At 44.5% G+C, this 106807-nt stretch overlaps 1 protein-coding gene across 1 annotated transcript; it reads left to right on the top strand.

The window, feature by feature from the left end:
- The first annotated feature begins 5633 nt into the window (after nucleotides 1-5633).
- SFXN5 (sideroflexin 5) lies at nucleotides 5634-106597 on the top strand. The gene is made up of 14 exons (XM_074147397.1): nucleotides 5634-5690; nucleotides 17288-17356; nucleotides 28496-28573; nucleotides 44196-44222; nucleotides 45350-45404; nucleotides 48670-48695; nucleotides 52943-52996; nucleotides 55682-55738; nucleotides 56594-56659; nucleotides 69334-69424; nucleotides 74124-74239; nucleotides 76320-76405; nucleotides 85259-85376; nucleotides 106452-106597. Exons 1-14 carry the CDS (start codon nucleotides 5634-5636, stop codon nucleotides 106527-106529), a joined length of 978 nt encoding a protein of 325 aa, XP_074003498.1. The 3' UTR covers nucleotides 106530-106597.
- Nucleotides 106598-106807: the final 210 nt, after the last annotated feature.

Here is a 106807-nt window from a genome sequence, read left to right as displayed (position 1 = left end):
ACACACGACACGGGAACTACGGCAGAAAACAAGCGGTGATGACAGCCAAGGCTGCCCTGATGTTTCGTGTCTGTTCTCGAGCGTTTAGAAGTCCTGAGGTATCTACAAATGACGACTTGTGCTTAAGAAAAGGCATCTTAAAGATGCTTCTGTCTTCATTCTCTGTTTCTCCACCCCACTGTCCTGCAAATGTGGGGTGTTTTTGACCCCACTGCCATTTTTATTCTCTGCATAAGAGCAAGCAAACTTTGGCACACCGCACAACAGCACTAAAGCTGGAGTCTGTATAATTTTTTTTTGTTAAAACCTGAAAGAAATGGTTTTGAGGACCTAGATACTTTCTCTTAGATGGGGGGAGGGATGAGAAAAAGAAGGGGGGAGGAAATGTTCTCAAGTTGCTCATGTCTCAAATGTCCATATTTAGTAATTTAGCAAAAACAGGGAGGTGAGCAGCACTTCTGGTCAGCGTGCAGGGTAACGCCCTGAGATCTGTTGTTCTTTGCTGAACTGAGCGGGCAAAAGGGTTTTAATGGGCCAGCGGCAGCTTTTCACTGGTTCTGTTCTAAACACGGCCATAACAATTACTCTGTATTTTTGCCTCCTGGCCCGTCTTTCTCTTTTCGTGCTCAAGCTGTTTCACAAGGTCTTCCGCGGGGTCTTTTCTGCTCTGCTTTTGTTGTCGGCTCACAACTGGGCTTCTTGCTTTTAAAGAACTCTGGCCAAGTGATTTATTTTCGCCTTGGCTGGCCCTTCTGTCCCAGAGTCACGGGCCAGAGGAACTGCCAAGGTATATCCTTAAACTGGAACAAACCTGAAGGGATGTGGATACTGAAGTGTCACGTAGACTCAGCCTTACGACTCGTCTGTGAAGAAACCGCTGTGTGTTTTGTGTTAAACGTGGGGTGGAAAAACATCCCGAAATGGGAGAGGTAAGCGTTGGGGTTTTTGGAGTTGTTGATTTCCCTGTACTTCATGTACGCAGGAAAGTGGGTTCTGTGTGTTTCATGTTTTAATAGTTGCAACTAATGTTTATAAAGAGCTTGTTATTTACGTTTTAAGCACTTTAAAAAAAAATAAAAGTTGTTCAAGCTGTTCCTAGATACCTCTGATTTATTGACAACAGCGTCTGTGCTGATAGCACTTGGACAGTGAGTGACATTTATCTGTTTATTTTCTGAAGTAGGATGACGGTGTCCAACTTCTCCGGCAGCTTTTCCAGCATCGTTAGTGGTCCCCAAGCACCCGCTGCCACGTGGTGGCTGCGGGGGAGATGGTGGTGGTGGTGCTGCAGGGTTACCTTGAGTTCTCCTCCGAATATTGCCCGTCTCAGTTGATTGGGGCAGCCAGGGGGTGTGTAAGCTCCTCTGAGTTTCCTTGTGTGTCCCTTGAGCTGAGGGACTGCAGGAGCTTGGGTGGCTTGGGTGGCCACGCTGCCCGGGGGGTTTGGATCTGCCTGCAGCTCCCTTACTGCTCACCGTTGACTTTGCCCCTGCGTAGTGTGGGGCTAAAGGTTATGATTGCGTTCCTGAGGATTTGTGGAAAATCAGCAGCTGAGTAGAGGAGAGGGACCCCATTGCAGCGTGCTGGAGGAAGGGGAAAGGAGACCTCGCATTGTGTCACATGCTGGAGAGCCTGAGGAAGCCCAGCTCCATCAGCACTGCTGCTCATGGGATCAGGCAGCGTCTACCCCACTCTTCATGGGCATAAACCACTTAAACTCTCCCTCTCCGTGCAGCAGACCTTGCTTGGCACAGCACTGATCCCCAGCCGAGACCTTCGCCTCCAGCTCCTCTACCCTAATCCCACCCACCTGTCCCACTGCTCAGCTGTTCTCCTTCTCAAGGCCCGCTTCTTTCTTTATTTATGCCTTCTCCTTCAAAAAAATTAACTTCCCTTAAGCTTTGGTAAATGACTTTGCTGCTCCAACAGAAGAGTTTCGTTAGCTCTAATCCCCAGTTTATTTTTCATTCAGCTGGATGGCAGGCCGTTACCGAGCTCAGCACCTGTCTGGGGGGATCACGTTAACCCTGAGAGCCTGGATGGGCCAAGGCAGGGGAAATGTTCGGCACGCTGCTTCGCAGGATCAGGGCGCTGAACTGTGACCCTCTGAAAGACTATCTGAAGAAAAGACAGCCCGAAATGACTGGGCTAGTGTGGGGGTCCCCTGGCTGCAGGGGCGCAGGGGGCAGAGCAGAGCAGCAGTCACTGGGGGAACTGGAATCCATCAAGTCAGAAAAAAAAGAAAAAAAGGATTTTAAGACCTTAGTCCTGCTAAATCTCCATTTGTGATTATACCGGGTGTCTCTGCCGGCTTGAAAGCTTAAGCACAGGCAAGTAATTCCTGTCCCTGCAGGAAGAGCTGCCTGGGTTTGTTGTTTGAAGCCTGAGTTTTTGCTGCCCGCCACAAGTTTTCTTAAAATCTGGCTTTACAGATGGAAGCCGACAAGAAAAATGTTCCTGTGACTTTCTCCCCGAGCCAGCAGGCAGCCCAGCCCGCACCCAGCTGTCACCTGCGGGGTGGCCGTCTGAGACCCCCCAAATCTCCCTCGGTTTCTAGATGAGCTGGCTCGATGTCGGGGGAGGGGGGCGGGAGGGAGGCTTGTACTTCCCTCCACCAAGATGGAAAGAAACGTCAGTGCTGACTTAACAGTCGTGGATGTGGGGAAGCACCCCCCACATCCCCCCCTCCTCCTTCTTCCCCAAACCCAGGGAAATGCGAGTTGTCAGTCTAAATGGATCTGGTTAGATTGATATCAGCCAAAGAATTGATATTCTTTCTGGTATTTAACCAAAAAAGTGATAGTCTTATGTCACTCCAAATGTGGTTTTAGATAAACAGATTCTCTCCCCTCTGTTGTTACAAAACATTTAGTGTGTCAACATTAGGGATTGTATCAATTATCTGGCTCTGGCTGCAAAGGAGGGGGGGGATTTCCCATGCGGAGAAACGGAGGGATTTGGGTTATCATCCATATTCATCGGAGACATTTTGCTGCCTTGTGGAGTGCAGGATGCAACCTTTAGAAAAATAAAAAGAGCTGCCTTGTAAAGCATTAGTCACATCAAAAATGATTTTATTTTTCCTTTTAAGACAGTGTTAGGGCTCCAAGCGGTGTTAGAACCCGCCTCGAAGAAAGCGAACCCGAGTGACACGCTGTTCTTCAGGATAAAGATGGACGTTGTACCACAGGCAGAGGGACAAGAGGGGCAGCTGTGAAATGTAGCTGCAAGAGCCGTGGTGGTGCTGTGGGGTCAAAAGGAGGTTTAAGCCACGTGAAACCCTGCCCTGGCCGCACAGCTGGGGCAGCGGGCAGCAAGTGCTCCCCAGCCAGCACTGCGGCCACATTTAATTAAAGTGAGCAAACCATTAACTCCAAGGACAGGATACAAGGACAGTGGGTACACGCCAGTAAGCAGGATTTGTTGTTGGACCCGACCTTTGCTCATCAGCTATCTGTTCCTGGGGAGAGCAGCCTATTCACGCTTGCACACAACCAGGCAGGGAGAGGGCAAAAGGAGGGGCGATGCCGGCTGCCAGCTGCCTGCAACCCCAAGGGAGCAGGTCGGCGCAGGAACAACTTGATTTTAACAGTATCTCTAAGGGAAAAGGAACCAGAAATGAAAGAAATTGTCACTTTTCTGTTCTGGTAGAAGCTCCATCCTCGTGCCAGTGCCAGGGGTAGGAAGGCTCGTGCGCTTCGGCGCGCTGTCTCGGGGTGTGTGTTACAGCCTCCGCTCCCACAACAGGTTAAAGCCCCAGCGAAGCCCAGTTCACCTCTTCCTGCATAACCCGAGTGACACCGCGGGACTCCTCGGCAAGAAAACGCGTCCAAGGGGCTGAGACCAGGCAGCAGAGGCAGCACGAGGCTCGGGGAACGGCACGAGCCCCCTGCCCGGCCGGCAGCTCACCGAGCCTCTCACCCACCGAATGCCGTGAGCGCTTCGGACACGACCAGAGGTACCGCACTTGCGGCAGGCTCTGCACCAGGCCCCTTTTCTGTCCCCTTTGTCTACCCCAAGCTGCAGGAGATTTGAGGTTCGGTGAAGGGGATCGGCAGTGAATGAGCCTAAAACCAGAACGTGGCCTTGCAGATGGAAAGAGAGCGAGGAAAAAAAATAAATCGGCACCACATCCGTGAAGCAGAGCAGGAGCAAAACATTGTGATGTTCGTGTTTTTCTCTGCATAGCGAAAAAGAAGGGATTTTTTTTTTTTTTTTCCCCCAGGTGTATTGTTTAATTCTTCCTTAGCTGGAAAATCTGTTTCTGACCTGCTCTGTAATCTGTTGCCTTTACTTCTGCTGTGCCAAGCCTTCCTCTCATACCCTGGCTGCGTTCCCCGCTTCATCTTCATCTCCAGTCTATTTGCTGGCCCTTTGCTCTTCCTAGGAGAATTGATCCTAATCCTCCAAACAATTTCACCGGCATTTGAAGGGCCAGACACTTCTTATTCCACTAATCTAGGGAGGAGGATTCTGGAGATCGCTTGGCACACACCCCTTCTGCCCCCAGCCCCGCATGACCTTGCCTTTATCTCCACAAATCGTAACACGGAGGGAGAGAACAAATAAGTCTGCATCAAAGTAAACTTATTATTTCCAGGTTTCCTATTCTTTATTTTTAATCATGTATTTTAAAGGTCAGCAGCAATTCTTAGGCTCCCATCAAGTAAAAATATGTATTTCCACAAGGAAATGATGAAATGTGAGGTTTGTTTTTTTTTCAGAAGCTTTTGGGCTTTCACCTTTCTATGTGTTATTATTTGCTCAAACAATTTCAGAATTAAGGCAAACGCCTGCTGTCCAGGTCATGTTGCCGTGCATCCTCCTATCACCACCCATATCCCGACTGCTGTGTCGGTGTCACTGAGAAAATGGTGTTTTGTGTTCAAAAACAGAAGACCATTTTGGAGTGAGTCCCTTGTGCAGTGATTGGAAACGTGCGCCATGAGGTGTACGTGCACTTAGGGTGGGAAGAACAGAGCTCTGTCACCCAGGCGTGGCTGGTTACCTCAGACAACCTCCGCTGAGTTGCTAAATTAAACCCTCATTTCACAAAAAGGGGAACAGGCGAGGAGAAGTGGCAACAGAGGCAGGGGGAGGCTCCCAGGAGCCGTGCACAGCCCTCACAGAGCCCTGACCCCACGCAGGACTTACGCCCTGTGGGGGCAGTAGGGTGGCCCTGCGCTCCACAAATCCTTTGGCTGCTCCCTTGAGGCCTCGCACTCCCCCCAAGGCATAGCCATGGCGGCAGCCCGGGCAGGGAGAGCCACCTCGGGGCCCAGCCCGGGCGGGGGCACCTCGCAGAAGCCCCCCCCAAGCCCAAGGGGAGCCGCCTCTCCCCCCTGACCCTAGCTCCCTCACGCGGCTCCCCCTCAACTTTCCCGCCAAACCACATTTCCCGTCGTGCCCCCCGCGGACTCTATTTCCCATCCTGCCCCACGCCGCCGCACCCGTCTCCCCATTGGCTGTCAGGGATGGGGGGCCGCCCGGCGGCAGACTACATCTCCCGGCGTGCCGCGCGGGAGAGCTGCGGTGGGCCGCGGCCAATCAAGGGGGGGCTGTGGCGCCGGGGGCGGGGCCCGGCGGCGGGGGGGAGGCTGTTTAAAGTGGCGCTTTTGCGGCGCGCGAAGGGGATGGCGGCGCCGGCGGACTATCCCCCGTTCCAGCTGGGGAAGCCCCGCTTCCAGCAGGTACCGCCGCTGCCGGCGGGCGGGGGGACGGCGGCGGGAGGGGGGGAGGCAGGGACCAGGACCGGCAGCGGGAGCTGCGCCCCCCCCCCCCCCTCGGCGCAGCGCCGAACCCCCACCTTCGTGAGGAGAGACCCCCCGCTCCGCTCCTCTCCTCTCCTTTTTCCCCGCCCTCCCCCAGGGCGGTGCGCTGATTGGTGCGCAGCCCCCCTGCCGTTGGGCCGCCGGGCCGTCACTCAGAGCCGCCGCCCCCCCACCCCGCGGCGGCGCCCGCGGCGGGCGGTGATTGGCGCGTCCCGCCGTGCCCCCGTGCCTCGGGGCGGGAGCGGGGAGCCCTGGGGTCGCTGGTTCGAGCCCCGCGGCCGCCGCCGAGGGCAGCGGGGTTGGGTGGGGGTCCCGGGTGTCAGCGCACGGCGCGGCCTGTCCTTTCCCTTTCCCCCCCGTAGGTACGAAGTCTGGGCCCTGCCCCAGCGCGGGTGGCGGCCAGCCCAAGGTTGCAGGGAGGTGAGGAGCTGCTCCAGGAGGGTGCGGGGCCTGCAGGGCTGGGCCCAGGGTGGGAGCTGTGCCTGAGGGGATCCGGGTGGCTGTGGGAGCCAGGGCCGCTCCCGAGTGGGCACTTCAGCTGCCTCACAACAGGCTGTCTGTGCTGTGGGCTCACGTCGCCACTCGGCTGCCTCTGTGGTGTTGGGGTTGTGGCTGGGCAGGGGCTGACGCCCCCACCAAAGGGTGTCATGTGGGGTGTCAGAGGTGGCTGCCAAGGAAGTGTGGTTTGGGACGATGCGTGAGGTGAGGGAGTGGAGTGTGTGGCAGAGCCGCCCTGTCCTTGGTACCTGATGACTGGAGCATGGCGAGGAAGGCCTGCGGCCCACGGCAGCTGTCCCTGGGTGGGGAGAGCTGGTCAGAGCAGCTCACCCCTGCTGCTGCCTTCCTTGGCCTCCATTCACAAGGTGTCTGCAGGGTCACCACTATGGTGTAGCTGACAAAGACCACTCTTCCTTCTTGTAGAGCCACATCAGGCTTCCAATACAGCTGACAAAGTTCATAAAACCTACTTCAGTCTCTCTTGAGCTGGGTAAGACCCCCCTGGAATGAGCCATTGCAATTAACAAATCAAGAATGAGTATCAGGAATCTGCTGGTTAATAGGTGTCCCCCCCTCCCACTACTGGGGCAATCTCCAAGGAGACTCTCTTCCCACCATCCGCACAAAATCTGTATGGGACTGTTGGTTGCCAGCCATCTGACTTGCTAATTGCAGCTCACAGAGCTTGGCTTGACCAAAGCCGCCTGTTTGGGTTGCTGAGAAGTCCAGTTGCCAATTTCCCATGGAGGGGGCAGTTCTTGGGTGGTGGATCTATGTGCCTCTTCCCCCACTGTGTTATCCCTGTTCAGGAGATCATGTTCGGGAGGGAGACCTCTTCCTTGGAGCGACACATCCATCGCAACAAGGAAGGGGTGACTTTGCCGCGCAGGGATCCTGCTCGGCTGTGTGATCTGAGGGATGCTCAGGCTGAGGAGACGGAGCTTGTTAATAAAGAGAGGAGGAGGAGGAGACGCTACTCCCTTCTAGACACCACAGATGATTCGAGGCACACTTGGCAGCGAGTCAGGCACAGAATCGGTGCGTTCTGTTCATTAAGGAGCGACTGTCACTTGTAGCAACATTTAGAAAATGTTTCGAGGGGTATGGCAGGATGTTAATGATTGCGTGCGTCTTTGAGCGGAGATGTCCTGTCTCCTCACTGCCACTCCTGGGAGATGAGCCGAGTGCGTTTCTGCTGTGGCCCAGATCCGGGGTGAGGGTTGCCTGTCAGCAAAAGCACCCTTGGGACTGGATGCTTCAGGCGCTCTTTGCCAGAGGGCTACACCGAGCATTGGTAATCATTCCCCTTCTCTTCTATAGTGGTTTTATTCCTTTCCTGTAAAATTTTCTACAAAGCAGTGTGGAGGTCCAGTGGGAGCCATAGGATGGGTCATGGTTCCAGTGTCCCGCCAGATCTCGCCCTGCACTCCCCTCTTTTTCTCCTGCTCCCTCTGCCTATGTATGAAACACAGATGCAGCCCAGTCTGGAATCTGGCAGTGATGTGGGGTGGCAGAGCAAGAGAGGCTCAAGTATTGCTAGGGTGTAGGGCACTTGGTCAGATTGTGTGGTCAGCTCTGTTGGGGTTGGGACGTGGCACTTGCCCCATTGGCGCTGCAGCCATGTGCCTGCTTCCATCAAACAACCTGGCAAAGCTGAGACCCTTTATCTCTGGGTCAGATTTCCCCCATTTTGACCTTGGTGCTTGCTACCAAACTTCAGTCTCCAGCGCCGGGGAGGAACACCTACGTGAGCCTGAGGGATTGACAGACTGTAAACACCACAATCCTTTTCTATCAGCTGTTCAGTGCATTTCCCTGCAGCTCTCTGCCTTTCCAGTTCTTTTGGTGGCCTGTTGCAGGGTTTTATCTGTTTATAAGATCTTGGCCTTAGTGGTCCAGCTGACAAAGGATGCTTTACTTGTTTGGGAAGGATTAGTGATGCTTGGGATGGTTGTTTAAATTCTAGACATAGCCCCGTGTGATGACAGTATTTACTTTTCCTCTGAAATGCTGGCTGGGAGCAGGTCTGGAGCTATTTAAGAGGGGATTTGACTAAAACTGGGGCTGGGAGAGATGCAGGGAGCTGTGCTAAGCATCTTTGTCCCTGTAGGGGAAAACAAGGAAAAGTTGTGTGTTGGGAACAAAAAACCTTGGAGAGCAAACTCGGCTGCCTGGGGATTTGGTTCAGAGGAGACAAGGGAGCTTCCTTCCCCTGCTGTGGCCCAGAGTCCCCAGAAAGTGGCTGAGCAGAATTTAGGACAGCAGGCAGGAGACATCCATCCCCAGCACTACCTCTGGAGATTATTCAATTCCCCTTTTACCTCTCCCTTGTTTTGCAGTTCACTTGTTTTTCTTGATCTTCGGACAAGTGGTGTTCTGTCAAGTCACCTTTTTTTTTTTTTTTTTTTGTTGCTGTTGTGTCTTTGCTGGAAAGAGCCTCTGCCTCCCAAAGGAAGCAGGCTATTTTTAGGTAAAAGAAGAAACGAGGACATTAAGCTTGAGAATGTGTGATAAGAACTTAATTTTCTGACGAGCTGTTCTAATTTGTTAAGCATACTCCTGTTTTGTGTTGTGTTTTTTTTTTTTGTTTTGTTATTTTAAAAGGATTTTCTAAGTGCGACCTCTTTTAAAGCCAAAGCACTAAATACGTGTTGTCTGTGCTCTGGAGTCTCTGCCTGTAGCCCAGGCATTTACCCTGAGCAAAATATTTTTTTGTATCAGAACAGCTGAGGAAACATTTCCAGCAAGGGTCTGAAGATGTGTGTGCATTTGATTGCTAACTAGGGGTGTTAACTGCTGGAGGAGATAGTGCCAGTTAAACTCTAGTGTTTTTATTGGGGTCTTTGCTCTCTAAAAAGTAACATGAGGTTGTCTTGGGTAGTGCGAGCACAGGGGAAACTGAATAAGTGAGCTGACTTCCTTCCCAGCTTAAGTCGAGGGTGGTCATCTCAACAAGCAGAACTCATGATCATGCCTTGTCCCCTTTGCTAAAAAGGAAATAATGAAGGGGGGGGTGGAGAGAGGGGGAGAAACAAGTCCCAGATCTTAAATCCCTCAGGGGAAGGGGTGGAAAATAAAAGGGAATAAAGCCAAACCAGAACTGTAAACACCTTTTGTCCCTTGAACAGCTCAGTATGTACGTACCCTCATGGAGTACATGATGTGCTTAGGATGTTTTATTCTGTTGGCCAAACGTGCCATTTCTATGGCTGCAATATTAACAGCATCACTAGAGATGCTCTGTTGTCAGAGCTTGACCTTGCAGATATTTTAAATGTTAGAACTCAATGCATGATAATCTCGGAAATGTTTTATAAGGACATTAGTGCTAAAAATCATCATTTCCTGCTCTTCATATACTTTAATATGGTAAGTTTAAAGCACAACCAAGGTTTATTACCCTCCTTAGCAAAACCACGTGCCTCCTATGTCCAGGATAACCCTTGCAATAACACACAGATAAAGACGCTGTTGATTAGATATGCCTCTCAGGAGCTTAATGGCTTGCTGCTTGCATGCTGTGATTGCTGAAAGCCCTGGTCCAGGCAACAGGAGAAATCAGAGCTGTATTGTAATGTTAACACAGAGGTTTCCCCTCATGCTGTTCAGTGTAATGTTATTTTCCACTTTTTTGAAGTGAATGAAATTAATTTCTCCTAAAAGGCCATCATTATGGAGGAGAGATTTTCTTAAAAGGCTGCAGAAGGATGTTTAAGGTTGGTTCATAACTGCTTTAACTTTTGTGTATGTGTAGGTCCAGCCCAGCGTGTACAAGCTGCTTGGGATGAGGTTGGCATATGCTAAATGGTGTTTGCTGTCGCCAAACGTGGCTTTCTCAGCACTGAAGATGGGCTGACCCTGTTTATCCTATGCAATCTATTGGGTCCTGCAAACACATGCTTAAAGATGAATTGCAGAGGAGAAGAGGAAATACAGACACCTTTGGGTTTGATGTTTATCTGTTAACTTTGCAGAACCTGCCAAAAAAGCCATCCGTTGGCTTTTTTACATCTCTATCAGCCAGAATTGGATTCTAAACAGGGAGTTTATTTGTTTGTGTCTTGTGCTACAAGATGTAAACCCATAGCATTCCACGTGATGCCCATGAAAGGTTTCCATGTTGTATCCCATCTGTGTTCATGAGCAGACCTGTCAATTCAGGTAACCAAAGTTACTGAGGTGGAGGAGCTAGTCCTTACACGTTCTTGGCTGTTTAATATTGTAAAGTCAAATTGAAAATATCGAAGGGCTGAGAATCTGTAGCTTTAGCCTCAACTTGTAATGAGCTGGACCGCAACTGTGCGTGCAATTACACAGCTCTAGTGTCAGGCTGTACCTTGCCAGAGTCCCACTGCTCAATGGCTTGAATTTTCTTAATTTTCTTTGGTTTAGCTTAAATCTCTTCCTAATTAATTTAAAGCTGATGTAAGCCTGATTTTTTTTATTTTTTTTTTACAAAAAAAAAACCCTACCCAAGTCTGCATGTCTTTTGCTCTGGCTTAATTAAAATCTTTTTTAAATCACACTATAATTAAATTGGGAAAGTTGTGCGTATCTCCTGTTCTTCCCAGGACTGCCCAGGATACAATTCTGAGGAATGCTCACCCTCTTTAAGGTGATAAACAAGTGCTTGCTAGTGGTCACTTTCCCGTCTCTTGCTGCCCTTCTTCAAATTTCTTGAGCCTGCGAGGAGTAGTTTCCTTCTAGTTCTTGTCTCGGAGTCAGCTGGATCTTGCACGGCCCGCAGCACAGCCACTTAAATGAGCTGGATCTGTAATGTTCTCCTGTGGTCCCTATGAACTGCTGTGCCATGTAAGGGAATTAATATTCCCAGCCGCTTTGCAGAATTTCATTTTGCTTGCAGGCTGGTGAGAACTGGTCCCAAAATAGCCACGATTAATCACAGGAAATTTGTGTTATTCAGATTTTTTTTCCAGATAACTGTTTACTACAACAGATGTTGCAGGAATAAAATGGCAAAAAAGACCATGGATGGATATTTGGGAGCTGAAGGTCAAACTTATGGGTGTCTTGCAAGCTCCATCCCTTGTATGAGTATGACAGCCAGAGCTGGAAACTATCCTGTTAAAAAGGAAGCATCCTGAATTGTCACTTGGTTGGCTTGGTTGGCTTTGCAGGATGCCGTAGGGCTGCTGCTGTGCTGGTGCACTGAACTGTTCTTGGCTGTTCCTGTGCCTAGGGGCTTGATCGTCTCATCCCGTTTGCTTGTCCTAACAACTCTTGGCTTGCTGGGTGGATGCAGAGTTGATGTGTCTAGTTGAAACCTTGGAGGGAGGTGGAAATACCTTGCTTTCCCCTTTCTAGATGATAATGGGCTTGGAATGGTGGAGATAGGGTCAGAAGGAGGTATGGGAAAAGAACGCAGTTCATGTATGATGTACAGCAAAAGAAGACATGCAGGAAAAGAGAACGGCACTGTTTTATCACTGAAATGGCATTTAAAAGGCAAATAAAATCTCCCTCTTTTTAGAATTTGTAGTAATGAATGAGCATGTGTTTGTCAGAGCCAGGGACAAGGCAGTAGCTGGTGGGAGAAGGGCTGAGCAGTGCCTTGACCATCTGAACTGCAGGAAAAACGATGCTCCATTGCAACGACATCTATGTAATGTCTCTATAACATGTTTCTGAATCTGTTTCTTCCAGTGGTTTTAAGTCAGCTTCTTCGTAGGGGCTACTCCATTTGTCTTAGCAGAGCCAAAATGTCTTGTAAGAAAACAGAGAAGGTCAAGTCGCTGCCTGCTCAATCATTTGGATTTCTTTACCTGATGCTTTGGAGCACAACAAAGACAACCAGTAACATGCAATGGGTTCATTTGGTGTTGGAAAATAATTTAGGAGTTGAATGTATTTTAAGCTGCAATAATTTTCTTGTGTTTTTATTTATTTATCATAACTTTTATTCACAGTTAAACACAACGCTCCCATCACACAAAATGCTGCGGTGTTCAGTGAAGCCCGAGCATGAGTGAGGAGTGTAAAACATCAGTAGGTAAATGAAAGCAAAGGTGTTCATGGGGTCTCTGGGTTGAGAGAACTCTGTGGGAACCAATATTTTAGTTTGTTAGAGCCAAAGAAGCCCTTTTTGAAGTTGTCTTGTTGGTGGTCAGCCTGCAAAACAGTTTGTTGCATTTTGGCTATTGATTTCCTACTTATCCTGTAGAAACTTGGTATTTGCAGGAAAGTATTTGAATTGGGATTGGAGGGGAAAATCCTGATCTGTTCTGTGAGTTCAGTTTTGTGGTTATATTCAGGAAGGGTATTGAGTTGCAGCTGAGGTGCAACAGTTGGATCTGATTTAATTTCCCACTAAATTTCTGAATTATTAGGATTTGGGGGGTTTTTTTGCCTTTTGTTTTGCATGCAGCCCTGTGAAAACAAATACCAATCTTTAATTAAAAAAATTCTGATGGCTTCTAGTCAGAAGACTCAACGCGGGAAGCAGGAACTGACCTGGATGATGGAAAGGCAACCGGCAAGGAGTGGCAATGAAGCAGTTTTCCATACTTATCTGAAAAAGAGAACCATAAAGTCCTATGGCTGGACAGCAGTAAAAACAATGGATATTTTGTGCTTAGGGTCTGTACTGTCATGGTAAACACACTGCTGCTTCGGAGGGCTGAGCAGTGAAATTGGCAGTGACGACATTTGGATGCACCCTCAAGAAGACAACTTTGCTCTTGGTTTGAATTTGGTTCCATTTTATGTGGTTCTCAGAGAGACCACAGAAACAGTGCTTTTATTGTGGAAAAATTAGGTTCTCATTCATCAGAGTTTAAAAAAAAAACAAACAACGAAACAAACAAACAAACAAACAAAAAAAAAACAAAACAAAAAAACCAAACCCAAAACAAAAAAAACCCCAAAACTTGTTTCAACTCGTACTCCTCCGCATTTTGGGGCTGTTTTTTTCTTGAATCAAGGAATGGCACTGTGAATTGACGTTGAGATGTTTTAGATGTGGAACTGGGGACTTCCACCCATCCCACTCCCTTTAATGTTGCTCTCCCCTGTCCGAGGCTGAGCTTTATTTGCTGCTTTTTCCCTGGGTTTGTTGAGTGCAAGCGAGCCCCGCTTGTGTGCTCATGAGGGGGACAAGCGGGTTGGGGAAAGTGCTTCTTTAATTAGGGGCTTTTTTTTTTTTTTCCAGTTGCTTGATTAACAAAGCTGCTCTTTTTAAAATCTTGGCCTGGATGTGGGAGTGAATGAGGTTTAATGCAGTTGCCTCATTTGAAGAAACTTGGACTAGAGGCAGCAGAGCGAGAAGTTTGTTAATGGCTTGTCTTCTGCTGTGCTCTCTCGTGGTGGTGATGAGGGGATGTTGAGCTGACCTGATCAGGATGCATTAAAGGATAACTCACTGTCATGGGACTGAAGCTTATCCTGTTTCTTGGAATCTGGGAAAGAAAGCAGGCAGGCTGTGACAGAGGTTGAGCCTCACGGTGATGGTAGCCCTTCTGCTGGAAAGATTAGTTGATGGTTGAGCACCAGAATCCTCTTTGTGGGAGAGTTTTAAGAGGGGTTTTTCACTTCCAGGTGATTCATAAAAGCAACAAGAAAAAGCATGTTGATGTAATTGCATTTTAGAGAGCTCATAGTAATGCAAAAAGAAAGTGGAAACCACAGCCAATGAGTTGGGTCTTGCTGCCTGCCTTAGGGGAAGGAGGATGGACTCGAGCTTGAGTCTCCCTGCCTGGTCTCTTTGTGCATCCTTGATGGTCAGAGATGTTCTTGAGAACTGGCTTCTGCCTTGTGTTTCAGCCAACGGAAGAAGTACATGTGTGTTCCTGTTTTCCTTTCTTTGACGTAGCAGTGGCAAGAGGGTAACTTATTTATTTTTCTTAAAGTGGGGATGAATGAAGCAAGCACTGAAGTAGTCTTGTCTGCTGGCAGACAAGCAGTTAGCCCTGGGTGACCTTGCACCAATGAAGTGCCTTATAGTATCTGAGAAACGGATGCTTTGGCCATCATCTCCTAGCAAGCCCATAGCACAGTGCCTGCTGCTTGTCTCCATGTTTGGTTCCTAGCCTAGCCTGTATATTCAGAATTATTTTTTTTCCAGGAAGAAGTCCAGGAAGATAAAGCAATTTTGTTTCTTGGAGAAAGCCTTCAGAAAGCCCCAAGACTTTTTCATACAAATCTTTTAAGTTTGATGAGCTGAAAAAGCACTTCTTCCCTTACTAGGTTGCAGCATTTCTGGTTGGTTTTGTGTGTATGTTTACCTAAAGTTATGAATGTTGGCCATAAGCATTTGAAGGAACGGTCAGCAGCTCTGCATGGCAGAATTGGCTTTTTTTTTTTTTTCCTCTGGACCTTACTGTGCATTTCCATGGGAACCTGAGTCAGAGCTGTTGTCCTGACCCTGTTCGAATGGTCTGGCCCTTGCCCTGGGGCTTGTCTGACCACAGAAGGAATGGGTTCAGGCAACACCACCACCTGAGAACGAATCCCTCGTTTAAGGATGAGACTTTTGGTGCTTTTAGCTCCCCGATCAGATGGTTGCAGCATTGGGTGAGTGTCAGTGCTGGCACAGGGCAGGAGACGAGGAGGGGGTGTGGGAACGGGATTGTGGCAGGATGGGTTTGAGCGCTGCTGAAACATGTCCTTAGCTGGGTGTCACTGAGGCTGGGCCAGGCAAGGATCAGAGCAGGAGACCAGTGCTGTACCTGAGCCAAACAAACAACGACCCTGGGCTATGGGACTGGCTTCCTGAGAGCCTCTGCAGCTTTGCAAATTTAAATCTGTACTTCTAAAATAACATTTACATCATGCACATTTGAACTTACGGTTTCATTCCCCTTTCCTTGTGCTTTGTACTGTCATTTATACCTTTGTAAAGTGGGTGTAAAATACTGGTGTTCTATTTAATATTGTTTTTCTCACTGCGAAATGCATATCACAATGATAAAGGCAGTGGAGAAGTCGAGGCCACTTAAATTTAAAAATCCTCCCCTTCTGTTCTTGTTTAAACCATGTACTTACAACTGCTCTGAATTCTCTTCTCGCTGTTCGGCGTTGAGCAAGTGCAGAAGGATGGGCAGTGGGAGAGGGATGGTGGTACGTGGGAGCGCTCAGGATAACGTGACGAGGGACCAAGTGAGTCATGTGTTAGTCATGTCACTCCCTGCACCACTGGCAAGCATTGGGCAGTAGTGATGTGGAGGACAGTGGCGTCTGCAGAGATCTTTATGTTGAAAATAAAAGTAAGGCAGCAAAATGTCAAGCTCGCAAAAGCTAGAAAGTACCAGAATTAGTGTTAATTAAATCAATGCTAATTAAAAACCACTGGGCTTTTTTCTGAAGTTATGTGCAGCTATTTTGTTTAGTTGTGGGTTTTTCTTTTTTTAGTGCAGAACATGGAAAAATAACAGCAGAGAGTCTTGTAAGCAGCTGAGAACGGGGTGTTGCAATGTGAGGTGGTGGATAGCAGTGTTGCTGGAAACTGCCATTAGAGAGGGATTTCTGCCTGAATAAGTAGGCAGTATTATTGGTATTTCTCTCTGCTCGATGGATTCAGCAGAGAAGAACCAGCATGTTTCATAAAATTATGCCAGGCTGTGATTAAATGCCATTCTCGCTGCTTTATCCATATTCCAGTCCTTTATTTATAGCACTTTTCCGCATTAAAGCGCAAAAAGAGACTTGCCTGCATGTGGCTGCAGAGCAGCCAGGGCAAAGGGGTCCCAATATTCAAAAGCACCTGGAAGTCTGTGACCTGTGTCCTTTCTGCATCCACAATGGGCTGCAAATTCCTGGTACAAATTCTGCTGGGGAGAAGCCACGGGAGAAAGAGCAGCCGCTGGACCGGGCTGTCCCATGTCCATTTGGCCTGGCCAATGTCCACATGAGAGTATAGGCTGCACTTGAGGCAGTTCTGGCACTTGGCCTACATCTGCATCCTGATAAAAGAATGCAGACTGATGATTGAGTGATGATGTACATGTATCCTGAGTGCTCTTAATATATCAGTGTTTCATGGTCTGATGCTTTGGGCTTGTCTGAATTCTCCCCCCGCCCCCAAATACTGAGTCAAAACTGCTCTCGTTTCCTTTGGAGCTGCTTATGATCTTTCCAGGCGATTTCACAGACACCTTCCCCTTTCTTTCAGACTCTGTTCCTAGTACACTGGATCCCTTTCTGGTCCTTCAGATACTTTTGCTGCTCCCAACAAAGGCATCTTCACCAGCTTTTGCACATTATGCCTATGAGCGTTATGCAGAACATTATGCCTAGATTGGATTTTTCCAAATATGGAACTAAAACCAAGCCCAAATCATAAAGTTATGGTTTCTTTTACTTATGTAAAGGTTCACAGTCCATCTTCTCCTCTGTGTTTGTTTAGGGACTGGCACAATGAAACCCAGCCTTGGTTTAGTGTCTGGATAATTCTGCAGTAAATGTGAGACATAAAACTGGTCTCATCTTTCACCTTTCTCATTCTTCCCATCAAGAAGAAAACTACTTGGTCCCTTGTTGAGACTTTAAATTCTTGCAGGAGTTTCTTCACACTAGTCTCTTCCCCAAATCGGGGACCCTGTGGTGCTGCTGGTCCTGTGAGATGGGCACTAGCGGGAATGGGGACAGGCAACATAGGGACACTGTTAAAGACATTGCAGGGTAGGAATTCCTTTTACAGCATCACTCAGTGTGGGAGGTCTGAAGCAGCACTGTTGGGTTTTTGTGGCCTGAAACATCTCCCAGGAGTCCCACAGGGAGGGTTAAGCAAGCAATATGTCTTTTTTGGGGGGAAAAAGCAAAGGGTATTTTAGCAGCTTCATAGTATCCCTTTATTAAAGCATCTGTATTGGTATCCTGTTAATAGCAATGCTGCTATTAGCAGGATCTTTTCAGACTTTCTATCACAAATTACCAGTGAAAAGCTTCTGTATTTTTAATTTTTAGTTGATACTTAGTTTTGCAGAGGAAGTAAAACCTTTCTGTGCAGCAGATGAAAGGCAATTTCTAACTGAACACATTTTTATTTTTTTTCTGTCTTCCAGACTTCATTTTATGGCAGATTCAGGCACTTCTTGGACATCATTGATCCGCGCACTCTCTTTGTTACTGAGGTAATGTATATGCGCTTTATTTTCTGAAGGTACTGTTTATTAGACAGGTTTGGATTAAAACCAATTTCTTCTGTGAACAGCAGAAGTAATGAAGCCAGGTTTCCAGTGGATTTGTGTCTCACAGTTGATTGATTGCCCAACTGAGCTTTGTTAAATCCCTAGCAGAAACTTGTTCTTTATTAGACATCAGTGAATCCACACCTGTCAGTCTTGCATCTCCCTCTAGTAACTGGTGAGACCCTGAACTGGTTTCAGTCAAACTTGCCAGCGGTGCCTTCTACTCAGAAGAAAAATTCCTGCAAGAAAAAAATCCAGATGAGTAGATGAGAGAGCAAATATTAATTCTTTGTGGAGGCAATGAGCTGCTGTATGAGTTGGTTGGGCTCGCACTGCAGTTTTTCAGTGGCTGCACTCAAGAAGACCTTTTCTGAGCAAAGCATTGTAGTTTTTCCTTAGTTATTACCTCGTTTGTAATAGGCTTTTGGGTTTCTGGCCCATTTTATGTTTCATTTCATGTTGCCCAGCATCACTGCATTTCCCTGTGTCATACAGTATTGATCTAACAGTTGAGGGGAATCCTTTAGAAGAAATATTTGTACTGGTGATCTTAAATTCTGCCTATTGGCCGGAAAACTTAGGATTTTGCTTTCAGTGAAGGGCAGCTACCTTTGCCTTTTTCTTTTTTTTCTTGGCTCTTTTTAATTTTTGTTTTTTTGAGGTGGTGTAGTGTAAGATGACTATAGATGTGCAGACACAGGGAGCTCAACTGCTCCCTGTAGCTAGGGGTGAACTGGATCCAGTTCCTTACAAACTGTGGTGGCAGGGGAGAAAAAGGGCCCAATGTAACTTTAAATAATCTTTTCCTTCTAAATCAACTCTTTTTTCAAAAACATAGGCTGTGTTGTGTCATTCATTTTGAGTACCTTTTTTTGTGCCCAAGAGAACCACAGAAAATAAAGCAGCTGTTCTTACACCATCACATTGAAGATTATACTTTCCCTTGTAAAAGCACAGGTTCAGATCAAGTTTGAGATAATTTTCAAAAGCCTCCAACCTTGATACTGAGCTCGTATAGCTAGATACCTAACCTGCTAGCAAAAGAACATTGCAATTCCAAAGAGGCTGTTAGCCATCATTATGTCATGATAAAAGGGAATGAAAATCACAATATTGCCTGAGGATGCAGTGCACTTTGTGGATGCTAAAGCTGCTATTTAAAGAGGATGTAAGCACGTATTCCAGAATAAAAACAATACTACCCATTAAAGGCTTGGTGCTGCTTTTACCTTAGCAGAGATTTAGTGTTAAGTGCAACACAATTGGGAGTGTGTTTGACAGTGTGGGGAATCCTCTGGTGTGCAGTTGTGGTGATGCAGAGGCTGTGATATGTAGTTTGTGAGCTTTCTTTATATATTTTCATAATTTTGATTCTGAAATTCATAAATGGACGCAAAGGGTCTTTTACTACCTAATGATAATTTTTGGAGGGAAGGAGAGGATACTTCACATGCAAAAGGGAATGGGAAGTTGGAGAAGGGAGACTCTATTTGACCATTTTTGTCATGCACTGAGAATGCTAGTTAACCACCTTAAGATGGTGAGGAAACTGAGGCTCAGAAGTATATGGATCCAGACAAGCATTGAAACACCCCTCTCTCATCAGGCTACTTTGCACTAGGAAGTTTTGCAGAATTGCTATTTGGTAGATTTTCATAAGTGTGAGCTTTCCAGTCTACTGCTCTGGGGCATGATGCGCTTGGGATATATGAAGATGAGCACAGGTCCTGGGATCCAGGCAGCTGGACCAGGAGGTTCTGAGTTGAAGTCACTTGAAAGAGAACTACTTCTGATAGGACAAAAGAAACAGGAGATTCTGCTCATCTTTTTGATGGATTTTGTTATGCCTCAGCTTGTTTTTTTTCCTTCTTTTTAGAGGAAAATTTTGTTGCATGGAGATCATCCATCCAGTTCTGTTTAGTTAAAATTTCTCTTCCTTTGGGAATGGTTCCATGTTATAATAATAATCCTCACCTTTCTCAAATCTCCATTTAAGACTATAGCGTGAGTATATATGTAGCTTATTTTTTTTAAGTTGGGTAAGCCACTGTGCACAATGCAAGATCAAACTGTTGGGTTTTATAATGGCATTAGTACAGAAAATAGAGATCTCAAACCTACTTCTTGTGTATCTCCAAAGGCGGGGGAATAAGAGTGAATTTGATTGAGTTAGTGATTCTACTCTTTGCAGTTACAAAATGGGTTTAAGGAGAATGCACTGTGTTCACATTTGGAATGGGGCAAGCACGTTCACACCATGGTTATGGTAGTATAAAGTAACTCAGTCTGGTTTCACTGTGTACCCAAAACCTGTAATTCTGTCTGCCCATTTTGTTACCTCCAGCAATAAGCAGTTCTGGTTCCAGAACAGGTGAGCCTGAAAGGCTCACTTTTTCCCTCGTTTGTGAATTCCTTACTTTTTAAAGAGCTGGATCTCTTCTGCCCTTGAGGGCAACTATCTTGTTTGTCATGCTCCATTGAATATAGATGGTGTCTAGACTCTTGGGTAAGCTATCTGTGAATTGGGTACCTGCTCTGAACTTTGAGATGATCCCTCCCATGGCTCAGCCACATGCTTTTCTACCTTCCCGTGGTCCCCTTTTCAAATTGTTAGAAGTTTTTTGAAGAGGTTGGTAAGGTTGGGAGTACAGAGTAGTCAGCTGGTGTAACTTAGTTTTTCCAGACACCTTTGACGAAGTTCTTCTAAGAAGGTGAGACCTAGGAGAAAAAGACAAAATCAGTGGTCCATTTTTATCCTGGAGACAGCTCTTAAGATTTGAGTGCCTCAAGCAATTCTGGACCCCAGACTGAACCTCAACACAAAAAGGAGAGTTGGTGTCTTTCTATGGGGTCTAATAAGCGTAGGTCTGAACTTCATGGTCTTCGGGAATGGCTTGGTGGCTGTCCAAGGAAGGAGATGCCCTCTGTCCATTTTCTTTGGGACTTTGAATTATGTGATAGTGATTCTTCAGTAAACCTTCTGCCATGCATTTCATGAAGCCTACATGAGCTCTTTCCCTCGAAGTCTCTTGGCAAAACAGATACGAGCACCTGGGGTCACAGGAGTCACTTCATGGAGCACAAAAGCTGCTTTGTTGATTGACCCACTTGCTGCGCTCTGTGTATCTGAGCTTGTGCTTTAAAATACTTTGTGTATACATGTAACTAAAGGTTGTTTAGTTTCATTTGATAACTTAGGTGGCAAATTAAGAACTAGAAAGGGTTTGATGATAAAGCAGCCGTTTACAGAGAGCTCCTTCCCGCTGACAGATGGCTGCATCTTTCAGGCCCGGGGTTCTCAGGGAACAAATAAATTGCTGTTTGTCTTGGAGGAGCTCTCTAGCAAATTAAAAAAAAAAAGTAGATAAATGAGTCTTTAATGAGAATGGAGGTTAATCCCACGGAAAATGTAATAATATTTTTTTTTCTACATCCATTTTTTAAATTCCTGATGTTTTCCATCATTGCATCCTACTGATGGCTGTGTTTTGAGGAAGGATGAAGTGATCCCTCTGAGTGGAGGAAACCAAGCACAGTGATATCTGGTGTAATTAGTCTCAGTGACAGTCCTCTCTTATTTATTTTTTTCAATAAAGCAAATTCTTAACACAATTAAAAACTTCCTTGTCTTTTAGAAGTTCTGAAGCATTAATCCTCAAGGGATGTGTACTGAGTACTGGATTATGTTGTAGCCATACTTTGCAGTCTGTGATCTTTCAATAAGAAAGCGTGTGCTTGTGTGAGGCACGTGGCAGGGGTAGTTGGAAGCCGCTTGTTCCAGTTTTATCTTTAGTGGGTTCTGGTAGAAGAATTACCTGTATCAAGCTTACCTACAAATTTTACTTGTTTTCTGCGTGCATAAGGTATTCAAACAAGGCACTGACCTTGTGTCAATATTGCATGTAACCTCTAAAGAGCAGGTTTTCTTCTGTGCTAATTCATATAATTACTGACTTCCTAATGAAATAAATTTTTTGGCAGGTGAAAATTTGCAAACTTTTCCAATAAGCAGGAAATGTGTCATTTCAGAGGTCAAGCCAAATAAGTCCTGTCGCTCAGACCATGAGAAACCCCTTAGTGAGTGTAATGCTTATTTTCAAAATGTGTGAGGTTAAAATGATTGGAATAGTACTTTTAATTGCTCTGTAATTAAGGTCCATTGGGAGAAGCAGTAGGGACCAGCAGATATTTTTATAAGGCTAGCTTATCCCATCTGACATTAGCCTGGACAGACTGTTAACGCTCTGTGGGAAGCTCTTCGTGGAGAAAGTGGTGGATGTGAAAATAATTCAAAGCAAAAGTTAAATAAGACTTGAACTGAGCTCAGAGAGGCTGTGTGTTATCTGCTTTTGCTTTATCTCATTGTTCAAAGCATAAATCTACAGAGCGCTGAGCATCTTGCATTCCCATATTTGGGTTTAAAATGGAAGCAGGATTAGATGTATGTTATTTATATGAACGATACCTTCTTACTCAGCAGATTGACTGTCTGTGTTTATTCAGTGTCACATCTGCTGGCTCTACTTGAACAAAAAGTTTCTGGCTCCTGTTGTCTGTCACTGTAGATCCAATACAATAGGGCCAGCTGGAGTCAAGTCTGCCGTATGTATCATCCGTAGAGTAGCGAGACAAAATCGGAAACTGTTGAGTTGCTGATGGCAGAGCACAGCTGGATTTCCGTATCCCACATCAAATTTGTGGTGCCGGTGGCCAGAAGACTCTTGCTTTGGATCGTGTGCCAATAAGTCATCATTGGTCTGAACCTGAAACCAGTGAAACTCATAGGCACACAGTGGATCATCACAGGGCTAATGCAGCCTTGAAACCCCAATACAAGCCCTGTACAAGCAGAGTGAGGTGCAAACTGTTCCAGCGTGTCCTGTCCTATCAGTGGATTTTTTTCTCTTAAAAGCCTTGAATGCAAAACTTGACTCTTTTTCTGTTGATTCTCTAACAGTATTGTAGTGCTACTGGCATAATGACTGTTATTACGGTCTGTATGTGCGCATATGGGTTTCTGGAGGCAGCTCTAAGCCATGTGTAGGCATCGGTTGAGATCCAACAGAAGACAAGGCACAGATCTTTGAGGCAGAAACAGTGTGCCCTCGAGCAAGGAGGATAAGGTGGAAAAATCAGTACAAGATCTCACGTGCTCCAAGAAGATGTCTGATGCATGTACATGTGTGCAGTCATCTATGGGACCCAATGCAGTTGTCCTCTATCCTGCCCAGGTGCTGGAGTGATGGCCATGAGGGACTCAGGTACCAACGAAGGTTTCCTGGAGGTGGCCATCAGCTCAGTGTTGATGTTCTGCTGGCATCTCTGGTTTTGTTATTTCTCCTCCCCTCCTTGGCATGCCAAACTAAGCCCCTAATAATGGGATCCTTCAGCAGCTCTGTCTACAAAGACTGAAACATTCTGCTGATGTAGTCCTTCAAGCGTACTCCAGGGAATGACCTTCTGAGTCAAGAAGGAACGACCTGCTGGCCTGAGTCAGGGCAGAACAGGTTACATTAGCTCTTTGCACTAAAACCTATGGGTTAAATCTAAGCCAGTTTAACCAGACTCAGTCAGGTACTGGTTTTTGTTGATGCAGCCAGCTGATGTGGCTTGTGCCATGCAGCTAAGCAGTCCTACTCTCCAAAAGGTGCCTGCTGGCAGCTGTCCTGGCCCATGGTAACTCCCAAGCTATTACCGGGAATCACTTGGCAGAGGGCTGGATGGTCTGAATCAAAGCTATGCCAGAGATCACACTGATGCAGGCTTGTGCCTAGGCTTCAACTTGTTTAATAGCACAGCCGTAACCATAAAACCCAGGCTCATGGATCAGTGGTAGCCCATTGCGTACCTCTCATGGGCTTACTGAGCTGAGCTGTAGTTCAAAAACTGGGTGTTTTCCAGCTGTGTTCAGCACCAGGCAATGATTAAGCCTTTTTCCAAAGATTTGTTCTTGTCCACCTGGGAAACACTACCCAACGTGGCATAGGCCACTGTGGTGGAGCACCAAGCGTGGAGTTTGTGCTTCTGAATCACTGAGCATGGTAGATCCCTGGCACTACTTCTGGGCTTAGGTTTATAAGAACTTCCTCCGGGTGCAGATGGTCTGTCTGGCACCCTATTGTCAGAGCTGAGACCCCATCATCCACCACTAGAAGTGCTCTAGTTTTTTATGAGAAAAGGGGTATGAAAGAAATGATACATACTAGTAAAAGCTGTGGTTGCATTTTTTTAAGTGATGCTGTAGAAACTCAAGTGATGCTTCTTCCTACAGATAGCAGTAGAGAAATGAAGCAATAATAAATATTGAATCAGTAGCACAACCTTGTAGACAGACCTCTTTTTTCCCTGTTAAAATGGAAATGAAGTGTAATCTTAGACACTATCAACTATCATAATAATGCTGTATTGTACTAAAATCCAGGGAGGGGAGCTGGTTGGCATTTGGAGTTGTTGCACGCTGTAAAGTTATTTCCTATTTTTTGCATGCTCTGGTTAAAAGAGTGTGCTTGACTTTTCCAGAAGGGATAAAAAGCAACCATGTACTTTCACTACTGAAATTTTGAGGCTGTGGGTCGTTCACTAGCCAAAAATCTCCAAGCCATGTGAAAGGTATCTTCTTAATGTGGTCCTTAAGTTTACTGGTTTTGTTCACTTTCTGTATCGCTCTTTTGTCAACCTCGGGAGCCATCAGCAGTCTTGGTCTAGGACTCTTTTCTTTGAGAAAGTTCCCCTCTCTCCCCATGGAGCTGAAAGAGGAAATTCATGAAGACTGCAATTTTAAAAGCGAAATCGGGCTTTTTTGTTTTCTGTTTGTTACCATACTAAACAAGATGGGATCTGGCCAGGGTTGTTATAGTAACTACTAAGATTTCCTCAAGAGAAGGAGGAAAAAAAATAGAACACAGACCCATTCATCTATTACTTCCAGTTTTTCATTCAGAGTTACATGCTGTTCTGTGGAGATAATTTGCAAGACACACAGTGTAGGTAATTTCAGTGACAAAACCACATACCAATAATGAGCACAAATGGCTCTCCAGAATGTTGTGCTGGCACTCCTGGGTTATTTTCTAGCTTTGGAGACAGGATGGGTTGTCTTCCCTGGATATGCAGTCATTAGTTGTTCAGCAGTCTGGCTTTTCACCTCTGGATTATCGGGCTGTCTACAGTATTATACAATTCTATTTTATTGATGCTCATGCTAGGTAATAGCATTTTCCTAATATGATATTTTTAAACAACCACACGGCCAACAGGGCAAGGAGCTATCAAGAACAACTTCAAGAGGCTCAAGTCCTGTTGTGATCGTGTATGGTTACTTTTCTTCACAGGTTGGAAATGCCTGAAAGAGCCTAAAAATCCTATTTGTGTCTCATGCCTGCAGTGCTTCATAATTTTCCAGACATCAATCAACACTCTTAACTGATCTTTCTTGTAGTTGGTCTGCAGAGGTCTTCTTGTAGTTGTAGCTACAGAGCCCTGAGAGTCTTGCAGAAATCTGAGCCCAGAAGAGCATGGCCATGTGTCTGTGCTGTTGGATTTCATCCCATGTGCCTGTTTCTCAAGGTCAGCTTTTCTTCTGTCCGAGATCCTCAGCCCTTCTGGAGGTGCATCACCCAGTGCTACATCACCAGAAAACATCCCGATTCATAACACTTCCTTTTTGTCCAATATCAAGAGGACTTGGCTTAAATAATAATGGCTCATTTCTCTGTCTAGGATATTGGATTGATGTGGAAAAGTATGACCAGTCATTGGTCATATCCACCGAGGTATTCCGTTATGCTGCTAAAGAATGCAAGCTCATTTCAGGAAAGGACTCATGTATTCCCTCGATCACTTGTATATTATTTTTATTAAGATGGGTTTAAATTTTAAGACAGATTTAGTTTATGTATGCATAAGGGAAGGGTGCTAAGAGTTAAGATACAAATTTTTGTTGCTATATACAGCTTGTCTTTGTGTCTACCTGGATGATGGCAGTTTGGCTCAAGAGGATACCCTTGAGCAAGCAGCTAGAGGAGGAATCCACTGAAGATCGCTAAATCCTCAGAAACCTCATCAGCCTTGGCTAAAAGCAGCGGGAGGCTGGGAAGGTGCTTAGGGGAGCCATTATTTCTGCTTGCCACCTTCTCACTTTTCCCTGTGCACCTGCTTGTGGCCTGCTTTGTTGGAGAAAGTTTGAGTTGGGTAGATGTTTTTTCTGAACCAGTAACAGAAGCTTTTATGTACTGAGTCATTTTCTGATTTTTGGAGGAAGGCACAGTTTTTCCACGCCAGCTTTTTAGGTCAAATGGGTGATTGCCTAACCTTTAAAGAAGGAGGGGAGATTCTTGAACACAATCATCCGTCATCTTTGATACCCTATAAAATCTGTAAAAACCGATGAATATAGTTTTCTGGATTTCACAATGTGCCAATAAAATGGAAATAGAAGAACAAAAGAAACTGCTCACACCTAGCACTAAAATGTAGTCTAGTATTGGCCTTAACCATCTTTCTTTGAGATCCTTCATGCTCTCAATATAGCCTAGTCCCCTTCGAGGTGAGGAATGAACGTGCCAGCAGTTGAGGGTGATGGTGGAATCTGCAAGCAGACCTGAGCCCCATCTAGTAGGAGAAATCCATAGCAGCTCTGGGAGGTCACAAGCAAGCCGCTTAGCAAAGCGCGAGAGGGACAATCAGCAGCTCTTTCCGCAGGGATATGTCAGGCATGGAGCATGGGACAAGCTGAGTCAGAGGGAGCCAATTTCAGGACAACACACTCAGAAATAGGGCAGAAACCAGAAAATTTATCACTTGTTACATGTGTGTAGTGACACAGGGCCATGAGCTTTGTCTGGTAGCACTGACTTTGGCATTAGCACCCAGCATGAACAAGTCCCATCTCTGACCCCACATTTTGCGAAGAATATGTATTTTTTTGCAGAGTTTGTTCCTATCTGATGCTAAACCTCATTTGGCATCTTTGTACAGATTCTCTACTTCTGCTGAGTAGCTGCTAATCTTGCAAGAATATATAAAATATATGAAATACCAGGGCTGGAAATAATGTGGTGCTGCTGATGTGAGCTCAGCCAGTGTAACAAGCGGTTGTGGATCCAATCCCAACCCTCTTTCTCTGCAAAGTGAAGGAATTGCCACTATTCCATATGTCCTGTGTGTTGAATGTTTTAAGGACAATAGTCATTCATCCATTGCTGCTTTCAGGTTGGCGTAACTGCTGGCGCTTCCAAGGAAACAACAAAGTACTCTTTGATGTTTGCATGAAAGGGAGAAAAGTAATTTCCCTGCAACCGATCCCATGGACGGGAGTTCATAATGAGCTCAGGGACTCTCGCCTTATTTACAGGAGGGTTGTGAGAGCGGAGCTTGCAGTGACGACGAAGAGCCTTGACACCATTACACTGAAACCACAGGGCTTTAGATGAACCACCATCACACTGCATGTTATTTGAGACAAAATATTCTGTATTTATGAAATGTCCTCCGGCACTAATATTAGAACAGCTGCCAAAACAACAGAGCTAGTGCAGAAATGTCAAACCCAAGTCAGTGTTACTCATCTGGATGGCAGATAACCTGCAGGAGGCTTTTGAAAATGTTTAGCTGAGTGATTTGTTTGGCTTCAAATATTTGGGAACCATTACTTGGTGATCTGGTGCTTTCTGCAGGCTTGGATAAGCAGATTTAATCACACCAAAGCTGCTCTTTATATCCTGACTTGTTCCTCTTTAGCTTGGACTGATAAAAAAATATCTCTCTACTTCTGCCCTGTGGATTTTTTTATTTTTTTATTTCAAAAAATATGTATATATATTATAATGATTATGTATATATACACACTAAATAATAAACTACATATGTATACATATATATTAGTCTTGAAATTTTTATATATATAGTTCTTGAAAATATTATACGTATATATAAACTTTCACTGCTTCAACTGCAGAACACTTTTTTTAAATATGTCTGTATATATGAATAACTTCTGGGAGTAAATGGATGATTCTGACAGGTTGGTAGCATGGCTTAATGCTCTTGTGATCTCTTGAACACATGAAATGTATTTATTCTTCTATTTTATCACAATGTGAGGAAGGTCTTTATTTACACATGCATGCATTTGAATCACTAGTGATAGTCGGATTCTAACTTTAACTGCTCTGATGACTGACTTTGGTATTTTTAGAGAGAACAGAACCGGTTGCGAAAACCCTGTCTGAATGAGTGTGTAACAGGCGCCGTAGAAAAGCAGCACAGGTCAGGGGTTCAGCATAGTGGCACTCTGAGATCTGTCTGAAGCGTATGAAAACGTCAGGGTATTTCAAATAAATTAACTCAACTTGAACTTCACTGCGCAATTACAAAGTGGTGCGGTTACATTGCCTTGGGTGCTGTTAAATGCTAGGTCCAGTAGAGCTGCTCTTCTTTATATGGCTGTGCTGAGATCTGGCTAAAACTTGTTCTGTTGTGAGTTCTTAGCGGGCACTGAGTTCTTGGTGATGATGCTTAATATATGCAGGCTTCTGCCTTGCTCTTCCCTCAGCTATGCCTGCCCAGTACCTGTACTGGGAGAGGGTGTGGGAGCAAAGTTGCGTTTCCCTGTAGACATCAATGGGAGATATTAATCTGAGAGTTGGCATGGGGTGATACCAATATCTTCGATGGATATTCCACATTGCATCTGAATGTATCCATTTTGTCTTAAGCTATTTTCTACCTTTAAGCAAGAACTCATTCATCTTCAAGATCTGTCAGATCTCTGGTACCACACTCAAAACTCTCAGGTTTTTATGATGTCTTCTATAGATGCCTTGTGAGGAGGAGCATTTTTTGCATTTTCTCTTTTGTTTTTTCCTCTATACCACTGTAGTTAGGTATAAAACAACAGGGCTATGCCAACCAGCAAAACAAGTGTCCATGCGTCCTTTTACCTTTTATATCATATGGGTAAAAGCATCTATCATAAAGTTTGCATGAAAGAAGATATAATTCTATAACCTAAATTCATTGCCTTCAATAAAACGATTCAGTGCAGGACAAGCATTGCAGACCATGCTGCTGTTTTATTTGCAGAGTCGTTTGAAGGAAGCTGTACAGTTGTTGGAGGATTACAAGCATGGGACTTTGCCCCCGGGAGTCACCAACAAGGAGGTAAGAGGAAAAAGCCTTTGTTAAATTTCTACAGTCTAAGGTGAGAAGGATGAGGTGGCATTTTAGGCTGTGCCTACAGTCAAACGTGCTACTGCAGGACTTTTTTTAGTATTTCTACTGATAACATGTTGTACCAGCACTTTTCAGTTGATTGCTGACTTCTGCAATGTTGCTTCTGGTTCCTTGTAGCTCAACTGCTGAATTGAGTTGTGAATTTGAGTTGTTCCAAAGTTACCACATTATAAATGTTGTTGAGCAGAAGTGATAGCAAGGGGCTTGCAATATAAACATACATGCTTTTTATTTAGAATAAGTAGGAAGTTTGTGGTTTTTGACTTGCAGAGTTATCAATTATCTTTGGCCAACACTATTGCTTCCCTTTCCATTACAAAGTGTGCTTGTACAATTAAAATAGAAGTAATTTTCTTTTTTTAGCTGAAGGAGACCTTGTTGTCAAGGTAGGTTCTTGTACCAGCAGCTGTGATGCATCGGCTCCCTCTCCTACTGTGTTCTTGTTGCTTATAATAATTGTTATTTCTTCACTGAAATAAATGTTGTTTGGGCTACATATAATGCCCTGGATGTCCTCAGGTTGTAGATGATACCATCAGTAGTGGTACTTTTTGTTGGGTGATGTTTCTGCTGTTGGGATGGAAGCTGAAGGAGGTTGTGGAAACTCCACTGATGTGAAGGCCTTGGCAGGATTTAGGCAGTTGCTGAGAAAAGGATCATTTTTGGTAGAACTTGGTTCTGCTTTGGGATGGGCTGGGTGATCTCTCCAAGGCCCTGTCAGTCCTGTTTTCTGGAATTTGGTCTGATAAATATTTATATGAACACATAAAACTTGTGAAAGCAGAGATGAGTATTGCAGAGGGGCTAGAGTGCTTTTTGAGCCTTTTACCTCCAAATCAGTGGCATGAAACAAAAATTACAGATTTTTTTTCCCTGTGGGTATTATCTCAAACTCTTTTCCTTGTCTGTCCATGTGCAGACACTTGACCATAACACCGACACAGGGGCTTTTTTGCAGTGCATGTTTGTGCATCTAGCACAAAAGACTTCAGTTCTATGTAATTTAATGTAACACAAAGAACAGCATGAATTGATTGGCAGACCTGCTTCAGGAGCTATAAGAAGCGGCCGTGCCAAAGGACCAGTGCACCTCCCAAGTAAACAGTGATGGAAGTGATAGTGTGCTCTTCTCCCACGCCCTGTAGGTCAAATAACCTCTTCTATTTTTTTTCCTGTTCACGTGTGCTAATTTCTTCACATGAAAGACAAGTATAGCAGGTAAATGAAGAAAATAAAAATTTGCATTCACTTTAGAAAGTGGCCACTTGTGTGGTAGATGCTGTGTTGGGAAAGAGGCATGGCTTCAACAAAAAATAAATGGGAAATATCCCCTCCCTGCACGATGTGCAGTACAAGGCATTGATCTCCTCGTCTTTTGATGTCACTGCATTCTGTCAACCACAATCTGATGGTAAGAAAAAAAAAATCAGGATTGAGGAAAGGAGAAAAGCAGAAAATGATGCAGCAGCAGATGACTCAGTTCCCATCTGGCTTCAGGCAGATGAACTACAAGTCATTTGCTGTGGCAAGCCACACAGACTTTTGACCTACATTTTGGGTTTGCGTAGTAACAAACTCAGGATATACCCAGAGTTCATTCGGAGCTGCATTGAGAGAGAGGAAACAAAAGTATCGCGTTTCTTGTTTCCCTCAGTCATGACAACGTATGCAGGAGATGAACCTTGTTGTGCAAGTTGGAGGGGTTTAGGTGTAAAATAAAGGTATGGGGTGGAGGAGGAGAGAGAAAATGATGCCAAAAATGCCTTTCATAGAGAAATGTTAGCATGCTGGTGGAAAAAAAAATATTCCTTATAGTAAAATCTTGACACAGTTCACTTTGATCACAGTGTCAATTATGTTAGAGGGGCTTATGTACTTTTGCTGACTGTAGGATAAAACAGCTCTCCCAGGAGGAGCCTGGGGTGGAATTGCAGCATGTGCTTGTTATTGTATTTAACTCTGCTTTGCTGCATTAATTAAACCAAACCACAGGGAGAGGTGAGCAAGCTGTAGGTAGGTCCCAGCAAGGCTGTGAGACTTGAATGTTCACCCAGGATACCACAACAGCTCTAAAAATGGTAAAGATGGAAGGGACCTGAAAACAGATGACAATCAGTGTGCCCAGGCTGCAGTGGGACAGGAGCAACAACAATTGTGAAGAAGCCAAAGCTGCCTTGTTAACCTGGAGAAAGGATCCATGAAGCCAGCAGGTATCAGTCCTTCTTTACTCCTGGAGCTGGCTGGTTGTAATGAAACAGGAAGTAAATTGGGCAATAAAAGCATCAAATGCTGTTTGGCACTCTTGTGATCCATCTGGGTGAAGGTGAATGGGAAGTTTTGGAACATCATCTTCTCATGCAACTCACATGGTACCATTCTGCCATTGTGTTTACTGCTGAGCTGCAGTCACAAAATAATGCTGAACTTTCAGTTTTGCCAATGGTGACCATTTCTACCAAAGAACTGAAAAGCTCAGATGACCTGTATGAAAGTGGGGTTTCATTGAAAGCTAAGGTTGTTGTGACATCAGACGTTGGTTACTTCTCATGTTGATTAGCTAAATACTCTCCTTCTCTAACACCAAGAGGAAGATCTGACAGTAAACCTGATGGAAACAGGGTTGTGGTTGCTGTCTCTGCCTGGAGGATGTAGGGCTGGATGCAGCTCTCAGTGTATTCCACTTGCACTCTGAGCATCAGTTGTTTTCTAACCCCGAGGGCAAAAAGGTGGAGGGGGGCGTGCAGAGAGATCTGGGTAGCTGGCAAGCTTGCCAGGGCTGAATTAAATACAAGTGTGCCAGATATATACAGCTGTAAGTGTCTCATTAATTACTGGTGCATTTGCAGAACATACGATGTGCTGGCTGATTGCTTTGGGGGAGGGGAAGCATCTCACTTGCATAGATATCACCCCAAATTTTCTACCGGTGAACCAAAGATGTCTGGAGAATACATCTTCGCTTTCCTCAAGCTAAGTTTTATCATTTTCATGGCTTTTCTGTGTGCTATCTGCAAGATGGACTCTCACTCCAAGGCATTAACAATTTGCAGTTGTTCTAGTGCTAATTCAGGAAGGGGATTCAGTGCAGCTCTGGAGAGGTGCCCACTTTGTGGCTTGTCTGCATGGGTTGATGTTGGAATAAAAGACTGAGCTGTCTGATGTTTTACGTAGCTGATAACTGAGTGTCACACACACCTCTGATGCACTGATGAAGTTGCCACATGCTGGCAGAAGACCAGCAGATGAGAGGTAATTTGATTTTTTGGCTGATTCTTTTTTTTTTTTTTTTTTTACCACTCTGACTGTGAATAGAGCTAATCACCTCGTGTTCACTGTGGGCAAGAGGCGTATACTGGAGTAGTGACTTGGCCTCATCTGGCTCTCAGTTGTATCTGAGAGAGGCTGATTCGCTATTATTACTCTTCAAAAAGGCTGGGTAGATCTTCAAGTGATGCTCAAAAGAGAAGGACACGACTTTGTCTTCTTTGTTTAAGAGTTGATTCAGGTTTGGTTTCTAGAGCTGCTTAGAGATGCAGTTGCTACAGTTGTAACTGGCTCTCAGGCGTGTATCAGGTATGGCACATGTGTAGAAGAGATGCCTGAATGGTCTTCTAGGCCTCATAATCAGAATTAAAATCATGATCACCTTAGAAGCATTTAAAAATAACAGTTTGGGCAGAGTTTTAATGCATTAGCTTTCGAAGAACCCAACACCTTCCCTTCTCCCTCCCCCCCCCAAATATCAGCTTCGAAATCAGGAAGACAAGTTGTTTTGACAGAGCTGTTTCACTAATCTCCTGACTGATCCACTTTTGTGGTATGGCGCATTTGACAGTGTTCAAATTCCTTTTTTTTTTTTTTTTCCCTCATTCAGAAATTCGTGGTTCTCATGAAAGATGGCAGGCAGTAGCTGAAAGCATAACAACAGCTCAGCACAATCTATATCGCTTGCTGAAATGGTTTCACCACATGAAAAATGGAAAATATGAAAGCCTAAAGCTATGTAATGTCAAGTATCTCCTCCACACTTAGCTTCTTGACAGGGTTCTTGTAGAGCGAGTCTTTCTCTTCTGCATTTTCAGAGCAGATTTTTCAAAATGAGCTGAAATGGAACAATTATGGACTATCTAAAGAAAAAAAACCTCTGAAGTGCCATAATCATCTAAAGGGAAAAAAACTCTGAAGAGCTGTAATCGTACTTTGCTCCAGTTCCCCATGACCAGCTCTAAATCAGTTTCCAGAATAAATGCTGCTTCGCTCTGGTTAATCTCTTTTAAGATGATTCATGGACAGCAACACTGCCAACACCTACATCTCTTCCACTTTCGGGTTTCTCACACTCATCCAGTTGCTCTTGTACTTGCCCTTGAACTGCAATAGTTTCACCACTTGGGAAAATGACCATTAACTCAAGGTGGTAAAAACCTATTTCTTAGGCATAATTAGCAAAAATGAAGAATTGATCTCTTAACTATCAGTAGCTACTAGACTACTGATAGCTTTTTATTGAGGGAAGCTATAGGATTTTTTCCTACATTAGAAAAATGTTTTAAAAACATAATTGTTATCATAGGTGTATCAATTGTGTACTCAGCAAAACAGGATGAGTAGCTGCTCAGTAAGTATTCAGTGGTACATACTGGAGCAAGAGAATATGCTCTGATCTCCACTTGTGAGCTTACATTATTTACCCAACTGTTTCTTCGAATATTTAAGAGCCAGACTTTTTTTGTTAGATATGAAGTTGTGTTTCACATTCCACTTATTAAAATCCCACCAACCAAAAACATTCTGTGTAGTGGAAATGTCTCACACTGTAATTAAGCCTCCTCTCTGACAGGCTCTTATGATTTCATAATTTTTCTCTAAATAAAATGATTTTATTACTAATGCAACCATTTGGGGTGTATTTCTGTTCTCTAAGTACTTTGGATTAGATATTTTAAGAGGATTGGAGAACGTGCTTGGATAACAAACTCCCTGAAGGCTTTGGGGAGGTTTGGTCTCCTGGTGGGGGATTTTGGGTGGTTGCATGTCTCTGCATTGGGTGATTGAACTCCATGGATCCAGAAGTGTTTGATGGAAGAAACAGCTGTTTCTTCCAGTGGTTTAGAAGTACAAATTTTTGCTGTGAAAACTTGAATTCAAGAGAACTGGTGAGTTTAGTAAACTTTGTATTGCTTGGTTCTGTTTGGTGACTGTATCCGTCCGTGTCCTTCATTTGGCTCCATCTGCAGAAAGTAAGTGCGTTTGAAGTGCTGGCATGTCATCTGATGGCATGTATCCCCTTTCATCGCCTGGTCCTGGAGGAAGCTTAAAAAGTAGTAGGATTCTTAGAAGGAAGAGGGGGTAAGGAAATGTGTAGGATTCATGTTGATGGGAGAAACTGGTTCAGTTGTCATTTATGTCTGTCTTTTCCAACTCCATAGGTTCTGTTGTATTACTGTCCTTCTATGAGGCTTTCTTCATCTTGTATGTTCTTTGTGCTTTGTGCTCCTCATTTAAGTGATCTTTCATTACATTTGAGCAACCTTTTTAGCTTGCATTCCTTACAGACCACTCCATGGCAAGAGAGAAATGTGTTAAAAGGCCCACTGCTACAAGCCGTTTTTAATGACGGTTTCCGCCGGCAGCTCCCGGGGTTGGCAGAATCCGGCCCTTCGCACGAAGCTCCGGTGGCTGGTGCGATCTGCGAGTGGGTAGGTGAAAATGACACACACAAGTGCACTGGGAGCCAATTTGCAGCAGAAGGTATAGACTGTAACATATCCAATTCTAAACAGGGCAGGCAATTCCTCAAACTGCCTCCTGGAGGGAATCTCCGCTGGAGTAAAAAGGTTTCATTTGAGGGAATACTTTCTCCTATAAAAACAAGGGCTGTAAAATATCAGCCTGATAAACAAGGATGGAGAGCCAGCTTGCTTAAAAGCGGACGTTTTCTCTAGCTCGGGAGCGTCGGTGCTGAGGTTTAGCCTCAAATCAAAAGGCTGTACCAACTGCAGGGCATAATGATGTGGCTTTTGTCCTTTATCCTCGGGCTTCTTTCACTAATTTGTAGGATTGCATCTGTGTCCTCTGTGTGTGAGTCCCTTTCCCAACCTGTCCAACAGACCAGCACAGATTGGAGGAACAGATTGATGCTGGCATGTCAGCAGCGGTAAAAGTTAAGAGAAGCAGCACTCGGCGGCTATCAGATACGGAGAGATTTAAATCACTCCCGTTTTAAGACACAGCTGCTTTTTACTGCGTGATTTTTGTGCTCAGTGCTGCAGAAACGTGCATGGCAGAAAAGCCCCCTTTTAAAGGCTGATGAACATTGGAGGTGGACAACGGTGATCAGGCACCGAAGACCTGCCTTGGAAGAACTGCAGTAAGGTATCAGTGCTGGGGAGATTTCACTATGAACTTCAGGCTGCCCTTGTCTTTCAGCTCTTCCCCCCCAAATGCGTTATACTTTTATTTTCTTTGATAGAATTCCCTGCAGTAATTCCATGCTTGAAGTACACTGCTGGCATGCCCAGCAAAATGTGCCCTTTCTGTCGTGTGCTGAATCATTTTTGCCTTTTGAAATTGGGGTAGAAATAACTTCTAAGCTATCAGCCTAATATCACTTGCTCATCAGCCTAATATCACTCCAAATATTGAACAGCAGCAGCCTAGGCTGTATTTGGAGCGATATTAGGCCGATGAGCAAGTAGGGATCAGAGCCCTGATATGCCCCGTTTGTAGATTCATACCGCTAAAAACTTCATATCTAAACAAGAAGTAGCATACAGTCTAAGAAATACAGCGATGAAGGTTCATTGTCCTCTTCTACCTCCCCTCTGTCCCTTCGGTCCTCATCTCAGGCTGGCACCCCAGCTTCTCCGTATGGTCCTGCCAGCAGAGAGAGGTAAAGAGCCACAGAATAGAAGCATCTGAGGGCGCTTCGTGTGCATTGAACAAGGACTCTTAAGAGTGAGTGATGCTTTTCCTGTGCAAGGTTTTTATTTTTTAATGCCAGCACGGGGCCAATAAGGGATTTAACAACTTATATAGTTAACTAAATGCAACCCTTTTACCTATGCAGCCATTAGTCTTATGGAGATGACTCTGCCCTTAAATGTGCACGCACAATAAAGATGGTACCTATTAAATTTATCATTCCCTGAACTTTATATGTGAACTGGTGCAAATTTGTTCTGTGCCCAGAATATTGCAAGGGAAAGTGTGATGCCATGGCAGCGTGAGCTGATCTAAGTCAGCACTGCCATGTCTCTGCCTCCTCTCCTCCGGGCCATGTGTTCCCACCTTCTTGCTCGCTTGCACTGGCACAGCTGGTTCAGAGAGCTGATCTTAATAAAAACTAAAGCTCCCTTCCTCCACTCCCCAAATGCTTCATTTTTTGACTTGAGCAGTTCCCAATATTTTGTCTGCTCCATGTTGCCTGTACAGTGGGAAGTGCACACCTAAGATGTGGAGGGATGTTGGGGCTGTGGTACCATAAACATATACCAGTTTGAGCTGGTGAAGATGAGATAAGTCTGTGATGGAGGTAGGAAATTAATCCAGGTTTTATAAGACCAAAACTAAACATTTTGAGCCGTAGATCATTTGCTGACTAAAATCCTTGTAGCTCTGAGACATCAGGTGTTTAGATTTTTATTCCATCAGGATCTTCCTCTTTGTCTGCCACAGGATTGTAGGCTAATTCAGGTTGGAGAGGACCTCGGGAGGTTTTGTAGTCCAGCATAGGTCCCTAGGTTTACTGCTGGAAATCTGTCTGTTCATTTGACTCTGTTTACTTATACATGCACGTTAAGATGCGTGAATATTTGTTACAAATCAAGATAGCAGCGAGACATCTCTGTTACCCAGTTTTGTACCCTTAGAAACTCCACCCTGAAAGCTTCATCCCTTCAGCATAAGGGGGTGGTTGGAGAAAAAAAATAAATAAAATTAAACCCAAACTGAATGATCTGTAGTGAGAGGAAAAATGTAGCTTTTTGAAATTGTCCCTTGGAGACAGACACTTGCTATTCTCCAGCCAGCCCCTTCCTGCGAGCGTTGGCGGAGCATGAACTGTGGTGTGTCAGTTGTGACTTCTCACTCTTCAGCCTTTCCAAATGCAGTTTTGGCAACTTGCTGTTTTGAAACTGTTTCATTTCTTCCCCATTAGTATCAGTGAAGTGAAAAGAGGCTCACCGGCTTAATGGGCATATATTTATTACTGTGTTCTTCCTTCAATCATGTTAGCAGCGGGAAGAGCCACTCATGCTGTCCCAGACACAGCAGAGAACAATGAATCTATCAGAGTCTAAACAGCATCCCTTTTGGACAATAATAGCTTTTCTTAACAGTGTTGATGAAGAGCGAAGAGGTCCATTTGCAGTAAACTGTACTTTTTTTTACTCTCTGGTTTCTGGCAGGATACGATAAAACGTAGATATATCGGGTTGTCCTGCTGTTTCCTTTTCTTTGCGAGAAAGTAGCCTGTTTGCAGGTCCAAGGGCTGAACTTGGACCTTCTCTTTTCTGCAATCTCAATATTCTTTGTGACACTAAGATGGTCTAAGATGGGTCTTTTAGGCATCATTTCCAGGCTGTCAGAGGACAAAAGGCACCTAGGGAGCTTGGGCAGAAGTGTTGTAGGTTAAGGCACCTTAAAGAAACCATGCTAAATGGTACTATTGATGCTCTTGCTCAGTTACAAACAAGCTTTGCCTCAATCTCAATCTGAGGATTAAGACAGTCTAAATTCACATCTGGATTACAAATCGAATTAGATTAGTAAACTCTGTATGGCTAAAATAAACTGAAATAAATCTGATCTTGAGCAACCTAGTTGGATTATCAAGCCCTGATTTCCAAAGCTATACTTTAAACCATGTAATGCATCTAAGTCCTTCTGCAACCCTGGTGCAAGTAGTAGTTTTCTCTGAGTGCTTCTTACTTTGCTTGTCTTTTCAGTAGAATGCTGTGAGGATTAATTAGTTAATGTTTATTGAGTGCTGCGAAGCTGCAATTTGTTATTTAAGTGCTATCTTTTTTTATCAGTCGGGACTTGTTTCTGTTTCCACCTACACTTGGTTTTATATCTGTGTAAATCTGTGTATTGCACTGGAATTGCTTGTGGTTTCCAATCCTGTTCCCAACATTGAGGCACTTCCCTTGTGGTGGAGGCAGGTATCTCAGCCGATGCTCTTCAACATGTGGATCTGTTTGAAGGCTTTATGGTCCTTCAGATGGGCAGCAGCTCATGGTGCTGTGACTCAACGATGCTCAGGATGGGGAAGGAGTTTTCCACTGGCATCCAAGAAGAGCAGTGGCTTCTGGTGCCTCTTCTACTGACTTATTTCAGTGCCAGGTGCAGGGCAGAAAATGTATAGATACCCTTTGTGATTTATAGCACACTTTGGGTCATTTGAGCTTTATCTTCTTAGAGCTAAAATCTTTTTAATGTAAAGATTATTAGGACCAGGGTTGTAAAAGGTCCATTGGTGAGACTTCCTACTGAGGAGCAAGTGTAGACAGTGGTTTATGCTACCTTGTCTGGCTTTACTAATAAACATGGAAAACATCAGATTCCAAATATACATATATTAGCAGGTAGAGTTAGGCATATCAGCCAGGTTTGCAGACATTCAGGTGACATTAAATGTGGAACCAAAAGGTCTGGGATTCCACTATTATAAATCTATTAATCTTTCTAAAAGCATTCAGCTCTTACTGAGTGCTTTGACTGGAGCTTGTGTTGTGCATTTGTCTCTGTTAAATATAGCTTTTCAAAAAGTGGGATTTGGGGACTGAAGCTGAAGAGAAGTGGGAGAAAGTCACACAAAGTATGAGTGATCACACTCCTGGGGGCGAAAGTACGGGTGGAGAGTGAAGCAGAACGTGTTGTAGTTCTGTTGGGCTGCACCAAACTGCCTTGAGTTTGGCATGGGTGTTTAGTTTTAGTGAAATACTAAAAGCAGATAGATACTTATTTGTTTTCATGTTACCTGCTGAGAGGTTCTGGGGATGCTGCCTGGAGTGAACTGACCACCATAAATGCCTTTAATAATTAGGAAGGCAGTAGGGAAAAATGTGGTGCTGTAAGAGAGGTTGATGAGTTGGAGAGTGCAGTGCAGTGAGCGCTTGGGAGATCTTCATCCATAACTGTGTAACTTAAAAGAATAAAAAAGTCTCAGAAGTATAGTGAAATAAAAGTGAAATAATATTAATAAGCAGCACCTGTTGTCTGCTCCTAGTTCGGCAAGTGGGGCTTCAGTGGTGAGGCTGTGGATGGATGTTCTTCTCTAGCTGCGGACTATCTTCTTGCCCAAAGGGCTATGAGGAGCAGTTTTAAATAGAAATGTCCCATGGTACTGCTGGCAAAAGGGATCATATGAGTTTTCCAGTATGTTTAAGCTTATAATGAAGATCAATATGAGCTAACCCTGCTGATGGAGTGTGGTGGAGCTGCTGATGGGTGCTTCTGGTTCAAGCTGGTGGCCCCAAGGAAGGACCAGATCTGCTCAGCTAGATTTGTGGGATATCCGTTTGGAAAAGGTGTAGTGCCTAAGTCTGGGATTTCTATATTCAAAATTCTAAAATCTTCAACTTTCATCAAATTCCCACTGGAATCCCAAGAAACTATCTTTGCAAGCCATGCTGAAGATGGTATGAGCTGCGGGTGCTTGATACTTTGGGACGTTTTTACATCTTGAACCAAACCAAATTTGAACCAGAACTAATCACGTAGGTCCCATCTTAAATTCAACAGAGAGGCACAAGCAATGCTGGAGTGTGAGTTGTCTAGCCTGTACTGGTCACCTAGTCATGATGACTCAAGTTGCTTGTTTTCTGCCCGCTGATGTAAAGGAAATCAAGAATGTGCTGCAGTAAGTATTTATTATGTTGTAGGCGTCTGTTAGAGGGGATGAATCCCACCTCTGATGTCTTACTCTGGCCATTTGACAGCCAGTTAAGGGATCTAGAATGAAGTTAAAACTTGTTCAGTCATCTTTATCACTTGACAGTAACGCAATGCCAGATCCCATTGCTTGTCTGAAGCTTTCCTCAGTGAATTTTCCAAACACAGTAAGTTATGCCTTTTGAGCAAGGTTTCTTTTTTTCTTTTTTTTTCTTTTTTTTTTTTCTTTCCTCTGGTTTCATATAATTTTAACAGTTGAGATTGTTGGAACACGCATCTGGTTTTGGAGGCTCTCCCTCTGAATGGCCACACACATGAAAGCAGCTTGCTTTTCTTTAGAATGAGCTTTGCTGCATCACACATTCACTCCTGACACCCAATATTTGGAATTCAGTGTGGGATAAATAATCTGAGCTTTGCTTTAATCAACCTTGCAACTCCTGGAGTGTGAAACTACAGGCAATTTCTGATGGGGTGCAAACTCCAGGCTGTTACCTTATTAAAATCAAGATTTTAATAAGGGTGCAGGCAGGATTGCATGAAAGGGTGAGAACCTCCCTGATGGAGCAGGAAGAGGATGAGCAGATTTTGAGATGGAACTCTGTCTCCATTTGACTGGACCAATGAAATAAATCAACTAAAAATACTCATTTTTCTGAGGATTTCCTCTTCGACCTTGTCTTTACTAGGGAAATTTTGCAAACTGTTGTGATGATGGTGCAAAGTCTAACAGACGCAGACCACTTGGTCTCTGCAGAACTTGAACTGCTGTGTTTTCCCTTACATGTAGGGCTCATCTACCATGTGACTCCTCATTAGCTCTTTGAAAATAACTGTGCCTTGTCATTATGCATGTTTAAAGCGTGGTTAATCAGTAAAGGCTTTTCTCTGTAGAGTTATTCCTGGTGAGGCATATCCAGAGCACACACACATCATTTTAATGTCTATTACTGCGTTGTGCAAAGGACTCTGATCTTTATGGCATGTATAGTCAAGGGAGGGAAGCGTTAGAGCATCTACTACAGATTCCTGACATCAAATCTGCCTCTATGTCTCCATTGACTGTAGGGAGGTGGTTGCTGGCAACACAAGGAAGTAGGTGGTGTGAATCTGTCGGAGCTCTCCTGACCTTAGACACCCGAGACCAGCTTCAGTGATGTAGTAGGTGGCCTGGACACAGCAAACTCACTCACATAGGGTGGAGCTGGCTACATCTTTTAGCAGTGTTGGAGCTGGGTGTAGAGAAGGATGAACAATTTGTAGACATAGTTTTCTAATCTAGGTGAAACTTTGTGTAGAGGGGGGAAAAAAAAATGCCCATCTTTGAGTCTAGGACCATGAGATATTACTGTATTAGTAGGAGGGAAGTTAATCTCAAGAATAACTGGTACCCTTTGTACGGTTTTTCTAGTGGCAGGTGTTAACTAATAGATTTGGGCTGGGTGTATTCCTTAAATAAATACTTTTTTTGAAAGCTATCTCTAAGCTGCAATTCTGCTGCTAAATAAGGAATGCTAATGAATGTCCTGTCAACCAAAGATCATATCTATTCCCCAAGAATTATTCCAGTCTCTAGCTTCTTACCGCAACTTTGGTTCTCTTTAGGTCATGGCAGTCTTTGATACCCTTCCTTAAATATGATAAGCGTATGATGTTTCTGTATAACTGAGTTCAGGGTTTTAAACCTATCTGCTGTAGGTGGTGAGGAAAGTAGTGAGTATCTCTTCATAGAAAAATTGTGGGGAAAAAACAGAATCCTGGGAAGGATGGATGGAAATCTCATCCATGAGTCCGTTGTCCTGAACTTCTGGTGCTGGGAGTCCTGGAGCCAATTCCTCCATGACCATGAAGGACATCTCCATTAAGCAAATCCTGATCTGTCCTGGTGGAAGGTTGCAGTGTCCACACACTAGAGAAGTGTTGACCCCTTAGGTTGCTGGGGAGATAGTGGAATATCTTAACAGTGCTCCAACACTCTTGCCCCCTTGCCCTTTGGGCCTCTTTCATGTAAATCCATGTATGAGCAGATTTAGTTCTTGCACCCAAATTTGAATGGTGGCAAAACCCCTATGTAGCTTTGAGTCAGTAATACACAGCAAAGCTGATGTAAAGGAAGATCATTTATTACAGGAGAGCCACCCAGTATAGGCTGACTATATTTAGAGATCATGGACCTAAATCTAACGTAAATTGAGCACGAATCTGGAGTCGTTCCACATGCTCCAGTGAAGATGCTTTGGATTCACGCTAGTGTAAATGAGATCAAAATCTGGCTGCTTCTCGAAGGTGGCCGGAGAGGGCGTGAATGAAATCCCCAGAAAAAATAGAGACTTGCTCTCAGAAACCAGCCCCCCAGCTGGCAAGACTTGTCAGAGTGCTGGAGCTATTGAAAAATGCTGCAGACAGAAAATGAATTAGAGGATAAAAAAGTGAAAATGAGCTGGCAGAATCTTTAGGTGACTCATCAGGTGCATCTTGTAAAGTCTCTTTCTGAGAAGTAATGAAATCGCATGTTCTAACAATATTTGCACTGCAGCAGGAAAATGCATAAATATTGGGATCAATTAATGAAATTAGATGATTTGACCAAAAAAGCCATAGCGCTGGCTCAGAAACCATCCCTTTTCCATTTTGCTTGTCTTGGTGCTTGCAGTTAGACAGGAAAATCATGTGGTTTCATTTCACTTCTAAGATACACAAGACCTGCGTAGCCATGGGGTTACTGGGACACTTTGTGTGGTCGCCTGCAACTCGAGGACTTCCACTTTCACCCCATGGAAGTCCTTGAGCTGGTGAGTAGGCAGGTCCAGAAAAGCCCCGGCGGCTGTCTGTGCATGCAGCCTCCCACCCTTTGTATTTTAGCTTTACTGAGGGCAGACACATCTTGTCTCTGCCAACCACAAAGATAGTCTCTTCATGTCCCTCAACCTCTGTTTTTCACCTGTAAAATGGGGAATAATGATTTTCCTTAAAAAGGGATGTTTTCCTTGGGAAAGAGCCCTGTCGATATGTATATCAGCCTATGACATTTAGATATTCCAGTAACTCATTGCAGGCGGTGGAGTTCATCATGGAGCTTCAGTTCTGGAGAGGGCTGAATTTGGAATGAAATACTGGGATTGCTGGTATCAGTGGGTCAATTTATGCTATTTATAATAGAGCAATTACCTTATTCCAACAATATTTTCATGGATCTATATTTGGGGAAGGCACTAAACCTCATGTGAAGAAGAATGGCAGAAAGGGGCTTCGTTTATACTGTAATAACGCTAAAAATCTTAAGCACAAATGCCTGTATTGCAGAATATGGGCACGGCACTTGAGGAGGTATTCTGTTGGGTAACTGTGAGCTCTCCAAGCAAAAAGAGCTATTGCCATCTTCAGATTTATCAACAGCAAGAGCAGAACTCATCAGGTTAGCCTACCCTTGGTTTGGCACTGGTACAACTGTTGGAATAATTTGTCTAGTTTCTGGCATCCTTGATTCAAGAGGATGTTGACAAATTGGAAAGATGTAAAAGAGCCACGAGGGTGGTTAAAAGATTGGCAAACGCGCCTTGCCAACGAAACAGCCAGTCTCCTGGCTCGGATGGATTTTTATTTTTTTTTTCTTTAAGCAAAGGCTAAAGGGTGGCTTTAGCAGCTCCAGGTACCTGTGTGAAGAACAAAAATAGACAGTGCTGGAGGCTGTCAGACAGAGGTGTAACACAAGCTGGTGCCTGAAAGTTGAAACCAGACTTGTGCTGAACAGAACAGTTTTTAATAGTAAAAACGATGATCGGTTGCGATATTTTACAAGAGTCCTGGTTTATAATTCTAGAAAAGGATGAAATATATCAAAATTGGGATTATTTTTTTTTTTAGATTATCATTTGCATTTAGGCATAATTCATGGAGGAAAGCCCTCTGGCTTTATTAAGCAGGGGGCAAACTATGGGTTTATGTATATGCCAGAGCATTTCTTGATGTTGTGCACCTACTCATTAGCTTTACCTGCACCTCATGTAGGATGTTTCTTCTCAGTGCTTGTATATCTCTGCTGGCTGAGCCTGATTTGAAGTGTTTTGATGCTGCTGAATTACAGTAAGTAAATAACAGTAGGCACTCATGAGAGTTTTTTTTTTTCCTCTTCACAAACATTTTTTGGTGCAAGTGTTTCCCTTCTTTGAAAAATGAAAACCAGTGGCTGGCTTATTCTGAATACAGGTTTTATTTGAATAGATACTACTTATGTTTCCCTGCAGCGCTTGCTCCACCTTTGTTCCCCAGCAAGCCTCAATTTCCGCAGGAACCTCGTCCAAGGAGAGTCTGTGCTAAATTTACCTTGAGATCTACGTACAGCAGAGTTACCGAGATAATTCTCGATTTGTAAATTGGAGCGTGAAGTCTGGCTGTTGTTATTCTTTCTTACGATTCAGTATAAGAAAGAATATTTTCTCTGCCTTACTGGTCTTACTGGCCACACAGATTTAAAGGAGCATGGTGTGTGTAATGGATCTTTAAATACATCCGGGAAAGATGCAGAAAATGAGTCTGCTTTAAAGCAGTCGCTCATGTTCGTTTACTACAGCAGCTAAAAGATGAATATTTGGGGTTTGGCATAAAACTACATTGGTCGTTTTTTTAAATGCAGTGTTCTCTCTTATTTTTCTAGCTGTGGGAAGCTCAAAAAATAAAGCAGGTAATATGCTTTTTTATATTTCATTATTGTTTTCAACCGTTGCTGCTTCTTTTCCTTTCTGCTAAGAAATGCTGTCCTCTTCTCCATTATTGACTTTGCCAGTTGCTGTTTTGTCTTACCACAGAAATGTAAATGCAGAGAACACTGTTGCCACCAAAAAGTCTGATTTTTTTTTTTTGTGTGTATTTATATATTTTGATGTCTTCATTTTCTCCTTCCTGTCTAGTCAAGAGATTTCTTGTCTCCAGCCTTTTGAAAATAGTTTGACAGTTCTTTGGTAAGGCTTGTAACTGTGTCGTACCTTCCTCCTCTGCAATCCCAGATCACTTGGGAATTGACTTTTCATCCCCAGCCGGTTAATGCCAGTGCAGCCTCCTGGGCTCAATGTAAAACTTGGTAAAAATGGGCCAAGTGAGCTTCGTTGTCTGTTTATTGGTAAAACAGATTTAGCATTTCTGTGGAGGTTGAGCTATCCACAGCTGCCAGCATTGGCTGAGAAGCTGCAGATACACATAAAGGTTGAATTATCTGGCAAATCCAAATTCCATGGCACTCAATGAGATTTTATTTGAGTCACCCTTATGGTGACAGCTGGAGCAGATCATACCTGCACGTTTTTATCCCAAGTCACCCAGATCCTGAGGTTTCCTACGATGTGCCGTGCACGCTGATGTGGGCATACCTGCAGACGAGGAAGATGTTCCTTGGTCTGAATCTGTCTGCTGTGGCTGAGCCACACAAGTCCTTACAGGGGTCTCCTGTGACCCATTTGCTTCAAGAGCACCATAAAGTGATTTACACCCTTGGTGTGTGGCCTTTGGGGACACTATAGTACCCAGAAAGAGCCGCTTTTTAAGTTTCAGGTTAAATTATTTACTTCTAAATTATTAACTTATGCTAAATTGTTTAAGAAGAGGGGAAAGCAGTAGGAGGGGATTTTGTGGAGGCTGCCAAACAGTAACTGCCTTTGGTCAGTGCTGCAAGCGCAAGGAGGGTGCCAAGATGCATGAAGTCCCCATGTACTTTCTGGTTGAAGGTGCTGTTTGTAGAGGCTGACTGGTGGCTTTTCTGTGCCTTGTCAACTGTTGCTGTGCCTTCACTGTGTCTGTTTGCTGGTTGTTTTATAGGCCATCATCCATCCCGATACAAATGAGACCATCTTCATGCCTTTCCGAATGTCAGGTATAGTATGTCCCAGTTGGGCAATCATTAATTTTACTGAGAATTTGTACAAAATGTTTTTGTTTTGTTTTTTTTTCCCCCTGTTTTTGAATTGCACCATGTAAACATTAGGACCAAGATCAGAAAATAATCCAAATGCCTAAATCCCTTTGCAGTCAAGGAAAATTAGGTTCCTAAATGCCTATGCAAGATCAAGTGCTTAATATTTTCCCTTCCTTTAGATATTTTAACATGGACTCAAGCTAATATCCTTTCTGGGAGTTTTGAGGTATCCATCACTATAATAGGCACTTTAACTTCGTAGTAAACAACAAAGCTTGATGCCCAAGGAACAGCTTAGAGTTTGTCTCCATGAGAGAATGGGATGAGCCCTATTTTTCCATGTGCGGTGGCACCTAATAGCCATGGCATTGGGAGCCCAGGAAGGATCATGTTGTTAAGCCCAGCTTAATGATTAAATTGTTGCTGCCTCCTTCCCGCTTTGGGGTGTCCCTTTGCCATGCACAGGCCCACAGCTGCCTCTGCTGTGGGTTGAATAGCAGCTCTCTTGAGGATGCAAGTGCAGACTTTTTCCTTTCCCAAAGGACCTATTTGAATAAATAGGACATTTTCCATATTTTAGGGGGTAACGTCTTCACCAGAATATTGGGCACAGGGGAAAAATAACACAGTTGGTGGGTTTTGTTCTCCAGTTCATTGAAGAAAGGTGATTTTGAGGGTGAAGTGGGAGAAAAGCCAGTACCTACTCCTTTGCTGCCTTGTTCTGTATTTTTTATTTTTCATTTTTTACATTTCTCTTCCTCTCAGGTCTTTGCCCTTTCAAACTGTAATTGGATCCATGAGGCTTAATTCAGTAATGTTGGTAAAATGCTCTGAGACCTTCTAGTGGAAGTCATAGAGATGAATTATAATTAGCACAAAAATTGGCAGACTTAGCAAGGGAAAAATGTGAAGCATTTGATTTTTGTGGCGCTCAATAAGATTTGGGGGTAACGGCTTATCTCTAATATAGAGAGCTTTAACTTACACCTATGATTAAAATAGTTTCTCTCTCCTCCACGATGCAAATACACTTTCTTCAGGATACTTATACCCTGTTCCTTTTTCTAATGACCTAGAAATAAATGAGCTGTCCCGGTATAAAATAGCTAGCGGAGAGGTTGATAAAACAGATGGAGAAAGGAGGAGGTCCCTCTCATGGTGGCATGGTCCTGCTCCTTAACTGGCATGGGCTCTGCAGCTTGTTAGATGGCTTCATGAGCACCTTCATCCAGCTATCCTGGTGGGACCAGGCTCAACAAGAGGGGAAGGGGCACAGAAAGCTGAGGAGTTTTCTCCTGGGTTAGCGAGGGTGGGTTGTGGGAGGGTCTGATGAGCAACAGAGCTGGCACAAGGAAGGGAACAGATTGCATGACTGAGCCTGGGAAGGGGGGCAGGATCTCCCCCTTTCCGTGGCAGCAAGCCACTAGGTCAGCTCAGCTAACACCACTGCTGCAGCATCCAGCTCCTCCTGGTTCGGACCAAGCAGCTCCTGGTCTGGGCTGTCAACCCTTCGCTTCTGCTGATTTGAGTTTTTGCTGACTGCCTAGCCCAGCTTAACAACATTGATGCCCTCTGAAGTGCTAATATCATGTAGTGGCCTGGACAGGGTTTACTGGAGTAAGCTTTAGGGTGTAGACATCATAAGTTTCAGGGAAACTCTTAGACCACAACCCAAGAAAAGCAAAAAGAGGATGAAAGGGAGGTCCTGCTTAACCAACTTGATCTCTTTCTATGACTATGTGACCCGCCTTCTCGATGTGGGGAAGGCTGTGGACGTTGTCTGCCTGGACTTTGGTAAGGCCTTTGACACCGTCCTCCACAGCGTTCTCCTGGAGTAGCTGGTGAATCATGGCATAGACAAGTGTACTCTTCACTGGGTAAAAAACTGGCTGGATGGCCATGCCCAGAGAGTTGTAATTAATGGGGTGAAATCCAGTTGGCGGCCGGTCACCAGTGGTGTCCCTCAGGGCTCAGTTTTGGGGCCAGTCTTGTTTAATATCTTTATTGATGATCTAGATAAGGGGATTGAGTACACCCTCAGTAAGTTTGCAGATGACACCAAGCTAGGTGGGAGTGTTGATCTGCTTGACGGTTGGAAGGCTTTACAGAGGGACCTGGACAGGTTGGATCAATGGGCCAAGGCCAATGGGATGAGGTTTAATAAGGCCAAGTGCCGGGTCCTGCATTTCAGTCACAACAACCCCAGGCAACGCTACAGGCTTGGGGAAGAGTGGCTGGAAAGCTGCCCAGCAGAAAAGGACCTGGGGATGTTGGTGGACAGCCGGTTTAACATGAGCTAGCAGTGTGCCCAGGTGGCCAAGAAGGCCAACGGCATCCTGGCCTGTATCAGGAATAGTGTGGCCAGCAGGAGTAGGGAAGTCATCGTGCCTCTGTACTCGGCACTGGTGAGGCCTCACCTTGAATACTGTGTTCAGTTCCGGGCCCCTCACTACAGGAAGGACATGGAGCTGCTGGAGCGTGTCCAGAGGAGAGCCACCAAGCTGGTGAGGGGTCTGGAGAACAAGTCATATGAGGAGAGGCTGAGGGAACTGGGCATGTTTAGTTTGGAGAAGAGGAGGCTGAGGGGAGACCTCGTTGCCCTCTACAACTACCTGAAAGGAGGTTGTAGAGAGGTGGGTGTTGGCCTCTTCTCCCAAGCGAATAATGACAGGACCAGAGAAAATGGTGTAAAGTTGTGGCAGGGGAGGATTAGATTAGGTATTAGGAAGAATTACTTTACTGAGAGAGTGGTCAGGCACTGGAACAGCCTGCCCGGGGAGGTGGTGGAGTCGCCATCCCTGGAGGTATTTAAAAAACGTGTAGACATGGCACTTCAGGGCATGCTCCAGTGCCCGAGATTGTTGGTTTGTGCCTGTTTGTGGGTGGGTGTGGTGGGTTTTTTTGTTTTCTGTGTCTTTTTTTTTTTTTTTTTTTGTGATTGGACTCGATGATCTCAAAGGTCCCTTCCAACCATGAAGATTCTGTGATTCTGTGAATTGCGGAAAAATCAGGAAGCTGCTGTAGTTGATGCTTAGTGCATCAGGTGTAGGTCCACAGATGTCCCCGTGGTGGTATGGAGCTGGTGGAATTGAGTGCAGCCTGTCCTGCCAGTTGTGGCTTCTACCCTAAACTGGTAGATGTCTTAGATGTGATTTTTTTTTTTTTTTTTTTTATCTCGAAACCTGCATATTAAAATGCATGCTCTTTTTTTTTTTTTTAATAGGTTACATTCCCTTTGGAACACCCATCGTGAGTATTTTAACATCTCTCCCCACTTTGTTTGTGAGTACCAAGAAATGCATGTTTTAGCACTCGCAGATAGTTCTCCAGATTACACCTTACCTCCTCGCGACACGTTCACACGGGGTTCCCACCTTTCCCACCACGTGTTAGCAAGGGCTTCGTTGTGTAAAGCCTGCCCTATGGACGTTGTGCTCAAGGCTATTTATCTATTTAGTATCATTCACCCAGCTCCCTGCAACATCTTAAGCTTTTTTTTTTCCCTTCTGGAAAGGGAAGACCAAGATGAGCTCATTGCCTGCAAAATGCAACTTCTGCAACTCTCGGATTTTGTCTTTGGACACTTTTTTTTTTTTTTCCATTTGCATGTTTTAAAAGTCGCTTCCTGAATGTGACGAGCTACAGCACGGCGAGGCTGGTGTCGTGTGCTCTCATCTTGATTAATTAAAACGGCGATTGCTTTCCGTGGGGTTATTGCTAAGGGTGTTTTTAGTTTGTACTTGTTATTGTGAAATTTCTAAGCATTTGGGTGCTCTTGATAGTGAAAGCCAGAAGGGAGGTAATTCTGCCTGTCTTCCTAACGCTGAAACCTCAGCTTGTCTTCAGGAGCAGGAACAAATAATTAACGCCATTTTATGAAAGGGGAAACTGAGGCATACAGTTTGCCCAAAGTTTGTGCCAGAAGGTCCTCCTGTCCACCAGCTCTTGGCTCAGCTTAGTAGACCATGTGTGTTAAAGTGGTTGAAGGAGCAAAATCTGCTAAATTTAGTCTTCCTAAACCCGGTGGACTGTGGCATAGTAACTTGCTTAAAGGTAGCGATCCTTTCCCAAATGGCAATAGCGGGGTTGCTAGCACCTCAAAGCAGAAATCATCACGGCTGCTACTATTTGTTGTCGTGCGTAAGGGTTTGGTGGTAACTTTGTATGGGGCATTTTGAAAGAAAAGGTTAAACAAAAATGAGTTAACGATCAAATTGACAATGAAATCGGCCCAAATCCAGAGCTGTCAGAGGAGCCGAGAGCTGTCAGATGAGCCCAATTTCACTAGCTGTAAAGGATAAACTGGAACCTCTTGTCATTTAAAAAAAAAAAAAAAACCCAAACGTTTCAAATGTTAAAATTAAAATGTAACATTTATGCCAATCGATCTGTGAAATTTAGTGACAAAATTGGCAGCCTGCTCTAGCATAAAAACAGTTTGAGTCTTGCATTTCACATAGGGGGATGGGATTTCCTCAAGAGAGACTTAATGTGCCTGTGGTGGGCTCTGGCTGAGCGAGCGTGGCTGTCCTCGCCCGTAAAGCCGTGCCGGCGTGCCGTTGCACCCGCGCTAATCGTCCCAGTGTTTGGGGGTCAATTAAACACCCTGCATAAAATCCGGCAGAGACGTGATCAGATTATGTACCAACAGGTTTACTGCCTATCAGTCAATACACAATGCTGCCTATATACATGATTTTTTTTGTTGTTTTTAAAACTCCTATAGCTAATGCAAAATAATTCAGTATGGTTTAGCAAATTGTGAAAGAATTTAAGGTCTTGCTGAAAATAATAATTTCTTTTCTGGCCGAAGCAGCTACTCCCCTGACACAACCAAATCTTGTGTCTGTTTATTTTTTCCCCAGGTTGCAATCGTTTGCTTTTCTTTTTAGCCTCTGTCCTTTCCGCGCTCAGGTTTATGGTTCGACCCCAGGATCGGTTGCAGTGGCAGAGTGGGAACAAGATGGAGTATGTTTAAGTGTAGGGAGAATTTGTCTTTGCCCTCCTACATATCAGCCCAGGACAGAGCAAACCCAGCCACTTGCATTATCTCCCTTTGCTGTAGGGGTGAGATGTGCAGGGCAGCTGCTGGGCTGTAGCGTTTTAACCTCATTTTGTGTTTCATACCAGGGAAGAAGGGCTCCAAGGAGGAAGATTTATCTGCATTTAGGAAATTCAGCCCAAGACATGGGCAGTTAGGGTGGAGCAGAAGCCATGCTGCTGTTCCCACCTGCCACCCACAGCTTTAAGCACCTTATTTTCTCCAGCCACTTAAAAATATGTGTGTGTGTGTGTCTTATTGTGTTTTTGAAGCACATAGAGAAGGCCCAGGTGTTAATATGTGATTGCAGATGACTTTTGCTGACACACGAGGCAAGACTTGGGGCTTGCAAGAGGAGAGCTTGTAATGCAAACGCTCTGTGAGGCTGCTCAGAGCCGACTGATGTCCAAGCGGTGGATTTCGCCCTGGCTTTGGGGCCACAAAGGGCCGGTTCACACCTGATAGGCAATTAAATTTTGTAGCTGATACTTTTCTAGTGTTTAGAAGCCTTTTTTATTTTGTTTTCCTTCTTAGTTATTTTTTTCCCCTGACAGTAATTAAAAGTGAAACTGTACATTTCTTGACAGACTCTTGCACATATGGAGAGTTTGCATTTAAACGTGCCTCTTTCAGTCATACAGATTTTGGGTGCTCTTTTTTATTTATTTATTTTCCTCTTTTATTTTTCTCGGCGCTCAGCTTCAGCTGACAATGTGAGTAGCTGCCTGCAGCCTTTCCTCTCCTCTGGAGCCTCATTAGCCCGCTGGGTTCAGGAGCGTAAGTCATTCCTGGGGTGAGGAGGTTCATCGCCTGTTGAATTCGTTTGGCTAAGGCCCGCAACGGAGTAATTAATGACAAGATCCGCATATTGAATGGAAGCGGTAAATTAGTGTAACTTGCACAGATTGGCGCTCAGCCAGCGTACAAAGTAGCTGCAACTTCACGAAAGGCTGTAGGAGGAAAAGCTGGAGGAGGAGGAGGAGAAAGGAAAAGATGTAAATGCAATCAGGCCTCCCAACCCTATTACCCTTTTGTTTGTTGTTATTTCTCTCTTATGTCCTTAAGCATAGAAGTTGCCTCCTCTTCAACTGATGCTGCTGCAGATGTGCAGAGATGACTTTAGCTTATCCCTCCTGATGGCAGGCTCTCCATGCTCTAACAGGGAAGTTATCTTTATTCTCAGCTTCTGTAGGAATAAACTTAAAGAAAATGGTGCAGAAGATGGTCTGAGTGCGGGAATGAACTCACAGCCTTCTTGCCCAAATGCTTTGGAGACATTTCAGTTTACACGAGTGTCCTGAAAATAAATGTATTTGGAATTAAACGGAGTTGTTCAGTCTTTATGCTCTTAAAAAAGATTCGAGTGTGATTTTACCAGATGAAGACAATCTTCTTCAGAAACTATCAGACATTTGAGGCGCAGGAGGGGAAAAAATGACAGCGATCTTAGGAAGTGTCTCACCTTACCTGTTTCTTACCCAAGAACTCATCTTCCTGTCCGTATTTGTTTGGTTTATCATTGGGAATCCCTTGCTTTGCATCCCTTTCCTCTTCTTCAGCTTCTTATACTTTGAGAAGACAGCTTGCTATAAAACAAGGTAGGAAGGAGTCTGGTAGTGCTGTGTTGAATTGCAGAGAGTGTGCCTGTGTGCTATATTGAGACATGTCCAAAGGATGCTCTCAGGACTGTATAGGCAACATGCATGTGTGGCCTCGGGTGCTGCAGTAGGTGACCTTGCAAAGTCTGTGGCATCTCACATGCATGCAGAAGCGGGCACGAATGCGAGATGCCACAGCAGCAGGCATGTCTGTCCTGTATGTGCTGGGACAGGCAGCCGTAAGCCTCTGGGAGACAGCGATCGTCGGCCTGAGCTCATAACCCAAGCAAGATTTTTCGCAGCTCGGAATATGACACATCAACAATTCTTTTCTCTTAAAACAAAATTCAGGCTCCCAAACAGGAGCACATGTGCTTCCAGGTGGCACTCCTGTCTTCAGATGTTCAAATGGAATTTCTTTCTTGTGCTTGAAACAGCGAATGTGCCAAAGGAAAATAAGAAAACCCCCCTTCACTGCCAATAGCAACAACTTTGAACTCTTGCATTCATGCAGTGTTTGTATTACCCTCCAGAAACACCTGGATTAAAGAATTGATTATATTTTAATGAACTAATCTTTGGACAGTATCTGCTGCCAGACTTTTTTCAAGGTGTGTTGCAAGCAATCATTAAAGATGCAAGTTTTTCACGGGCAGCTATGTTACTCGGTTTCATCACTGGAAAATGAAGAGACAATAGGCTGAAAGGAAGTTCAATAACTATAATGAAATAAAGCTGTAAATGAAGATAATTTATTCAAGTCAACTTAATTCTAAGTTTGCTGTTTGTATGCCTAGAAGAGCACCAAGAGCAAACCACCAATGCACTTACTAATGAGAAAATCTCTTCTCTTGCAGGTTGTTGGTCTTCTCTTGCCCAACCAGACGCTGGCATCCACTGTGTTTTGGCAGGTAACACTTGTCTGAATGGGTGGAGAATGTGATGGAAAGGAAAGCAGCAGCTGACTTGTGTCTAGAGGAAAAACTGATGCACGTGGCCTTTCTGCAGTGGCAGAGCTTTAGTTAATGGGGAGATGATGTGGCTGGATATAATTAGGGAAAGGGTTGGTAGGTCTGGAAGGGGCTATAAGCAAACTATTAGATCCGCTTTCCAGTGCCTGGCTATTTATGCCATCTCAGTGGAGATGCAAAATTGCTCGGGATCTCAAAAATCAACCTTTCAGACCCATTTAGTAAAGGTGTAAATGATTGCACAGTGTGTACTTCCATGAAAATGTAGGCCCTTAAGCTCACACATCTGCTGTTTTGAAGACACCTGTCAAGTAGTTCGGATCTTCCTTGGTGAGTTCCCATTGAAGTGCCATGTGTGCGCAGGGCTGAGGCAGAGGGAGGCCCCATGCCCAGGAGTTTCGGGAGTAGCTGTCCATTGCAAAGGCAAGGACCTCTGCGTTCAATGTGCTACAGGAGCTTTGGGGTGAAAAAAGTGTGTGTATAAGGAGGTATTGGTGTTACTACCCATTAAAATTCTGGGAATTAAGAGTTACGAGAGGAAGCGTGCACGTGAATGAGTTTTATCCATAGTAAACACGCCCCTTAAGTACTAAATGCAAAACCAAGTTACTTTCAGACTTATTTTTAGTTGTGAATGTCTTTTTATTGTCTATAGTGTAAGTGATGATAATTATGCGGTTAAGAAATATCAAAGCAGAATGGGATCTGTCTAGGATGTTAGAAAGACTGCAGAACTGAGAATATATTGGTATGTGCCAGTAACTTGTAGTTTGGTGCATTTAGCTTTAAACTGTGCCTTGTGGCTTTACCTGCTGGGAGTTGGGTAGTGGCTGGAGACATCTAGACTCATTCATCTTTTTGAAAGCAACTTGTCTCACCTGTTTTTAGACATCTAAGATGGAAAGAGTTGGCTTTTGGAGAAGTTACTCTTGCACGAGTGAGGAGTGAGCCAGCCTGGATAGCTGGCTTGGGCTGTGTGCCTTGTAAATGGCTTTCCTGAGGAGCTCCTATTCACACCATCACAGTGTAGCTGGGAGAAACTTTTGGCTTTGAAAGGATGGAATAATCCTTTTAAAACTAGAAAGAACATTTCAAACACAGAACTGGAATGAGCCCACTTGAGAGGGAGGCTGTAATAGGCCGGCAACCGAAGCCCCCCTGGGCCACCACTGCTTGACAAGTTTCTCAAACTCTTCCCTCCATCATTCCTGCTGATGGGCACACATGGGTCACCCCTTTCTGAAAAATACAAGTAGGAGGAGTAGCAACCTAAAGAGGCATCATCCAAAAAACTTTGGAGGGTGTCAGGTGGCCACCTGGGAAGACAATGGATTAAAGAAATGGGTAGTGGCCATGTCTTCAACTTAGAGACAGCTTAAACTCCAGATTTAGGACAATATCTGAGCAGTATGTCTACACCTCTCTGATAAGGAGATTTATCTGGGTAAATAGCATAGGATTTAGGGATGATGTGTATTACTGCATTAACAAACATTGGGTCCTATAGAAGCAGGCTTGTACAGTGAAGCAGTTGCTGCTGATGCCCAAAGTGTGCATGTCTCATGTTGGCTGTAGCCTGGTCCTGGGACCTGCTGCTGTAGATGAGAGCTGTATGGGAGTTAAAAAAAAAAAACAAAAAAAACAAAAAACAACAAAAAACCAAAAAACAACAACCCACATCTGGAAAATTGAGGTGGATTTCCAGCGTATATTGGCAAGTGGACATTGTAAATTTTTTTTAAAAATTGCTATTTAAAGAAAACAAAAAAGCAAGGTTTGCTAGATCCAAAGTTCCAGGCTAGAGAGCTGGTCAGCAGGAAAAACGTGCTCTTGGACCCTGAACTTGGCAATGACTGGGCTGATCCCTGTGTTTCAATGCCTCATTTCCCTCTGTCTCTTTACCCTCACTTCATTCCTCCTCCTCCGTGTTAATTCTGGCCGCAGCTGGAGAGGAGTTCAGTTCTGACATGCTCTGATTTGGGAACACAGTGTTTCGGGAATGAAAACTATTTTCTTTATACTGCCAGCAGTTGCTGTGGGTAAAACCCCTTCAGGAGTGTGGTGCTACTCATCCTCAGCTGCTGCCATGCTGTTTGGTGGCAAATTCTGCTCCAAAAAGTTGTGGACAGAAATGCTAGTTTAGTGACAACCATATGCGTAAGATGGTACATTTGTTCATCTCCTGTTCCTCAGCTGAAGCCTCCTATGACCCTCTGTTTGAGAACCATGGAGCTTAATAAGTGACTGGCAAAATGACTGCTGGGCTTACTGCTACGACTTAACAGCAGTATGGATTTGGTGCTGATGAAAATAAAGACCAATAGGACTGAGGTGTTGTGTAGAGGTGAATTGGTCCAGGAGAAGAGTTGCACGTCAAGCATACAAGGAAGCAGAGCTGCCCTTTAGGCACTGGGTGCCTTGGGATTTCTGTCCCTCACTTTGAAGGGCAGTAAATCAGATGTAAGGCCTGCATGAGCCTTTGAAAAGAGGTGGAAAGTTGTGAGCAGGTCTAAAGGGAGATGTGTTTTCCTGTGCCATAGCACTCCCGCGTTTATAGATTTTAATTTTTTTTTTTTATTTTCTTGAAGTTATGCTTATGCCTGTCTCTTCTTGTTTCCTCTTTAGTGGTTGAATCAGAGCCACAATGCCTGCGTCAACTATGCAAACCGCAATGCGACAAAGGTGAGGAGACCCAACATATGCAGTGTATACAGCGCGTTAGGTCTGTTTTGACATGAAAACATAAGTCTTGTCTCTTCGCTGTTAATAGAAACTCTGTGATGAATTTATAGATTGGCCATTCTCCTGTGTAGACTTCCATTTTAAACCTCAGCTGTGAATGGCATGAGGATCTTGAAATCACTTGAAGCACATGAGTAATACTCAATGCCTTTGATCTGAACCAGTATATAGTTCTAACTGGTACGAAATGGTTGAATTTGATATGTAAATGAGCACAAAGCAAAACGGTATCTGGGGTTTTGGATAGCAGAAGGTGGCTCCGTGATGACGCTGCCATCTCCCAAAGACTTTATATGAGCTACCAGCAATGGTGCTGGGAAATGGTGAGGCTGTTCCCGCTCCCCCCCATTGCTTTAGCCTTCATTCATCCCATGTTGGGATGTGGGAAGCTCAAGACGGGAAACTGAGTTGGAAACCATCCAGCTCATTGAGATAACCTTTCAAAGACAAATATTTAATGTGGAGAGTTTGGGGTTCATCACCAGTGTATAAGAATGCTAATTTTGTACCATTTGCTGAATTTCATTCACATACTTCCTTTAAGCTGCTATTATTATAATTTTCTGATGCCAATTAATTTTCCATTCCCTTTAACCTTGCTCATGAGGCTACAATTTTCCTTGCTTTTGCCGCTGCTAGATGACAGACCATGTGTCACAGAACAATATGACAAAATTAAACCTGTCTCGGGTTTAAAACAAATAAAACAAAAAGAAAACAAACAAAAAAGCTTGGTTGCATTTTAATAACCACAAATTTGTTTATTGAAAATATGTTTTGTTTTTCTTTCCAAAGCCTTCTCCGACATCCAAGTTCATCCAGGGCTACTTGGGAGCTGTCATAAGTGCTGTCTCAATAGCAGTGGGTAACGCTTTATATCTATATATTTCACTACTAAGTAACTGCTCCCTTACAGTAGTACTGCAGTGCTTTTGAGATGTTTGTTTGAATTGCCAAGCATGTTTATCTTTTAATTGACAGAATTCAGTCTATGTAACCAGAAAATATTTTAACCATGAGGTGTCTCTGTCCATGCATGCCCAAACTTTTCAAAAGAAGGAGACTTCTACTGCTGGTGGCTTCCAGCATGTCCTGCACCATTCACTGCCTGCATCTCTGCAGTGTGGCTTTGCTGCTGGGTGAACTCAGTTTATCCACATGTGCATTAACTCATGGTGAATTAGGCTAGTCCAAGTTAAAAGAGCAACTTTGGGGCTGCGGAGTGATAGTGTGACAGCTGACATGCTGAACGGAGTGAGGCTTTTGGAGATACTGCCTTGGTGGGTCAACTCCTGGAACTGAAAGAACCACAGCATTCAGAATGGCATCTTTGACCTGTGGACAGCGTTCAAGCTGGAAATGGTGTTACAGTCATATCTGAAGTAATAAGAGAGGAGCTTGTAATGTTGCTAAAGTTGTGGTCTTGTGGTGCAGCCCTCAGGCTTTTAATACTCAGATTCCCCAGAAGCACAAGTTGACATCTTTAGCAGGGTCAGCTAATTCCCAAGAAGGCAGGTACATTTTTCAGAAGCAACTCATGGAAGTTATTTCTTATGTTGGATTTTCAAATAAGCCTCTAAAACATATGGTTGTACCTTTTCTACTGGAACATTAAAGATTCCATGGCAGTTTGTATTTTTTTTTCCTCTGGCCAAGATTTTTTTTCCTTTTTCTCAAGCCACAGACATCCTTTTCCAGGCAATTTTTCTGCAAACAGATTGTGCTATGGGGAGAGGTCAGCACTTAGCCTGCTCATGAGACCAGGTTCCTCAATTCACCTTGGGGGAAGAGGCTGCATGGGCTTGTTTACATTTGTTTGAAAGGTAAAATGTTTGTCTAGAGCAGGCTGGAGGTCGTTAGGAGAACTGAGATGGGAACTGACAGTGAGTGGTTTGGCACATTGTGTCCACAGTGGACAGCAGAAATTTTGCAGAAGGTATATCTCTGTGTTCTGCAGCTGCTAGACAGCTTTGCACCAGCACTAGCAAAGGGCATAGAGCTGATGAAGTGCCTTGCAGTTTTGAGTGGTAACTCTCTGTTTTATTGGATATGGTTCTGTTTGATAGTTTTCCATAGTGCTGCCTCGGCTTGCTCACTGGTTGCCACACTGCTCCTCTGTGTTATCCCCTCGCTGCAGAATTAACCCAGACTGTGCACAACCAGCCTTGTGTTGGTGTGACTTTCTATGCTTCATAACCCCATGAAGATGTGTCCACACCAGCTCCACGCTTATGCAGCTGAAGTACAATCTGAGACCCTATCCCACCAACCTCAACGCTTCGGTTAGCAGCCGTTCTCTGTCCACTGTTTTCCAGAGTAGCATGGGAGAGCTTGACTGTCTTCCTTAGGTGAGAATTTTTTCCACCTTGTGAATTAATAAAGCAAAGCTCTCCAGCTTGATGTGCTGCTGCCACTCACAACCTGCCTTCCAACCCCCAGTGCGCTGCAGCAGAGGGATGATGACTGGTTCCACATTGTTGGCATTAATGCTCCTCTCCATTTTGGCAACAGGGGCAGATAGAGGGCAGGAGACACGGAGAAGTGATGCTGGCAGAGTTTTGTCACCCTGAGAAGCTGACAGGCTTTGGTAAGGAAACCAGTTGGGTAGTGAGCGGAGATGTCCATGTTGGGACAGCTAATGTAGGGCATTAAAATCTCTGATTCCTCCTAGGCTGACTGCAAAGGAGATGAAGCAGAGAGATAGGTTCAGAGTGCAGAAGTGACCATCAGTGGTGTTGAGAGAAACACTTGCTCTCTGAAGCAGTGTGAAAAACTACACCAAGACTTGTAGGTAAAAGAAATTGCAGCAAACCAGCAGTGGCCTTCTGTTACTGCAGGGTGGCTGTCACTGCTGGTGACATGTGGGCAGCTCATCAGTCTGCTGACGGTAGATCAGCTCTTTGTCCTGTGGTGGTTTGTACCTCCATTAGTTGTATCATTTACTCCCTGGTGGTGAAGGAGCTGATGGTCTGTACAGAGCAACAGGTTCTGAATAAATGCAGAAACTGAAATGATGCCTGGATTTATCTGTCCCAATAATTTGCAGGTGCACTTCCAGCAGGAGCCCCCGTACCTGGTTATCTTGCACACCTCGGCTGCCCATCACGGGAACAGTTTTAAAAGCACCATGAGGAAAGATGATGCTGTGGTATTCTGTACTTACAGCATTTCAAGCTTGTGCAGGAGGAAGTCTTCCTTCAGTGGTAGGGATGCTGAGAGGGTGTTGCTGTCTTCTTGTGCGAGTCCCACCATGATCCCACCAGACAGGGCTTCCACGGGGATGCCCTTAGCGTGTGTGAAGAGTACCATGAGCTCTGTAATAGCAGTGGTTTTGTGGCTCTGGTGCTGAGGGTCAGAATGTTGCTATGGGGAGGCAGGAACTTTCCTCAGATCCATCGCTGTAGTTGGGGAAGCAGGGAAGGTCAGCAGCCTTCATGGATACTCTCTCCTTCCCAATGTTGGAAGGAGGTCTGCTTCCAAAGTGGAGTATCCTATGGCACATAGGGTGTGCAAAAATGAGATAAAGTCACTGTGCACCGGTGTTCCCGTATAGATGAGCCACTGGGGACACTATCAATGTATGTGTTAACACAGAATAGCTTGTGTCCTGATAATCCATAGCACCGCTTATTGCGTGCTCAGTTCCTGATGCAGAGCAGCCTAGAGAAAAGCCTGCAGAGCAGGAAGTGATTTTCATGGTGTAAATATCTGGATTCATAACCAGCATCTCCTCGAGCAGTTTCGGTTTTCTTGTTTTGTGTTTTTTTTTTTTCTTTTAAATGATTATGACAAATAATATAGAAATAGCCCTGAGGTTCATTACACTTGATTGTAAGGCCTCAGCCCTCATTAACTGATTTTTGCTGTCAGTTAGCAACAAATCACCTCCCAGTGTGAGCCTATTAGGACCAGATGACCTGAAAACAAGTGCCACTGCCTCCAGTGGTCTGCTGAGACCCGGTATTAATTAAAGCAAGTCCCTTCCATGTTTGCAGTTGGCAAGCGACGCAGGGAGAAGGCTCATGAAATGACAGATCAGTTGACTTGTGATTGTGCTTCCCGTCGTCTTCACCCTCCGTGTCTTTATTTAACAAGAGGGACAAACAAATTGCTTTCTCACGCATACAGAAGAGCAGATTTTGGCTTTATGCTTCTTGCAATTAAACTAAAACTCTTAGCAAATCTTTGCAAATAATCTGATTCTTCTCTCATTTTAGAGAGAGAGGAATTGCTGTCACAGAGAGGCGATGCTTCTCTTTTAGATCCACTGCTACATCTGAGTGCCTGCCTTTTGGCAGCCTTTTGGGATGAATTTTTTGAGGAATCAATATTCTTTTTTTCAACATTTTTCGGTATTTTTTTCTCCCAATAGACTTTTTTCCACTTACTCCTAGCTCAACACAATTGACAGCATAGCTTCAGGCAAGGAAAGCTATCCCAGGTCGCAAATTTTATCTCTTCTGCCATGCAGTACTCAAGTGAAGCAATCACTTGAAGTTAAGGCTACCAAAGGCATCAGAAGGGATACTTTTAAGGCTGAGTGTGAGAAAAGAGGTGAAAAGGCTGAGGTAACAGATTTCTTCCATCTCTAATTTCTTATGTGACACTTCGGAACCATCTCTGCCACTGGGCACATGCCGAGACCTGGGCTACCCGCTCCACACGAGCGCGCGACATCTCCCAGCTTCGCTTGTGGCAGACAATATGTTTAGAGGAGTCTGATTACCGTTAAGTAACCTAGATTTCTGTTTCTCCTTCTGTGATTGTAGTTTATTTTTATCACATTCTCCATGCACCAGCCTCCTTCCTGCCTTTTCTTTTGATTGCTCTCATTTTACTGCTTTTTCCGAACACTGAGCAGTAATTGGTTTTGTGGTGTTTTTTTTTTTTTTTTTTTTTTAACAATTGAGTGGATTCCTATGATTAGGCCTTATTTTCTGATATCTGGCTGCTGTTCATGATGGTGGTATACGAAGTGCAATTAAAACCAGCTGGTTTTCCTAAGCAAGACAAACAAAGGCAGAGACTAGTAAAAAAATTTGAGAAAGACCAAGCATATTTTAAATGTGGGGTTTTTTCCCCAAATATTCTAGTGCCAGGAGCTATACTGATCACAGGGCTTGTAATTATACAGAAACCCTTTCCAACAGACACACACACACACACACACTCTTTTGCTCTCTGCTAATTTTGTCATGCTTTTCAAAGGTTAAAAAAAGCTATGTAATCAAAACCAATTTTGTTGTTAATAACTGTTTTATAGATATTTTATAAGTAGGTTTCTTAGTTTCAGATCCAAACTTGATTTGCTATTGCTGTTCCCCTCTGCATCTGATTCGGCTCTTCAGTACTATGGCCTTAGACTGTAATTTCAGTTTGAGGTCAGAAGTGATTCTTGCGGCTGCGATTAAATGCCTGCAAATTAAACCAGATCCAGACAAGGGCTGTGAGCGGACACTCTGATTTCCGGGCTGTCACTGGTGCTGAGACCAGCAGACTGGAGTTCCGTAGTGTTAGCCCAGGGGTTGCCTCACCTGGTGTCTGTGGTGGTGAGTTGTTTGGTTTCTCCATACATCCTCCTTGAAGCATCTCACAGCAGTGGTGTTACTGCCATTTGTGTCTGTAGTCTTTGGATCAGAGCTTTATGCATCAGATTTTTAATTTCCACGGTCACAGCTTCAGGTTCTGCCAAGACTGGCTCCAAATCTTGCTCCTTGTGATACGGAAGACCCTGTGCAGACTCTCCAAGGGGTTTCCCTCTTCTGCCAGTATCATTTGGCCACGTATCTGACATCTCCCAGTAAGCAGTGTATTGCCGCTCAGCTTGGTGGCAGGTCATTAGCTTGTTGTCCATCTGTTGTCCACTCCATGTACCCTGGAGGTGCTACGTACATCGGTACTGCTGCCATTGTCCTCCCCCATTGACAGGATGGGCTCTAATTATTACACCGCAGCAAGCCTGGCAGGCATATACAGAGTGTGTTTTACATATATAGGTGTGTGTAAGTTAATCAGGGAATGTCTGATGTGACTGCCCAGACTCGATGGCACTGAGATTCCCCCTTGTAATAGGGGTTCGATTCTCCCTTAATGCAAAAACACATGTGAGATCAGGCACCTCTTGAAGCGGAGGGACGGTGGGGTTTTCCCCAATGAATAAAGTAGCCAGGCTCCCTCCTTCCCCTTTCAAATACACCTGGGTATGTAACTTCTCAGAACACTTTTATTAAGGGCAAGTTTGAGATTTATGGTCTTGTCAGTACAGAGGCAAATAAATACATTGTTCTCACTTGACAGCCTGAGTTAAACTCTGACAAAAGTAGGTGTTTTGGCTTCTTTTGTATAGGAGAGAGAGGTGCAATGTCGTAACCGTGACTGCCAGCCAGGCTGTATGTTTTGTAGTGATCTATGTACTTAAAATGTACCTGGTCAGGACTTGAATTTTTCCTTTTGCCTTACCTTACCAGGTAACCTTGGGTTAAAAAAACCCAGGCAATTAATGCTATTAATAACTTCGGTGCTGTCAGCTTCTAATGACTCACCTTAGAGTCACTGCCCGTTGCAGCATACGGGAAGGTGTTTAAAGCATCTCTTCACAGGCAGACCCAGGTCTTCTCATTTTAAAAGTGCCTCCTTGCTTCCTGACCCTAAATCCTGACTCCAGACAAGCCAGTGAAGGTAGGGAACTGATGCCAGTATGGTTCACTGATGCTCTGGCTTACTGTATGGTGTGCACCTAGTGCTTTCACAAACTCTGAAAGTATATGGAGTTAAACTTGAATATGTATAAACACAAACTAGGTTAAAACTGGAGAGAAGCAGGACAGTTTTAATGGCCTAATCTGTTTTGCCGAGTTATCCCATGATACATTTTTCTCTTGGAAAAGTACAAGGAAAAAAAATATTCCTGCTAGTCTAGAGTTTTGTACAGATCAGTGTCAGGATCCCTGGCATTCTTGATCTAGGTTTGTGGGTTTGGATACATTTTCACCCAGGGAACTGCTGCAGCAGTTGAAGATGTTACCTCCCTTCAGCTGCTTGTCACCTCTCTTGTATTACAGTGGCTGTGCAGAAATGGAGTGTGCGAGTGCCTCGTGTCTTTGGGCAAATAAAAAGATGGCTTAGGCAAGTCTGTGGGTGCAGCCAGCTGAGCCAAGATGGAGTTTAGTCCCTCCAGCCACTTCTGCCCACTGAAACCTGGTGCCACCATAAGCGCACACCAGGAGTTCAAAGAAGAAACCAGCAACAATCTGCTGAAGTTAAACGCAACTAAATCACTTGGACAGGAGCAAAGGGCAGAGCTTTCACTATGGGGTAGTGCATGTGCAGCAGTAACCTTCAGCACGCTGTATGGAAGCCTCTGTATGTCTTTAGGGTGCCCCTGGAAGGTTGGCAAATGGAGACAGAAGCTATGTGACTTGGTGTCAGGACCAATGTAGGAAGCTCTTCAGAGCAGAAACTCAAACCTAGCTGGTCTGGGACTCAAATTCTTACTCTTGCAGTGGGAAATCACTCCTCTCTGATCCAGGTGTCATCCTGCAGCAAGTTTCTTCTGTACAGAAGCCTTGGTGATGTTATTTCCAAGAAAATGCACCTTCTTGGGACTCCTGTAGTTACTGTATGGTTTCTGCAGAGCTTCTGAATTATTGCAAACTGCAAAATCTGAATGTACTTTGTCTTGAAAACATCCCTTACAACTCAAGACATTCTTACGACCACATAGGATGTCAACAGAAAGATCTTATTTTTCTTCTCCTAAGGAAGCTGAGAGGTGAAGACTGTTCAAGCCTAAGATTATCACTGTAAAATAGTATTAAGACTGTAATGGTTGTGTCACAGCCAGCTTTGGCAATACCTGCCCTTGCAGCCCTGACTCTCACAGCTCAGCGAACTGGATCACTGATACCATTTACAAGCGATATGTTTTGCTCTGATATGCAGGTTTAAAAATCTGATGCTGGAGAGTGAGAATAATGAAAAGTTACATTTACAGCTCTGCCTTTTAAAATAAAGCCTGGCAATGCTTCAGGGTGTCTAACCAAAGCTAGAAGGAGAATCTAAGAACTTTAATTAGATGAATTAGAGTTGGGCTGGCTCATTACACTTACAAAATTCATGAGCAATAAAAAAATATGGTCTTGATTCCCCATCCCTATGTTCAGGAAAGACAGGAGCTTTTTGGACCACGTTTTCACTCTTGACTGCATGCAGTTCGGGGCAGGGAGAGCATCTTTGCACGCAGCGCTCCAGGGCAGCAACTCTGCACCTTCCCATGTTGTTGGTGCCACTGGCTGTGGGTTGTTCCTCCTTTCCTGCTCCCATCACACACTTAACTCACACACACACGGACGCAATTTTTCACTCTCCTCTCTAGGTGGAGGCGCCCCTGTGGATTTTTCTAATCCCAGCTCCTTCTTCTTGATAATTGTTTGTGAGCCATGTGGAGTGGCTGCATTGACAGCCTGCAAATTTGGTGTGATGCCCGTAATCATCTTGTGAGACGGCGCGGGAGGCCACCCACTGCCCTCAGGACTATCTGCCATTTAGGGTGGTAAAGAAACACTTAGAAGCCAGAGGAAGTCAGTGCAAAGTACGGTGAGGGATGGGAGGGGATGGAGCATGGCTGGATACCTCCTCAGAGGTGAACAGCTGTGGGGACCCAGGAGCAACAGGAAGATCACAATAGATTGGAGGAGCTGGTGATAAACTTCTATTTGATGCTTAAAGTTTTTAAATTAAGTGGCGCCTATCTCTAAAATCTGGATACCTGTGCTCAAAAGCTCCCATTCCTGCACTTCCTCTTTTCTAATGATTCACAGATAACAAGTTCAGATATAAGAAGACACCAGGAGCGTGGTATGATCACTCAGACTGGAAAACCAGCACAGCAATTGCTCCATTGAGCCCATAAATTGTTGGAGCTGTAGCAGCTGTTTCCCAAAGGCACGGCTTCGAGCCTTTGGCGTAGTGGAGGCCAAGACATTGTGTGCTCTGGGGAGGCACCCAGTGCCTGTCACCGAGCCTTTGGGCTCAGGAGTACATGGCAACCATTGGGTCCTTGCTGACTGCAACCTTCCAAGCGCCTTGTTCTTCTCTGCAGCATTTTCTGTCGTTTCACTTTCATGTGTCTGTTTCCAGCAAATTTGTTTTCATCCATGCCCTTTCTTTCTGTCTGCTTTCCTTTCCCAGCTCCACAGCACCCAGGTGTGGTGTTGCCTCTGTACAGGATCTAAATGTGTGGTGAACTCAATGTTGAAACAACAACCTCTTGTCCTGGGCGTGGGACTCGACAGTCCTCCTTTGTCCATCATCTGCCAAATAAAGTTTGTTTAGTTAGCAGTGTTAGTTCCCTCTTTTCCTACTCATACTTCTCCCGCAATCTTGCTTCTTTCTCTAGACTGTGCCATTTTCTTCCATTGAAGCATCCAACTGTGGAGCTACTGTGGTCATCAACCCTTCCGTGATCATCTTGGGTATGACTCAAGTTACCTCCTTTCCTTACTCTTGCAACTCTCTAACTTCCTTCTCCACTCAGATTGTTATTACTTTCCCTTCCCTTATACTCCTCCATTCTGTTCTCCTTGACTTGGTAAAGCTCCAGTTGGTAAACAGCCCAGTTTTCCATCTCTCTGCCTCCATCCTCACCCCTTAGCCCTAATAAATGATTTTTTTCCTTCCTTCTCCTAATGCTCTTTTCTTCAGTTTGGCTATATGGGACTCATCAGATCCAATTAGTGTTCTAATTCAGCAACCTGGTGATTTGAGGGGTGAAGGATAAGCTTCTTTGGAGCCAGTCCCTCTTTCCAAGTTCTAGGTCGCTTGGAGCAGCCAGCTTCAACTGCAGTGGCCAGGGTTGCCCCAGTGCTACTGGAAAGCTGGGAAAGCTGAATCCCTTAAATTGGTGGAGATCTCACCAACACAGTTAATGAAGTCTAGAGAGCTGCTCAGTGATGTTCAGGTGGCATCATCTACCAACCAATGTCCACCTTGCTCACTGGACTCCTAATATTCCTATATATTTTATAAAAAATCCCTGTCAAAATTAAGTGAAATAACTTCTTGAACTGCTGATTTGTTTACTGCTCTAGAACTGGTTTAAGAGGTGTAGGGTTGGGCCTTTATCAAATGGCTCGGTCGTTGCCAACTTCAGGCATTCAGAGGGCATCTTCAAAAATCTAAAATAGTCATAAAGGAAAAAAAAGAGCAGGGATTTTTTTCAAAAATTCCTGTGCTTTTAAAATTCATGTCTTGGTGGACTTTTTGAGACAAGAAGGAAAAGAAAAGGAAACAGAAATCTTGGTGTATTATTACATCGTTACTCTGTGACAGTGTCTGATGGTATGACTTCAAGTACAGCAACACTGCAAACTCTGTCCTTCTGCTGAGATAATGTTGTTGATGCTGAAAACAAAACTGGAAGCAAAACAAATAGCAGGAATTCTTGGCATTTGAAGAAGAGGAAGGGAGGGAGGAAGGGCAGGATATTGCTGGAGGCATAACAGAACCCTGAGTAAGGTTGCTCTCCTGTTGACAGTGTTCGGCCCTGGTTTCCTGTTGTGGGATGTTAGCAGCAGTCATGGTGTAAGGTATCCCTTGGCTTCTCAGGACGCTCTGTCAGCCAGATCGAGGAAGTGCTCTGGAGAAAGAAGCCTCAAAAAAAAATAGGCAACCTGGAAAAGCTGGATTTCTTCCCTAGTCTGACTCACAGTGCAGGAATATCCCAAGCCAGTACTGCACTGAAACCAGTACGGCAAATCCATGCCCAGAGCTCCGAGCTGCAAGGAGGAGCACTGGTCTTGTTGGACTTGAGACATCACCAGTGTAGATATCTTCATCTGAGCTGCATGCCCAGACTCCTTTGATAGTCAGCAGGGATGAGCAGGCACTGTTGGGATGTTTTGCATGAGCACCTGTCTGTCTTGGGAGGAAAATAAAAACCTTTAAAAAGACTCATTTCTTTCCTTTGGGCTGCAAAGGGAGCCAGAAGGACAAGAGGGAGCAGTCTCAAGTGCCAGGAGAGGTTCAGATTGGATATAAGGAAAAATTTCTTCACTGAAAGGGTTATCAAGCACTGGAACAGGTTGCCAAGGGGAGTGCTTGAGTCACCATCCCTGGAGGTATTTAAAAGATGTGTAGACGTGGCACTTAGGAACATGGTTTAGTGGTTGACTTGGCTGTGTTAGTTTACAGTTGTACTCAATGGTCTTAAAGGTCTTTTCCAACCTAAATGATTTTATGATTTTACCACATTTGGTGTGATGAATTCCACCTGACTCTCTGTTACATGTTTGTGCAGCACTAGTGTTGTAGATCCCAGATCTGTGACTCAGGCTGTAGGCAGGGTGATGATAATAATATTCCTGCGGTTGTTTTCTTAGTGATGAATTTGCCTTGATAGTCAGTGTTCTTTAACCAGCCCCGAGGAATTAAACTCATTAAGATCTCCTTGTTGATGGCCCTTTTGCTTACGGTGGTGTGAGATTGAGGAGTACCTGCTCATTGTTGGATGCTCTCCTTGACCTGTTTACCCTCATCCCACTTCATGACCTGCAGGAAAGAGTTCACAGATTGGCTAAAGCAATTTCAAAACTGTAAAAAACAAACCCTCATTAGTTTCATAAATCTAGTCTTCATGTTGGGAATTTGGGAGATTGGATTTAAATCTATAACAACATTTAATTTCATATTCACAGTGGGGTAGTTGCTGTAAGTGGAGGAGCGAGTTCATCTGCAGCAGCAAATTGAATCTGAAAGTAAAATGCTTTTATTACCAGTAGCCTCACAGCAGTGTCTCTTCCAGGCTCGGCTGCATCTTTTCTGTTTCAAAAGCTGCTGCTCTTCCACTTCACCGTCAAATCCTTCCATCAAACCTACAAGCATAGGCTGGAAACGCAACAAAATTTGTCAACTGCACAGATGAACTGTATCTAGGCTATAAATGCCCAAATCCATGGGGCAGCATCAACAAAGCCATTCCTAAGACTGTCTTAGCTTTATTCTTAAAGCCATCCATTTTAGACTGCTCTACAGTTTCTGGAAGCATTCAGATTTTGTGAATACTCATCCCAGAACTTGGAAAATGTAAAAAAAAAATAATTCAGTCAGTCATTTTTGAGGGGGAAGAAAGGTAAGACAAAACCCTCATTTTTGCTTCAACTAAGAAGAACCACCATGGCTCTCTTGGGCTCAGAGCTAAGAGTCACAGTGGCCAAAGAGGGAAGGAGGGGTTCTTGTTGACATCCTGGTGAAAGCTTTGTGGGGCTCTGGAAATGTTCCGTGGGTTTTGAAAACCAGAACTCTGCTTATGCAGGGCTTACCCAGCAGTTGTGCTTCTCAACATCATTCTTTCAGCCTCCAAGAAGACGAGATGCACTGCGGATGCATGTATAATATAGCAGCTTGCAAAATATGTTCTCCCATGCTTTTCATTTCTTTTCTTCTCTTTTTTTTTTTTTTTTTTTTTCTTTTTTTTTTTTAGCCCCCAAATCACTATTTGCTGGCAGGTTTTTGGCTTTGGCTGATTTTTTTTTTTTTTTTTTTTTAATTTTGCTGCATTTTTAGCTGAAAACTTTTTGGCCAGGAATTGCTAAAGACTTCCATTTTCGGCCTAAAATTCCCAGTTTGGGACTGTTGGGTTTTGTTTGCGTGTTTGGGTTTCCTTGGATGAAAAAGAGAATATGTTCTAGGGGAGAGTAATTTGAAGACAGAAGTCATTCCCTGTGAATAGGTTTGTTTAATTAATAACCCCAGTTCTTCTTGAAATTAATTTTGGTGGAAATTATCTGACTATCACTACTGTCCAACCACACTGAGGCTGACGAGGCAGCAACTCTCCTCTGTGCTGTTTATATTAACATACACAATGACTTAGATCCCTGCAAAATTGCAGAAAGCTCTGCATTATTCAAGTGTTGGAGGAGGCAAAAAAAAAAAAAAAGATCCATGGTTATAATAAACTGCCTGCTATCTCTTGTTTCTATTAATAGCTCCTTTATAGGCTAAAAGTTTACATTGGAGTGGGGTGGTGTGGTTTGCACAGACCCTGTAAGAAGAAATGAATTGTGCTGGGCCAATTACCACCACTGATACTTGGCTTTTTGCTAGCCAGATGAGGGCTCCCAGTTCCAATGATTTTGTGCTGGATGGGAAAAATGCCAGTGAACTGGGTAAAAATGCGACTAGGGGCATTTCCAGAAAGACTGAACAGCATTGCAGTGGTTTCTATCCTGTCTTTTGGCTGGAAAGGGTTTAAACCCAATGGTTGGTTTCAGCCTCTCATTTAAACCCAGTGGTTGGGTTCAGCCCTTCGTTTGAACCCGACGGTTGGGTTCAGCCCTTCATCGAATGAAAGGCTGAACCCAACCCAGCTAAACCCTGCTGTGGTTTAGTTCTCAAACGCTTCTGCATGGGGAGAGAACCTAATCTGTCCCCATGAAGAGCTCTGCTGCTGTCTCCGAGCTGTGGTATCTGCCCTGCTCCTTGTAGCTAAATGTTTCTGCTTCTCTGTTTGTTTTTTTTTTATTTTCTATTCAAAGGTGGGCCTTAACGTTCTGGTTCAGAGAGCAAACAAATTTACCCCTGCCACTCGTCTCTTGATCCAGAGGTTTGTGCCATTCCCTGCAGTCGGTAAGAAAGAACACCTTTTCTCTGTATTCAAAGTGTTGGCTGTAAATCTACTGGTGGATAAAAGCCACTGGGATGGACACCTAACTCCTGCCTTCCTGCTTTACACCGTCGCTGCCTGTCAGGCAGGTCCCTGAGTCGGTGCAGACAGCGATGGGATGGTGCAAAGCAACATTTCAGCAGGAAAATTATGCAAAGCTGCTGGCAGCGGCAGCTCAGGAAGCTTTGTCAAGTTGCACTTTCCACTCTCAAGCAGTTTGAAGAATGATCGTCATTGACTGGTCCTTGACTGTCCAAATTTGAGAGCATTTAATTCGCAAGATTTGGTTTGAATCATGTGAAATCAAGTCTTTGAATAAGTGGTAGCATTGGGTGTTTTATTTTTAAAAAAATATGCAATGAAATGCTCCTACTCTGAATACACAGATTTCTAAGAGCCACTGATTAAAAAAACACCAAAGTGTCTGAAGAATTAAGGCTGCTGCTGGCTTATTGGAGCACAAAATAAAGCCTTACACAGTTTATCAGCTAACTGCTTGGTGTTTGAGGGAAGAGACATGATGGACTCAGCCTTTGCTGAACCCCGTGGTTACAACATTCAGCAAATAATGAGTTATTTTAGCTGTGAAGAAATCGCCAGCCGTGTAAGGGTAATTTTTTATATATGTTTGTTTATTTATAAAGGCCTTAGGTGGTTGGGGCTTCTAAAAGTTTTTTCTGCCAGAAAAACAGCTGCTTCCCGTCTGCAGAGCAGGGAGTAACAGGGACTGTGTTCTGTAGGTTGCACTCAGTCTTTTTTTCTAAGCACTTTGCCTCTATATAGGGAACCTGTGGACATTGTTATTGGTTTCCTGGAACTTTCCTGGAATATATTTTTAGAGGGTTTCCGCTTTCTTTTGATTTTATAATCAGGAGGGCACCAGAGGTGAGTGCAAGACCTGGGAGGCAGCTCCGAGGCTGGGTTTGAGTCAGAGATGCACGCGGGAGGTCTTTGCCACCATGCTGATCTATTTTCATACCAAGGTGTAAGGGGAAAGAGGTTACACTTGTGTCAGTATTGACTGAGGACCCATAATTAAGTTGTTTAGTCTGTAATTAATTCTCTAGTTCTTATTTTATTTGTCTACTGTCATGCTTTGTTATGTGCCAGGACATTAGGAATCCTCCCACTAATTGCTGTTCCGTGGTTTTGAAAGCTGCATGTTACTGGTTTGCAGACCTGGACAAACAGTTTAATTAAGATGCGTCTTCCCATTGCTTTTGAACGACCAGCTCCCAGCAAAAGGGCAGAATTTCACCTTGTCTATGTGAAAAGCCAAACACTGGTGTAAAGCTTTTGCTCCACTGCTATTAAGCCGTTTTCCCCTTGCCCTTCCTTGCCTCCCTCTCCCACCAACCTCACTGAGCTGTGCTGGTTGATAGCAGCTGGAAAACTGGAGGTATGCATCAAAGCTTTATGGTCTCTCATCCCAAGGGATCATGAGACATGAAGACTTGAGGAAGGGCAGCTATTGCTCAGGTGAAAGACAGACAGAGTCCTGACAGGGATGTCAATAAAGAGTCTTGTTAAGCCTTGGGAAGCTGGAGTAGGCACTGGGAAAACTGGTCTATGGGTCTTATTGCCCACAGAGATGCTCCACATGTTGTGTCTGTCTTCTCTGTGTCATGTAACAGTTGTTTTTGCCCGATAAACTAAACCATATCTGCATAAATGCTGCCTGTAGGCCGTATTTAACGTAAGTGGTCCCTCCTTGAAATCCTCTTTCACCATGGGACCCTGAGGTGAGCCCAGGGCATGGGGGTGCATGGGGCAGGGGCCTCCAGACCTCACTTGTAATAACACAGATTGCGGCCACTCATGAATGTACCCAGGTAGATGGTGCAGGTTCCAGTTGCTCTGATCCCCACATTGTGGCCAGTGGCACTGGAGCAGGGTGCCAGAAGATCAAGCTGCACCTTCAGCCTCCACCTAAGGTAATTTTTAGTAGCTGAAAATCATAAGCTGTCCAAAAAATCCTCCCTAGCCCCAGGGGACACATCCAGTAAACCATTCTGCATGGGAAAGCTCATGGAAATGGTCAAGGCTCTGCATACCCAGTGGCTAGCTTGATGCAAAAGGGGTTTGTGCTTGATATTGGCCACCCCTACGCATTGTCTGGACAGTGAAGTTGTTCTCCATGAAGGTTTTCAGCACAGGAAAAGGGAAGGAGTGTGTCAGCACTGTGTTCTAGAGAGCTGTGATGCTGAATTTGAACAAGAAGGGGCCAGACCCTTTCTTGGAGGTGTAGGTGGTGAAGGACATCAATGCCCAGGGTTATTGCAAAGAATCCAGAGTACCCAGTTCTTCCCAAGCACTGAGTGTGGATAGCTGTCACAATAGTCAAGGATGTTGCTGGTGATGGTGTGCTTTATGCTGCAGATGTATGTGACAAAAAACCACAGAAACTCCCCTAAAATCCAAAAGGTGGCATCCCAAACCTGAACTGAAAGAAGTTAAAGCGGGTAGAAAGATATCCTTTGGAGGGAAGGGAGGTGAGGAGGAGGAAGGATTTCTTCTCCTTGGGCTTTTTTTTTTTTTTTTGTGGGTGGGGTTAAAATTGTTAAATGTGTTTAGGTGGTGTGCAAGGGCGTATTTAGTGCGTGGAGAGCACCCTGGTTTAGAAAGGATATTTATATATACATAGAACTAGGGTAGTGGGTTGCTTCTGTATCTGAACCCAGTTTCCACCGTGTCACTAAGTGTTTTCATAGAAGTATTTTCCAGCCTATATTATCACAATTTATTTCCAAATTCTGAAAATCAAATTGTCTACACATATATTTATTTATTTCTCATCCCCCCACCCCTGTATTTGAGACTTCCATAAAATCCAAGTTTATGCATAATGAGCAGCTTTTTCTGCTTTCTCAGTGTTTTACTGAAACAGAACGGGAGCAACTAGGACAGTTGCTTGTCTCAGACAAACAGGCTGGAATCAGGTTTTGAATATGGGACCTGGGCAATGAAGCCCTAGTAGGATCCAGAGATTTAGAGAAGCAGCTAGGTGTGGTGGGAGCTTCAGGTCTGGACACCCCATCATGACTCTCGCAAGAGCCTTGTGCTGGTGCATCCTGACTTGGCCAGAGCATCTCTGCTGGTGTGTTTTTATATGTTCAGTCTTAACTGAAAGCTAGAAGGATGGGGCATGTGAGTGTTAAAAAAGAAAACAAATAAAGAGGGGCTAAACTTGCTTTAAATGAGATGCCTGTTTTCTGTTTTATCTTGGATTAGGGAGCTGAAGGGTTGGTAACAGATATTTTGATAGATGAGAAGAGTGGTCCGGTAGTTTGAATATTAAAGAGAGAGACAGAGTGTGCGTGTGTGTATGTTCCTCTTATTCTCGAGTGTAAGGAGCATTTGTCACCACAAATCATCCTTGATTGCAGAGAGCTGCATTCATATAGGGCTCACCCACCCACCACCCTCAAAAAATTAGACATTTGTTATATGACATGAATTGAGATTAATTAGCGAATATTAACCCATCAAGCAGTACAGAAACACATTTTTGGAAGCAGTGGTACTTGCAGCAACAGTGGGTTTGTGTTAGTTCTGGTTGGAAAGTTTGCAACAAAATGTGGTGGTGGGGGGAGAGTGCTGCAAAATGCCAGTTTATCAAAACCAAAACTTTTGTAGGAATTAGTGGCTTTTCTCTGGAAAAATTCTGGGCCCTGGAGAGGAGCTGTATGTCAGAAGGATCTTCCTCAATCCCAAGTCTAACACATTACTTGAGGAGCAGAATTTGGGGTCACCTTGAGAAGTCTACAAAAGCCACAGGCTGGGCAAGGGGGATCTTGTCAGAAAGGATCCCAGAGCTGCCTCTGCCTCCGCTGTGAATGCAGGGTTGATATTTGGGAAGTGTGAATGTTGGGAACCAGAGTCCTCCAAAGTGCTGCTGGCTTGTGCCACCGTTAAGAGAAATATTGTTAAGGTGAACAAACAGGTCTCTAATGGAAAATAAGTCCACAGATCCATTTTTTTTTTTCCCCCACTAAAACCTGTGAAATAAGGGGAAATAGTCAGCAGGACCCCTACTAATGGGATATATGTCCATGGAAACAACCCAAACTTGTCTTATTTGATTAAAAAAAAAAAATTCTTTCCTTTTTAAGAGCTCAGATCTAAGCTGTCCTTCATAGCTCAGTGAAATCCCTTGCAGCGTATTTCCATCATACCTGAAAAAATCCATTATTTAAGAAGAGTTTGTCTGCTGGCTTTGTAAGGGGATTTAAAACCAGCTCTGGGATATACCATCAGAAGAGACAGCTGTCAATCAGCAGTGCCTGATTGGCCAAGACCAACCAGTAGCCCAGTGCAAGGACATGTTGGACTTAGTAGATCAAAATGTTGGGTGAAGAATCACTATGGGAGTTGGGAGCATGTCTGAATACAAACATCTGGAAATACTGGTATTTCTTTGCGTCAATATGTTTCTGATTGTGGCACCAGATCCTTTTGCAAGTAAAAGAAAATTATCTTGATTATTATTCTCCTCTTAAGAATCACATCTTTGTCTTGGTATAAGAGTGGCTCCTTGACTTGCAGAAACTTCTTGGCAGATTGATGCAAGCAAAGCTGAAGGGCTGTCACGGCGAACAGAAGCCTGCCATTTGGTATTGACCAGGGCTGCGTTGCTAATCATCATGCTTTTCTCATCCTCAGCTAGTGCCAATATCTGCAATGTTGTCCTGATGAGGCACACGGAGCTGGAAGAAGGAATTGATGTTTTGGACAATAACGGAAACATTGTCGGGTCTTCCAGAATTGCTGCAAAACACGTATGTACCTGTGATGTTCCTGGCGAACACTCGAGTGAGTTTGTACACAGCTGGCCTTCAGGTTCAACGAATCCCACAGCCATAGTAACTGATGACTTGAAAGAGCTAGAAATAGATGAGCTTTACCCATCATGCGGGGAGAATGAAGAGGCAAAACTTCATGCCTGCTTTGTACCCACGCGTGCAGTTGCGTAGCCACAAAACTGGGCGAGTGTGCTGGCAGACACAGGCTCGTGTCATGCAGGCAAATTCGGTGACTGACCTTGGTGGTTTGGAAAGGGTGTAGATTGACATCAGAAGATCCTGTACTACTCTGATACATTCACAGCCTTAGGATTTCTTTGTGGAAACTAGTAAGCAGTTCATGTTGAATATGAAGCAAAGATAACTTACACCTTTTTCTAAATGAGCAAGACTTCATTTTCAAGCTGAGTAGCTTTTTAACCCTTGCTGTGTCAAAACTGCATTTACAATTGCCAGCCAAAGCTTTGTGAGGGTAGCCAGATGTTTTTGTCCTTGTCCTAACACCTGGTTTGTTTTCCCTTGTAACCTTCTACTCTCTGCCATCTGCCTGCAATTATTCCCTTTTATTCCCTTCTTGCATAGCTTTGTCTTCTAAGCATCATCTGATTGAGGCATGTTGTTTCCAAGTGGGCTTTAATCTGAAATGTAAAGCATGTACCGAAGCACACGCCCAGGCAGAGGAGTTAATAATATAATGTTTGGCATTTCTCTCGCTCCTTCTGTCCAAGGCTCTTAAGGCACTTAGTAGACAGCAATTAATGTACAGATTTACAGTCCTCGGCAAGAAATGGGAGATCTCTAATATCTCTCCATATTGTTGTTTAACAGGGAGCTTAAAACAATCTGTTGAAGGGCTCGGAGATACTTATTTGAGCCAGTTTTCCTCACTTGCATTAACTGGCTTCAGGACCCAGCTTCCCCTCTCCATCCTAATGGTTGAGGGAAAGACAGACAACATAGAAAATAAATATTAAAAGTGAAAGTACTACAAATGTGATTTAGGTGGAGTTTAAACATCAAATTTGGGACTTCTGAGAACTTCTGCTCAGCTGCCATCTAATCCCAATGCTTCTTCCCAAATAGCTTAGTACTGGGTTTTGTCATGTAAAATTTGGCAGATCCTTAGTGTAACACATCTGTGCCTTTCTGAGACCTTCTCCCAGTTTGGAAGGATCGAGTACTCCCAATCCTGGCCGTATGCATAAGTTTCAGTATTCCCATCCAAAATCTATAGTATCTTCTGCTTACATCTGTCAAAGCCCCATGCGTGGTCTCAGTGCTTGGGGAATCCCAGGTGGGTGCTGGCAGGTGGTTGGACAAGGTACAGTGGTGACCTTGCTAGAGCACCCATGATCTTCTCTGAGTCTCATCTCAGGGGATTTATACGTGTCATGCTGCCAAGCTGTTCTGTTTGCACCTTCCTGGTGAATCTTGCTAGGGAGAAAGCTCCAGCAGAGGGACAACCATAGCTCCACAGTTGGGTGTCTTCCTGGGAGAGGAGAGCACTGGGTGTTACAATGCTTTGCAGTAAACTGCCAGTGATTAAAAAACAGAAACAAGTCTTGGAGTGGGCAATAAGGTGCTGCATTTCCCCAGCATGTAATTAAAATTGAAACTCAGTTGAGGGAGAATGGGTTGAAGCTGCTGCTCAGTCCATACTGAGATATTTCACCTTACAAGGTCTTCCAGGCAACTATTTTGCCTCTCTTTCCAGGTAGCACTAACATGTTTCCATAGGAATATCACAGGGTGCTTGAGCGCTTTTGGTCACATGAAGTGAAATCAGGGAAACTATTAGGTGTCTTTGTTTATTCTGCTGGATATGTGACCAAGCCTGGGCTCCAGCCCATCGTTTGTAGCAACGGAGTGAAAATAGGTTGTATACAAATAGCTGATAGCAAAGTTGAAGGTGTGTCTTGATACATTCATTCACATACGAAACAGAAGAAAGGCCAGCCAAACCATTTCTGTGCCCACGCGTTGATTGCTCAGCGCAGGTACATCCTGAGATTTGTTTTAAATGTCTTGGGTTTGTTTGTTTGTGTTTTCTTTTCAGGCACTGCTAGAAACAGCCCTGACTAGAGTGGTCCTGCCAATGCCTATACTGGTTCTACCTCCAATTATTATGTCCATACTGGAAAAGTAAGTGTTGGGTAATATGAAAGGGGGGGCTTCTCAAGAGGGAGGCAGAAAAGATGCTCAGTAGGTGTTATTCATTGATGTTTCTTAGCTTTGGTCTATCAAAGAGGTTTTTTTGCTTATTAAAATGTTTGTGTTCCAGCGTTTTTGACCATTGTTGTAGGCTGTTAAAGTTATATTGATGCGGTTATTTTAAATCATCTTTCTGAGACCCCAACAGTTTGAATAACCCTATTCTAGAGGATCAGTGTGAGCCCAAACTCTCTGAATGCAGTGGAAAAGTGTCCATAAGGTTTCAGTCCTCCATTTAGCAAACAGTAGAGCTGCCATATGGGGTCAGACTAAAGGTCTCAGTGTTCAGCCAGCTATAGGGAGTGTAGGGACTTGCTGACCACACATCTCATCCAGATCACCTTGGCCACTTGGACTTGCTCGTGCCCTGTTTGAACTCACTCGTACTTGCTTTCAATAATGTCCTGTGACTTGGACTTTCCCAGAAGAAATATGCTACACATATTCTGCAGAAACTTGCTCTCCATCACTGTTTAAGCCAGAATCTCTCCTGACCAATGTCTCTATGGAGCATCAGTGCTAGGAGAGTGGGCAGGAAAGGGCGGGGTTATTATTTGATGTCTAATTATCTCCTATAAGAGTTCTTAATAGCAAAAAAAAAACCACCAACTAACCAAAGTGCCCTGTCCATTGGCCATTCTCCCACCTTGCTTTCCAGAGCCTCTGCTTTTTCTCCCACCCAGATATGCTGTGAGCCTGTTTGGAGCTGTTGGGTGCCCTGGGACACCCATCAGTGGCTCATTCGGCGTGAATGATCCTTGGGGTGGGGATCACCTTGCCAACCTCTGGAGACTGATTAGTGCATTGAAAGATGGAGGTGCTAAAGGGCTTGCTACCTTTGTCCAGACAGCCAAGCTGGAAGCACTCTTTAAACAAATCTGTTGATAATGGCTGCTCTAAAGCACTCCAGTGACAAAGTAAATAGCAATTAGTACGATTAGGGATTGACCCATAGCTTTGGTTAGCCTTGTTTACCCTTGTAGAAACACCCCTGGGCAATTTTCTCTCCTTAACGGGAGGGTCGTGGCTGCTTCTGTAAATTTGGAGACTGATTTTTAACATCTAAATTTAAAAATACAGATGTAGTCCAGTACCCTTCCAGCACCTAGAGGCTGTCACCAACATCAGTTCCTCCCAAGGCCTGAGTGTGGGGAGAAACAGGGCAACAAACGCTGTTTTGGGAACTGTAAAGTTTTCTTTCAGTCCTTTTTGCCCAAGACACACTGTTTTTCTCTCTTTTTCAAAGGGACTGTGGTGATTCCTGCTGGAAAGGTACAGTTCTGATAACACTTTCTGCAAGCCGCCATTGTGAGACGGCTGCTGGAGATGAGGGGTAGATTCCAGTCCCCCTAATTTTGTGCAAAGCATTTGATTTTCGCTTCATGTTCCTCCTTGACAAAAGCTCTGAAACCTATTTTCTGCTCCAAGACTCTGTCACCACAGGGGCCCCCAACCCATGATCTGCTTGCAGGATCTGCTGGGGAGGTGCTCAGGAGTGACCATGCCTTTCTCCGGAGTACCTTACTCAGGGCTTGCTCAAAGTCACGTGTAAAACAGGGATTGTCACTTCCTTTGTACCCCAGCATCTTGGCAGCTTCTCTGCTTCAAATTCAGGTGCGTGATTCTAGCCTTTATAATCCCATCAAAGCTGCTTTGCTGTTGTCAGTTGAGAGGACTTCTGTTTTCATCTGTCCACATGCCAGACGCTTCAGAAATGCCACAGATTTGTGATGTTTCTACTACAGAGCTCTTTCTTTTCACCTTTTTGTCGCACTGAGGCTTTGCACAGAAGTGGCTGTTACTGCATTGTGTTACCACTGTCTTAACACAGGCAGTGATTCCACTCTAACCGTAAATTGGTGATTGTACGGACTTCCAAGAAAGATCACCTCAGAGGACAAATCTTTTTATTGTTGTAATTCAGAGGATCTTTGCTATTCTGGATGTGAAAATGAACAGACAAAAATTTTTATGTGTAAAAATTCAAAGTTTATAGAAAACTGGTCTCTAAATTATTGTCTCCAACAGGAAACGGTGAGGACCATCGTGGGTCTTGCTAAGCATCCACAAGCTTAAATAAAACTAATAGTAAAATTTGCCTCATACTCAGGGGAATCATAACTTCTTTTATTGATACAAAATGCACCTGTGCACTGTGCAAGACTTATTGAAACTGGTTTTATCTGTGAAACAAATGTGGACATACAGGAGACTGTCTTCAAAATGTCGTCATTTTAAATAATAGAAAGACTTAATTCAGGTTTGCGAGAGAATACTTTCCTCCCCACCACCCTTAAATGAAACTGTGCAGATATAAAAATATCTGGGCACTGATTTTGCCTGCCTAAATTCTACTTAGAGCTTTGTGCCTACTGTTTCATTTTCCATCAAATATCTTTGGATTCCTGGAAGCCTGTGAGTGAGAAACAGCAGGGATGGGGAGTGGGGTGCGGTTTGGTCACGCAGCTAGAGGTGGTAGTATCACTGTAGGACATGAAAGCATCCTTTTCCACAGCTGAGGGATTCACAGTCCAGGTGTTGACTCACAGATCTTTTAAAGTGGTTACTGAAGGACACGGAGTCAGAGGTGAAATCTCATTTGGGAAAAAAGCTTGGAGCATTTGGTGAAAAGTTTCACCAAATCTAGTGAATTAATTTCTAGTAGAAATCTAGTGAATTTTAAATCTAGTAGAATTTTAGTTAGACTAGGGCATTTTTAATGGGAGTCATATCAAGGCATGCATTATCAATTTATTTATAGAAATCCTTAATGTCTATAAATGAGAAAGATGAGAGTGACAGTTTATTATTTGAAGGCTGGAGATCTGGAATCAGAAGTTGCAATCTGGATCCTCTACTAAGTCATTTGCATTTGGGGTTGTGGTGAAGGAGGAGAGCAATTCTCCTGCCTTGCGTTTAATCCTGGATGGAAGTGGGTGACAGTGCTGCAGTTGGGTGGAAGTTGCACCACCCCAGGAGCAAGCTACGTGCTCCCAGCAGCGGTTTTCAGATTTATGGAAAACTCGCACTCTCGTTTTCATCTCGCTATTCGAAAAGTTTATTTTAAGTGGCCAGTTCCTGGTCGTCGTCTTTCCACTTGGATCCAGGTCTTTCCTCTCTCTCAGCCATCTCTCCATCTGCATGTTTTAACTCCCCCAGCTGCCTCTCTCATCTCTTGTGCCATTTTTTTCAGCTCTCTTGGCTTCTCTCGTCTCTTTGCCTGCTGTGTATTTTAACTCCCAGGGCCGCCTTCTCTGCTCTCCAAGTAATTCAATGTTACCTCCCACTGCTGAGCTCCGCAGCGCGCCATTCTTTCCCCATGTTTCATGCATTTCCTGCTGCTTGGTCGCTCTGTTGAAGCAGCTAACATATAGAATCAATGTTTATTTTGAGACTACATATGCCATGCGGGGAACACGGTGTCAGTTATTTTGTGCAGATGTATTCTCATTTAAGTTTTATAAATAATATCTGTGTTGGCAACTTTAATATGGAAAAATATTGGTTTCACATCATCTATGAGATGAAAACGACTTATCTATGGGATGTAGCTGACTTTGGAGCAGACAATGGAAACTTCATTAGTACCTCCATGTCACAGATGTGTGGGGACAACTACATCCACTGCATTAAGTTGGACTTCCAATACCTCAGACATTTCCCTTTATTCAGATGCTTCTGTGAATCCTTTTGTCTTATAGTTATGATGAAATCTGGGAAACAACGCAGGTTTCTCCCAGAAAGCACTACTTACACAGCCATCATCCAAGACTTCTCCAGTATTCTTTGTCCAACTCCCAACCCCTTGCAGAGCTGAAGTCACAGCTGGTCTATGTGTAGACCGTCCAGGTCTGTGTGTAACTGCAACCTCAGGTTCCCCTGTAGGCTGAGCTCAGTAGTTGGAGACCCCAAATCCAGTGGTATTTGGTTTATGTGGTCTGGATAAGTGGTGGACAAGGAGACCACAGCTCAGTCAACCAGCATTGTCTACTGTGGACACTTTGAGCTAATAACTGGCAGTGGAGATAGAAGAACATAGGCTCTTCTTATCTCCTTATCCTAAAGCCTCTTCTCTGCCTCACAATTCTGAAGCGCAAAAGGTCTGAGGATGGGTTCCAAGAGCTCATGAATGTCAGACTAGACAAGAGGAAACCCTAGAGCCGACTGTGCAGTATTTATGGAGGAGACATAAAGTTAGAACTGTTGCCAATGGGCAAGAGCTGAGAGAAGCAAGGACCAGAATAGTTGTGTCCCTGAAAGATGAGTGTTTCTACTCTTTCTTCATCTCCACACCTGGCAGAGCTGCCACAGCATGTTAGCATCCTCATGTAGCAGTTGCCAGTGCTGTTTTCCTGTAACTTTCATAAAATTAGAGTGCTCCCTGGCTAGAGTAACATTACAGAGCTGCTCTGGCTTAGCTAAATCAGTCTAACCATGAAAAATGGATTCTCTCAATGGCAAAATAGTGCTCAGCCCATGGCTTTGTGGTGCTGGAAGGGTGTTTTCTTCAGTTTAAACCATGTTTTTCACTGCAGAAATGTGTGTGAGGACCTCATGTTCATGGCCTTTTGCTGGAGATATTGTCCTTCTGACAGTGTATGCAGAATGTTTCCTACAGCTGCTCTTTCTCCTTGTAAGTGCAAAGTCTCTCCGTCCAGCTAAACCCTTGCTGAAGTTTGTTTAAACTAAACAGCTGCCAGCAGCGACACCTTAAACTGCTGTGCCTGTTTCCAGAGTAAACATTGAAACTGCTCCTTTAATTATGTCAATCAAGCGGAAAAATCCCCCAACCTCACTCTGTTTGCATCCGCTGTGTCCTCTGGACGGGGCACGGGGGCTATAGCCAAGAGCAGGAGACGCTTCTTGGCGAGGACAGTGGTGGCCTGGCTGGACAGGACAGCAGACAGAGCTAAAAGAGCTCAGCATTCCCAAAACGACCCAAAATGAGTAAGAAAAGCCCAGAAACGCCACCCGCAGATAGCAGAGAGACCTGATGGGCTCTCTGAAGCAGAGATGTGGTATGGTGCCGGCTCTGGGAGGTTCTCAGCAGAACTGGGATCTGGGGTAGGACAACCGCCCCAAAGTTTGTTTGCACATCAGAGCGGGCTTTTGAACCCTGGGCTCTGAGGAGCCTGGGATGCCTTGGGATACCCAGAGCTTCAGCCTCCAGCGCTTTTCTTACCCTGTTAGCATCCTCGGCGTCTTGCAATGTATGTATTAGCTTTGAACCTGTTTATACCAAACACTACAGAAACCCCACAGAATCTGTCAGCTGGGAGACTTTGGTTAACTCCTGTCATATTTAGTTTAGCATCTGACACCTCCTTCTAGACAAATACAGCTCTGGTTCACTGAACCTGATAACTCCTTTTTAGTACAGCAACTGACTTCCATATGGAATAAATTACAGTACCTCTTGAAAAACGCCAGAGGCAGCTGCCAAATTATGCAAAATTTAAACCACTAATGAACAATGTGATGAAAGTTGAATGAAGGTGTATTTACAAGATCTACAACACACTGTCTCTGCAGAGCAGATGTACTGTCTGTATAAGTATGCGTGTGTCTGTGTATATACCTACGTACATGCACACTCATGCATATTGAAATGTTATCCGTAAGGTCTAGCTGTTTTAGGTATATCTGTTAGCAGTAAGTGCTACCTAGGATCAGTAAGCCAGAAGCTCCCCAACATGTAACTGCCTTTTTAGTATCTGCTAGGCAAGTTTTATAAAGGCAAATTGCAGAAAGAATAGGCATTAGGGAGTTCTGAAGGGGAGTAAAGAAACAAATCTTTAAAGAAAAAAAGAGAAGAGGAGGGAAGTATACAAAAACGCATATTCTTTGCCATCCAAAGGTTGACGTATAAAACCTTGGTGCCAAAAATGTGGCTTCTAAAATTGGGAAAAATAAAACATACATATTATTGTCTTCCTGCAGTTTCCAATGTGAGACTTTCTCTTGCTGCGACTTTTCGATCCCGTGTTGTCTAATCTGAGCGCCAAGGTTTAGTTCACCAGAGCCTGGCCAGTTCTGTCCTGTGTACATATAAAACTGCTGTAAAACTACTGGATTTGTATGAAAATAGCTTGAAGTACTCAATTCAATAGCAGAATTACTAGTAGGCTAAGATAATATTTGCTCCTGTGAATACAGCAGCTTGCTTCAGAAGATGCCAGTGGCAAAGCTGCACTGTCAGGGGGATCTAAAAGTCCAGGCCTCCGCTTCCCTGATTGAACCCCTTGGCAGAGCACACAGGACAGTGTTGTAAACTAATTCACTCTTCAACAAATGAAGATTAATATTATTTATTTTTAAGCTGCTATAATACTCTGCAATTAAGCCCTGTGGAAATGTCTAATCATTCACTTCTGTTGGGGGGCTAATGGGTGAAAAGAAGGGTTTTGATTGCATTTGGCAGCTAACAAAATGCAGCATGCAATATTTAACTTAATAATCTTCTGAGATCTGTGTCAAGAGCAAAGATCCTAGGGACAGAAGAAAAGTGGACCTCTTGACTAATTATGAGTCATTTATTCTGAACCACACAAATTTTAGAATCTGAATCCCAATTAAGACATTACACTACATGTGTTAATTAGTCCCCTCTCCTTTTAAATCAAGCCATAACTCTTCTTAATTAGGAAGTTAGCCATTGTAATTTGAACTGGCCTGAGTTTGAAGCACTCCTGGAAATCACACCTGGGGACTGTACCCGGGATCATTTTAAATTGGTTGAGTTTTTACTTGGGTGATTATAAGGTCCCCAACAGGGCAATAATTAAAGAGGGTGCAGCTTCCAAATTAAGATGTCAGGGGTGGTATAAGCAGTGATGTCTTGGTTCTAAACTGTACTCCAGGGAAGCTTGAAGGATGCTGGTCGTATGATTTTCTCAGCAAGGGCTCTCATGGATCACGACAGCTTAAGCAGGAGAATAAATCAGTTCCAGGAGTTGCCCCTCTGCATCCCAAGGACTAGTTATCACAGCTTATTGATGGCAATTCTTGAACACTGCATTTGTTAAAGAGTGTGGAGCAAGATAACCTGCTTTACTGAGTCAGACAAAATCCTTGTAGACTTCTGCAGGAGTTATATCCTGCTCTATGCAAAACTAAGTAGCTAAATATTGGAGAACAGAAGCTTGACTTTCACAGCACAAATTGATAGGATCAACTCTGTCTCGATAGCTTATTAGTGAAGAGCTGAGATACTGGAGGAGTTAAGGCTCTGGATCTTGTTTTCCTTCCCCACTTCCCCCAAACCTTCTCAAGATGAAGACAGCTTTCAGCAAGCATTGCTAGCAAAGGGTGAAGAGTCTGAATGTTCAGACACACAGACAACGTACAGCAGGGTAACAAGTTCCCACACATCAGCTGCTCTGTTATAATTCATCAGGTGCGTGTTTGTAGCCTGCAGTAAACGTGGAGTAGACGGGGGTTGAGGTAGTCTGTTATCTTGCATTGGGTACAGGCACAAGCTGCGCAGGGAGATGTGTCTGCAAAATCACTTGTGCATGCACCAAAGCAGGCTAGCGGCGTGCCCTGAGGTGGCTTGTCTTGGTTTTGGTTTTGGTGGGCACCTTGTGAATGGTGCACATTGGATTAGAAATGCTTTTTAAAATCCCGGTACTGGTAACCACAGTGAAGTTTAGCAGTTAGTGTAATCTGATTGTACCTTCCGTGACCAAAAGAGAGCTCCTGTGTTATCAACCCAGTGGAAAAGCATTAGCTAGCAGATCTTTGCCCATGTTTGATGGCAGGACACCATGGGACATGGGCATTCTCAAGATCAGGATGGACAGAGGAGAGATGCACACTGGGACTAAGGCCATAACTGGTGACCCAGCAGCAAATCTGCTGACTCTTCGTATTGCTAATGTACGCTGAATATTCAAACAAGACTCACTATCAAGCTGCTTCTTTATATTCCCAGGTTTTTTCACATTGGTAGAAAAAAATTGAATGAGAGGTGTCCCTTTGGTGTAAATAGCTCCAGAACAAACCCCTCAAGAATTACATTTTTACCCTTAACATTTGTAAACTGCCTGAGGTCCTGTATCCTGGAATATACTTAACATGCCACCTTCTACCAGCTAAATGTTGTCCCTGTCATTTGGTGTTAATTGCATCAGAAGGGTCACTCAGTGGGTTCATTGTCAGAACCTGACCTTGCACGTATCTAAAAGTGTTTGCTGTTAACAAGTCTTGAACTCATACATATCCCTTGGGGACAGCATGTGTTGAAACATCCTTATCACCCACTCTGCATATGTTTGCTTTTTAACAAATTAAGGTATTGTCAAGTTTACTACTTTATTACCCCATTAACAAAGTTGTGTGCATTTTTCAGTACCACTGTGTGATAGGGCCAACAAAGTTCACAATATCTCTCAAGAACCCAATTTCCTTCTGCTCACTCAACAAGGTCTCCAAAGCCTTAATGCAGGTGACACCTGCATGTGGCCATATCACCTCATGTGCCATTTACTTCAGTATGAGATGGTTTGAAATGGCAGAAGCGTGTGTGAAGTGATCCTGTTTTAATTTGGGAGAAGTGAGCACTTAGGTTGGCATAGGCTCTGTGACCCCAGCAGATGCAAAAAAACAGTGTGCGGGACTCAGGATCTTTTGTGGGTAAACTCAATTGATGAGCTACTAAGAAGGAACCTAGACCAGTTAAGGAGAGGGAGACCAACAGGTCTGGGTGGAATCTAGTGTCCATTTTGATGATGGCATGCACTCACCTGGTCTATGAAATGGTCTAACAAAGCCTTTCCCTTCCAGAACATCACTCCTGAGGTCCCGTCCCCGGATGATTCTCCCAGTCCAAAGCCTTGTGTGCCTCGCTGCCTTTGGCCTGGCTCTACCCTTGGCCATCAGTCTCTTCCCGCAGATGTCTGAGGTCAGTACATGTCTGGTCACTGTGGTGGGTTATCTGGGATGGAGCTTACTAATGCCATTGCTTGTTTTGCCTTCCTGGATAATGGTTTCACTCCTATGGGGCCTCCTCCATTTTTGGATGAAGTCAGTTGCTGTCTTCTTCACTTGTTCAAGTGCAGATTCACTGGCAGGTGATGGTTATGATAGTCCCTCCTGTTAACGTATGCTAGCATAGCATAATTAATATTACATGGCTTTTCCATACTTCTAACCAGCGTTTGGATCATGTGTACCTTCCAAACGAACAGAGGAAGAACTGAGCATGGAAATCTTTATTCCACCCAGCAAAGGCACCTTTTACAGGCAAGGGATGGTCATGTGTGATCCTCCTCCCTTCTATCACATCCGTTTTTCTCTTACAAGGGTGGTCTGCTCCAGACCTCTCCCATGCGGAGGACATTTAGACTGTATAGTGACGAAAACACCAGGGATTGGGGGACAACCAGGTTGGAATAAGGTGGGTTTTTCAGTGTATGAGGTTAAAGTTCTGCCTGCTTGATGGCCAGTCAGAGGAGTGTCTCAGCTAGCATGGAGGGTATCTGGTCCCTCTTTAGTTACCCAGGTCAGGTCAGATCACAAGTCAAGGGATGTTGGTGTTTCTGACTGTTGACTTCTGCTCTGAGACTCCAGCTGGGTTCGTCCTGTCTGGGGACATGAGTTTAGTCAGAGCTGAGCTGCACTGGAGAGAACATGTTTCAGCTCACCCTCTCCCATGACAGTGGTGTTTCCTTGGTGTTAACATAATGAAAACAAGTCTTTGTTCATTAAGCAAAGAGCCTGGGATGCACATTTCTTGTGGTTATACTTTTCCAGGGCTTCTTTGAGGGTTTCTGCCTTTTTGTCATCTAGCCTGGCTCTGGGAAGACACAACCTGGGGGGGTGAGCAGAGGGAAGCTAGCCAAGGAAACAGGCAGAATGAGTAATGAAATCACTCATACCTAAGTTAGTTGAACAAATTGGTAAGGTGGTGGTTTTTTTTTTTGGAAGTCATTAATTTTGACCGTTCAATGTTCGCATCTTATAGATTTGCAGATTATAAATTTGTACATTTACAGGGAGGGTCACTACTATAACGTGGTAAAACCTCTATCAAACAGAGCAAAGGACTTTGCTGAAGTTCTTTTTGCTCCAACTAGAACAGTTGATCAGAAATTGGTATCACAGTCTCTGCTGGTTAATTCCATTTTTATGGTCTGGACGGATTTACGCGCAACTTCTAGCCAGGGGGTCATCTTGTACACTTGTCTGCTAGACTGAAAAAACTGTTACAAATTTTCTGTTGTCCTTCTCGCTGTTTACAGGCTGAGATAAAACTGTCCCTTAATCTTCTCTTTAAGAAACTGAATATATCTCAATCTTTGAGTCTCTTGCTAAAAGACATGTTTTCTGAAGCTTTAATGATTCATATGGCTCTTCCTTAAACTTTTTCTAATTAGTCAACATCCTTTTTGGAGCACTTCCATAAGAACCAGACACAGTATTCCAGTAAGAAGTTGCACAAGTACGAGTTGCAAGAAGCAATGTGATTTGCTGGCTTCTACTTGAATTCATACATCCACAGAGCATGTTAGTCATTTTGGCATGAGCTCAACCTTAGCTCCCTGTCCATCAGTTTTCTGTTCTGATCCCAAGTTCTGCTTAGAGGTTTTGGTTATGAAAGACTGAGGAGTATTTCCAGCTCTCACACCTGTTCAAGGTACATTCCCAGAGTATGTCCAAAGTTCCTGTTAGAAGGAGACTTGGACATAGAGCATCCCTTATGGTCCTATTTCCAGGGAAAGGAGATTCTACCCACCAGAAGGTAGCTATGGGCTTTCCTGGGAGGTCTCCTTTCAAGATAGTCAAGGAAGCAAAACCACAAGAGATACCACCAACTTCATTTACCCCGAAGGTGGCGTTGCCACTGTTCTCCCAAAATGGTGCCCTATGCCATAGGTGCACTAGTTGCATCCAGAGACAATTTTATGTCTGATCATAATACATTGCACATTGGTTTCTTTTCTACATATCTAGAGGCCTCTGGATCAGTGGCCTGGCCTCTTAATTATTTACCACTTTCCCAGACTTTGTGTCATCTCAAGCCTTAAACAGCAGTCATTGTGTATTTTCTCCCTTCTCACTGACAATGCACATGTTTAATAGCGTTGGCCAAACCAAACCATTCTTTCAACATAGACAGGAAACTCACCCTACAATTCTGTTTTGTAATTTAGCATTTTGTACATTTCCAGTATTTCCTGTAGGCATTGCTTAGCATAGGCTTCTCTGAAATAATAAGTGCCTGCTAAGGTCAGTGGGAACTAAAGTTTTAGTACCAGAATCTGAGGCATTCAGAGTTAAACACTTTGGGCTCTACGGAAATAATTATTCATTGCCTTAGTTTCTTTATCTAAAAATGAAGCTTACAAGATTTTTTTGCCTTTTGTATCATGGATTTATGACAGATAATTTGTAACGTATAGTATCTGATATTGCAGCTTGAGAAATTGTGTTGATGGTAACAGCTGAATGAATTCTAGCCCACAAGGAAAATTAAGGTCTGGCTTCCTTCAAGGGATATTCAAATTGCAGGTATCAGGCAATACTGAAACCATACAGCATCACTTGAAAATGACCTTCTAAAAGCAGATGAAATGTTATCTGCAGTGTAAACATGAATCAGCGCTGATTAGTAGATCAAACAGAATGACGTGCTCTCTGCCCACGCTTCATGTCAATGAAGAGAAACCATTACAGCTGGTGGTGTAGCTCATTACCTACTGGGGTCTTGGCTCCACTCAACTGGAGTTAGCTCCATGCACGCAGCTGGACCTCACATCTGTTAAGACCAAGGAATCAGGTTCTCCATAGCAGCCCGGTGTGATCAGTCTTCCAGTTATGTGTGCATCCATTAGAAATGTGTGTGAGTGTGTATAAAGGGTGTTCCTCCCATTCTGCCAAATCTCATTGAGATCTCAGTGGTCAGTGACTGTGGGAATGCTCAAGTGAGCAGAGCAAGTGATTTATCTGGAACAATTTCTCCAGAGCCACTTCTTCCACAGTCTTGGATAGGAAACCTGAGTTTCCTTGCAAAGAGCGTTTCATAAAACATGTCACTTCTTGGTCACTCATCACTGGTCCATGAGCTTGTCAGATAACTAAGTTTAAGAGACCTTGAGTGTTTGAACATCGACCTCTCTATATATGTTTGTGTATGTGTATATATGTAGGCATGTGTGTATTTGCTTTTTCTCATAACCACAGTAGGTGAAGCAGCTATGAACATAACATGACTGAGATGATGCTGTTGTAATGAGCACCACCCAGGGAGAAAATTATTAACAACAAGATGTAATAGGTGTGTTCTATTCCAAAAATATGATTATGGTCTGAGCAGCAACCCCTTTCAGGAATTGTAAATGAGCCAAATTCTGCCCTTAATCACACATTCACAGTCCTTTTTCTTTAGTCAGAGAGCAAACACAGAAGCTGAAGTGTTGGTACGTGCTTGTTTTAGTATGGGAGCTTGACTGGCCACCTTTGATCCACTCTTCTAAAGAGGCTCAAATTTACAATTAGTTTTCAAGCAGAATTGAAGCCTTGCAATAGATTTAATAAATGTGCTAGGTAAATGCAGCCACCTTATCACATCACCTCTGGCTGCTTCAGAGTTATGCCTGTTTTAAAGTAACATAAGAGAAAACAGAATTCAGCTCTGGTTGCATACAGGAACACCAATATCAACTAAATGAAAATTCTGGAGCTGAACAACCTTCATGTGCTGGGAAGAATAATGCATCCACATCTTCTCTTTGGGCAGTATTTATTTTAGGTAAGACCTCATACCTTCCTCGATTTTGTATAGATGGAATCCACTTTGATGTCTGCAACGGTGCTCCAGAATTCCAACTTCTTTCTAGATGTTGTGGTTTTGAAGATTACCTTATAAAAATAAAACCCTAGTGTCAGCCATAAAGACCTGGGTCCTTGTGAGTAAGCACGCTTAAGATGCTGAAAAATACACTTTTCATCCCAATACAGTGTTAACTCTGGTACCCAAATGCATCAATATGCATTAAGTAATCCACTGCTGTTAAGTTTAGGAGAAACATCTAGTTAATGCATTTAGCCCACAACCTCCAACTGCCTCCCATGCCCCCCGGGGAATCTCTTTTCTAGCTGCCTATCCTACAGCATCCCCACTGACAACTCCTACTCAGCTATGCACTGCCAATAGAAACAGCTGTGACAGTTCCAAACTGAAAATGGGACTTGTGCAAATGAAATTCAGTGTAGCAGCAAAAGAAATAACCATGGGGTTGCTTCACTGATTTTCCACCCTTTGGTCCCTGCTCATCCAGATCATTCATTTTTCAGCATCCAAGAGGATGTTGTTGAACTTCCAGGGTGCTGCAAATCCACCGAAACCTGCCTCATCCCATGCCTAGTGTGCTGGATCATGCTGATAAAGAAGGGTAAACTCAGGTGAGAAATGGAGCTGAAGCAGAAACTGATGGCAGAGAAACCCTTCCACTGGCTATAATACACATGCCTTCACCATGGGTTAAGTTTAAAGGGCCTTGGTTGCTGGTTAGGGCAAAACAAGCCATCTTCCGGAATTAGGCTGATTTCAGCTAAACGCTTTTTCTTAAAAATAATCTTCCTTTTGGTTCTCCAGGACAAGGGGAATAAACAGCCTAAAATCCAAGGCTGAGCTATTGTTTTCCAATCTGTTTTAGCCTTCATCTTGTTGGCAGGCTGCTTTAGAAAAGCAAAAGGTTAATGAGCCAATGTGCAGTGGGATTATTGCAGTAAAGATGACAGTGAACCAGTAATTACTAATTAGATGCAGTTTAACAGGAGGAACAAGTGAAATCTCCTCTTCACCAACTGTCAATAATTAGCAGATTTGGTGAGGTTGAAATGTGTCCACAGTTAAAAGGCTGATTTTTTAATGAAATGGCACTTGACAAAAGAGCTGTATGGAGGTCACAGCCATAGCCCTCGAGACGCTTCCCTATACCATACTTAGGAGGGAAATCAGATGCAAGACAGCAGGGGGTCCCCATGAAACCATTTCTCCCTTGGGATTACATTGCACGGGGGGAGGGGAGCAGGAGGGATTCTCTGCAGTAATTTTGTCCAACTTGGATGAGAAGCAAAGGGAAGGATTTGCCAGCTGCCATGGGGAAAAAATGTTGGAGAAGTGAGAAGTTCTGTGGTATTTCTTTGCTTCTGGGTCTGAAGAACGGTTTCCTGAGGGTCTGGTGACCTGAGTGTGACGGCCAAAGTCTGCCCTTGGAATGGAGGTTGGTCTTGGAAGGAACTCCTCTTAGAAAAGAAGTGGCACAAGGTCCTTAAGGACTGGCAGGATGCTGGAAGCTCAGTGGTATGTGTCTCCCAAAGACTGCAGAAGATTTAAGCTGTGCCCTGACGCTTTAGTTCCCTACTGACACACAGGTGATGCTCTGTTGTTGACTTCTGAAGCATTAAGAGGTTCATCTGAGGTTCCTCTCCTATGTACTGATCCAGTTTCTCTTCTGGCAAAGTAACTTGACATAGGCAAGAGTATCTTTATTCTCTACATGAACTGAAAATGGAGAGGTGATCTGTGTGAGCTTCTTTAATGCCCATGAAACCTTCTACTTGAGCAGAACCCCCCAGGATTTATATTATACTGAGGGCTGAATACTGATGTGGTTCAAGAGGAAACCTATGGTATTTGGAAATGTGTTGAGCCCTATTGTGGCCTTCAGAGGAAGGCTGGTGCTTGATGAGGTTTGTGTCTGGTGTTCTTCAGGAAGGATGGACTTGTTCCTGTCAGAGGTTAGAGGACAAACGAGTGACCCCTTCCAGAGCAGAGTCCTGCACCTGGAAGGGTAAAGTGATGAGAGAGGAGGTGACATTTGGGGAACAGCAGAATAATATTGCCATGACTACGCACAATGGCTGGACACAGTTGCACAAGACTCAAATGTTAAGTTGCTAGCCGATAGAATCATAGAACCGTCTAGGTTGGAAAGGAACTTTAAGATCATTGAGTCCAACCATCAACCAAACACTGCCAAAACCACCACTAAACCATGTCCCTAAGCCACATGTCTACCTGTCTTTTAAATACCTCCAGGGACACCCACTTCCCTGGGCAGCTTGTTCCAATGTTTGATAACCCTTTCTGTGAAGAAATTTTTCCTATCTTTTAGAAGAAATAATAGCCTAAGAAATCATAAGCCACGTCTATACTTTTAAACCCAGCAGGGTCAGAGCACAAGCTGGGTCGTTAGCTGTCCCAGTTTGAAGTAAAACCGAACCAATTTTCTGTTCTGTAACTTTACATCCTAGCTAGGCCTCTTCTAACTCTCTGAAATTAACGGCATATTGTGGAGAAAACTGCTCATTCTCAGAGTGATAAGACCAATGTTTGTGCTCCATGCCAAGGAACGGTATGCAGGGAGGCCCTTGCTTATACTTATTACTATAACAACCAAGGTCGGCCAATTTCGTTATTTGCCCCCTTAGAGGGTCGGAAACGGAAAAAACGTAGAGGGGTCACATCGGTGGGGAGGAGTGGACAGGACAGGTGACCCAAACCTGACCAACTGGGGTATTCCATCCCATCTGCCCCATGCTCAGTATAAAGGCTGAGGGATCAAAGGGTCAGCCCTTTCCTGCAATGGCCGACGTGCGGAGAGGACTCTCTCTGTTCATCCGCCTTTGATCCCGATCCGTGTGTTCCTGACTCCAGAGCTGGAATCCAGTTCCCATTCGTCACTGAGTCCAGTCTGGGACTTCCCCAGTGCCTGCCGGTGATGTGACTGTCATCCTGGGAGCTTGATACGGTTTTGTATATATTGTATCTATTTCATTATTTTCTTCTTTATTTTTATTTTAATATTAATTCTTCATTGAAGTAGTTTAGTTCATTCTAAACTTCTGAATCTCCTTATCTCTTTCTCCTCCTCTCTCCTCTTTTAGGGGGGGGAAGGGGGGGAAAGGGCCATCTGTCGGTCCGGTTTTGGTAAATTCAGCCAAAACCACGACATTAGCCCATGGTGTCCAGCCTGGTTAATTATCTATGTCCTCTCTGGATCAGTTTTGGCTTCCCAGCTAGTGCTGGAGGGTAGCGTTCCCAGGGACTGCTCCCAACGAATAAAGCCTCCCTCTTTAGGAGAAGAGTTTGGCCATATGGATGCAATCTGTGCCACACTGGTTGTCCCCAGAGCCTGACACTGGATTCTGGTTCATGTTGTTTCACGTGGCTATAGCACTGTCTGTCCCATTGCAAGTGTTGAGGAAGTTGTGGTGCCATAATTTTTGTCTGGGACCTCTCTAGGTTAATTTGATTTATGGCTTATAGGGCTTATTTGACCAGAATCTTGACATCAGAGGACCATGGCCTTAATCTTGCATTAGGGGAGAGTCATGTCTTCCTGCACCATGACAGGATCATGCCTGAACTGAGCAGTGGAAAGCAAAGATCTCTTCAGCCTTTGCTTTAAGTGCCTGAGACTGTTGCACACAAAGCAAAGAGTTACATTTGTACTCCCATACTTCTGATGGAGCCTTCCCTTGCCATCAGGGCATGGACCTGAAGCCTAGAGACTGAAGTGTTTGTCACCAGCTCATTTTGTGACAAATCATTCCTTGAACCAAATCAATTCACAGCCTTGGCCATGAATCTTCATGAAGTCACCAAAGCAGTTCAAAGCACCATGGGACCAGTCCCCAGTACTCAATTCTGCTGTCTCAGTAACTTATGCAGAGAGATGGGACTTCAGTCATGCAGCACAACAGGAGTCCTCACCTGTATGTCTCAAGAAGGTGACCATGCAGTAACTGCAATCTGCTGACCAGGGAAAGTTGGCCTGAGGCCTAAGGGATGAGCAGTGAACTTGGACTTGACTCTGCGCTAAACAGCCATTTTTCTGGCAAGGTTTCAATCTCCTTCATTTAAGACAGGGATGCTTTTACCATTTGCTTCTCTGATGTCTCCCTTCCTTCCCTGCTTTCACCAGGACTCTGGTTGAGAACATCAAGAAGAGAAGACAATGTGTTCCGGACTTAGCCCCCCTTCTCACCCCCTAGCCCAGGTTTTCCTTCACCTGTGCCAGCTGTCAGGGCAGGGTTTCCAGACCTGACGTGTGTTTCCCATGGAGCCAGACTTCACACACCACTTCCCCCTTGGCCCTACCCTTTGGCTTTCCCGTTACACCTCCACTGCTCTCCCCCCTCACCCCCCTCGGCAGCCTGGCATCTGCAGAACACCTTTCCTGTCAAAGCAACCAGGAAAAAAAAAAAATAAAAATCACAGTAGCTTGTTTCCTGTGCTGCAGATTTCCTCAACAACTTTCAGTTTCCTTCTAATTGCATTGCACAGGAAAGCTGCTGCCCAGGAGCGCACTAGCACAGGGGAGTCTGTGCATCACTGGAAGTATTTAGGTGGCCTGAGATGATTTGGCTGGGTTGTACTTAGGCTTGCAGAGAGACACGCTGGGAGCTGGAAGGTGCTCTCCCAAGGATGGTAATGAGCTGTTATCATTAGCTGTCAGAGTAACTGTCAGTGTTGTTCCTGTGCTCTGCAGATGCCTACGGACTGTTCCCAACCTACTGTAGGCCTCCTACACAGGTTCTTCTGTCAGAAGCAACCTGATCTAGTGGAAGGTATCCCTGCCCATGGAAGGGGGGTTGGAACTAGATGATCTTTACAGTCCCTTCTGACCCAAACCATTCTATGATTCTATGACTTGCTCTTGGCTGCACAGATCTGCCCCAGTTCCTGCTCCCAACTTAAGTTTCTCTCTCTCTGCCATCATCCCCAGTGTGACACAGACAGAAAGAAGCCCGAAGCTTTTGCTGTATTTGCTTTAGAGCTTGAAAGGTCAGACCACCCGCCATACTATAAACTTCCAAGTCAAAGTGGCAGCAGAGCTTTTTTGGGTCACTCAGGCATATTCAAGGCAAGGACATAGGCAGGCTCACATGTTCTAAACCTCCTTCTCAAGTACAGCTCCCAGGTGAAGGTAGTCCTAAACACATGGGGACACTTCAGGCTTAGTAGTCCTCCCCTCCGCTTCTAGTGGTGCTTTAGCCTGAGTTGCTGAACCAAGAGCCGCAAGCTCCCTCCTGCTTCAGGGAGGGCGTCAATTCAGCGTTTGAGGTTTCTGCAGAAAGCTTCTAAAAACCAAACAAACCAAAAGTTCCAGATTCTACATGACACTGACATTCTTGTCCCTCCCAAGTCATAAAACCCCCCAAATTCTAGTTATTGTATCATAACTCCTTATCACTACTGTGTGATGCTCTTTTAAATTCTTTTTCTGGGACTGTAGCAGGAGCATAGGGAAGATGTTGTGGCACAGTAGTTTCCTTCTGCCCTCATCCAGCTGGATGCAGCAGCAGTTCCAGATGCAAACCCATGGGTGGTAATCTCAGAGAAGCAGCATCTGCCTTGTTGCAGGGCCACCTCCCATTCCCCAAACGCATGCCATATTTCGTTGCAGTACCCTTTTGATTCATGTCCTGGCACAACTGAAAGTCCTCTTGCTGTGGGGTCACTTATCTGAGACATGACCAGGAGAGAAGGAACCAGTTTCACAAAGCAAAGAACATTTCTGGATCAGGACATCTCCCCTTTCCGTGTTTTGTTTTTTTTTTTTTCCCTAAGTGTTTCTCAAAATCAAAGCATTTTCCATTCCCACTTGGTCCCCAGTGGGCTGGGGTTGGGAGGTCTCAGTCACTTCTTCTGGGAGCAAATGTCCTTCTTTCCAATAGGAAGGGGAAGGATCTGGTCTTAAGGGGCATCAGCTCCACCATCACTCTTTACAAGCTCCTAAGAAATGTTGGGGTGGTTGGATTTACAACTGCTCAGCCTGTTTGCACCTCACAGTGTAATTATTAGGCTCAACGACATCTCTCATCTGGGGAAGGTCACGAGTGAGCAGTGCTCTGATTGATTTGGAGCCTGTGTCTTTGTTCTCATGTTCCCTGTCCGAGAGGCTTTGATTTGTGACCAAGCTGTTTTTTGAAGTCTGCTCGTGAGACTGGTCCTTTGTTTCATGACCAGCGTTTGTGGGAGTCAAAGGTGCTGAAAACTTTTACAGGTTCTGGCCCTAAAATCATAACCTGGACCAGCAGAGCTTGTTCTTGCTGGGAAGCGATGGCTTGAACCGAACTGTTATTTGTGGTCATTCGAGGTGGGTGTGGGAGAAAGGACCCTTTTATACTGCCCAGGGGCTTCAGCAGCAGTGTCAGACAGGATCTGGTTTCATGTTTATATCTCTGTCCCTGGGATACAGGTTCAAGTATGTAAACTATCTATCCTGCAAGCACAGGCTCCTGCAGGTGTGTGGGTGCTAGTGGGCATAAAAAAACATTCCTGACACCATCTCTTTTGAGGAGTCTTCACCTCCTGATGGCTATAAGCCATTAGGAGTCAAAAGAAAGAGCTGACATCCGACAACTCCGGATAAACAGCTAAACATTAACCCTTAAAGTGGCTTGAAAAACATACTTAAAAGGCACTTTGTGGAAAGAAGCCATTTTTTTCCAGGCCTGTTAATTGCTGTCTTTCTTCAGGACACCTTTCAGCAGCACATACTGTAAACAGAGCGGCTCCTCCCAGAGCACTTCCCCCAAGGATTCCTGCCCTGCTTACTGGGGAGCCTGTGGAGATGGCTGTCCCTGTCTCCTCCTTTCCTGTGCAGCCCCCCTGCGAGTCCTTGGTTTTGCTGGTTTCTTGGCCTGAAAGCCGAGACCTTTCCTCTCTTTCTGCCAGCCCACCCTGAAAACTCTGTTCCCTTTCTTCGTTGTTATCAGTCTCTGTATTTGGTGCAACCGGGTTTGTCCTCAGCTCTTCCCCTGCTCTTACCTGGCTCACCTCTCTCTCTGCATAATGTTGGATATGTCCTTTTCTGCATACTCAGAGACAGTTGGTTTAGCTCATCTGAAGCAACCATACTTCAGACTACTCCAAGTAAGACATTAAGAGCAGAGGAAGGTGGCCAGTTGTCCAGACTTGCCTGCTCTAAGCATGCTTGCTTACTGCAGAGAATGCCTTATTAATCACATTTCCCAAGCACGGGTATATGTAATTATCTGTAGTTGTTTTTTAAATCATTTGGATCTAGCAGCCTGTTTCTAGTGAGGCTGGTGGTCCTTCAAGGGAAGCGAATGTGGTGGAGATTGGGATCCTGAGGAACTTGCTTAGCTTCTTTAAAGGAACAAGGAGATCCCTAAACCCTGCCATACTCATTATGCTCTTCCTTCTTAATAGCTAGAGAATTGCAGAGTTTGACATTCTTACCAAATAGCAACAAATGCTCTCTTCCTCGACAGAACTGCTGGAGGGATTCTTACTAGAACAAACCTAATTGCTCAATTTCATCAAAGAGGAAACTTGCCACATTCATAATGTCCACATTCAAAAGTAGGATTTTTTTTTCTTCCAAAAAAGGAGAGGCAACTCTGTCTATGTGAATGCTTCTCATTCCAGCAAGGAGCAGTGACTCTAAACTCTGCTATTTTGGGTATTCTCAAGATTATATTTTAGATGGGCTGATGACTTTTCCATCTATTGGTTGGCTTGAATGTTCCCCAAGAGAGTCTACATCATGTAATGTGAGGCTTCTTCCATTAGACCAGGAAGAAGTTTCCTTTGCCCCGCATGCTATAGACTGACTGCCCTGCACAAACAGTTTCGTGGTAAAGTCCTGTCCTGATGAAGGGTCCTTACCTCATGAGGCCAGGTGACCTGAGGTCAGAACACGTGTGTTTCTGCCGTGGTACCAGCCTAAGACATCCACTTTTCTGGAGCTCCTGTAGAAATAAATTTAATGTGGCAAATCAGGAGTTTACCTCCTGAGCATTTAATTCCTATACGTGAGCAGACCACCTTCTCCAGAGTAGAGGAGAAAAGGCATCTTAGCTCCTGCAAAGGCCTTTTGTGTGTTTCTTCACTTCATGGAAGATATGTTATGCCAGAGTCCTAGATTCTCTCCATCACAATGTCACTTCAATTCTTTGTTCAGTCTCATGCCTGAACTTCTACATTTCTCTGTATGGGTGGTGAGTTTGTGTTACCCTTGTCTTACCCCTTGGTCCCTTGCAAATCATTGCAGAACAAGGTGCCACGCTCACTGGGGAGGTAGGCTGGTACCTCCTGGATAGCAGCGACTGGGTGAAAGGAGGAAAGGCCCTTCACCTTCTTGGGTTGCTAGAGAGAACTGGAAATGTCTCCTTTCTCAGTCAGACAGAAAGAACTTTTTTTTTTTTCTATCTTGCTATTTGAAACTTTATGTTTTCAAAACCTTTATTTAGTTCTGAGTGATTTGGGTTTTTTTACTTGAGGTTTCTGGTGCTGTGGGCAATCCTCTTCTTTGCCAGAATACTCAAACCCAAAAATTTTGCAACGAATTGGAGATGGTGTCCTGCAGGGGATTGACCTTTCAATCTGTTTATAAAGCTGGAAGACTTGAGAGGAGTCTGAGAGCCAGCGTAGCCCAGTGCTCACCAAACCCAGCTCCTGTATTGTGTTCAGTTTTGGATTCCTCACTACAAGAAAGACTCTGAGGTGCTCGAGCATGTCCAGAGAAGGGCAATGAAGCTTGTGAAGGGTCTAGAGCACAAGTCTTATGAGGAGCAGCTGAGGGAACTGGGGCTGTTTAGTCTGGAGAAAAGGAGGCTGAGGGGAGGCCTTATCGCTCTCTACAACTACCCGAAAGGAGGTTGTAGAGCAGTGGGGGTTGGTCTCTTCTCCCAAGTAACAAGTGGTAGGACAAAAGGAAACGGCCTCAAGTTGTGCCAGGGGAGGTTTGGGTTGGATATTAGGAAAACTTTTTCACCAAAAGGGTTATTGAACATTGGAATTGGCTTCCCAAGGAAGTGGTTGAGTCACCATCCCTGGAGGTATTTAAAAGGCAGGTAGAGGTGATGCTTAGGGACATGGTTTAGTGGTGGTTTTAACAGTGTTAGGTTGATAGTTGGACTCAACGATCTTAAAGATCCCTTCCAACTTAGGCAATTCTATGATCCTAGGCGTGGCTTTTATGTCCGTTCATCATTGATGTCATCTTAAGACACCAGAAGGATTCCCATGGGGAACTGGAAGGTTAGAGCTGGTATCTTACTGGTGGACTGGTTTGGGGCAGTGAACAAACATGGGGTCCGGAGCACAGGAGTAGAACATGGCTGTTGAACTGCTCTGCTGCAGGACAGGCAGGGACACGCTGAGCAGTTTAAGTACGTTGCAGCCTTAGGTGCCTCCTGTCATATATTATTACCCCACCTGCTAACACTGTTATCATCAGTCATTTCTAGAGCACCGGAAACAAATGTGCCGCTGGGTGAGGGGAGCTCATTGCCACAGGGACAGTTGTGCTCTGCTCCAGCCTGGGTGGACAGGAGCCTAAAATACCATGTTTTCCTTCTTCCCAGCTGATTAAAATGTTGGGGGATTTTTCTTTAAAGAAGCTGTGATATGCTAATTTGCAACTCCTGAAGCTGAAGTTAAAAACAACCCTTGATGAAGTTTCTGTCCTGTAACTGACTCATAAATCCTGCAAACTCTTCTGCTCTGCTTTGGGGCAGAGTCAATTGTTCCCATTTAAGGTGAGGGCAGTAACATCTTAAGCCTTGTAGCTGTCTCAAAAGCAATTACACATCTCTATCCAAACATCTGTTGAGCATGAGGAATATTCCTACTCGTCTTGATACAGAAACCTGATGGCACCCAAGGTGCTGCTGACACTTTGTATTTCGTGCTTTGCTAAAAGCAGTGACGTTTTCAGGGGACGGTTCAGAGGTGTCAGCAGATGTGATAGAGTGTGAATAGCTTGTGGCACTAACACCATCACTGACATACTTTATATCTAACGGATGTCATAGCGGGGTATGTGTGGTGCCACATTCAGACCCTTCCCAGCCTGGTCTGAGAAGAACTTCTGTTTTCTGCCCTGTCCTACAGGCAGCTGGAGGAGGATGCTGGTGGTCAAAGCATCCATGAAAAAAAAACAGAAAAATCTTCTGAAACAGATAACCCTCAAGAGCCAGAGCAGCCAAATATTCCAACTTACTTCCTTTTTATTATTGCAAGGAGGGAAGAGAAAATGGAGATAAAATTAATTTCAAGCAATCGTCCTTCTTAATGCCAGTCTAGGTATGTCCAACCAGAGGTTAGACAGCAGCACTGAGATAGATCTTTTGTGTAAATGTGCTGGCCACAGGTCCTGTCAGAGGCAAAACATTTCTTTTTTGCACTTCAGTGTAAGCTTGGTTCACTGTCCACAGAGAAATGACATATCCCTAAAAACTTACTGTTTGGCAAACAGGGTTCTGAATTCAGAGCCATTTATGTGAAATCCCTCAGAAAATTACTACATTGCAGGGGTTTAACAGGTTACCCACCTGCTCGACACATGGCAGTAGTTCCAGATTTGCAGTCAAACAAGAGACTTCACAAATTACCTGCCTGATAGTTCCTTATTTTAAAGATCTGTTGAACTACACGTGAATCCACTTATGTGGCAGTTAAAGGGTAGTATAAACCAAATGCTCTCCTGAGCTTGTTCACTCTTATCTGCCACTGGCTTTGATTTACTTCCAACCACGTGAGCAAGAGAGGAACTTTTTGCTCCACGAGTGTGCATCAGGAGTTGAGTTGTATCTACAGTGGCAGGCTCTCGCCACCTGGGTGAGGCTGTGCTGTGACTTCATTAGGAAAGGCAGCCAGGCACTAACGGTGATGGTTTTCTTGGTGCAAGAGTATGTGACAAATTTTCACCTTTTTCTGAAATAGATGAGTCCAGAACACCAGAGGGGTTTAATCTATATACTTGTGGAACGGCTCCCAGCCCTCAGTGTCTTCTCTTTCCAAAGCCACCACATTCACAGAACATCTTCTGGTGGTCTCTCCTCTGCCCTGGGTCACACTGTTGCATGCCACAGGTTGTGTGGACATGCTGTGTGGATGCGCAGCCCTTGTGGTGCTCTGCTTGTGGCGTGCATGGGCTCTGCCTGGCTGGCCAGACTGCTTCCTCGGCGCAGTCCTGGCTGGAAAAGCACATCTGCCCTGTTCCTTGCAGCGCGGTGGCCGGGGAGCATCACAAAGGCTCTCAGGGAATGTCAGTCCCCGGGTGCAGTTGCATACCTTGGCGTGCCTGACAAAAGGAGATGATCAAAGCAGGGATGGTGAGAATGGAGGCTCTAACCCCTCGCCGGGGAAGCGCTCAGTGCCTCCGCGCCAGCAGGTGCACAGCTCTTTAATCCCTGCATTTCCGTGGGGTCCAGCCCCCCCTCCCTGCACCAACCCCAAAGTCGGCACTTCTTTGGGAAGGTGGATGGTGTCAAACCCATGAGTGGGCTCCCGCCGAGCAGCGAGGGCTCTTGCATCCCAGGTGGGGCCGGATTTGGACACATTGCGACCAGTGATGGCTGGAGGGGCAGTGGTGGCTTCCCAGGCTCTGGTTACATTTTGATAACACCTTAGCCAGCATCAAGGATAGAAACAGAATCAAATAACTTGTTTCCATGTTTTTAAGTAAGCATTTTGACTAGAAATGGTGTTTTTTCTTCTGAAAACCAAATGTTTCTTTAAAAGTGGGGGCTCTAAAAGACTTGGAACTATGGAGAGAACTTTAATTTTTGATGTCTGGAAAAAGCTTTGGAAAATGTTTATCTGAACAGAGGAGGAAAAAATCTTGCCATCTTAAAATCATTTTCCAATTTTGGAAAGCCTCATAAATTTAAGCACGGGTTCAGATTTGTGATTTTGGCCCCATCAGCATTCTTTCAGTTACTGTCAATTAAAAGAAGAAAAGAAGATCTGAAATATCTGAAAGAAGAACATTTAGGCAGTCTTACTGCTGGAACAAGATCATCAAAAACCCAATGAAGTTGGTTTTTGACCCCAAGTAAGGAACTTAAACCAAATTTAATGAGGTTCTGCTTCTCAGCAGAGTTGCATTAGGTGACCACGGGTTGAAGGTGAAAGGAAACCATGGTAAACCTGTACAAAGCTGCTTTCACACCATGGTTGCACCAAGCTACAAGCAGAGGTGCCTGGTGACCATGGTGTGGCTGATAAGCAGTAGCGCATCAATCCAAGGAAAAACATGATCCTCTTTCACTGAGGACACCAAGGACAGAGCAGAGTCTGTTAGTGGTGCTGAACATGCCCCACCTCTCTGTCTAGCTGTGCACTGAGTCCACCACCGTGGAAGCAGCAGTTGCTGATCCTTCACAGTGCCATTTATTAACCTTGCTACACTTCACCGGGCTTCACTAGGGCTCGGTTAGCTTGGCATTGCCCTCAGCCGTTGCCCTGATGTCTTATGGCCCAGGAGGAGATGGCAGAGGGCTGCTGGAAGGGCCAGGAGAGCCTTCCTGGGCTCCAAACCAGGGCTACCACCAAACTATCTCGCTGGCACTGCCAAGGCCGCAGCAGAAGACACAGTGACCAGCATGATCCTCCCTTCCCCCCACTTCCCAGTGCAGCATCCCTCAGTCCATATGACCCTCCCCCTACCAAAATTGGCTGCTTTCTTCCTTCTTCTCCCCCCCTCCTCCCTTTTTTTTGGCTGAGTGATGAGCTGTATGCCAAATCCATCTGCTCCTGTCTCCCCTAGCTGCCTTCCATATCATTACAGGATCCCTGGCAGCGAGCCTAGACCTATCTCTCTCCCTGCACTCTTAGGAGCACATTCCTTTCTACACCTTTTCCCGAGCTGGGATAGAAATGAGTATCAACCCCAAACAAAAAGCATCTGCTTTCTGCCTGCTTCTGCTTCACCGGACGTGCATGTACGCTACACCCGTGTCAGCAGCGAATGCAAAACACACACAACCCCCCACCTCGCCGCCCCGCATCCAACATGGGCTGACGAAACTTTGGGCGCCGGGAGCCTGCCTCACACCCTCTCCCTCTCCGTCTCCGCAGCACCAGCTGTGACCACCGCACCATTTGTTCCTCCAGCCCACGCCAGCACTCGGAGCCAGTTCTTTATCACCCCAATTAGCCTTGTCTGTGCTGATGAGAGGAGAGAGGCTTCCACTGCAAGGCAGAGATGGGGGGAAAAGAGCTGGCGTGCAGTGGGCACCACAAGAGGCGATTCCCTTTACGGCGGCTTTGTTCCCCGGGAGGATAGATATCACCGGGTCAGGAACACCGCTAAAAAGCCAGCGCTGTCATCCTGCCTGCATTACCTGGGTGATGCTGGTCTATAAACAGTTGCTTGAATAAGGTCAGGGGACACCCTTTCTTTTTTATCTTTTTCCTTCCTACACTTGGCTATCAGCTATCAGGAAGAAGAGCGTCCTCAGGCCACGCTGGCTCCCAGGTGTTGTGATGGGCTGTGGCTGGCACCAGCCACTTTTCTGGATAAGTTTGGAGATGCACCTTGGCCATGTCCCCAGCAAGGATCGGGATTCCTGCATGTATAGCAAAGCTTCCAGTAACCATACAGGGGGGTGAAGCAATTCCTTCTCCTGCTGGCTTGTTATAGTGTCTCCTATGATGGTACATCAGGGTACTGAGCGGTCAATGCTCATGCAACCATTGGCCTGAAAGCTTGGGTTTTTTTGTTCCAACCAAGCCCCTTATAGTACAGTCTGGGAGTGGTGTTTTCACACTGTGGTTCCCTCAGTGCTGTTGTGAGCTTGTGTCTCTCTTGGACTTCTCTTCCCCTGGATTCATTGTTGAAGGCCCTTTTCTGGTAGGCACCTCAGCACTATCATTCCAGAGCCAGGAAGGGGATCTGTCCTTTGTTTTAACACAGGTAGATCTACCTCATCAGGAGGAAGAGGATGGGCACAATTCAAGGCCAGTCCTATGGTGGGCACTCAGTTTGAAAAGACAAAGTCGCCCCATGTGAGGTGGGGCAGGTCACATCAGTTTAGTCCCAACACGGTAGAACCTGTTCCTTAGAGCACTCTCCATGGCAGATTGTTTCCTGTATTAGAGGGGTTCCCAGCATGGCCATGACCAAGAGGGATCCTTCTGGGGGGTCTTCTTTGAAACTGAGACACAAGAAACTTGAGAAGAAACTTGAGAAGAAACTGTGGTCTCCAGATCCGTTTCACAATGCCGTGTCCAGTGGAAGGCTAGCGAAGCAGGTCCAGGATGCTGAACAGCCTGAGTAGCAGTCTACACCAAAATAGGTGAAATTACACTTTTCCAACAAAAAGCCCTGAGGGATTCAAAGGCTGAACTGGTGTATAATAAGGTTGTGTCTTAATATTTGTAGCTTATCACCCAAATGCTTCTCCCTGTTCCTCTGTTTGATTTCCCAGTGAGAGGAGTAAGTTACTCCTGATGCATTTCTGAATGGCTTTGCCAGTACTGCTGTAGAGTACGTTCCTTCTGTACCTGCTTCGCTGGTGCAGAGGCAACCCTTGGAGCTCCTGTAGCTGAGGCTCTAGAGCAGTTTGCAATATCTGCTTTATTAAAATCAGCCGGAAGGGAATCTGCAGAGATTGCTCCAGTTCAACCAGTCACTCCCCAGCAAATTTATTTTACATGTTCCCAGGTGTCAGAAAGGAGCTTAAGTGAGCTCAGTAATACACAGCTCCAAAACAATGCCTGTGACTGATTTTATCTTCTTTCAAGATCTTCAAAGGAGTCCCTGACCATGTGTCCATCTTGCATTAGGCATTCATTCCCTTGTCCTTCTGCTTAGACACCATAATCTGTCTCTGAACTGTCACAGCTCAATCCTGTCCCTCCTAAAGCCGTCCCAACAGCCTTGTGTACAGCTTTGCCATGAATGAAGAGCTCAGCTATGCAGGGAAAGGAGGCCATTTCCCTCCTGGACCCATGGGAAGGAAGCCAAAAGGACCTATAAGCAGTTACCTCATCTGTCTCCTTCCACCAAGACAAGCTCAATTCTGCTTAAAGTATTCTTGGTGAGTTTCATCTAATTTGTGCTGAAAACCTCCCACCACAGAAACACCACACCTTCTCCAAGCATTTGGTTGCAATACTTTGCTCCTTCCCACTGGGATACTCTCCTGCTGTTCAGCTTGGATCTTACTCGATGCTTTTTGAATTGTGTCCCAAGAGAGCATGAACAAAAACATTACTCTTCTTCTGTGCCATAGCCTCTTGCACATGCACATACCACTATGCCTCCCTTGAACTTCTCTCTTCTAGACTCAGCACATCCAAGTCCTCAATGTTTCCCCATAGGTCTTGCTTTCAGACCCCTAACCTGGGGTCCACCAAGGCAGACGTGGCTTTCCTTGGACCTCCTACCTCTCCATCCCCCATTGGAGAGGAAGGGACTGTTGGGGGCTCTCTGTTAGCTTTCTGTAGAGACATCCCAGTAGTAGGTTGGGTTTTGCTCTGTCCAAGCTGCCCCTCGTCCCCAAGCCCTACTGACACCAGCATGGATGGCCAGGGTTGGACCACCCAATTCCGGGTCATTTTAAAGCACTTCCCGCCTTGATATTTTCATACCAGTGGGTGAAACCACCCAGCCCCAGTGCCTTGGAGCTTTTCTTTCAGTCTCTGGAAGAAAAATAAGAAAACAATGGGAAGAAAAGCTGCGTCAGAGACAGGCAGATCGGAGTTAATCCTCCCTCAAAATGGATCCCGTCAGCGCCCGTGTACGTGAGAATCGCCTCTCCTGCACCTTTGCTGGGTACTCTCCTCGGCACAATGCTTCACTTTGTGTTTCAGCACAGAAAGAAATGGTGAAGTTGCTAATAATGGCACTAAAAGAAAATATGCTACATCTGTTATGGATAGCAGTACAAAATTAGCTGATCACACCTCTGACACCCAAGATGTCTTCACTTAAAATACTCGTTGGCTTACTTTACATAATTTGCTGATTATATTTAAAAGAAATACAATTTTGCAATTACTGTTCTTTCTGGTGTGCTATCTATGCATCATTTTCTTTTTATGTTTATATATTTCTCCTTCATTAGTGCAGTCTGAAGGGTGATTAGATCCCTTCAAACATTTTACAGAGGTTAAACGTTGATTAAGATTTAATTATTACTGTAAATAGCTTGGAATGACATATGGTGCAAAAACCTGACATATGTGCATTTGAATAAATGAAGTGCTATTTCCCATGATGCTTCAGTAGCTGTTTAACAGCTTTGCTGAAGGGTTATGTTGCACCTCATGTTAAGATTGCTTTGATGTTATATTTTGTTGGGTTTTTGCAGCTGAAAGCTAAGAACAGTTTTTCCAGTTTTTAAAAACATTGAATATTTTAAATACCTAAATTGTTTTGCACAAATTTTTGCTAATTTGTCTAACTAGGTTAAACATTTTCAAAAGCATTTCGATTTTAACGTGGGTTCCTAGCATTGTGTCAGCAACAGCATCAATTCAATGTATAGGATTTCTAAAAGTCTGATCTTGCAAGGTGTCCTGTCCCAGTTGGGAGCGGGATCTTTGCTTGCTGTGGGAACTGGGAGCACCACGGATCCCTCCCAGGGATGCAAAGGTTCGGAGCAATTTCAGAGCAAGGGAAAGCTTTGTGTGAAGCCAGCAAAAGGAAAAAATTAGGAAAGGGCTGGAGATTTTATGGAGACAGAGAAAGGGGTAGGCAGATTTTGTCTGTTACCCACCCTTGTTGGAGGATACAGAGCTTTGGTCCTGAAGACAAATGAGGGTGTGCTGTCCCCTTGTGTCACCAGGCAGCCTGTGGCTTTGCTGGATCCCTACGGGTGCAAACAACACCTCTGGGGACTGGATTCTTTCTAGCACCATGCGAGAGGACCTTGGCTGTGGGAAAAGGAAGGGATGTCTCCAGGAAAACGATGGGTGGGATCCGTTTGATTCTCAGAGACACTCTGTAATTCATTGAATATTACAAGGCAGAGAGCGTGCATCAATTCATGTAATATAAGTCAATCCAAATCAGGGATATCAGGGGTGTTTTGAGACTTGAGCTCAGTAAAGCACATTAAAATGACATGGAAAAGGCATGATTGATATTGTATTATTTACATATTATACTTCTCCACATTAATTGTGATCTATCAAGCTCCTGCTGGAGCACAGCAACAGGATATCGATTCTGATCTTGCCTCCTCTTTGATTTCACAGATTGAGACATCTCGGCTGGAGCCAGAAATTGCAATGGCCACCACCAGTAAGACTGTGGTCTACAATAAAGGATTGTAAGTGGAAGTGGACCGTCTCAGCCAGGAAGACTTTGGGTGGGAAAGGGGGAAACTTGAGATCCCAACTGGGAAAAAGAAAACAACAACAAGATAAAACAAATAATAGAGCTCAGTGATAGTAACATATTACCGCTCCCGGCAAACTGGGAGTAAATTAACACTTGCAGAGAACTGACACCTCACACCAGTCAAAAAGATTAATATTAAAAGTTTTAAATTAGCAACAGGAGCAGCAACAAAAAAAATTACATTCAAACACTTTAGAGAACTAGCTAAAGA

Source organism: Numenius arquata, chromosome 5, assembly GCF_964106895.1.
Source record: "Numenius arquata chromosome 5, bNumArq3.hap1.1, whole genome shotgun sequence".
Classification (NCBI taxonomy): Eukaryota; Metazoa; Chordata; class Aves; order Charadriiformes; family Scolopacidae; genus Numenius; species Numenius arquata.
Note: the sequence above shows the minus strand (reverse complement) of the source record. Positions and strands in the feature narration are given on the sequence as shown.

What these genes read in the sequence shown, in the direction of transcription:
- SFXN5 (XM_074147397.1), top strand. Translation starts at nt 5,634, where the DNA reads ATGGCGGCGCCGGCGGACTATCCCCCGTTCCAGCTGGGGAAGCCCCGC. An exon ending in GGAAGCCCCGCTTCCAGCAG is followed by an intron (nt 5,691 to 17,287) that starts GTACCGCCGCTG and finishes TCTGTCTTCCAG; the next exon opens with ACTTCATTTTATGGCAGATT. An exon ending in CAAACCGCAATGCGACAAAG is followed by an intron (nt 55,739 to 56,593) that starts GTGAGGAGACCC and finishes TTCTTTCCAAAG; the next exon opens with CCTTCTCCGACATCCAAGTT.